Source organism: Juglans microcarpa x Juglans regia, chromosome 5D (assembly GCF_004785595.1).
Source record: "Juglans microcarpa x Juglans regia isolate MS1-56 chromosome 5D, Jm3101_v1.0, whole genome shotgun sequence".
In the NCBI taxonomy this organism is placed as follows: Eukaryota; Viridiplantae; Streptophyta; class Magnoliopsida; order Fagales; family Juglandaceae; genus Juglans; species Juglans microcarpa x Juglans regia.
Window position 1 is genome coordinate 10,880,726 of NC_054602.1, and position 144,179 is coordinate 11,024,904.

Below are 144,179 nucleotides of genomic sequence, written 5' to 3' on the forward strand. Positions count from 1 at the left end.
TTTTTTTTTTTTTTTGAATCAATGCTGCAGTCGTTTGTTTGCAAAATTTCATAAATTTTTAGATTTTTTTAAGGAGATCATTACGTTATCTCAAGAGAAGTAATATTTATATTGATAATATGTATGTACTGTACATTCCTTTTAAAAATATTAGATATATATGAAATTTAATTAAAAAATTAATTTTTTAATAATAGATTTTATTCTATTTTAAAAATAGTATATTTCACTTATATAATTTATGACTGTATTTAATTTTACTCTATTTTTAAATGTTGCATAGATTGTATATAGTTGCAGTGTCAAAGTATCATTTTTTTTGCATAGCGTACTTTTTTTTTGAAAATAAAATAATAAATATGAGATTATATGAAAAAATTATTTTTTTAATAATAAATTCTATTTTTTAAAATGTATGTAAATTTGTATCTAATATTTTTCATAGAAAAAATATTTTTCTTTTTATATTTTGAGCTCACTTTTTTATATAAATTTTATAAAATGCATAAGCGAAGTTTGTATACTTGGGATCTTATATAAATCATTACTCTAAACACATTATATCTTATACAACTATATTTTAAATAAGAATGATCAATTTATAAAATAACTTATAAAAGTAACATCTTTATATAAAAATACCATCATTTTAAAGCATTAAAAAGAATTTCTTTACGTGGAAGGCGCGGCCATGCATTTAGATTTATTCTATTTATAAAATAACGATACACCTATAAATATTTTTAAATTATTTTACAAAAATATCATCTATTTAAAACAGAGTAGTAAGCAAATTACAAAAAGAGTTATATCTCTATCATTACTAATTTTTTAAGATTTTTTTTTCAGACAACTTAGCTCCATCAATTATGAAAAGATTAAAGAACTGTTTTGTTCCTCATGAGTTGTAGCAACGCAAATTGGTAATCAATTCAACATGTCGACAGAGCCCAACAAAAGATTGTTCCAATATCCGTAAGTTTGTAGAAGAAATATGCAGGCTAAGAGTACTGGCATTAGACTAGTCAAATATCAGTGAAGCTCAAAATATAAATAATTTTTGTCAAAAAAATATTATTAAAATATATAATATTATATTATTATCTTGATTTTAAAATGACCAGTTCAATGTAGATTACTTTTTTTCAATAACTTTGACTTTAGCCAAATTCTTAATTTTTAGGCAAATTTTAAATTTCATTTTTGCTGGACGAATGCCAATGTTCTTAACATAGGGCAGTCGAGACATATATCGGCAAACTAGACAAAAAGGCAGGAAGCGCCAGCAGCCTCTGGCATAAAAAGGATGCTTTAATTCGAAGCTTTCTTCACTTTGAAGATAAAATCATTGGCTTTATTTTCTGGGTCAAATCGATATATGTGCAGTTTTTTGTGGCTCAACTATGGGCAATTATCAGAGGCATAATGATGGTTGGGTTGCAATTTTCACGAGGACTTGTTACTTTTACGCTTTCTATTTTTTTTTTTTTTTTTTTTTTAAGCTTTCCCTCTTTGGAGTCCCCATCCGTTTCATGAATCATAATCATGGGAGTTTTTTTTCATGCATTATCATTAGAGCTTTGTCGAGCAAGCGCCTTACGCATAGGACGGGGGGACCTGCAATGTGGGGATCGATATATAACATATTCTAAAGCAACTCAATTGTCATGTTTAAAATACCATCTTTCTTTCTCCAAAAGCAAAATTCCTTCATCCGCTCCATTTTCATGTTCCACTAGAGAAGAGGATGACATCCTCTCCGTTCCATTTCCGGCACCACCTTATTTATAGGATTTTCTCTTCTTTGTTTGTTTGTTTTTTTTTTATTTCTCTCCATTGGTTCGGTTTAGGTCCGATCTACTGCTTTTGGCAATTGATTGTTTACACGAGTCCCACCACATAACTCCTTATGCAGCTGATCTATTGGTACAATGTAGAATAATTTCGGTGCATGACTCTCACGCGCAGTTTGGTCCACACTTTTATGATTGTAAACGAATCATTACATTCAACAGTCCATTTGATACTCATTTGACTAAATTCGAATCAAACTAGACTCGCGAGGAAAAAAAAAATCGCTTTAAAGCCCGTTCATTTATACTCGACTCGACTTGATTAAAACTCATTCATACAACAATAAATATGTATATACGTATAAGCACCACACCTTTTATTATTAAATGTATAGTATGTAACATAATTACTTGTGCCTAGTCACTTATATCTACTTATTGAATTTACTTTATAGTTTTATTTTATAATTTATACAATAGTGAGTCAGTATAATTTAATAATTTCATATATTAGTACATGAGAACCATATATGAAATATTAATGTCTATTATTATATTATGTCTATGGTATTAATAATTTATGTGGACATATAATATATGGTTATTATGGATACATATCAACTAGTTACGTATTAATTATTTATAAATTTTTACAATTTTCAAATTTAATAGAGGATTTACTTGTTAGTTATAAAAATTCCATTAAAATTTTTTTTATTTATAATTTCTCTAATTTTTAATTATTAAATCTTATTTAAAAAAAAAAAACTCAAGTTGACTTGACTCGAGCTCATTTTTAGATCAAGCTTGAATTTTTTTAGTCGAACATAGCTCAGCAATCCAAAGAGACCAGCTCGATTACAACCCTACTTGCGCATGGCCACGACATGTCGTTGTATTGAAACACCTATGACGGCCCGGCTACATGTGCTATACTACTAGTTTTGTAATCCTAAGATCTATTAGATTTGACCTACCCCATCTCACCATCATTGGCGCGTGGACTCCATGCGACATCACAGGTGAGCGTGAATAAATTTGGCCACTGGCAACTCGGGCCAATCATTGTTGTTTATCCCACTATATTTTCACTTTTCATAATCGAAAATTTTGAGGTTACTGACATCGATCTCTAACGTGAACATTTCAAGCCAATAAAATGCAGTGCACCACCAACAACAAATGACTTTAGTGGTGATCCCACAGTTCATACAACAACTATAAAAAAAATCATCATTTGAAATGGCGCTCTCTTTACAGAAAATGGGTGGGGACTAATTTTTTTGTTTCAAAATCCGATCTATTTTTTTATTGTTACATTATATTTATTGTAATAGGATATTTATTGAAGAATCACACCCCTCCTCACGTATTTTGAACTATTTATGTTAATGAAATGGTTGTTTGAAGAGAAGATAAAAACAAAAAAAATCAGTTGCCATGTTGATTTTTAGCAAAAAATTAAATAAATTAGATGAAGGAATAGCTTATGAAGACGCTGATTGGCAATTGATATTGATGTGAGAGATTGATGTAACAGATTCGGAGAATACCCACCACACTATATAGATTTAATTATTTCTTAATTATTGAATGGCTCAAAAATTAAATAGCATTAAAAATATATATTCTAAATTATAAAGGAAATCCATCTAGGGTAGCATTGTCATTGACACTTACTAAATGTGAATTTAATCGAACTCATTATGGTATAATGTTGGTTGCAGGGGCAAAAATGCCTTCCATGCAAAAGAGTAATGATAAAAATACAAAATTTTTGTACAACTCTTTTTAAATAGAGAGTATTTTTATAAAATAGAATTGTAGAAATATTATTATTTTACCAAAAAAACCACTAATTTAAAAAGGAGCTATAAAAAAGTTGTGAAATAGTTATATCTCTGCCACTCATCCACGAAATATCTTTCTATTCAAGGTGGAATTAAAACGACATAGAGACAGTCGTATAGTATAAAGGAAATTGGGAAATGGAAAATGGAATGGAGGGTGGATCATTGGATGGGCTGTTCCCTGCCGTGGGTCTCGAGCTTTCTAATGGGTCGGGCTTGTGTCCACCCTTAGCTGTCCCCACCCAGCGGTCAGGTACACCAAAATTGGGAGGTATTATCAGGATTCTTCGAATAACAGTTTAGGCATGGTTATTCATCCCATATAATTATTATAATTTTTTTAGATTTTAAAATAAAATTATATTAAAAAATATATTTTAATAATATTTTATTTGACTTTCAACTTTTATTTTATTTTATCTTATCTTATCTTTGTAACCAAACGGTTCTAGACTTTAGAGTGGTTTGGATTTTAAAATTATTGAACTATCTTTTTTACGGTCTACTTGTCATTTTAACATCATAATCACTCAATCAGTGTTTTAAATACCATATCATATCATACCGGCCGACCACTGGTTTGATATAGGTATTGCATATATTTTGTACCGGCCTGTATTTTGGTCTCTACCGACCGATTTTTTGGCCTTTAATTTCTTCTTCTTATTTTTTTTCATTTTTTCAAACTACAAGTTTATTTTTTGACTCATAATTTAGATTAGACTATTTATAATTTATATATGTGTATTTATATTTAATTTATTTATATATAAACTATTATTTTAGAATATAATTTATATATATAAGTTATTCATATATCGATTATTCCGAAACGGTACCAGTACCGATATATTTCATTCTAGTGCCTTGAGTAATATAACGTCCAGTACGGTATTCAAAACATTGATCTCAATTTCTTTTCAAAATCTCTCATTCGTTACCTCTCAAGGAAAAAGAAAAAGAACAGAAAAGATAAAATATTATTTTCATTTTGTATTTTCTAATCACAGTTACTAACATGGATACATTTTATGTGATTGTCTATTTAAATAATCAACAAATGAAACCATTATAAATATTAAATATATTTCATTAATATATATTTTTAAGACTGATAAAATTTACGATGAAAAATACATATGCTAATAATATATTTTTGTTAGTGTTGTTTGATATTTGGAACACAATTTGATGTATTCTTCTTGAATTAATTGAGTTTTTCTACTCCTCATCATCTAAACATCACATATTTAGTAAGATAAAATAAATTAAAAACTTATGTATAATGTGAGAATAATAAGTAGAATTTTCCTTTTTATTAATGTTGTCTGACATTTGGAACACAATTTGATGTATTATTGTATAGATAGTCTCTAAAAGCTCAATTGTCCTTGTTTTTTTTTTAAAAAAAAAAATATTTTAATAAGATTTATAAAATATTACTATTCACAAATCAATTCAGATCATCTGAGATTACTTCAGAATCCAAACACAATCTTTAAGGTCTAGATATATTTAATTATCCTTTGATGCCCTAGTCCAACAGCCAATGATGCTGGGTTTAGTAACAACATGACACCTCCACCCTTCATAAGTAATATTGTACATATGTACATATTCTAACTTTGATATGGGCTTTAAATATATTTTTTTAATCCTTTCGGGAAGTATTTGGAGCCCATTTTGCGACACAGTTGTGGGCTTATCTTGATGGACGGAGCAGGTGGTGTCATTGTCTAATTAACAAGCCGGGGCTTTTCCTTCAACTCCTCCTGCTTGTCCAAATTCAAATGAAAGAAAAAAAACGTAATGTCAAGATTTTTTAATATTAGGAGTAATTTTTTTTAATTTTTTAATTTATAAAAGCAATATTGGAGAAATCATTGATGGATTGAATATTTTTAAAGTTTTTATTGGGATTTTAAAGTCGACAAATAAAGATGTTTTGTTAACAAATAAAAATAAAGTCGACAAATTCTTTTTAATTTCAAATTTCTCATTTAATAATTATTTAATTATTATAATTTTTTCAAACTTTCAAACAAAATATAAAAAATAATTAAATTTTTTTAAATTCGAAATAAAAATTTTATTATAATAATATTTTTATTTTTATTTTTCTCTTTCCTTTTATAAAATTCCAAAAAACATAGTAAAATTTAAATAATTTTATTATTATTTACATATCATCTCATATCATCCCTATTATTCGAGTACTCTCAAATCGGTACGTATATTCCGTCCGATGCTTAAACCCAAAATAATAATTCCAACGCCGCGGACAAAATGCATGTACGTCGTGCATGTAAACTTTCATTACGTCCGTAAACAAAATTGTCTTCCATTGCTGACAAAATGCACGCCGTGAAAACGAAAGGAGAGAATTGATAAGTTTGTCCCTTGGAAAGGCGTGAATAACATGGTAACGGACAAGTGGAATCTAGCTTCTAATGAATCAGCTCTAGTAGGAAAATGTTCATCACTCATCAGTAGGATTAAACGACAAAATCATTTTAGAACTTTGAATGTTATATCTACCAATCAAATCCAACATGTAAAGTTTGAAATACTTTAACAATAAAGTGATTATAAAAAAATAAATTTATAAACGTTTAATGTAGTTAAACATAGTATATTAGATTATAAAGTTATATATTTTTATTATAATAAATTATATTTATAATTATAGAGCGTACAAAGTGTTGCACACTCATTTTAAAAAAAATAAATAAATATGAAATTTATATAAAAAAAATTAATTTTTTAATAATAGATCACATTTATTTTCAAAATGAGTGCGTCACTTATACAATTTAAGAATGTATCTAGTATTACTCTTTTAATATAAAGTATATTTAATGTACCATATCAAACCACATGAATTATGAATTTATTTTTATGAAATGACGTATGTTGGTCAGACAATGATCTTTTAGAATTTATCTTGTAAATCGATATTCAGAGATTGTGATAGTGTGGGGTGTGCATAAATTTGATAGTCGGAAAATGATACATTGAACATTTGTAAGATGGGTGATGCTTCTAGCTGATTGGGTGTGTAGCCCTCTTTTACACCTGCAAATGAGAAGCTGCTACATAGGAGGTGCAAAATAAACTTTACATTAGCATTGACGTGATTACATTTTTTTTCCTTTATGCTCTCTCTCCAAGTAAATAATCTCACATTTGAAAGAGAGGAGATGAAAGAAGAAAGAAAAGAAGAGAGTAGAGAGGATCGCGCAAGGAGAGGCGGGGGGAGAGGGGAGAGAAATTAAGTGGGTTGATTCAATACACTGGCACACATCATAAATCTCACATTTGTTGAGATGTTATTGGTTGGTGTTAAAAAGGAGACTGCACCCTACCTGCACTGAGCTTTTCTCTGAAGATAGCAAGAGAGGAAAAGACTGGAAAAAAGAAAAAGAAAAAGGATAAGTAGCCTTCTCCCTTACCCAAAAAAATTGGGTGGTGAAGGGTACAAAAAATGTTTAAGATTATGTTTAGGTAATGAGAATATTTAAGAAGTGTTGAGAATGTTTATGAATAATAGTAAAAAAGTAGTGAAAAAGTAATAATAGAATAATAAATAATAGATAAAAAATAATGAATAATAAAAAAGTAAATAAAAAATAATAATAAAATAAAAAATAATAATAATAATATTTGAGATATTATTGATATCCAAACGTAACTTAAGGGAGAGAGTGTGTGAAATGTCAAGAGCCACACAGATTACAAAGTTTAGAAATTGCATGGATAAAGGGTACAAAAAAAGGAGTGGTAATTGAGAACTGAGAAGTGACAGAAATATGATGGAGAAATATGCAAATCATGGAGTGATATCGAGAAAAAGTGACAGATTACCTTTCACTATTCTGTCTCATCTTTATAAATTTTGTCAAGACAAGTCCTGCGTGTTTGTCTCTCTATTTTTACCTCTCTTCAAATGATGCGGTAATAAAGAGATGAAAGTGACATGTTTTTACTTAGATAAGTGTTATTATTATTTTTTTTTATGAAAATAAATTTCTAAACTAATAAATTTTTGTTATAATAAAAATATTTTTATCATTTAATATAGAAAATGACTAAGTAAACTGGGAGGAGCGATTGACAATTGTTACGATAGGACATTCTTGTGTGTTTTTTTTTTTTAAATATTAAAAAAGAAAAAGGAATGCAATGTTCGATAACAATTGCCGGTCACTCTTCTTTATATCGTCAATTTTTTTTTCCAAACATTTTTTTGAAACTCTTTAAACATTATAAGCTCATTAAAAAACATTTTATTAACCATTAAAAAAAGAAAAAAAAAAGTCAATTGGTGAAGAGTCTCGGTGAGAATATTATTTCCTTTAGGAGAATGGGCAGTGCTAAGCCACCAAGTGGTGTCCCGACACTGCCTATTGATAAGTACATTTTATATTTTTTTTATTTTGTGTATTTTTTTAAGTATTTTTTAATCACTTTAATTATTTTAAAAAAATATTAAACTCATTAAAAAATACTTCTTAAATTATTAAATAAAAAAAATAGAACCCCCTCTCAGTATGAATAACTTTTTTCTTAATATCTTACATTAAATCATGTCACTCTATTAATTTACTTTTGTACAATATATTAGAACATTTTTTCTTAGATTCTCAGAAATCTTATTACGAGGATTCACTCATTATTGTTTCTCGATAATTCGACTTTAATCTTTGCCTATATTAGCATACTGTAAATAAACACTATAATTCTTATGCAACTCATATCATATTTTTGTTCTCAATCTCGTAAAAATCAAATAATTGTACAAATATTTTAGAATTATTTACACTATTATATTTTAAATTGAAAGTATTTATGTAGAATAATATTATTTTTAAAAGTTATTTTAAAATATTCATCATTTAACATAGACTTGTTTAAAAAATTATGTGTAAATCATTTTCAATTTTTTATAAATCTTATAAATCAAAATAACTTAGAGAAATATTGGAAGGGAAAAGCTTCAAACAAGTCAGGTGTCTTTCTCCCTTTTACACTCTCCAGTTCAATTACGACAAGTAATAGCCTTATGGGAGTTACCGTTGCTGCGAGTTCAGCCTCTCATTTCCCTTTCTCTATTCTATCTTCCTCTCTTCCCTCTTCACTCTTCTCCTCCATTTCTCTCTTCGAACCCAATATCTTCTCCATCTCTCATCTCCAGTATCGTCGAAAAGCTTTCTCTCCTCTCCCTTCGACCCGTTGTCTGAAACGTTTCTCCACTCTATCGAACCCATCCCATCTCTGGAACCACTAGAACTCGAACCCACTTGTAGATATGATATTCTGTTTGGGTTTGTATTGTGTTTGTATTATTTATCATATACGTAAAGTTTGATATGTATTGAATAATCTTATGGTATTGATGGGAGAAATTTGCAGATGTGATATTTTTATATGACAATGGAGAGTGAGTTGGTTTTGGTTGTGTTTGATTTTTTTTTTTTTTTTTTTGTTGGTCTATGGTTGTCCATCTTGCACAAATGGATGCAAAATCACAGTTTTACAATGACCTTTGAGATTATTTAGATGCCAAGCTTTATAGATTATTTAGAAAGTGATTAAGGGAGAGCAACTGAGTGGTGAGACGTTTGAAGGGGAGAGAGAGAGAGAGAGAGAGAGAATTTTAGTGAGATCGACAGTGGGAAGGAGGAGAGAGAGGGGAACATATTTGATTTATTTATTTCTTTTTTTGGGGGGGGGGGGGCAGGGGAGGTGACAATAGGTGGAGTTGGGTTGGGGGGATGACGATCAGTGTCACAGTGAATATCGAGGTTCTCAAGGGGGGAGGAGGCCGATGGACACTGCATGCACCTCTATTTTTCATCTTGCTTGAGTTTCTATGTGTCTTAGTATTATTAGTGGGGGTAAAACTTCATTTTACACCGATTCGACTGGTAGCCACACCCATATTTGAAAAGAGTGTTGGACCATAATTATTTTTATAAAGTTTTTATAGTACTGATGAACCCTTTTCCTGTCTTTTAACGAGGCTCTGGCAGTTTCATTTTTTATGCTACTTGTCATCGTGGTTCGGTTGTTGTTATATAAAATATTTATATAAAAATAAAAAATCTTACATTTTTATATTTTATTAATAATAGCACATGTGATGTGATGTATTTGAATTATTCTATTCTCAAATAGCCGCGTAGACTATCCACATTATTTAAATAATAAGATTTAATTTATAAAACTTGAAATTCAATATATATTTTTTAAACCAAATCATGTTATATAAAAATGTAGAGATTTTAAAATCAATGACTTTATTAATGCATGTTGATGATGTGTTTCACACACAACGTACTAGGCTTAATTACCTATAGCACAGAGAAGATGAGAGGCTCAAGGTTGAAGGGTCACCTCTGATGCCTAAGTTAGTTTTGTGTTTTTTGGAGAGAAATCGAGTAACCAAAGAGCATAAGTCTATAATCCTAACATGGCGCATGGATTTTAGACTGCTTCTCGAAATGGTGCTATGTACCCCATGTCAGAGGCCTTTGTCTCCTGTATGGGATACTACGTTGTCATATTTAATGTAGCATGGCCTCCCCGGGCTACGCCTTAGTGGCAGGTGGGTGGGTACAACTACTTTTCATGCTTTTTGTCAGGGACATGAGGTTTTGCCGTGATCTTTGTTTATGTCCCATATCTGATCCTTAAATGAGGCTAGGTTTTGTGCATCTGCAGGGTAGTTTTAGGGTAGGTGGCATCTTATCTTTTCACATCAACCACTTTCATGCGCAAGTATTGGGTCTTTTTCTTCCTTACACAATTCATGGATCGATTGTACTGTTGATCACTGGATCTTTAAGATAAACTCAGCCTGGTCCAGGAGGGATGTAAATATACCTCCTAGTTAGGCCTAGCCCGATAGGGGATGCAAACATTCATTCCAGTTATCCAACCAATTCCTACTGTACGTGTACGATGGAGAGTTTTGTTTTGTTTTCTTACTTCCTCTCCCCCCCCCCCCCCCCTTTTTAATTCTTTTGTGCTTGACAACTTATGACATTTGATGTGTGGGTTGCCTATCATGCACATTTGTCCATTTTGCTACATTGGGGGTTGCGTTCAACGGCTTGATCCCATGCTCACTCGTGTAGTAGAAATCACGAGATCTGTCACTCTATCATTTCGTTCCTAATGACACATGTCACTCTCCTGCATGAGCAGCTCGATTGCCGCAGTTGCCTATTTAAACCCATGCCCCCTGCTGCTTTTACCTCATTTGTTTCCTCTTGTTTAAGTTCTTCTCTATTCACTATCTTCTCATCGCATTCAAATCCTTTCATTTTCCCTCGCATTTCTCTTTTAATGATGCCCTATGATACTTCATATGATAAAAATAAAGATAGATAGTATTTGAAATTTCATATTGTTTGAGAAGGAAATGTTCTTACTCTTTATAATATTCCAATAGGTGTGATACCCCATATGATAAGATGGTGTATGAGATCTCACATTGATTGGGAATGAGAAGTTCTTACTCTTCATAAGGTTCCAATATGGCTCCAATTGTATCACTGACTAGTCTTTTTAGAGTATAGGTCATGTGGTTTGGGCCTTCCATTAGAGCATTACAAATGGTATCAGAGCTACACCATATGATAAGGATAAAGGTAGGTGATGTATAAGATCCAACATTACTTGAGAATGAGAAGTTCTTGTTCTTTATAAGGTTTCAATGAGGGTCTAATTATATCATTGACTAGTCTTTTTAGAGTATAAGTCATGTGGTTTGGGCCTTCTATTGAGACATTACAAATGGTATCGGAGCTTATCTCAACAAAAAATATAGGACTTGAGTCATGCCACCTACAACAGATTGGCTCGATGAGGACGTTAAAAATTTAAGGAGTTAGATTGTGAAACTCCATATGATAAGGATAATGGTAGGTGGTGTATGAAATCTCACATTGCTTGGGAATGAGAAGTTCTTGCTCTTTATAAGGTTCCAATGGGGCTACAATTGTATTTTTGACTAGTCGTTTTAGAGTATAGATCATGTAGTTTGAGCGTTCCATTAAGGCGTTATAAATGGCATAAGAGCTACCCCACATGATAAGGATAAAGGTAGGTGGTGCATAGGATCTCACATTGCTTGGGAAGGATAAGTTATTGCTCTTTATAAGGTTCCAATGAAACTCCAATTGTATGATTGACTAGTCTTTTTGGAGTATAGGCCATGTGATTTGGGCCTTCTATTGAGGCGTTACACGCCTAAGAACACCTTCCGTTTTGCTTCCCGGGGTTCTCATTCAACCCGTTCGGAGCGACCTTCTAGGGTTCATGGGGGTTTGGATCCCCCCAAGGTCTGCGACGAGTCTCAGCTCTTCGAGGGGTATTGCTGGGCCTCGGTTGTCACTTCTGCGGACTTGTGGAGGTCATTCAAATCTTCTTTCGGAACACCTGACTCTACCAACTTTGAGGCTCCGGTGACTCGCTAAGGGGCTTATCAACTTAAAGGGTTTTGCCACAAAGGTGGCATTGTACCCCTCGATGTTTACCAATGTACTACAATTTTCTTTCTATCGCTCAGTTCAATAAATCTTGAACTTTCTCCGCCTGGCTCCATCAAAACTCCACCATAATGCGAAAAGGATTTTGTTATCATGCTGTCTCATTTGGCACATGACCCATCGATGAAGGTTACCCATACTTGACTACCAAATAATTCTTGTTCACGCATAGAGTGCTACGTCTGGGCGGTAATTTGTGAAACTTTTGCTCTCGTCCAAGATACAAGGTCGCCCTCCTAGAGTTCTGCTTTTCCCTTGTCAAAGATTGGTTCAGACGATTTTTCTTCCTTACGCAATTCACAGGACAACTGTATTGCTGATCAATGAACCTTTAACATAAACTCAACCCGGCTTGGGAGGTATGTTACATCCCTTTTAGTTCTCATGAACCCAAATTCGACGTCTACTATTTTTCATACCGCCGAGCCAATCATAGAGACATAAGTACGTGGACAGATTATCTCGAGTGGCCTACCAATATTAATATCAGCAATTATTAATTCTTACTTTTACATGCACTCGAAATATATATATTATCTATTTAATTTAAAATAAGAGATTCTTTAGCATCTCCATGCTTTCTTGTCTATTTAGCACTCTTTATTTATTTATTTATTTTTTGAAGCATATTTAGCACTCTTGATGATATAATAGACACACCCTATGCTCTGGCTTTGGATCCGAAAATAATGGGTTGTAGCTTTATTTTTTATTAATCAATTCAATCATACTACTACATTAAAAATAAATTTTAAAATTTCAAAAATATCTTTTATTTTATGTAAATTTATAAAGTAGTTACAAAATATTTACATTTGAATCAATTTTCTCTGTTTATTATTATTGTTGTCGGTTCATTTTCAGATCAGGAAGTAGACTTTGAAGCACTTATTGAGGCCCGTTGAGGGTGAGTCATCGGCGTCGGGGGACAAAGTCCCTGTTCGAAAGAAACTCTTTCCTAACGGTCATTCCTAACCGTCTAACCAAACCTTCAACTCAGCAGTCAACACTTTTCTTTTACTTGTAATTTTTTATTTTTAATTTATTGCTTTAAATAAATAATTTTCCTGATATTTGGGCACGTGCGAAACGATTACTTGTGCCACAAGACACTCCGATCAAATGGACTCAATTCCAATATTATTGTTTTTTCAGGAAGCTGTTCCCTCACAGTCACTGCGCTCGATTCTTCATTACTGTTTCTACTGCGCCAAATTTCTACTAATAATAGACATTGAATAATGCTCTGAAAATTATATTATAGTGGACCAGTGGTTGTGGGATTCGGCAGCCAATCAAGACTTGGTCAAAAAGCTAAACAATTCTGACTTATCTTTTCTTACCTATCCTTATCCTCGCTTATCTGTAAATAAATTTAAAAAATTATTTATTAATACTAAATTATACTTTTCTTTAAAGGACGGTGTGAAATTTACCTATTTTAAAATTGTCTATTTGGATATAGAAATATCTTTAATTTATTTTATCTTATCATTATAATTTTTTTAAATTTTTATATAAAATATAATAATAATGTAATATTTTTAAATCTTAAAATAATAATAATATTAAAAAATAATATTTTAATAATATTTTATTCAACTCATCTAAAACTATCTCATATTATTTTACTATCTAAATAAGCATATGTATGTATGTATATATGTATGATATTATTTTTAAATAAGTTTTTAAAGCGAACTTCTTTACTATACAAAACAATAAATAAAGAATAACCAAAATAATGTATATACACGAATTGCTACCTTTCTTTTTCGAGTCAGTGTCGAAAATTGAATAAGAAAAAAGAGGTAAAAAAAAGTTGTTCAGAGATACCAAATAGTGGCTAACATCCACATGATTTGAGCAATGATGGCAATTGTATTTTACTTCCTAAGGGCTAGGAGAGTGGAAAGGACATCCCCATGAAAAGCGTGCATTTCCAGATTTGCACGAGGATGGGAGGGACGCTTGTGTGTATATATATATATATATATATATAAAAGTCTACTTTATCTATCTAATTTGATATTTTTATTTGACATTTAGTCAAAATTTATTTTTTTATTTTATTTTTTTACTTAATAATTAAAGAAGTGATTTTAAATATATTAATGTATTTTTTTTATTTTTTAAATATATTTAAATATGTTAAAAAAATATGAAAAAAAAAAAAAAATTTACGCTGTCAAAATGGGGCGACATAGTAGCCGCCCCCTATATATATATGTATGGTTTCTAATCTAGAACACAAAAACATACAGCAACTCAGGGAGTGGTCCATACTCAGGTAGTACTCAGTTAAATGTGCATGGAAGTCTATAGTCTTAAAATTACGTTTGAATGTTAAGATAAGTAATAAATAATAATATTTTATAAATCTTATTGAGATGATTTTAATTTTTTTAAATTGAGATAAATTTTATCTTTTTTATAAAAAATTAAAAAAAATAATAAATTCTATCAATAATTAATTTGAAATAATTTGAGATTGGTTAAAAGATAAGCATATATCCAAATCACTTTAAAAATTAGTACGTGCATAAAGTACAAGTTGCCCAAATGTGTGGGAATCTCGACTGTCCATTTGGACTATTAATGTGATAGACTTTACCAGTCCCTTTATTACTGTAAAAAACAAAAGAAAGAGACATACTATTTATTTAACTTTGATACAAAGTCCTCGTACTCGATTATTCCTAGAAGTCGAAAAACTTTAGAAAGAAGCTTAATCAATGTTCATGAATATTTTCTTGAATCTTTATCATATCCCATAAAGAATTTTATTTAATTATTGGTAAAGTATTTAACATCTAAGCTTTTTGTTTCTATATTTGGATATTTTTAATTGGTTGTAAAATTTTTAAAAAGTATCATCTTTTCATGATATAAAATATTAACATCATCTTTTAATACTTTATCATCTTTCTATTTTAATAATTTCATTCCGCATTTTATTTAATATTTGATGATAAATGAAGTTACTATTTTTTCCCAATAACATAATGTATATAGTCTGAATGAAATGAATTAAAATTTTATTTATCATCTTTAAATATTTATACATAAATATGTATATTTAAATAAAATAATAAAAATAATATTATTGTGCTGAGAATTTGCAACATTTCTAACTACAGGCCATATTATGAAAAGAATGATAAATACATGTTATTTTTTATAATATTTTATAAAATAATATTTAAAAAAAATGTTATTTATAAAAATAAAATTATTTTATCAAAATATTTTTATTTTATAATATTATTACTCTATCATGAATAGAAGCAAATGATTGAACAATATCAGCGGTGAAGATCCATTCCACAGGTTCATTGGAATTCCCGACCTTGTCTGAGCAATCTGAGCAGCCAATGGCATGAGTCCTGATCACTCACGTTTCCCTGCACCAAGAGAAGCCCAGTTTTCACATTATTTACAGCGTGACAAAATCAAAGATCTGAAAATCTCCCAAAATCGCAGGGGCCCATAAATAAATTACTGTTCGGTTGGTTTGTAGAGTTAGTTTGAGATGAAATTTTAAAATTAAATAAAATATTATTTTTATTTTAAATTTAAAAAATTTAAATTATTTATTATATTTTATATAAATATTTAATAATATTATAATAATTAAATAAAATAAGAGAGATGAATCTAATATTAATAAACTCATAAATAAATAAAATAGTCCATTTATTTTATTTTGTTTTTTTATCGTAAGCGGTGACGACGCTGGGCTCCTACAAGCTGTCCGAGTCCACCCACTAGCATTTGGTTGGTTGCGAATCTATTCCGTTCCCAGTCTGTCTGCCTCTCACCCTGTATCACATTCCCTCGGTTCCAGCGCCGACAGGTCCGCCATTCCTTTTCTCAAACCTTTTTCCGGGGATTTTTCTCTGAAAGGAGCTTTTTGTTCATACGCTTCTTATTTTCTTTCTTTTTTTTGATCTGAGAAAATCGTGGACAGCGACGAAGTATAGAGTTCGTTTTTTGTTATTTTTGGGTTCTGGGATTTTGTTTTCTTGTTTGATTTATGCTACAGTTTTAGTGTAAAAGCGAAGCAATGGGTTGAGAGGTACGCCGGGTTTATTTTTGCGTGTTTCTTTTTGTTTGAATTCTGTTCCGTGTTTTATTCACTCGAACATAAATGATATTTTGTTCTGTTTTTTCTTTTTCTTTTCACCCCAAACTGCTGGTTTAATGCTCAATTCGGTCACTGAGAAAATGAGCAAGAATGAAAAGCAATTGTAGCTTTAAATGAGATTAATTACATCTTGGGAACTGGAAGATAATTTTTTGTTGACTTGAGACTTTTATAAACGATTAATACAAGGGAAAAGGTAGTTCTGTTATCTCTATGCAGTTCTCCAGATTATTACGTCAATAGAATTTAGGATAGTTTTATTTTGTTCGAATTGAAATTCTGACGCTCATGAATTAGACTCAGGGTTGTTTAAATTTTACGGAAAGTATAGTTTGCTTCCGCAAGAGTCTTACTCCCTTTTCCTGGACTAGGAATTTTCCAAACCGTCAAAACTCATTGACAGAGCTAAGGAAACGTAGCATGTAAATTATTCCAACTAAACGCAAGTACTAGGCTCAGTTTTGAGTCAAAAGTCTGTTTTTCTCCCGTTTACTTTTTTTCTCTGGGATTGGGAGTGGTCTCGTTGGCTGTCAGTCTCTCCTTTGAGGCTGAACTTGGTTGAATCTTATTGCAGGAATAGCTCAGTATAGAACTTAGAAGCATCGGACTCATATCAGTTGGGAAAGACTATTTCGGCAGGAGAAAAGGATAGTATTTCTGATTATGTACTTCTAACTTCTAAGCGACTACCTTGTTCTCGTGGAGGAGTAATTCAGAAATGGCTTTTGAGCCATTGGTTTGGTATTGTCAGCCGGTGAAAAATGGGAAGTGGGCAAGGGCTGTGGAGAATGCATTTGGGCAATACACACCGTGTGCAGTTGACTCTCTGGTAGTCTGCATTTCTCATTTGGTTGTTCTGGGTCTGTGCTGCTACCGGGTATGGAGGATCAAGAAGGATTTCAAAGTCCAGAGGTTCTGTCTGAGGTCGAAGTTTTATAATTATGTTTTGGGTTTATTGGCTGCTTATGGTACTGCCGAGCCTTTGTTTAGATTAATTATGGGAATTTCAGTCTTAAATTTGGATGGGCAGACTGGCCTTGCGCCATTTGAGGTGAGCTCATTCTTTTGATTGTTTAATGGCTTGTGCTCTTTTTTTTTTTTTTTCGCAAAATTTTTTCCTGGTTTCACCTGGCTCTTCTGTTTGGCGCACACAAAGCATATGGAATTCAAATTTTGGTGCTTGTATGCATAGACCTAACCATATGCATGTGGTGTACAATCTAACTTGTTTTCAAGAGAAGACAAATCAAATTGTTTGTGGGAGTTTTTAAATCATTATATCTGATGTTTTTTGTTGTTTTGAAAATTTCATTATCTCAATTGCTCACCGTATGTTTGAATACATTTGATTTTGGTTACTTTATTAGTTTAATTTGGATGTTTTGTACATTGAAACTTAGATTAGTTCAAGAAACTATGGATCTTTCAAGCACATTTGGCGTTTCTTAACTTCTGCCATTATTTCTTTGGTCTACTTCAAAATCTTTATATTGATCCTTTGTTGGCAGATTGTTTCTCTACTCATTGAGGCTCTTGCGTGGTGCTCTATGCTGGTCTTGATTGGTGTAGAAACTAAAGTCTACATCCGTGAGGTTCGATGGTTTGTCAGATTTGGAGTCATTTATGCTCTAGTTGGGGATGCTGTAATGCTCAATCTTGTTCTTTCAGCACAGAAGTTTTATGATAGGTTTGCGTTTCTCTGGTCACTTGAATTGGATACCTCCTTGGCCAGTGATTATACAACTTCATTTTAATATTCTCTCTCTCTCTCTCTCCCCATTTCTCTTCTCTCTCTTTCTGGCATAAACACACATGAAAATATCCGTATTTATTGAAGTATGGACTTTGAGTTCGTTCTTATGTTTCTACTTATATAAAAAAAAGAGTTCTTACTTATGTTTCTAACTTTCATTCTAGTTAAAAAAATATTCTGTATGAGTATAGTCAAAATTGGCCTGGGATCATATGAATGTGGTAGTGCAATGGTAGTTCGCTCGGATTAAATCATTGGATTGAAGAAGACCAAAGCATTATCTTCTTCAGTATGTTTTGCAAAGGTTGGTGGTGGAAAGACAACTGAAAGTGTTTGTTCTCTGTGCAGGTCCGTTCTGTATTTATATATCAGTGAGGTTGTAGTCCAGGTTGGTTGCTCTTGAGTTCTTACCTACCCTTTACACTATTTTTTTTTTTTAAAAGTTTTCAAACCTTACTTGTGTTTGCATTGCATTAAAGAGGTTGCAAGTATTTGGATTGAGTCTGTAGCCACCCCTAGGGCCTAGGGGTTGGCTCAAGTGGTAAGGGCCTTGGCCTTGGAGGTATGATTTCCCAAGTTCTAAGGTTCAAACTCTTGGGTGCAAAACATTTATAGGGGTCATGCCCCATTGGTGAAAACTCAATGATTTACCTGATCCGTGTGATTTGGGTGCACTACATGGGTCTGGGGCTTAACTGGGTAAACGACATATTGTGTTTGCGTGGTCTCTTGGTTCCTCATCTCCAAAAAAGGTATTTGGACTGAGTCTGGTAATTAGCTCTACCACTCTGTTTGTTTTTGGAATTAAATAATGTCAAGCTAGATTTGTTCAATGAAATATGAAGCATACACACACAGACACACTAGCACGCTTCAAGGCAAATATCACATATATATTCAAGCATGGGTTGGGAAGGGTAGATAAAAGAAAAAATTTGCAGCAACCTCATTTAATCCTGTAGATTTGTACGTGAATCGGTAGAATAGAAGCTTCTTCAAAGTTGTTGATTCACCAAGAATTCTAGGAACTAGAGTATCAAATCTTTGTTGATTCTGAAAAATGCTAAAGAATTGGCAAAGAGAAAAAAATGATCTCAAATTTCTTGTTCAAACTCCAAATCTCCCTGATGGCTACAATATTATGAGTTTATAGAAAATCTGAAGTAAATCTTAATGAATAAAATGACTGAAAGACCCAAGCCTGAAAAGAGAGTATTCAAAACACCCATGACTAGAATAAGAAATGAAATTAAAAAATGAAACAAAATCAGCTCCATTTGGGATTATAGTTATAATAAAAACTGAAAATACAATTAGAAAAATCAGTCCTATGTTATTTTTGACGGTCTAGGATTGTCATGTAATCTTCCATTATATGTTATGCATGACACACTCACATTTAAATGTCTGTGTATCATATATACTCAAAGATGGTGAAAAACGGCCTTAGTACACGGCCTAGGAAAGAATAAGAACAAGTAGTATTCCATGGATTATCTATGCTCAGTTACATTACAAAGCATTCCAAGTCATTTTGATATGTCTATTGTTTCTCTCTACTTTGTGCGTCCTTTGATTCTGGCATTTCCTTTTCTTCGGGATAAAATTCACTTATCAAAGTAAAAATGAGTACCAACCAATATTATTATTTTTAATGCAGATTTTGTTTGGAATACTTTTACTTGGATATGTTCCTCATTTGGATCCCTATCCTGGTTATACACCAATTCGGACTGAATCAGTTGATGATGCTGCATATTCTGAACTACCGGGAGGAGAGTACGAATGTCCTGAGAGGCGTGGCAGTGTATTTTCAAGTATGTATATGTGACATTGTCAATTGATATGACATGAATGACTTTCGTTTAGATAATCTCAAATGTTATGAAGTGTTGAATGGATTCAGAAATCATTATTCTTAGAATTAGAACCCAAATCATGTACGGTGTACCATGGTTGGTCTGCCAATCACAAACCAGCACATTTTGTCTGTTCAAATTGCTTCACCACACTATTCTATTTAACAGTAATCATCATACTGAATGCTTTTTTATTGTTTTAGTTGATGATTACCTAAAAAACCTGTTTTAATTACTTTCATACTTTAATTACCGATCCAAAAAAAAAAAAAAAAAAAAACTTTCATACCTAATTTTCTTAAAAGGTAGATATTGGAGTGTAGTATTTTGATCTTTCCAGCTGTCTTTTCCCTCCCTTGTTTTTTTCCCTTGCATGCTTAGTGTATCATGGTGTGATGACACACAATTTTTCTTGAATTTGGTCGGGGTCTGAATTGATCTTGGTATGGTTGAGCTGCTTTGCAAACTAATTCTGGTTTCTTGTTTTTCTGTCAGCAATGTTTTTTTCATGGATGAATCCTATAATGAAGCTAGGGTATGAAAGACCTATCACAGATAAAGATGTGTGGAAATTAGATACTTGGGATCGGACTGAAACATTGAACAATAAGTATGTGGTTCTTTTCTTTTGAATTTGGCTTTCTTCACGACTTCTTGTCTAGTTTATTATGGTTTTTTATTTAACTTTGTAGGTTCCAGAGATATTGGGCTGAGGAATCTCAAAAGCCTAAGCCATGGCTTTTAAGAGCTTTAAATAGCAGCCTTGGTGGAAGGTAAATACTAAGATATGCAACTGATGATATGGTTATAATGGAGTAAGAGCAGCTTGTACTTGCTGTTGTCTTGGATAACGTTTTACTTATTTCTTTGGCAAGGAATGGTTACTGGCACTTTATTGGAAGATTTGAGAATTGGACCTAATGAGACCCAACTAGATTAGTGCTGATTGGATCTCTTATTACCCAAGTGATTTTTTTCTTCATCGTTGCTAATATAGGTTAATAAATTGAAGCTTGAGTTAATTGAATTACTCAAGTTATTCAAACATGTCATGGATGCAATCAAGCTTCCCAACTCTGAATATCATAAATCATAGCTATAATACCTCGAATTGAGTCTTCAGTGATGAATAGATCTCACATTCGTTGGTAGGGAAAAGTTCTTATCTTTTATAATGATTCTAAGGGACTCCCATTGTAACATCTACTACCTATATAATTGAATCATTTCCTTTACTCTTATCAAGCCACTTCTGCATTTTCCTAATTACCATCATTTACACTTAATTACCTTACCTTTTTGTTATCTTATTGGTTCCTTATGAGGATGCCAGAGATTTTAGGGGAGAGATTGTAATATCTTGGATTGAGTATAGGGATGTGGTGAATGGATTATGGGATACCACATTGTTTAGGAGGGAGAAGTTTTTGTTGTTTATAATGATTCCGAAGGACCCAAATTGTAAGATTGACTAGACTTTTTGGAGTATAAGTCCATAAGTGACTTGGGTTTTCTTGGGTCGTTGCAATAGCTGGTCTTAAATGCTCATGTAAATTTTTTCCTTTCCATGTTCTAATTCTAATGGTGTTAGTCAAATTGAAGAATGGCTGTACAAATAATCTAGAAATTGATATTGTGGGAGTTGGAGCGCTAATATGGAAGAAATCTATACGTATTTTCTTTTTTGAGAAGTAAAGAAATCTGGAAGAAAAATTCTGTGGTCAAAACTGCACTTCTCCCTTTTACTTGTCACATAAAACAGATAGAAACCTTTCATAACTTTACTTTGTGTATGGTGATCTGCTTCCTAAATCATTATTATGTCTTAGCATCTCACGAGTGTCCTCTTTTTGCTTCCTGTAGGTTTTGGTTTGGAGGGTTTTGGAAGGTAACAAGCTTATGCTTTTTGTAAAATTCTATTCTTCAATTTTCTACACACCCCCCAACACGTCTGACATGGACATGCACAACGATCTATCACCGTTTTAAATACATTTCTTTAAACATATTTGTCAATTCTGTAGGTTGGCAATGATGCATCCCAGTTTGTGGGCCTCTCGTCTTAAGTCGTCTCTTACAGGTAATTTTGTTTTGTTCAATTCTATGGATAAATCAATCCTTTTTAGTAAGCTATTGTCTTGGGCATCTGTCACTGATTGTAATGGGTCTAGTTTTCATATTTTACCTATATCTATTTCTAGTTCCTAGTTGTTGTTCATGTATTCTTCATATACTTTCTGTGTACTTGGGGGCCTACGCCTTCTTCTCATTAATAAAATTTTAACTTTACCCATAAAAGAAATCAATCATTTTTAAGTTCTCTATTTGACATCAAGCCCTAGGAAGCACTTAATTGCAATTCTCAACATGATGTGTCCAATAGAGTATATGAATATAGATAGATTTTTATTGAAATTGGTTAAGTACGAAATACTACTCATCATTATCGATGATGCTGATATTATGATTAACTCAAGTTATTTGGAATATGACCCTATTTAGGCCTCTTGAATCGGTTTTCTGAAGCTATTCCTGGAAACATGGTTTCAAAAATCACAGTAGAAATCTGTTTTTTTTTTTTTGGTATAAAAAATGTGTTTGGATGGATATAACTTGAACTTTTATCAGAAAATAAAACAAGGAATATTTCAGAGAGCTCATGTAGGGTGTGAAATCTCTTATCATTATGAAGAGAGTCGGAGAGGGAGAGGAAGATCCTTGGATGGCGAGAGTTGTGGTTTGGGAAATCTTGTGGGCAACATAATCAGATTTAAAGAGATGGTGTTGGGGGTGGAAATTAAGGTGCAATTGGATGATAAGTTTAGGGGGAGTGAGAGATAAAGTGAGGGAGACAGAGTGTAAGAATGGGAGGCAGCTGGTTTGCATCTGCAAACCCACTGCTTGGCCTTTAATCTACTTGACTCAAGCTGGAAGCTGACCTGCTTTGCCTAGGGATCATCGGGCCCTTTCCAACCCTAATTCCATTCTCTTTTTTCACCCAATTATATAGGAGTTAGGAGTTAATGTTTTGGGTTTAAGCGGAGAACTTGGCCATGCATGAAAACTGGTCCTAAACTTTAATGGAAATATTCATATAAAGACATAATCGTTCTTAATATTAAAATAAAGCCTTTTCAATGAAATGAAGGGTGGTTTTGTTGTTTTATATTTTTTTCAAAGTCCATGGTAGTTTAGGGGGTAAGTTACATTGAGGTGGTATCCCATCTTAATTTGATGGTTTTTTTTACTAGTTTGGAAAGTTGCCATGTTGTGTGCTGTTTTTAGCAAGTTGTCTATCTCTTGTCTGGTCTTCCAACTTCTTGTTGGTTTAAAATCATTTCCAGTTAAATAGAATTTTTACTATAGGCACACAGATTTGAGCTTCTGTATACACATAAGTGTGAAGCTTTTAGGACATTGCACATGCTAATCCAAACCAATTCCTGCACTTGCCCCTGTATAAAGAAGCCAAAGGGAATGAAGGATTAAGCGTAGATGGTTGGCTAATAAGTTATAAGGGTGAAAATGTAGGTTTTTTTCTTTCTCATTTTAGAAAACCATTATCTCACTTTGCAATTGAAAATCTAATCTATGGTCATGGTATTCCTAGTTTTTTTTTTTTTTTTTTAAATTTGAAAAAGCTGGAGGATTGTCTTTTTTATAGGTAAAATAAGATTTTGCTTGATCAATTAAATAGGCAAAGCCCAAGTACACAAGAAGTGTATATGGAGAACACCTAGTTACGAGTTAGGATCTAGAAATGGATACAAGAAAATCATTGGGACTTGTCCCATTGAGGACAATGACATAGCTAGAAACATCTAAGATCATCCAACTAGCGCTCTCAATCTTCAAAACTCTGAGACATAAGCAAATCATATTCCACACTGCAGCATTTTGGCGATTACCTGGAAGGCCTCTCCAACTAGCAAGGAGATCCACCACCCTCCTAGGCATTGCCCACTCACTCAAGTCCATGGCAATGTGAATATGAGCATTGCTATTAGGGAAATTAGAGGGCTTTATGCTTAAGGTGTTATTTGATGAAGTTTAGATTTAAAGATGGAACTTGATGGTCAGATCTATGCTTTTTCAGCAGTAATGGCACAATGATAAACAATTTCTGCATAAATTTAAATTAGTAAACAAATGTAGTTATATGCAGCAGCATTGTTGAATGATCTAGGAAAGACTATAACCATTTAAACCTTAGTCTTCCCCCAAGTATGCAACTTAATTTACATGATGAATTTTCTGCAGTCAATGCAACGGGGGGATCCGGCATGGATCGGTTACATCTATGCCTTCTCAATATTTGCTGGAGTGGTATGGCATTAATCTTCCCTATTTTTTTTTTAATTTTAATTTTCTGGATTATCTATGTATGCTCATCAAAGTATTAATGCTTTAATCAATATATGTGGGGTGCAGATCCCATTCATTGTATATTGACATAAGCCATTGTAATGATTTTGTTTCTAGCTTTCCTTTTCTCATTCTTGCAGTGACATGTTAGCATGTGATAACAAACTAAATCAAAAGCTTCCAAGGCAGTTTGATATGGATTAAAACTTGATGGACCAAAATTCAACTTCTTTGTAGTTCACTGCATCCAGTTACCATTGAACTCACTTTAAAGAATTTAAACATGTAGATATTGACGCTTTAGAATTGGTTCTGCTCGTAACTTTGGACTTTGGTAAACTAAAATAGTCGGCTTCGCACTGCCTTTTGAGGTCACTTTTATGTTTTTCAGAGAGCTATTTTGTTGATGTCCTTCATCTATGGAAATATTTGTTTGAACTTTCAATTCTGCTGATAGAAACCGAAGTTGCAAATCAATCTTTAGCCACTCCTTTACCCTCTGGGCCTCTCCATGGGGTCTATCCAACTCCATTTGACTATGCTATCCTTAGCATTATGGAATCTGTATTTTGCGAGTTTGGACTTTCAATTTATTGAGGCTATATGTTATGGGTTTTGGAGATTGTGTAGGCTCTTGTGATACTTTTCATCCCTGTATTTGTTTGGAGAATATTATTGGCATCTCCTACAGTTGTCTTGGAAGAAGCGCCTATAGAGTGCTTGTCTTATGTTCCTTTTTCTCTTATTTTAATGTTACCTTCCTTATGACTAATATGTTGAGTCATTAATTAAATCTTATACTTTCGCCTTATGATTACTAATCATTTATTTTATTTTGAAGGAGATTAATTTACATTTTAATCCTATTGGAATCCTCCTCTTTCTGCCTGCATCTTTGTTATTAAACTGAAATTTGACTCATCAAGAAGCTCATACAATTTCTGAATTATATAATTTGTTTCAGGCTTTTGGTGTCTTATTTGAAGCTCAGTATTTTCAGAATGTGATGCGTGTTGGTTTTCGACTGAAATCAACCTTGGTATTTTTTTAACCTTGTTTTTTTCTTTCCCTGATCCTTATGAAATGTTTTTGGTGCTTATTTAGATATTTCTTATGTTGATTTGCCTGCCTTTTGGAATGCCTTTCAAGATTATTCTATTGCATTAGTCCCATGATGTTAACAACTAGTGGCAAACACTACTTTATGAGGTTGTAGCTTCTTCACCTTTCTTCCAGGTGAGAAAAGCTATATGGGGGAATCATGGGATAGAGTTGGGCGTTGGGAAGAGGGAGTAGTTGATGTAATACCTTGTATAGTAGATTGAGTATAGAAAGGTGGTGAATGAGATACTAAATTGTTGGGATAGAGAAGTTTTTGCCCTTTATAAAGATTTTAAAGAGCTCAAATTATAACTTTGATTAATCCTTTTGGGCTATGGGCCCAGATGTGGCTTGTGCCATCCTTGAGTCGTTACAGTTGATGATGTTGCATAAAACTTGAAATTCTGCTTTTGGATTTGGCTGGCAAATTGGAGATTTATAGCATGGGCTTGGTGGCATAGGCAGCCGTAGAAGTGAAGCCTATCACCATGCCGACCATGAAATACGAGATGGGGCCCCTTCTTTAAGATTTGATGGAATGGCCTAGCCCACCCAAGAGTTCTTATGTCATATGGGAACGATATGGGAATGCATGGCTGGAAAAAATACTTATGGTTTTGATATCCAGTAGGAATAATAAGAATCAAAGTCCAGCTTGGTTGGTGAACCTAGTGATAGGAGACTATCTAGCTTGGTTTGGAGAGCACTTGTTGGGTTAAAGAATTTTTTGTTGCAAAATGTTACAGCCTAAATGCTGTACTATTGACCTACTTGTTCGGATGGATCTTCACCCCAAAGTGTCCCCATATTGCATGCATACATCTGTAAGTAACTTAGTGCAACATGGCAAATTTAATTGAGAGGAATAAGCAAAGAAAAGAAAAACGGGTCAGCATCTTAATGTGTATTTGAGAGAGTTTCCACGGGCTGAGGAGTGTCTACATGAGTTCATTAAGGTGTCTACACGTGAATAAAAACCTCTTTTATATTCTGTTGAGAGTTCCTAAGTAGAAAGAAAAAGGGGAATTGGAAATTCAAAGGAGAAGCCAGTAATCAGACTCAGTGACATTGAGTTAGTTTCTTGAGAGCTTTTCAAATGTTTATCTCACAGTGTCTTCTGATTGCTCTCTTTATTGGGCGCAACAGGTGTTTCCACAGACTGCATATCGAACTATCCAATGATAGATACTGTCGAGTAACTGGATTCTTGTCATACAGTACTTCCCATGTCAATAGATTTAATTAAACCAAAAAAGATGCAAATGAACATTTATAAATACTGAGTGTTGTTCGCTCTTGGAATAAGTAGGTATAAATCAATTTCACTAGCCAATCTGATTATTGGATGATTGCATGCTATCTACGACTTTGCAGTTTGAATCTCTATTGTCTGGATTTGTCAATTTGTGAAATTATTTTCAATTGTTTGAGAAAATACACAGATATTTATTATGTGAGATTTTTTCAAATACGTTTTTCCTGGTACTTCAGCATTTGTGAATATTGGATTTGACATTATTAGAGCCTGCTTTTTTTTTTTTTTTCCATTGATGAAAACATACTCATTCTTTGTCTCAGCATTCCTTTTAACAATCATCTGTTGTCAAATATCATTCCCTTTATAATTTCTTGAGCTGAAACAAAGTGTTTGGGTCAGTTCTTGTGCTTAGCTATGCCTAAATTTAGCAACAGATTTTGTTGGTTTGGGCTGGGTCATGATTGGTAATTGTTTTTGTGAATTTAAAGTATGGTTATGGGGTTTAACTTCTTAAAGACAAGAATTGCGTGTGTGAAGGTCTTGCTGATTTATATTTTAATGCTTGGGTTTGAAGATCGCTTTATTGGATCATATGCTAGGTGTTAGTGGAGTTATATAATGTTATGATCCTCGATTGGGCTACGAAATTTGGGCTCACATACTTGAACATTTTTGTGTCAGCACTGAAGGTGTTGATGGTTCTAATATATATATATATATATATATATATATATATATTTTTGATAAGTAAACAATTATATTGATATAAATAGGCATAGCCCAAGTACACAAGATGGTATAAAAAAGGTCACACCTATTTAGAGAGAAGCAATAGAAGCAAGAAAATCATGAAAATTGAGGCTACGAAAATCTACAGCTGTGGCCCAAAGAAAGAGTGCTAACAAAAAAAATCTAAGTTCTTCTAGTGAGCGCTCATTGTCTTCAAATGTCCTGGTCATTTTATTCCTTCCATAGGCACCGCGTGATACAAGTCGGGACCATTTTCCACACCACTGAGATTTGTGGGAGACCTCGTAGTTTTATCCAGCTGGCCATGAGCTCTGTCACTGTGGTAGGCATAACCCAAGCTAAGTCCATTCTATTAAACACTTCATTCCGTAATGATCCAGCCACCTCACAATGCAACACTAAATGATCCGTAGTTTCACCATTTTTCCTACACGCAATACCAATCTATTATGATCACCTTATGTCTCCATAGATTATCTGTCGTCAAGATCTTACCTAATGCTGCCGTCCATACAAAATGATGAACATTCAATTCCTTAAATCACTTTTCCTACAATCTCTCTAGTCAACTATTGACTTGCCATCTTAGTTCAAATTCAAATTCCCCTATTCCCTCAAAGATTCCCTCCATCTTACAAACTTTCCATATCCATTCTTAAACCAACCAAATCTAGTCAATCTTCCAAAGACCAAGTCAACCCTAATCCGTCCACCTTAGCCAATACCAAATCCAACACTTACCTGAAGAGATTCCTACCATTTAAGAATCTTTCCTTAATTTTATCCTGGCCAATCCCTAAACTCTAGGAGCAACCTTAGACTCCTTCAAACACCATCCATCTTCATCCAGTTACCTTATCCAAATCCTATATTCCTCATCTTATTTTTAATCAATCCCTAAAGTCAAGGAGCAACCCTAGACTCATTCAACCACCAAACCCTAGCCACCAGACCCAAGCCTCACTCTTCCACCTCATTCCCAAACCCTAGCATCATCCTAAACTCCAACCCTAAGCCAACTCTTCCAAATCTCGAAATCCACCCTAGCCACCTCACAAAACCCTAACTACGCTTCACCATACCAACCCTAATCATCATCCAAGAGGCCCCAACATCAAGGGCAACCCTCAAGCCATTCACATTGCATCAAACACCCATAATCCTAAGCCAACTCTTCCCAATCTCGAAATCATCCTTGGCTATCACACAAAACCCTAGCTACGCTTCACCCTACCAACACTAATCATCTTCCAAGTGGCCCCAACATCAAGGACAACCTTCAAACCATTCCACTTAGCATCAAACACCCTTATTCATCCCTTAGAACACCCGAACTAATCATCATCTCCATCATTTCATCACTCAAACACTATCACATTGTTAAAGGCGAAGTAAGTTGGTAAGGTTACTCGGTCATTATCCTCACTAAGGCAAGCTCGTGGTCCTTAGTGTTAGGGACAAGATCAGGGTCCCTAACATAGCAAGCTGAGGCGCTGCGTTTGTTTTCTAGCCATTGCTACTAACTGTCCTACTGCCTGTAGCTCCACCTTTGAACTGTTCCCTAGGTTGTGCCGGCACCTTCAACTGCACTAGTGCCTCCCTATAGCTGCAGTAGACCTCACCTCCGGTAGCCTCTGCAAGCATCCTCCTCCCCTGTAAATCACAGTTTTTTCTTCTAGGGAAATCTCTCCCAGCACAACAGCCATTTTCCTTTGACCCCTCCCCTCAACATCTTCAGGGATGAAGATGAAATTACGTCCTCCACCTCCACATATTCCACTAGTGCCATAAATCTTCCTCGGGCATTTGAGCACCTTTGTGCTATAAAACTTCTGTCACCCTCCCTTTTCGTCGCATACAGCTCCTTCATCCCACTCCTCAGGCATTCCTCCAAGGTTCTGAGGAACCATTGCACCACAGCTTTCCCAAGTCTTATCTCCTTCATTACCCTCCAGCTCCTCTCTGTGATGAGCACCGAGCCTCCCTCCTTCAAGAGAATGAAGGCTTTTGATTCAATGACTAATCTTTCGGACCCCCCATGATCAACAAATAATATCCTACACGTTCTAATCTACCTTAGAACACCCAACAATCCTCATCGATGAATGAATGGAGAGAAAATATTTGAATGTACGGAGAAAAAATATTTGAATAATATTCCCACTTAGAAAACGTTTGAGAAATTTTTCTTCTCATTCTCAAGATTCTATATATATATTTATGTTTATTACTTTTTGTAGATTGCCGCTGTATTTCGTAAATCTTTAAGGCTAACTCATGAAGCTCGCAAGAAATTTGCCTCTGGGAAAATAACCAACTTGATGACAACTGATGCTGAGGCGCTTCAGGTTTGCTTTCTATTTCTCAATTTGTATATATAGTTTACTTCATAGCTGATGCTTTAGAAAATCCAGGTTATTTATATTTGTGAAATCACTCTATTTCTGTAGCGATTTTGGATGTCCAAGTAATGTTTTTTATTAGTGGATATACACATAAATAATTCTTTAAAAATACTTAGATACAGAAAAACTGTTAGTGTACATAAATCTACATGTAATGTAAATATAGTTGTGCATGTTAACAATCTACTTCAAGTAGATTCAATCCAGTTACAACAAAGTAGAAAACGCCATATTACAGATCACTTGGGAGTACTATTAAAAATATTCTATTGTTTCTTCTGTTTGTAAAAACTCACTTGTTTGATTGTGTGACTAATTTGTTGTTTTCCTTGTACAGCAAATATGCCAATCACTTCATACCTTATGGTCAGCTCCATTTCGCATCATCATTTCTATGGTTCTTCTTTACCAGCAATTGGGTGTTGCTTCACTTCTTGGTGCATTACTGCTTGTTCTTTTGTTCCCCATACAGGTTCAAGTGTTACCTCACTTCACTTTGCATTATTTTTTGAAGTAAAGTATCAGTACTATATTGACTGGGATTTAGCAAATGAGTTTTAGCTAAAATGACACTTCCTCTCCTTGTGAGAATAAAATGGAGGGTGAGTTGTGGGTTTCAAACTTGCTGGATGTGTGTATTACTTACAAGTGAGAATTGAATCATATTCTATGTGGTTTGTTTTCATGTGTACCGTGGCTTTGTGTTTGTTTAACTTGGCTTACTCTTGTGGTAGGGAAAATTGAAATGCTGTATGAAGTGGAGTAATTTCCGATTTTGGTACATAGCACTACCACTGTGATATAATAGGAACAAAGATTTCCAGGAAATGAGGACATTTTTCATGATTTGCACTTTGTAGGTCACATTCAAGCTATATGTTATCAAGCTTGACTTGAACTTTATCAATATGTTGTCAAAGATATCTGAAAAAGATGTGAAAATTTGAAGTAAATGCCTGCGTGTGAGTTTGACATGGCCTTTATGGGAACAAGATGAAAAACAATGCAGTGTCTCACATATTTCTGCATTTTACAACTTCTATGATATCTAATCATGGTATTCGTGAAACTTTAACTTTAGGATTCAATTATGTTAATTGTTACTACCAAACAATTTGAGGTTAATTATGTTGCTTTCTGGATCTATGAATTTTGTTCATAGGTAACCTGAAGTCTATCAATCTGACCATGTACTCAGAGAATCAAATTTGTTTTTGTTTTTTTTGCAAGTTGGTTAGATGTTATTATGGCTTTATTTTGTCTTTCATCTGTGCATATTACCTTAATTATTTGTTGAAATAGATTGTTTCTAATCTTTGTAAAATATTGTGGGTGCAGACGTTTATGATAAGCAAAATGCAGAAATTGTCTAAGGAGGGTTACAATCTACAGACAAGAGAATCAGTCTCATGAATGAAATTTTGGCGGCCATGGACACTGTGAAGTATGGTTTATTTTGCATACAGTTATATTTTTGGTTTTTTTGTGAGATATGTGTGCAAAATGGTGAGTTGGCTGTATATGCTTAATATGATTCACAGATGTTATGCATGGGAGAGTAGTTTCCAATCTAAAGTAGAAAGTGTACGGACGGAAGAACTGTCTTGGTTCCGTAAAGCATCACTAATAGCAGCGGTATGTCATGTCACATTCAAAAATTACTTTTTGTTTCTTAATATTAGAAGAATTTGAAAATTACTATTATGTTCTGCTCCAGTGTTATTTCAATACATGTTATGTAGTTGTATTACTTAAGTCATATTTTTTGTTGGATATAAAGTTATGTGCATGCTAACCAGCCCAAAAAAGAGAGAAAAAAAACACATTCATGATTTCATGGTCCCCTGGATTTGTTCTCCAGCAATTTTAGTTCAGGACAAGTTTTGAAAAAAGAAAAACAGTACTCGTCATAGGCATTATGTAATGCCCCAGTAAGTTCCACATTGGGTGGGAGTAGTGTGATAGACATGAATGAGTATGATAAAAGGTGCATTGGTTCTAAGGAGCTTTAATTATAACACTAATTTGTTATTTTGGAGAACTTATAAAAAAAAAAAATAGTTATTTTGGAGAACAAATCCAGATGTGGCTTTAGCTTTCTCTGGGTCGTTACATGTTAGCATTAGTGTAGGAGTGGCAATGTTCACAGTATTAATGATGATATGAATAGTATCAGTCAGAGTTGAAGTCCATCATATTGATATCAAACACTGACATCTTGTGTATCTCCATCCACGTTATAGCTTGATTCAGAACAGGGTGTGGAAAATAGTCAAAATAATACTATTTTTTCCCAATAAAAATAGTATTATTTTTATTATTTTCTAAATCCTGTCCTGCATCAAACTATAACGTGGATGGAGATGCACAGAGGTCAGCATTTGACATCAATATGATGGGCTTCAAATATAAGCTTGAATCAGACTAATAAGTTGGCATGTATTGGCGATAAAAATGGAGTCTTATCATGCATTTGTGACTGTTTGTATGGCTGGAAAAGAAAACGAAAATTAATCTACTGGGTCGTCCTTATTTCTAGCCATAGTTGATAATATTGTGTAGTGCTTACATTTCTAAGAATATCTAGTTACTAGATGTAGCCTTTTTTTTGGATTTGCCATGTCTTTCCAGATATATAAATATTTAGTTATGTTCAACGAGGATGGTCCATGTACCATATACCCATGTATAACACCCCCTTCCCATAGGTTAGCAGTGTTACGTACTTTCTTAATTGTTCCTGGTAACAGCATGATAAAAATACCTAATTTATTGAAAAGAAATTCCCAAAAAATAACAAAAATATGGTCTCATAGCAAGAAAATTTAAAACTGATCTTTTAATGAAAAGAAAAGACACTTATTAACTAGTCTGAAAATCCCAAGACACATGATCTATGCCTGGCCGTCAGCTCATCAACACTATCTTCTTTACTTGGACATTTAAAAAAAAAAAAAAAAGAAAATAACTAAAATGAGTCGAATACTCAATACCTAGTACATCATACAGTAAACATAATAAACATAGGGTTTTCTTGAAAGCGTGCATATTTAATACTTATACTAACATAAACATGTAACGTGTACTATGCATAACTCATTAAACTTGTCTTTCGCTTTCTTTAATGGGCAGCACACCTTAACCCCTGTGTGCAGGGTTGTGCACCGGTTCCACTACTTATGCCCACAAGGGGAACCCTTTAACTTATCATAACATACTATGTTGGGCCAAGCTTAAGTCCGTGGCTTGCACATCCACTAATAATTGCATTGGTACCATGCATCTCTTATGGCCATTCTTAAAGCTTCTTTCATAACTTTCTTTTATCTTCTTACCATGATGCATGCAGAACACATAATGACATAGCTGATCGTAATCATAAATGAAAACAAATCATGATGCATGTAAAACATTTAATAACATGACATTGAGACTCATATAATAAATTTTTATGTAAAAATCAAATTTCAATAAAGGGCCACACACACATAATACTTTAAAAACATTGTTTACCATACATAGGGGTGTAAGGAGTTCGGTTTGGACTGGAAAAACCGATCGGACCCAATCTCGGTCGCACAAATTGTGGACTGAAGAAATTCGGCTGGTCCCAGGGTCTATAAATTTTGGACCGGACTGAACCCCTATATATATATTTTAAAAATATTTTTAATAATTTAATATATTATTTTTATATAGTAATTATATAAGTTAATGATGTAATTTTCATCTAATTTATTATTATTGACCATATAAAATATAAAATAATATATGCTATCAATTAATAATAAATTACAAATCATGTGATAATTTATGTCATTATATGTAAATAGTTAATACATCATACATTCATACATACTCTACTATTTACACTTAATTAAAGTAATTAGGTAATTGTTTTTTAAATACCTAAGTTGCAAGCTAGCATGAATAATTTATGTGTAATGAAATTATTTGATATTCATTAACCATATATAAAATGTATGAAATTATTAATAATTATGCATACTAAGGAGTAAAGTCTAAGTTAGTAAGTAATAACTATCAACATCATAAATATAAGGAAAATTCGATACACCACACTACCACCATCCCGCTTTCATCCCACTAAGGAAGATGTGACATATTTATTACTATTGAATGATCATTTATTGAATGCTTATTTATCATCTAATGGTGACGAATGTGCCACATCTTACTAAGTAAGATGAAAGTAGAACGAGAGTGTGATGTATAACATTACTCTAAATATAATTATAGTTAAATATTTTTTTAATGAGTTAGTTACATAATCCACATTAATAATTCACTTAATTTTAATTTTAGTAATTTAAATAATTTTTTTATTAATTTATTTTAAAAAAAAAAGATGAAACAAAAATAACAAAATAATTGGGCCCGACCGAGAAAATGATGGACTGAAAATTTCGAGTTTGATTTACACCCCTAACCGTACATGGAAGGGTATGATCATGCTGCTTACTTTTTTGCTACTATCGATAGCAAATGCGTCAATAATCACCTACTTGAAGTTGCTGTAAAAGGGTTGGACTTGTTAGGGTGAGGCTGGTTCTTTTTTCAATCTCCTAAAGTTGCAACTGTTATGTAGGGTTAGAGATTGGTTTTCTTGAAGAACAACACGTGGATTGCTATAAAAACTTTCAAGACTCACAACAGCCTCTGCTTTTTCTAGTTTTCAGGCCATACAATCCTTTTAATGAGACCTGAAAAACCTAATAATGGGGCTGTACGATTTTTTCTCAGTTTGTTTTTGTAGATAAATATGGGAAAGATCTTATACATTTCATATTGATGTACAAACATATATATACACTACATACAGTTGACACTTATACCCTCACACACTTATACTAATTACAAACATGTCCTCTAACACTCCCCCTCAAGCTGGGGCATATATATCATATAAACCTAGCTTGAAACAAATAAGTTTTAACCGACTCCAACACAAAGACTTAGTAAACACATCTGCGAGTTGATCGCCAGACTTCACAAAAGGTGTAGCAATGTCACCACTTAGTATCTTATCTCAAATGAAGTGACAATCAATCTCTATATGTTTAGTCCTCTCATGGAACACATGGTTGCAACACATGAAGGAAGTGTTGCAACCATGTCAGCTCACTAGTAGTGTGAGCCATTGCCCTATATTAAGCTTTTGCATTAGATCGGGCTACTACTGCTTGTTTCTTACTCTTCCATGTAACCAAGTTAACTCCTACAAAGGTATAATATCCAGTAGTAGATCTTCTATCTGAAGGGGATCCTGCCCAATCAGCATCTGAAAATGCTTCAACCCTAAGATGTCCATTTGGTCGATACAGTAATCCAAGGCCAGGTGCTCGCTTAAGATAACGAAGAATATGAATTACTGCATCCCAATGTGAGACCCTAGGCGTTTGTAAAAATTGACTCAGTACACTCACTGCATAAGAGATGTCTGGTCCAGTGATAGTGAGATAATTCAATTTCCCAACAAGTATTTGATACCTACCTGGATCTCCAAATAACTCTCATTCCTCTTTCAAGAATTTACGATTTGGGTCCATAGAGGTGTCAATAGGTCATGGACCCAGCATGCCAGTTTCTTCCAGAAGATCAAGTACATATTTCCTCTGGGATAGGTTGATACCCTCTTCAAATCTACTGACTTCAATTCCAAGGAAATATTTAAGCTTGCCCAAGTCTTTTGTCTGAAACTGATCATGTAAACACTATTTCAGCCTAGCAATTCCAGCAGAGTCACTCCCAAGTAATTACAATGTCGTCCACATATACAACCAACAAAATGTGACCTGCATCACTATGTAGGTGAAATACCGAATGATCTGTTTGGTATCTATGGAGACCAAATGCCAATACAACATTAGAAAACTTCCTAAACCATGCTCGAGGAGATTGTTTCAAACCATATAATGCCTTTTTTAACTTGCATACAATACCTTGATACTCCCTCTGAGCAACAAACCCAGGTGGTTGCTCCATATAAACTTCTTCATGCAAGTCGCCATGCAGAAATGCGTTCTTAACATCCAGCTGAAATAAGGGCCAGTCTAAATTAGCAGCAAGAGAGATCAACACTCGAACAGAGGAGATTTGGCAACCGGGGAGAAAGTCTCCTCGTAATCAATGCCATATGTTTGAGTGTAACCCTTAGCAACCAAGCGGGCTTTCAGCATCAGGATGAAATTTGATTGTATATACTCATTTACAGCCAATAGGTTGCTTACCAGGTGGTAGTGGAACAAGATCCCATGTCTCATTATGGTGAAGGGCATCCATTTCATTTTTCATAGCTGTTCTCCATCCCAGATCAGATAAAGCATCCTGAATTGTTTTAGGAACAGAAAGTTTTGAAAGTTGGGAGCTAAAACATGAAAATGAAGGAGATAAGGCATGATATGAGACAATTGATTAATTGGATGTTGAGTAATACAAGATCGAGTACCTTTGTGGAGAGCAATAGGTGGAGAGTCTGAAGTACTAGGTAACTCAGGATCCGAAGATGACACGGTTGGTGAAGGCATGGAAGCCGGTAGCCACGAGCAACGTGAGTAAACCTGTAAAGGAACTGGGGGAGGGGGTGGAGGACTGACAGGAGGGGAAAGTGTAAGATTAGGTAATGGTAGAGGATCACACTCAACACTCGAAGCTATGTCAGAGAAATAGGGTATGGACTCAAAAAAGGTAACATCAGCACTCGTGAAGTAGCTTCTAAGAATAGGACTATAACAACGATGTCCTTTTCGAGTCTGAGAATAACCAACAAAAAAACACTTTGTAGAACGTGGATCAAGCTTATCAAAACTTGGGCCAAGGTTATGAACATAGCAAACACACCCAAAAATTTTTAGAGGAAGGGTAAATGGTGGAGATGAAAGAAACAAGATGGAGAAAGGAGAGGAACCATCGAGAACTAATGAAGGCATACGGTTAATAAGGTGACAAGCAGTAAGAACATCATCACTCCAAAATCGTTTAGGAACATGCGTGTGCAGTAAAAGTGCTCGGGTTACATCTAACAAATGAAGATTTTTGCGTTCAACCACCCCATTCTGTTGGGGTGTATAAGAACATGAAGTTTGATGAACAATTCCTTTACTACTTACTTAAGTAGCAAAGGCACCAGATAAATATTCTCTAGCATTATCACAATGCAAAATCTGAACCCTTTTGTTAAATTGAGTTTTAATTTCTTTCCAAAACACTTTGAATATGGAAAGAAGTTCAGATTTTGCCTTCATCAGAAACACCCATGTCACACGAGAGTAGTCATCAATAAATGTGACAAAATACTGAAATGTGTTTGATTCAATGTTGATTGGTCCCCATATATCAGAGTGAACCAATTCAAAAGGACTCGAGGCTCGTTTATCAACTCGAGGTATAAACGACACACGATGATGTTTACTAATTTGACATGCTTCACAAGGAAATGGAGACACATTTCCTAGATTCCTAACCTGACGCTTTAAAAGGGAAAGAGAGGGATGACCAAGACTACAATGCCATTCATAAGCAGATGATGTGGATGTAAGGGCTCGAGTGGGTGATTGTTTAACATCAAGATAATACAAGCCATCAGCTTCATGCCCCGTACCAATCTTGTTTCCCGTCTTGAGATCCTGAAAGACACATGAAGATGGATAAAATGTTATTGAACATTGAAGACTTTGAGTAATTTTACTGATGGACAGCAAACTAAAGAGACAACTAGGAGCATATAGAACATATGACAATGATATAGAGTCAGTGAGCTTAGTGGATCCAATGCTTGTAACTTTAGCAAGAGAACCATTAGCAAGGGTAACACTTTTTGGAGATGTTACAGTATCTAACTTAGATAAGACAGAGGACAGACCAGTTAGATGTTCATTAGCTCCTGAATCAATGATCCACAGATCTTGAGTGGACGAGGCAAGACATGTGGATGCTATACCTGAGTGGGTAAGAGTAGCTGTGGGGGATGAAGCCCGTGTGTTACTCAAAAGCCACTCATACTCATCCTTTGATATACTAATCATACCTGAGTTAGAGCCAGTTGACTGTGATGTAGCATCTTGGCAAATGGCCTGATTAGCAGACCCAGATGATCTACCATGTAGATCCCAACAATAGTCCACCGAATGGTTAGTGCGACCACAATGGGTGCACTTATGAGGTTCTCGACCTTGAGTGCGATTACCTTTGGCATCATGTCCCCTACGTGCACCTCTACCACCTCGACTTCCATACCCACCAGGAGCAACATAAGAGGTACACTCAAATTTAGTTGTCATATATGAGAAACTCCAACACAATACCTAAGAAAAAACACAATTCAACTTGAAAAATTCGAGAAACACAATCTGAAAGTGTAGATACTTAGCCCAAGTACCCGAAAAACAACTCGAATACCACAATTTCGGTCTTGTATTGGCCTGAATCAGTCTGTTTCAGATCTGAATCAGGATGTTTCGGGTCTGTATCGGGCTGAAACGGTATGAACCGGCTGTTTCGGATCTGAACCGGGTTGTTTCGGGTTTGTATCGGCTGTGTTTCGGGTCTGGACCGGTACCAGTTTAAAACTAAGCTGAAACAGGAATAAGCTATCCTAAACGAGGATAAGAATACCGTATGTGTTGCCAGACAGGTGTTATTCCGGATAGGAATACACTCTTACTCCAGGTTTGGGCTATTCAAACTCAAGAATTGGATAGGCTATTCCTGTAACCAAACACTCTAGGCTTCAACCTTTTGTCGGCGTCGGAGGCCCTTCCCGGCGGCGACGACGATGCCAGTAACCGTAGACATTACCGGCGAGTCCACCCTGGGTGCCCAGTACCGGAGAAGATGCCAGAGAGTGGCTGGAAACCACTTCAAACACTTTCGAGCACCGACGACAAAGGGAACCACCGTATCGATTTGGGCGTGAACCACTGTACACTACTGAGATCTATCCAACGGACACTACTCTCTGATACCTTGTAGATACATATGGGAAAGATCTTATACATTTCATATTGATGTACAAACATATATATACACTACATACAGTTGACACTTATACCCTTACACACTTGTACTAATTACAAACATGTCCTCTAATAGTTTTGAAAAGGGGCTCCAGGAATCCTAATGGCTAGTAGTTCTAGGGAAAATAAGTTGCTATTCTTTGGATCCATTTAGGAGTCATAAATGGGACTGGTTTCCAATTATCATGAATTTAACAGCCAAAAATCAAATGAGCTTTAGCTAGAAAATATTTGGGCTTATCCATTTATATATGGGCCTAATGGGCCGAACGTACTCCATTTTGAATCTAGGTCTATAATTTCATATCCAATCCTATCTCCTCAATACTAGATCCTCAAATAATAAAGCCGAAAAAAATTTGGGTCGGGATGTTACACCATGATATTTGGGCATGTGATTTGCAGGTTATATTTTGACATGAGTTATTAATTATAGGGTTCTACATGAGAATAGATGTTAACTGTTAAGCATGGGGACCATGCAAATGCCATCTTCTCCTTCCTGATTCTCCACCTTGTTTTGCAGTGCAATGGGTTTATACTAAATAGCATTCCGGTTGTGGTGACTGTGATTTCATTTGGGATGTTCACTTTGCTCGGTGGGGATCTGACACCTGCAAGAGCATTTACTTCCCTTTCTCTGTTTGCTGTGCTTCGCTTTCCCCTGTTCATGCTTCCCAACATAATAACTCAGGTTCTTTCTTCTTTACCTTCATAAAAAATCTCATTTACTGCTGGATTAATCTGTGCAATGCTTTTGCATGTAGACAGGATAGATAATTATGTAGTGGTTTGACTGCTTGCTTATTCTGCTCTATGTTACTTAATCTGAGTAGTAGTGTATCGCTCAGGGACATTGAAATTGCTGATCCTTAGGAAATTATTAAATGTAACTGTATAAGACTGTTCTTATATTGTGTTTCTTAATCGTGCTTATAGTATAAATCTAAAGAAATGCTTATACTTATTGTCTATTGGAATATGAACTAATAAAAAAAACTTAATTGTCTATTGGATTATGAAATTTCTCTGCATATTTTGACTTTGAGTATCTTCTTTGGATAATATAAATGCCATCTTGAATTAGTGGCTTGGTTTTGCGGGAGTGGTTAGTTCAAATGGGTCCGTTTCTTTTCTAAGAGAATTAGAAGGTAACAGTATACCGATTAAAATGATCACCATTGTTTTAAGCGGTTGCGTATTTTCAGAAAATTCGCTCTATTGTGTTATGTAATCAGGTGTACACAAATGTCATACCATCTTCCCTTATAGCATTTCTCATGCTTTTGAAAATCTAATTCATTGTCCCCTCTCTCTCTCTCTCGTAGGTCCTTGGCCTTCCTCATATAAGGTTTCTGTGTATGCTATCTAGTTTAATGACCTAAAATCTTTTGAATCTCTGTTGTTAGGCTGCTCGCTTTTTGTACATAGGGTTTTAACTCCTTTTTGCTTGTTTGTCTTTTCTGCCAAAATGTGATTTTATTTACGAAAAGAGAGATAATGTCACTAAAACTACTGTGATTACTCAGAGATAAAGAAAGGAAAAGAAAAGAGATGCTGCATAAAATTAAAATTTTCAATATCATGAAATGTCTGACAAACCCAGCGACATTCTTCTAGAGAAACTCCATCCAACTTATGTTGATGTTAATTTGCAAGTGAAAAATCTTGGGAAAAGTGGGTCCAGCTCAAATGGCACCTCTTCTCCCTCTTAGAAATGTGGAAAGCATGGTTGCTGGTGAAAGACTCATTGGGTGCTTGTAAAACTTTGGATCAAAAACTTGCTTTTTAAATAGAAAATCTATTGGCGAGCCTCCTTATTGACACACCCAAAATACTGTTGATTGGAAGTCTTCCACATTAGCTACCAAAATTATTGGTTTTTCGACGTTTTTAAAACAGTAATGGGTCCCTTAGTAAGTTGTGTTTTTACATGCAGGTTTGTATGTAACAGAACATTTTTTTTAATAGTGATAATGTGAATTACTTCTTTCGACTTAAACTAGTTGTCTGTTTCTTGGCCTTTGATGCTTCCTTGTTTTGTGAAAAACTGTTGTTTCTTTCCTTCTAATGCTGCCTTAATTTGGCAGGTGGTTAATGCAAATGTATCCTTAAAACGCCTGGAGGAACTACTCTTAGCTGAAGAGAGAATTCTTCTACCAAACCCACCCCTTGATCCACGACAGCCAGCTATCTCAGTCAAGAATGGATGCTTTTCTTGGGACTCTAAGGTCTATTTTTAAAGTAGATTCTTTTGTGTTACATGTGTACATACATTATCACACACATTTTTGTATTATCATGACATATTACTATTTTAGGCTTGATTCCTGTTTCTTGCTTACAGTTATTAATTGTTCATTTTAAATAGCTTTTGAAATAATTCACTCTACATGCATGTAATAATCTTGATATTGTTGTCATTATTATATTTAGTTATTTTATGTTGTTACAATATATATTCCCAAGTAGAGTACATAATGACGTAAATTTATTTGGGTAAAACTCATGTTTTCTGATAGCACTATGGTACCGAGGCGAATCCTGAGTAATGCCATTATTCTCTAATATCATCTGTTCTCATGGTAGTTTCTTGTATTACAGCTCCATGGCTGAAAAGCCTTATCTTACCGGCTCTCCATTTTAAAGAAATTTCTTGAGCATTGTCTTGTACTTGGTGACATTATGAATACTGTAAACTTTCTAGGTTTTGCTTCTCCTTTGTCGGAAAACTAGCAGTTCCTGAATTTAATTTTTGTTTCCAGGCAGAGAGGCCCACACTGTCAAATATCAATTTGGATATATCTGTTGGTAGCTTAGTTGCAATCGTTGGCAGTACTGGAGAAGGGAAGACATCACTTATTTCTGCAATGCTAGGGGAACTTCCTTCAATCTCAGATGCCAGTGTTGTTATGAGAGGAACAGTTGCCTATGTTCCACAAGTTTCATGGATCTTCAATGCTACTGTAAGAAAGCTTATATTTTGTACTTATGTATATTGTCTAAAACAAAAATGTATCATTTAAAAAAATTAATTTGTTTTGCAACAATCTTACAAACTTTGCTATTGTACACATGCAGATTAAGTGACAATTCTGCTTGTTACTTAACAAACAAATGGTTAGGGTAGCTTCAATAAATCAATCTAGCTCTAGCGGTCATTTTTTGTTAATTATGTGAATTTAGTGACCTTTGGTTTTTATTTACATATTTTCTTTTTACTTTGCAGGTGCGTGATAACATTTTATTTGGATCTGCTTTTCAATCAGCAAGATACGAGATGGCAATTGATGTAACTGCATTGCGGCATGACCTTGATGTACTACCTGTAAGTATTTCACAATGTCTTGTACTGAAGTTAAGGATGTTTTCGTGAAGTAACATATTATTCAACTATTGTAGGCCTCAATTTAACATGTCTTTGCATGCTTAATAATTAGGGAGGTGATCTTACTGAGATTGGTGAGAGAGGAGTCAATATTAGCGGCGGGCAAAAGCAAAGAGTTTCCATGGCCAGAGCCGTATACTCTAATTCTGATGTGTACATTTTTGATGACCCCTTAAGCGCTTTGGATGCCCATGTGGCTCGACAGGTAACTGTTTCATGTTAGACAATACTCAATTCACTTTTTATTTTGCCTTCGTTGCTTCTACATTCTATTTCAAACTGTATATAGACTATATAATCTTGGTTGTGTTACAAAGGTGTGGCTCCAGTAATCTCCTCTCTCAAGGTTTAGGCCAGTTTCGTCTCAATCTATCGTTATACATTGGTTAGTAAAAAAAAGTCTGCTGGGTTATATTTTAAAATGAACTGGACTATTTCAACATGCCATGCAATATAAGAGTGAATAAGCGCGCTCAAATGCAATCAGTTATTTAATTTATGTGCATATTTTTCAATTATTTTAAAGTCTTGAGAAGCCTGTAAAAATTATCAGCAGTCCATTTTACTTGTAAGGTTATATTTCTTCTCCAGTCATGCAGACTTGAGCAGTATTAACCAAGCACTATTGTGTGAATGGGGTTATTTTTGGAGATCTGTTATTGGAGTTAAATATTGGGAAGTCTAGTTAGTGGACTTCTGAGTTGTTGAGGACTTGGGGATCTAGTCTTCAGAGAAGTGTTGGAATAGGTCAGGTAAGGATTCTCAGCTTTATAAACTTAATGCTAAGAGGTAGTATAGTCCATTTTGTTTTTGGCTGATGCATTTTGGGGGTACATTCCGATTAATGACATGTTGCCAGATTTATTCAGGTTAGTAGAAGATAAACATGCGTCTTGTATTGGGAGGATGGCTTCTAGAGACTTTGGCTCTTAGACAGTGGGCCTCATCCATGACTAGAGACTCACGGTCAAGTCGTGGTCTCTGTGATTGTGTGGCCACTTGTAACGTCCCCAGGGAGGCCCAAGCCACATCTGGGCCTATACTCTAAAAGGACTTCTCTTTCTCAAGCAATGTGGGATCCTATATACCACCTATCCTTTTTAGTGAGTATGGGGTATTGCACTACCACTTTGACCCTAGAGGCCTCGGTCACAAGTCTGATCAATCTCCGAGGTTTCTTGCCATAAAAAAGAAATTAGAATTTGTCGATTTGCTTGGCTCTTTTATTCTAAGATGCCAATAGAGCTCACCCTAAGGATTGAGGTGGAAGTTGAACTACAGGCATAACCATAATATTTCTTCTTATTATGAGGCTTTAAAGAGGATTTAGGTGACTTCCAATTCCTTTAGAGGGGTATTTGGCTTACCCAAGCCCCTAGAAAAGCTTTTCTCTTGCCATTTCAACTGCCGATATTTCCTTCGAAAGAAATTCTCTTTACAACCGATGTAAGCAAGTATAAAGGTGATATGATATTTCATTAGATGATTGCACAAAGGGGGCATAGGTTGTAGAAAAGAAAGAATGATAAAGAAAGTAGATAAATTATTGATCGGATCTGAAATTTAAGTTTGAATTCAGTTTGATAAAAGATCTTCCTGTGTTATACAATTTAATTCTCATTGAATCAATTTTAGAGTTCAAGTATTGTTATTCATTACATTGTTCTGATTTGAGATGATCTTGTCAAAAGAAATACTCTTCCTAGACTAGTGCTATGGGAAAATTCAGCATTGTGTGTTGATCATTTGTTGGTTCATGTTTTGCGGTAAAATGATGTTTAGGACTTCTATTTTTATGTGTTTGGGGTTGAATGGATCATACCTCAAAAGGTGATTAATGTGCACTTGATTTGGAAAAGATTGTTTGGACGACATTGGATCAATCTCATTTAGGATGCAGCCCGTTTGTGGCTTATGTGAATGATTTGGAATGAGAATGAGCTGTCTATTTTTGAGCTTAAATTTTGTTCTTATGATTTTTTATGTGAGTGATTTAGTGCTTATGGCACTATTTTTTGAGCAATCCAAAAAAAGGTCAAGTCACATATATGGACTTGTACTTCGAAAAGACTAGTCAATGTCACAACTATAGTCTTTTGAAATCATTATAAAGGGCAATAACTTCACCCTCCCATGAAATTTTGCATTCCATTTACCACTTCCTATACCTTTTTTTTAATAATTAATAAGAGATTTTATTACCAAGAATAGTCATAGCCCAAGTACACAGGAAGTATACAAGAGGAAATACCTACATACACTCTGAAAACTGAAAAAGACTAAAGAAAGTCAAGAAAATCATCTCCATTCAATACAAAAGTCTTAGCCCACACACTCCATTATTAAAGAAAAACCCCCTAAGTTCTCCCATCGAGCATTCTCTGTCTTCAAAACACCTCCCATTCCTTTCCAACCATAAACACCACATCAAGCACAAAGGAATCATCTTCCATATGGCAGCAATGCATTGTCTTTCTTCAAAACCTTTCCAACAAGCAAGAAGATCCACCACTTGTTTAGGCATCACCCAAGCGATACCCGTCCTACCAAAAATCTCAGTCCACAAAATCTTTGCCACCTCACAATGAAGAAAAAGATGGTTACCAGATTCACCATCCTTTTTACACATAAACCACCAATCTACTACACGAAGTCCACGCTTTATTAAGTTATCCATGGTCAGAATTTTTCCAAGAGATACCAACCAACAGAAAAATGCCACCTTAACTTTCCAAATGCATTTCCAGGGGTAATCATAGACACAATGTCAGGTTAGTGTCTTATAAAAGGAACTAACTGAAAATCTGGAATTTCCTGCATGAACCCACAGCAAGCCATCCTCCCTTCCCTGCACAATCTTCAAATCATGTAATCTTCCACAAAAATCTGAGACTACATTCACTTCCCAATCATGCACATCTCTCACAAATTCAACATTCCATTGAAGATTATTCTTCAAAATAGAAAAGGAATCAGCCACTGCAGCATCTTGGTCCCTAACAATTCTAAAAAGGGGAGGGAAAACATTCTTGAGGGCTGAATCCCCACACCAAATATCATGAAAAAAAATGTATCCTAGTCCCATCTCCCACCTTAAATTTAAAACGATTAGCAAACTCCCCCAGCCCATCCAATTGGACTTCCACAAACCCACCCCATATGATCCTCTTACTTCATTAGAACACCAACTCCCCCACATTCTCCCATATTTAACATCAACAACATTTTTCCATAATGCATCCCCCTCAATATATCTCCATAGCTATTTCCCACGAAGAGCTTTGTTAAAGAGCCTCAAATTTCGTACCCCCAAACCTCCACACGAAATCGGTTGACACACCTTATTCCAACTTACCAAGTAAAACTTTCTTTCCTCCCCTTTACCTCCCCACAAGAAATTCTGAAAAATCCTCTCAATTCTATTTGCCACCCCTGCTAGCATAGGGAAAACAAAAAGGAAATAAGTAGGAAGATTAGACAAGGTACTCTTAATCAAAGTAGTTCTCCCCCTTTAGGCAAATATAACTTTTTTCAACCAGCTAACCTCCTCTCAATCTTCTTGATCTTAGGTATTATAATCTTCTCCCTTGAATTCTTGTCATTTTCGTCAGGTCATTTTGTTGTAGGTGACACGGTTCAAGTTTCACATTTCTAACTGGGATTGACTTTGATACCTTTTGTAATGACCTAAGGAAAGCTCAACCCATAATTAGACTTATACTTGTATAAAAAAAATGGACTTATACTACAATTAGAGTATCCAGAAAAGTGTTAAGAATCATGGCGTGTGACCAAGCTCCTATACTCAATTTAGGGTATTATGGTTCTTTCTATTGTAGATTTGTTAGATTATTCAAATCTTGGTTTCTAGTTTTTTTGGGGGAACTTTGTGTTTGCTTCCTTTTTTTTGAATGGCACCGGGTATCCGGAAACAAAGTTGTTTCTTGTGTACTTCCTTTATACATGGATGTTATCCTTTTTTGTTAATAAAATTCTTGACTCCATGTGTCCCAATTTGAGTGCCTTGGTTTGAACAAAAAATGTCCAAAGGTGGCATGACTTTTAGTGAGTGTCCTACTTGGTTTTTTGAATCAGGATGGAGAGTGGAAGATGCATTAATAAATCCTTTGACCTTTTGGAAGTAGATATTAGTTTTAGGACATTCATAAAGGTAGCAAGACCCAATATAGGGGGGATGGGGGTAGCACATATAAAAAATATCTCCTCCTTGGAGTAATCAGACGGGCTGTTGTGACACTCTATTTTGGGAATGGTGGGAGGAGGGATGAAGCCAATGATCGACCCGCATTGCTGACTTTTGTTGGGTCTCGATTATCCTTTTTACATAATTCTAGCAGGTCAGCATAAAGGAAAAGTTCAAAATGAAGAAATGTATACTTTGACCTGTATGTAATATAAAGTTTTTCATGTATACATTGAATTTTCTTCACCCAACCAGCAACATACAGGTCTCAGAATGGGCCTAAGACAAAGCTAGGGAGATTCAACATTGTGTGGGGATATTGTGCGATGGTTTCAAGGACCAATTCATAGCTTTCCTTGCAACTATAGAGGCTGGACAGATTCATTCTTCACCAAGTGAGATCAACTTAGCAAAGAGGAGAGCTACAGAATTAAAAAGGCTCAAATGGACAGTCAACGATGGAGTAGGAGAGATGAGTTCTAACCGTGGAAGATCAAAGGGAAGGGCAATGGATGTTGTTTTATGAAGCCGAGAATCGTATCTTAGAATGTGAGGGGGCTGAATGAGAAGGCAAAGTGCCTCAAAATTAGAAATCAATTACGTAGCTGGAGAGTAGACATTGTTTGCTTACAAGAAACGAAATTGGAATCGATCCCCCTAAGCACTAGTAGGCGTTTGTGTTGTTGTAATCAAGTAGGGTGGTATTATTTACCATCCAATGGAGCATCGAGTGGCATCTTAGTGATGTGGAATAAAAGAGTGGTGGAAAAGTTAGAAGATTGTATGGAAGCTTATAGGTTGGCTTGCTCATTCAAGAACGTTGTGGATGGAATCAGTGGCCTTTTGCAGGTGTTTATGGTCCTAACTTAGATTGTGCAAGAAGTGTACTATGGGATGCATTGGCTGCCCTATGCAATATATGGGATTTACCTTGGTTTATTGGTGGCGACTTTAATGTTACCCGATTTTCGAGTGAATGATCGGGTGTTTCTAGCTTTAATTCACCAATGGTAGATTTCTCTAACTTTATCTATGAACAAGATTTACTAGATCTTCCTCTTGCAAGTGGCACCTACACTTGGTCAAGCAATTGAGAACACCCCTCTTGGTCAATGATCGATAGATTCCTAGTATCACCTGAATGAGAAGCACATTACCCAGATCTCATCCAAAAAAGACTCCCGAGATTGTGCTTAGGTCACTTCCTTGTCCTTCTTGATTGTGGGGGTATTCACGGAGGCCCAAGGCCCTTCAAATTTGAAAGCATGTGGTTGAAATCATATGGGTTCCTAGATCAAGCTGGATATGGTGGTCTTCTCATCAATTTCATGGCACACCAAGTTATATCATGTCATGTAAATTGAAGTCTCTGAAAAAAGATTTGAAGGTATGGAATGAGCAAGCGTTTGGCAATGTGGAAGCTAAAAAAACTACTCTTTTTTAGGAACTCAAAAGGATTGGAGGAGAAGAGGAGGAGGGTATTATTTGAGACGTAGAGGGCTTGTAAAATTCAGGTGTCTGCGGACCTTGAAAGGGTTTCTCTATTGGAAGAAATATTTTGGAGACAAAAGTCGAGAGCACTTTGGTTGAAGGGGATAAATGCAACAAGTTTTTCCGTCGGGTGGCTAACTTGGATAGGTGAAACAATGCCATAGAGACGTTGATGGTCCATGGAGTGGCTTCTTCCAACCAAATCGAGATCGCAGATCACATTGTCAACTACTATAAGTGTTTGCTTTCAAAACAACTCTCTTGGAGACCGAGAATAGATGGGCTCCATTGTGACGCTCTTGACTTGCGACAGCTTGAGAGGCCTTTTGAAGAAACAAAAATCAGAAAAGTGTTAAGAATCATGGCGGGTGACAAAGCTCCAGATTCGGATGGATTTTCTATGGTTTTTTTCAAACTTGTTGGGAAGTGATCAAAGAAGATATAATGGGGGTCTTTAATGAATTCCATGAAAATGGTATGATTGAAAAGAGTCTCAATGCAACATTTATTGCTCTCATTCCAAAAAAACCTGGCGCTGTATAGGTAAAAGATTATCGCCCTATTAGCTTGGTGAGTGGAATTTACAAGATCCTTTCAAGAGTTTTGGCGAATAGATTGAGCAGGGTAGTTGAGAAGTTAATCTCAAAGCCTCAAAACGCCTTTGCCTGAGGTAGACAAATTCTTGATTTGGTGCTTATTGCCAATAAGTGCTTGGATAGTAGACTCAAGTCGGGAGTGCAGGGGCTCTTGTGTAAGCTTAATATGGAGAAGCCCTATTATAGAGTCAATTGGAGATTTTTGCTCTATATGCTCGAGAGATGTGGCTTTGGCTCGAAATGGTGTTCTTGGATCAACCAGTGTATCTACTGTTTGTTTTTCTATCTTGGTGAATGGCACACCAAAGGGCTTTTTTAAAAGAGCACAAGGCTTGAGACAAGGTGACCCTCTATCTCCGCTACTTTTTGTTTTTTGTAATGAAAGTTTTTAGCAAGATGGTTTCAGAGGTTGTGAAGGGCGGGTCCTTATCCGGATTCATAGTGGGGGAGGCAAATACTAGCCAGGGGTGAAAACTGACCCATCGGAGCTGTTTTTGGGCAAAACCGATGCCAACCGATGAGAGAAAAAGGGGTGGAGCAACCAACCGTAACCGATTGATGGAGAGTGGTAAAACCGGCCGGCGTAGTTTCGACCTGTTGCCGTCGGTTCATCGGCGTGAACATCGGTTCCAACACTCAACAAATTTCTCAACACTCAACAATACAGATTCAAGTATTCAACAATAAACATCAACTATACACTATACAGATCGAAACAATAAACATCAAGTTGATGTCATCAACTATCCGGTGAGAGAGAGAGAGAGAGAGAGAGGGAGAGAGAGACGAAAGGGAGATGAGAGACCTGAGAGGCTGAGACAGAGGCTCTGAGAGCCCGAGAGGGAGATGAGAGGGAGAGGGAAATGGGATCACCGCATCGGATAGGAGATGGCATCGCTACATCGGAGAAGGAGATGGCACCGCTGCAACGGAGAGGGAGAGGGAAGCTGAGGGGGGTGGCTGCCGCTGGGGAGAATCTGAGAGGGGGAAAAAAAATTTCAAAAGGATGAATGAGGAAGAAGGGCTTGTAGGGGTCTTTTACCCTAATTCAAAACGGCGCCGTTTCGCTTGCATTTATATATTTTTGCAACCTGCGTCCCTAGAAACGATGCCGTTTCACTCATTTAAGTGAAACGACATTGTTTCATGTACATATATTTGAAAAAAAAAAAATATAGCTGACATCGGCCGGTTCAACGGTTTTTCCCTGGGTCGAACCAGGACTGAACCGGCCGACGTCGGTTTTGCTTAATTCCTACCGCCGTCCGACCGGTTCTCTGCCGGTTTCGACCGGTTCCGTGCTCCGACAACCGGTCTAAGTCGGTGCCGGCCGGTTTTCACGGTTCCTGGACAACCCTAATACTAGCTCACTTCACATATCGCACCTATTATTTTTTTATGATACCCTAGTCTTTTGTGGCGCTAATCGTGATCAAATTCGAGCTCTAAGGGCACTCCTTTTATGCTTTAAAGCTATTTTGGGGTTGAAGGTGAACTTGGCTAAATTAGTAGTCTCAGTGGGGAATGTTCCGAATGTGGAGAGCATGGCCCACATCTTGTTTAGCAAGATATCCCAACTGCCGATGAAATATTTGGGTCTTCCTTTGGGTGACTCGTTCAAATTGAAATCTATTTGGGATGTAATAGAAACAATGGAGCGGAAACTAGCTAGTTGGAAGAAGATATACCCATCTAGAGGTGGTAGGGTCACTTTAATCAAAAGTACCCTATCCAACTTGCCAACCTACTTTCTATCACTATTTCCGCTTCCCACCAAGGTGGCTCATCACATGGACAAAACTTCAAGGGGATTTCTTTTTTTTTTTGGGGGAGGGGGGGGGGACGATGAGTTTAAATTCCATATGATAAAATGGGATACGGTGTGTTCCCCTATCTCGGAAGGAGGATTGGGTATTCGGAACTTGCAATCTTTTAACAAAGTTTTGCTTGGCAAATGGCTATGGATTTTGGTGAACCACGGGAAGGATGGTGTTCAAATGAGGTGAGTGGGTCATATGGGATGAGACTATGGAAACACATAAGAAGAGGATGGGACGCATATTCAAGAAATATCCGTTATGAGGTGGGTGATGGATCCAAAATCAAATTTTTGCATGATGTATGGTGTGGCGAAAGGATATTCAAGGAAGCTTATCTCGAATTCTATGGCATAGAAAGAAGGAAAGAAGCCTCAATTGTGGACCTCTTAATCCTATCTAATGGTACTGCCCAATGGAACGTTACATTCTTCAGAGATGCACAAGATTGGAAAGTTGACTCTTTCTTGAGTTCTATGATCTAGTGTACTCCACCCGTATAATGAGGTGAGCTGAAGACAAGATCTTTTGGTGCCCTTCTAAGAAAGGGAAGTTCACAGTCCGCTCCTACTATCATGCCATGACCACGCATAATATTAATCCATTTCCATGGAAGAGTATTTGGAAGAAGAAAGCACCCTTGAAGGCAATTTTTTTTGTATGGATGGCCTCATTAGGGAACATACTCAAGGTAGACAACCTATGCAAATGCCACATCAAAGTCATGGATTGGTGTTGTATGTGCAAAAAGAGTGGAGAATCCGTAAATCATCTGTTACTACATTGTGAGATTGCTACGACCATGTGGAATGACTTATTCGCTCGGATAGGATTAGCTTGGGTGATGCCGAAAAGGGTAATTGACCTCCTAGCTTCTTGGTGAAAGATCCAGGGCAACCCTCAGATTGCAAAAGTGTGGAAGATGGTCCCAATTTGCCTATGGTGGCGTATTTGGAGGGAGAGAAATGCAAGAAGCTTTGAAGATCGAGAGCGGTCGACGGATGAGCTTAGAAGTTTATTTTTCAATACTTTACTCCATTGGTCGATTGTAATTGATTTTAATGGCATGTATTTTCATGACTTCCTTGTATTGCTAAACTAGCATGCATAGGTGACGCTCTTGTATATGTTCCGTATACTTGGGCCTTTGTCTATTTTATGCTCAATAAAATTTTGTTTATCAATAAAAAAAATAATATAAAGTTTGAATCGAGTGGATGAATTAAGTATTTGTATCTTTTAAAATTTTACCCCTAGAGGTTGGCTCAAGTGGTACGGGCCTTGGTCTTGATGGTGTGTCCCTCTAGGTCTAAGGTTCGGATCTTCTTGGGGGCAAACAATTTCTAGGGCCATCAGACTGGTGGAATTTCCAGAGGTTCACTTGTGGGGAACTCTTTATTGAGGGGCCTATGCACCCCCAGGATTGTTTGGGACTTTGTTCTCGAACACCCAATGCCAATAAAAAAAATTGTTTTGTGTATACATATCTTTGCACATTTCTGACTATGCTGTGTGTTCTTAAATGTATTTTTTCCATTTATTTTTTTTTTTTGCAAAATCAATAATACAACCATATTAGAATTCTGAAAGTTTTAATAGAACTGTTGTTTAAGATTATCTTCTAGTGTTCTAACTTGTGTTGCTAATGATCTTCAGGTTTTTGATAAATGCATTAAGGGAGAACTAAGAGGAAAGACCAGAGTCCTTGTCACAAATCAGCTACATTTTCTCTCACAGGTCGATAGAATCATTCTGGTCCATGAAGGTGTGGTGAAAGAGGAGGGAACATTTGAGGAGCTTTCTAATACAGGCATACTATTCCAAAAGCTAATGGAAAATGCAGGAAAGGTGGAAGAATATGAGGAAGAAAAGGAAGAGGTTGATACCATTGACCCTAAGACCTCTTTGACACCTGTTGCAAATGGATCGGTGAATGATTTTTCAAAGAATGCAAACCCTACAAATAAAGCGAAGGAAGGCAAGTCTGTTCTTATCAAGAAGGAAGAGCGGGAAACGGGTGTTGTCAGTTTGAATGTCTTGAGAAGGTAATAAAATGGCACCTTACTTTATGTGGCAATTCTGCAAGTAGAAATTGTATTTTTTAGTTTATTGAAAATGAGAATTCAAATTAGTACTGATGATTGATTTAAAAACTAAGTGGTCAAATTTTTTGAATTTTGAATAGGATATGCAGTTCTTCTAGACCCCAAGCATTGCTATAGAAAATTATTTAATTTTATTCTGCATCACCCTTAAAACCTTGAAAAACTGTGGCAAATCAAATTTTATTATTTCTTAATGGTTATAGAGTGGGATTCTTATTCAAACAGGGGCCTTGATGCTTGTCTCAGGCTAAAAACTGGTTGCATTGTGTTTCTTTATTCCTTAACCTTCTAAATATGAACAACATGCATATTTCCTTTTCCAATATGGATATTCCTTCCATCATCCACATTGAATCAAACTCCGAATCCTAAAATGAAACCATTCAACAACTACTATTCTAAAGTATCCAATAGATTATGAAGCAGTGTTTCAAGAACCATAAATTCAAAATGCAATCCTCAAGAAGAGCTCATAATTTTTAAGGGATTGTAGATTCATGTGTGAGGTAAATTGCACATGGATTAGAAGCCATAGATGATCAAGATAGAGACAGAGAAGATTTTGGAACAATAAAGAGTGAGAGTATAAAGATATGCAAAATGTAGGAGAGAGAGAAATTAAAACAGAAGAAGAATGATAGAAGAAAAAATAGGGGTGATGGGAGAATGGAAAGATACGATATCTCCATGGAATGCTTGATATGGGATCGTATACCATAAAGTCTGTGCTTAATGATTTGCTGTTCAGACATTAGCAGTTTATTCAATCCCAAGTTAAAATATGATGACCTATCAGTTAACCTGTTTGTAATGGCTTCTTTTTCCTTATTTTGAAAGAGTTGATCCAATTTTTGGGTACAGGTATAAGGACGCATTAGGGGGCCTATGGGTGGTTATGATACTATTTGCATGCTATGTCCTTACTGAAGTTCTTCGAGTTTCAAGTAGCACATGGTTAAGCCATTGGACTGATCAAGGCACTTCGGCGGGATACAATCCTGGTTTCTACAATCTGATATATGCATCTTTATCATTTGGCCAGGTATGAGTACCGTTAAATGATAATTGGCTTAAATTTTTATAGTAAACTCCTTGGAACACATGCTGCCCCCCTTCTTTTGTATGGCTTAAGTTCAGTATTTGCTGCTATTTTGAGAAGTTTGGTGTTTATGTCTGCTTACATTTAGTTATGTCTGGTTTCAGCTGGAAATATCTGGGCTTTTAAATGTATTTGTATCCCATACATTTTCTGGTTTCAGGTTTTGGTGACATTGGTGAACTCTTATTGGTTGATCATATCAAGTCTCTATGCTGCCAGACGGTTGCATGAAGCCATGCTTGGATCCATACTAAGAGCTCCGATGGTCTTTTTTCAAACCAATCCACTTGGACGGATCATCAATAGATTTGCAAAGGATTTAGGGGACATAGATCGAAGTGTTGCTACATTTGTGAACATGTTTCTTGGCCAAGTGTCGCAGCTCCTTTCTACTTTCGTCTTGATAGGAATTGTGAGCACGATGTCTTTATGGGCCATAATGCCACTTTTGGTTTTGTTTTATGCGGCCTACCTATATTATCAGGTATGGAAAATCTTATATTTCAGTTCTTCATGCTTTTTGCATTTATGGGATTCATAAGTTATATTCTATCAAATATATTGAGTGAAATCAGATTCATGTTGCGTATAAGTAAATGTTGCACAAGTCCAAAAGAAGTTCAAGTTCATTGGCAGCAGATATAATGGTAAAACAGATGCTTCCTTGATGTTATCTAAACAGAAAGCAAACATTCAGATGAAGTCAACCATCTTATTGCTCAAATTTGTTTGGCTTTAGTTTATCCTTTTCTCACGTGCTGCCCAGTATATCTCCAAATCAATATTTATTTTCTTCTACCCTCCTGTAACTTTTTCAAAGCTTCCTCGTGTCTTTGAAGTTTTCCAACATATAGACTTTGTTTTGGTGGTGCCAGCTAATGACACTCTGTAGCGGATGACTGACCCATCTCATCTGGTGTTCATGTTGTCTTCGTAATTTCTATGGACGGTTGGTACGGGCGGTTATTTTTGTGATTTTGTAACTTTCCAAAGGTTATATTAAGTTAAAGTCTCTCTCTCTCTTCTCTCCCTGATGAAACTGTGAGAGTGGGCTGCAGAATATGGGGCAGCAATCCCGCTGTCCATATCCCCATCCTTCCTTTTTAAAGTGCATAATTCTTCCTTTTCCCTGCTTCTCTTCCCCTCATATTGGGGCAGAGGTACCACTTGACTAGAAAGGCTAGTGGTAACTTGGAGTCCCTCGCAGATCAAAATAAACTGGATTAAAGTTTTTAGTCCTTCACTTACTTGTCAAAAAATAAATAAATTTTTTTAGTCCTTTACCGTTCATACACTTCAAGAAGTGTAATTGATATTTAATGTGATCATCATTTTATTTCTTTAGAGCACAGCACGAGAAGTAAAGCGCTTGGACTCCATCAGCAGATCTCCTGTTTATGCACAATTTGGAGAAGCACTGAATGGTCTATCAACTATTCGTGCATACAAAGCTTATGATCGGATGGCGGACATCAATGGCAAGTCTGTAGACAACAATATTAGATTTACCCTTGTGAACATGAGTGGAAACCGCTGGCTAGCAATTCGTTTGGAAACATTGGGAGGCCTCATGATTTGGTTTACAGCTACTTTTGCTGTCATGCAGAATGGGAGAGCAGAAAACCAGCAGGCATTTGCATCCACCATGGGCCTTCTTCTTAGCTATGCTTTAAACATTACGGGTTTGCTGACTGGTGTACTCAGACTTGCAAGTTTGGCTGAGAATAGTCTAAATGCAGTTGAGCGGGTTGGCACATATATAGATTTGCCTCCAGAGGCTCCTCTTATTATTGAGAGCAACCGTCCCCCTCCTGGATGGCCTTCTTCAGGATCCATTAAGTTTGAGGATGTTGTCCTACGTTATAGGCCTGAACTTCCTCCTGTCCTGCATGGATTGTCTTTCACAATTTCTCCAACTGACAAGGTGGGAATTGTTGGAAGGACCGGGGCTGGGAAATCTAGCATGCTCAATGCTTTATTTCGTATCGTAGAACTGGAAAGGGGAAGAATATTAATTGATGATTATGATGTTGCTAAGTTTGGACTGGAAGATCTACGTAAAGTTCTTGGAATCATACCACAGTCCCCAGTTCTCTTTTCAGGTACACTGACCACAATCTCTCTTTAAATTGGTATGACAGCTGAGTGCGCTTGGCTCCTTCTTGTTTATTTGACTTCAACCTGATTTTTTCTTTTCCTTAATGGAAATGTTTCATTGGATTCAAGAGATTTACTCCACTTTCTTAAACTGCAGTTCTATGACTACTCCTCATAAAGTGACCTTATTTTTTTTTTTATTTCTTTTCAATTCTGAACCATTTTATCCAGATTAACAGTGAGAATGGTTGCACTTGAGGCCCAGTTTTTAAAGAATGTCCTAGTGTCCGGGTCCATGACCTAATAATGGTCAAATGTGCGCTGTCATGACTTTTAATGTCCAAAAAACGTGTCTGGTTGCTTGTTTCTATTATTATTTATGTAATTACAGAAGGCATATATTCGCTAAAACTGAAGGGAAGGGGTAAATGCAACTTTGAATTGCAAATCAGGGTGAATATTCCATGTTCTACTAACGGATTTTCTCTAAATAAAACTCAGCTATTGGTAAAATTAACCCATAAAATGGCCCTTAACCAGCAATTGAGGAATTACAAAAACACTCATAATTCTTGGCAAACCAAAAAAAGAAAAATTATTACTGACAATCGCTTATTCATGGACTGAAAAGACTTCTTTCTTGGTTTTTTTTGGGCTTAGACTTCGAAAAAGGAAGCTTCACATAATACCAGTCTAATTCTATAGATGTGGCATTAATGGGTTCATGTCCAACTTATCTATCGGTATACTTATTGGGTTATTCAGTGTACAGTACAACTATGTTTCACTTGTGTTAATGAATGTTTGCTCATTGTTTCATGGATTCATCCAACTTTCAGCTATGTCATGTTTAGGACATATATGACACGGCAGTAGTATTATGGGAGGCTATATTTTTATTTTTCTGATGAGAGCCTTTGCTTTTCAAGTTGACTATTTTAATTAATTAAAAGACATGAATGAAGTAGCCTTTTTTATTCTAATATTGACCTCATAACTTTCCAGGATCTGTGAGATTTAATCTTGATCCTTTCAATGAGCACAATGATGCTGACCTTTGGGAGGCATTAGAGAGGGCACATTTGAAGGACGTAATCAGGAGGAATTCTTTTGGTCTGGATGCTGAGGTAAATGCTTATTCTTTTTAACTAGATGATTTGGGTTGTGGATGTAAAACGCTAACTCATAAGTCACCCATTCTGGAGGATTTTGTTGTTTGATGAATAGACCTTCTCCTCACCCATTCTGGATGACTTTGTTGTTCGATTAATTTACCTTCGTCCTTACTCTTTAACTATAGATTGTCTTTAGGGTTTCATTTTATTTTTAGCCTCAAATCTGTCAAGAGGCATTTCTATAATTTTCACCAGAAGTAGCTTATATCCTTGTGATTTTTAAAATTTAAAAGAAAAATGTAACTGTTAACTGAGAGTGACCTTGTATATCCTGTGAAGGTTTCAGAAGCAGGGGAAAATTTCAGTGTTGGACAGAGGCAACTATTAAGTCTTGCTCGGGCATTGTTGCGGAGATCAAAAATACTGGTTCTTGATGAGGCTACTGCAGCGGTTGATGTTAGAACTGATGCCCTTATTCAGAAAACTATTCGAGAGGAATTCAAATCATGTACAATGCTTATTATTGCTCATCGACTGAATACCATCATCGACTGTGACCGGATCCTTCTGCTTGATGCTGGTCAGGTATGTGTTGTGTGCTTTTCCAGCTTTCTTCTTGTTATTGTTGTTTTTTTGCTGCTGTAATAACTGTGTTTGATGATGAGAAATGCTGAAAGTTTGAATGAGTCGAACTTGAGAATCCATGACATTTTTTAAGTTGATTTTGTTTGACCTTCAGTCTTTAGCTTCATCTAGTTTCTTTGTTGATATAAAATTCATGCGTTTTTCAGGTTTTAGAATATGATACCCCAGAGAAACTGCTGTCAAATGAAGAAAGTGCTTTCTCTAATATGGTTCAAAGTACAGGGGCAGCAAATGCTCAATACTTACGTGGCTTGGTACTTAGGGTAGAAGAAGAAAACAAGTTGGCAAGAGAGAACAACCGGGTTGATAGACAGAGGAGATGGCTTGCCTCTTCCCGATGGGCTGCTGCTACCAAGTTTGCCGTTGGTGTTAGCCTTACCTCATCACATAATGATCTTCAACGTCTGGAAATAGAAGATGAAAACAGTATCCTCAAGAAAACAAAGGATGCAGTGATAACTCTACAGAGGGTTTTGGAAGGAAATCATGACAAAGTAATTGAAGAGTCACTTGATCAATACCAGATCTCAAGAGATGGATGGTGGTCAGCTCTTTACAGGATGGTTGAAGGTACAATTGAAAGTCCCTGGTTGTATTATCAATTTACACGAGCCACACACATCTAACTTGGTGGATGGATTCATGCATGAATTTTGAATAACTGTGAATTTTGTACAGTTGGATATTAATTATTATCCTTATCTTTTTCACCTTTTGTTTCTAGGCGTTTTTTTTATTTGTCGGAGGGCGAGAGTCCTGCACGATTGGCATATTAACTGGGTTTTTTTTTTTTTTTTTTAATCTAAAACTTCTAGGCAAAATCTGTTGGTTACATAACTGGGGTGCCAATAATACCTGAAATTATAATTTCTCAAGTCTCATCCAAAAGGGAAAAAAATCAGAATTTCTTAGAAACCCCCTATACCAACAATACAATCATTACAGCCCTTGGACTTGAGGTTCTCCTTAGTAGTATGCATTCTTATTTGTGTCGCATTTTAATTGTCATTTTTTCGTTTTCATTTTTTTTTTTTTTAATCTTGGCCACTAATGCTACATGTTACTTATAATAGATAGATAAATAAATGCTACAAGTCACATGATCCCTTGCAAACTGTTTGATGGTTGTACTGGGAAGGATTTGTGCTTTAATCAAGAATATGATTTGTTTTAAAAACAAATTATCCGGGCACTCCCAAAGAAATCCATACTGTTTAACATGTTTTATTTTTGTTTCAACACCATCTAATATATCTCTATTTTCCAGGACTTGCTGTGATGAGTAGGTTAGCTCGGAACAGACTTCAACATTCAGAGTATGATTTTGATGACAGATCTATTGACTGGGACCGTATTCAAATGTAGGCGCTACGGATGTTTTAGTTAACCAGTTTCGTAGCCATACCTAAACCGACGCATTTGCACACGCACGAACTGAGTGTATTTACTATTTTTGTGATTATCTCGTGTCTTTATAAATGTTCAAGCAAACAAGGGAGAGAGATTGCAAGGCATTATTAGACACATTGCACTTTGTAAACTTCGTTTTGAATCCTGGGTTGACTTTGAGGAATTTGCATTAGCTTGTTTGATCAGTAATTTTGGGCTATGAATGTAACTATTGAACTGAATTGTTCAATAGGAGCCAATAATGAGCCTTGAATAGTTATGCTGTTAACTTGAAAGTTCCCAACATAACGAGTGTTTGAATGCAAGAGTTTAGTTACTCTTCTGCTGTTGGTGTTTGAATGCAAGAGTTTAGTTGTTCTTCTGCTATTGTCATGTAATCGTGCATCAGGTTATGGCATTGAGGAAAGTCCATTTCCATCTTGAATTCCAATTCCTTGGCTATAAGGATTACCACCAGCCGATAGTTAATTTTTTCAAATTTCAAAACTAAAATAATATTAAAAAAAATATATTCTAATAATATTTGATCTCAATTTTCAACTTTTATCACCTGCCAAAACAAATGAAGCCGAAATCTCAGCAACGAGAAGGACAATCCTGATGGAAAGAAAGCATCGACTGAGAGGTTCAAAATTCAATACTCAAATAGCAATTTCTCTGTTACGTTGTAAATTCAAAAGAATATCGAGCGAGGACCACATGCATGCCTTTGCAATAGCAATTTGCTAATTCCGGAATCTTTATCACGCGACAAAACAATTCGTGGCCCAGATTCATAGTTGCCATAATTTGAAGATTGCATTATTCTCAAAACATTTTAATCATTGTTTAGTTTCATATTCTTTCGAAACACCCAACATTTCTATGGGGCTAGCACTCGGTCATATATAGCTGAGACAACTTTACTCTGTTCAGAATTAAATAAGGTGCTGCTAGTCGGCTAGTACTCACAGCTCGGCGTATCGTTAGTGTATTTAATTATTAAAAAATATATATAATTTTATTAAAAATGACTTTCTTAATGATTAAAAATAAATAAATAAAATATTTGAATAGTAACTTTGAGCGATAAATTTGAAAAAAAGTTTTATTTTCCATTAAATAAAGTTAGATACTTTAAAAAGTCTTGAACCTCGTGACTCTTATCAGGCGGTGAAAGTTTCAGTATTGTCACGAATTGTATGGCCGACCATGTTGTGAAGACAAACGGGGCCTTAAGGTGCACTATTATAGCTGGGGAAGTAGACAAAATCAGTGGGGAGAGAGCAATTTTCCTAATCATTTTGTGATTATTTTCTCTGTCCTTTTCCTATTGTGTAGGATGATTTCGTAAGCCATGACGCTGGGCATCGCTACTTATGTTTCATTGCCCCCTTTTCGGCCTCTATTGTATCACTCTCCTCTCTCTTATTTGAAACTATATATAACCGAACATGCACGCCACGGTCTGCTAACAGAATCTCTACTTTGTGTTTCGTTCTTTCTTGTGCTGAACCTGCTTAACGTGACAAAACTCTCTTGGAGGTAAGTCTCTAATTGTTGTGGATGTTCTTCAGTTCTTGTTGTAATCGTTGTTGGTGCGCTTACTGAACTGCTGTTCTTGTTCTTAACACCCGTTATCTTTTCTCTTTCTTTACTAAATATTGAAAAATGTGAGGATTTGTAGCAATGGGTTCTGCATGTTTTACTTGGTAGTTGAGGAAACTATAGTTTCTAGTTAACTGAAGTATGTGCTACGTTTTTTGTGTACTTTTCCTGTGTCTTCTTTCAGCAACCAAATCGAGAATGAAGATTTTCTTTCACTTTTTCTTTTTTCTATGGTCCATTATATTGCTTGAGAATGTTTTATTAGTACTTGTAGAATAGAGATGGGTTTGTGTCCCTTCATGTATAGTAGAGTTATTTGATAAAGATTTACTTAAAACTTAGCTCAGTTTTCCTGTTTTAATTAGTATGATTTAATCTTGTTGCAGGAGGCGCTGAATATTTGTGAAATAGGGACCAGATCATGGCTTTTGAGCCATTACTTTGGTACTGTCGGCCGGTGGCAAATGGGGTATGGACCAAAGCAGTAGATAGTGCTTTTAGCTCATACACACCTTGTGCCATTGATACTCTAGTGATCTCCATTTCTCATTTGGTTCTCTTTGGCCTTTGCTCTTACCGAGTATGCCTGATAAAGAATAACTCCAAAGCTAAAAGGTTTCAGTTGAGGTCGAATTACTATAATTATATGTTGGGGTTGTTGGCTGGTTATTGCACTGCTGGGCCTTTATTAAGGTTGGTGATGGGCTTTTCAATCTTTAATCTGGATGGACAGACAGGATTTGCTCCTTTTGAGGTGAATTTTCATATTTTCTTGGTTTATGCTTCTTTCAATCTCGTCAGATATGGCACTTTCAAATCCTAAACGCAAAATGAAATGGGATTCAAATTTGATAGCTGTTAACTTGAATTTGTTGTAAAATGTTTGACGTTTAAATGTCAGTATGATAATTGTTATCTCCAATTCCTGCTGGAGTTAATTGCAATATTACATTACCAAATAACATTTAAGTTGATTCGACTGGAATGTGTGATGTGAATTATTTTGTTCTCTTGCAGGTAATTTCTTTGATCATCGAGGCTGTTGGTTGGTTCTCCATGCTGATAATGATTGGCTTAGAAACTAAAACATACATTCGACAATTTCGGTGGTATGTGCGGTTTGGAGTCATTTATGTTTTGGTAGGCGATGCCGTGCTGCTCAATCTTATTCTTTCTGTGAGCAGTTACTACAATAGGTTAGCTTTTCTCCCATTTATCAAGTGCAATACTTAAGAGAAAATCACTCATACACACACACACACACACAAAATACATAAATCGAAAGCATTTTAATTTTTTTGTAGTATATTGTCGGTACGAAGATGATAATTATAGATTTAAAGCCTCTCCAAGCACATCAGTGGTGTACAGATGGTTTGCAGTGAGCCATGATCAATTAACATGGCAACTGCAGATAGGATACACGTTAGTGGCACTGCTTTCTGGAGTGGAAAACCATTCATTCTTGCGGTACGTCTGTCATACTAATCATTTTATTCTACTCATGCAGATCTGCTTTGTATTTGTACATCAGTACAGTTTGCTGCCAGGTTTGTTCCCTTTTTTTACTTCGTCCCTCCTCTGTAACAGTTATGTGGTCCATCTCCCCTTCTTATATTAGTTTTAATCTGTGCTGTTTTACCCTGTCATAAATGTTGGATGTATAAGCTTTGTATATACATAGGCTCTCTATAAAGCAGTTAACAGTCACTTGCCAAAAGCCTTGGAAGGCTTCAGGGACTTCTGCCTTGGTCTAAAGAAATATGCAGTGAGCAGTTATATATCTTAATTGAAATAATTTTGAAATGGATAATATGATAATAAATTAAAATGGGAAACTGTAAAAATATGAACTCTGTAGTAAGGACATCAATTTTGAAGCACTCCTTGTATGCTTGACTTTTGGAAGTGAATTTGTAAATCTGATAGACCACTTACATGGTCTTTCTGGTTTCTGAAGGGAGGCATTGGACACGTGGTTGTGAGCATCTTTGTTACCATCTATAGCATGGGGCTTGGCGTTCTAGTTTAAGTCTGAAGTCAAGTTGGCTGCATATCTCAACCTTCTTTGAAATTCTTATAAAAGACCACACACCCCAAAAGCTTAAGGTACTAGAAAATTGGCCATGGCATCTCCCAATCCAGTCTAAAAGTCTAGTTTAAAACCATTTTCTCTTAAAAAGCTTAAGCTATTATAAAATTGGTCAATAATGTATATCAAGGATTCAAGCTCATACAGACACTGTCCCCCCTCACATGTAGGTTCACCAAATAGCAAAACAAACCTTGAGCCTTGCATTTGGAAAACAGAACAGAAGAATCTAATAGAATGGAGGTTGGAGTTACAAAACGTGAGTGACGGACCTCAAAGAAAAGAAAACATAGTTTTGATACCATTCTCGAAACCATCTATCTCAAAAATTTAAGCCATTAGAAAGTGAACTTACATACACACTAATCCTGACAGCATTCTGGACCCTGGACTAACCCCAATATTATACTCGGTAGGCAATTGCAACTCCTTGTCATGAGCTCAAATAACAATGGCCAAGGTTGGGATTAAGATATGTGGTATCTTTGTGAGTGACAGAGTCAGTTTACATTTACACCTACCCTTCTTAGATATTAGAAATCTTGTTTTTTATTTAACTTGTGTTAGAGCATGTTGATACGTCTGAGATTTATTTCTACTATTCTGATTTAGGTTCTATTTGGAATTCTTCTTGTTGTTTATGTCCCAAATCTGGATCCTTATCCGGGTTACGTTCTGATGCAAGCTGAGTCTCTTCATGATGTCGAATACGAAGCACTTCCTGGAGAAGAGAAAATTTGTCCTGAGAGGCATGTCAATATATTGTCAAGTGAGTACTTCCTAAAGTGACTGGTCTTTAATGCCATAAGTTCTCTGATTTTGTAGCATTTCGTCACTTCATGAATCATTGGCTTATTACTGAATAGGTAGATAAGAATGGTATACACTTTGAAAACAGCACTGTAAGTTTTTGTGAAGGATTTTAGTCTCCAGATTTTCTATATTTTATGAACCCAAAAAGATTCAAGAAGCCCACACCCATTTATAAACCTAGTTGTTGGGTCTTTATAGCTATTCTGGGTACCCCTAGAGATGTCTTGGGATGGAAGCTAGGATTTCCTCTAAACTTTCATTGCGTGTACCCTGATTGGAGATCAAACCTACAATATTTTTTATGATTAAGTGCATAATTGTTGTAGGCTTTACCTCCTTACCCTTTAGTTTAATTTCTGTAGGAATATATTTTGGATGGATGACTCCACTCATGCAGCAAGGTTACAGAAAACCCATCGTAGAAAGGGATGTTTGGAAGCTAGACACATGGGATCGTACTGAAACACTGATTGAAAAGTTAGCATCATGCTGCCACCTTTTCACATGCATCATCATGAGTTCATCACAAATTGTGAAATATGTATAGTACTGGTGATTTTGCAGGTTCCAGAGGTGTTGGATTGAAGAATCCCAAAAGCCCAAGCCACGGCTTTTAAGAGCCTTGAACAATAGCCTCGGTGGAAGGCATGACCTACACTTTTTATGATTTTAATTTTCCTACCCTAAATGGTCATTAGACTTAACCTTTCCAACCTATAATTGTATCATAAATGTTTTGTGTAGGTTTTGGCGGGGAGGTTTTTTCAAGGTAGCATGCTCATTCCCCGTTTTTGCCCTCATATGTGTCCTGGATAATTTATGATGGCATTGTTGCCCACGACTCGTCATCTGCCTTACTATATATGTTTCAAGTGTATGTCTGTGATCTACTGTGTTTTTGGAAAAAAAAAGTGAAGATAATCTTATTTTCAGCATTCAGAGGACTAACTTGTCTGACTTAATCATCTTACTGGTTATATTCATTATGTACCATATGTGATCTCATAAAGTGAAATGAAACGATCTTGGCGTGCCATCAATGGGCGCCAATTAGATGTTACCGAATAGGCACTTTTCTGTGCATGCTTTTGCAATGATATACTTCTAAAGTTTTCTTATGAGCAGGTATCTGGCCCTTATATTTTGTATATGAAAATTAGAAATTTACTAAATGAGGACTTTTAAAAAGATGCTTTCGCCTGGATCTTGATGCATGGATATCTGGCTCTTATACTTTTTGCGGGATACGTAAAACTGGAAGTTTACTTTGGAAATTCAGAATATAACTATAAAGTTATAGTGGGGCCAGAGTTTTGAAATGCTACATGTGAAAAATAATTTTCACTTCTCTATTTGACTACTCTTTGGGAGCTTATTATTTGTTGATCATTTGGTAGATTGGCAATGATCTTTCACAATTCGTGGGGCCAATTCTATTGAATCGTCTTTTAGAGGTCAGTTACTTTCTTTCCATGGTTTTATTGATAAGTGATGCAATCTATTTCATTTATTTGCTACCTAAAGGAGTTTCTTTTGTATTAATTTCATTAATTTTTATATAAAAAAGCTGTGTTTTTCAATGCTTAAAATAAAGAATAATGTTCCGTGTTTATTTGATCTAATCGAAGACCTCATAAATCTAATAATTTGACAAGATTAAGGCATCAATTTGTGATCCATTAGTTTCATAATGAGGATAGAAATCTTCCTGATGTCATTAAAAATACGGAAGCTGGAAGTAGAATGGAAATTACTTTTATCCCAAGAAAATTAAGTCAAGATTTTAGTATTTAATGGACCGGTTTGTGGTTTTAAATGGTTGTTAGAAAGGTGGTCTACAACAAGTGCGGGCCACACAATGGAAGAAAATGATAAATTACGGTCTTACAAGTGTGGAAGAAGTAGTCTATAATATTCTAGCCTGACTAGAGCCATATATCTGGAGAATATTAAGTTATTGTGTAAGCATATAGTCTATTTTCCGGAGATTAGTTGGTAATTAAATAAGAATCTATCAGATAACTAGTAGCTAAAGAAAATGGAAGAAAGAACACAAAATAGAGGAACCATGGAGATGAAAATCATCTCTTTGTTCAAAGATGTAAAGGTTTCAGTAGTGGCTGTTGAGGGAGTTGAATCATATCATTATAAGAAGCTAAAGGAGATTGGACAGTATCTATTGTAATCACAAGAACTGCCAAGTGTTATAACTTGTATACATCGCTATGTTATTTTATATTACATGTATGTACAAATGTGTGCGTGAGTGCACATTTTCCCTCTGGGGTGCATCTTTGTCACCCTAATGCTTATATTGTCTCTCTTTACCCTTTGAGTTTGTTTCCCTTTATGTTATACTATTGAAAGAAATGGATATTCACGTTTACCATAATGGTGATTGAGTAAACAGAGGGGGCAAAGTGATGCTTAGCATACCACATGGTGGTAAAATGAAAGCGGGCTTCGTATGCCGCGAAAAAGTACAAAAGACTGAGTATAATTGTTTTATGATGCTGATATAATTACAGTCATTACATCTTCTAGGTCACCTAACTGGGTGACTTATGCTACCAATTGCCAAATCATTTTCTCATTCGCTGACCATTCTAAGACTTCAGATAGGTACTTCTGTTTTCACTCCAATTAACTGTTTGAATTAGCGACTTCAAAATATACTAAAAGTTGTCAGACGTGTAAAGAACAGTAGGAATTGAAAAATCATGAGGTTTCCATCTCTACACATGTTGGAAATTAGTTTGTGATCTGAGAATGTAGATTCTAGTTAGGAGAACCCCATCATGAGGCATATTCAGAGAGTGTACCTCTGATATAAAGAACTTATTTACACAGCTCAATCCCTAGCATAAAGGACTTTTTTCATGATTTTTCGGTTTCTATATTGTAATCATGAAGAGAAATAAGTAATTAAAAGTGGTGTATGATTATTAAAATTGGACTAAAGTTAGGGATTTCGAATGTTTCCAATGAAATATATCCAACATGTTTTTTCTTTATCCAAATAAGAGCCTGGACTCGTTGTTTGAACAGATACGTCTATTCATAAACTGTAGCATATGCTGGGCAGAATTTTGTTAAATTCCAACAAGAGAAAGTAGAAAAATAAAAATTTTGAAGCTTCTTGGATATTTTCGTAGTTGATAATCACATCAAATTGTAAGGGGGATCATAGCTTTACTTTCAGCCTTTAACAATATCTGTTTGGCTGGATCTTATATTCGATTGTGACCAGGCAAATTTTGTGGACTACATCAGTTTATGGTTTTATGATGCCAATGAGGTGAACAATGACAAACTACCACATAGTTTAAGTAAAACTAAAAAATTGTAATAGTCCTGGAACTCTGTTGATATTTTGGGTTAATAAATTTTGATTCTCTAATTAACCCTTTGGACACTGAGTCCATTGATTCCTGACATTTACATGCTGTGATGATGAGAGATTTTTGGGTGCTGAGTCTAATTCATATCCATGCATAAAATTTAATCAGTTAACTTGGTTTGAAACGATTTTACAATGTTTAATTCTGTTACATTTTAAGTCACAAAATGAACCTACTTTATGAGGTTCCTGTGGCTTGCCTTTGGACCATCAAACTTGATAACTGTCTTGTTACTGCCTGCAGTCAATGCAACGAGGCGATCCAGCTTGGATTGGTTACATATATGCCTTCTCAATTTTCATCGGGGTGGTACGAATTCTACCTCATATTATCTTACATATCATGTTTCTTGACGCAAATACTTTAAATTTTGCTCTTCTAACACTAGATTTTTGGTAGACAGTTGTGGCTGATCATCCTTGTCATCAAAAGGGGCAATATATGTTTAAGTGAAAGGCATCATGAATGATAATTTATTATGTAAAGGATATTTTCAACACATCAAGAATGTTATTGGATTTACATTTTAAGATAGTTTCTTTTAAGTTGAGTTTATGATTTTTCTAAAATTCATTGGGTCATTACAAATGGTGTCAAAGTCTATCTTAGCTAGAAGTGTGAGACTTGAGCCATGCTAAGTCTTGAACCTTACCACAGTAAAATGGTCTGACAAGGAAGTCAAGCATATGAGTGTGGACGATTGTAAACCCACTTCTCTGAAAGGGTGGTGAATGTGATCCCACATTACCTGAGAGGGAGAAGTTTTTGGCATTAAAAATAGATCCAAGGAAGTTCTAATTGTAACCTTGATTAGGTCTTCTGGAGTATATAAGCCTAGATGTATTGTGAACTTTCCTTAGGTCATTACAAGAAGATAGTTGCGAAGGTATAGGAATCACAGGGGTTTAACGACATCTTTCATTGGAGACTTCTCTAGTAAATCAATAGCATGGATGTACTCCATTCATGTTATGGTGATCAAGTAAACTACTTTCCTTGATATGGTAGATATCGTTTAATAATTTTAGCGAAGCTTGCTTCTTAATGGTTTGTTAAAGTCTTTGTTACCCATTGAATTAAGTATTTATTATACATTGACTTTTGTCCTTGCATTCATTATGTTATTGGCTGGTGAGAAGAGACCACATTTTAAAATATTTACCGTCAAATAGCAATGAATAGCTCTTCTTGTTTCTTTCTGAGAAAAGATAGGAGTTGATGACTTAGTGAGCATTTTTTTAATTCATTACATCTATATTGAAGAAGATTGACTGGTTGATTCATTTTATTTCAGTCACTTGGTGTGCTATGCGAATCTCAGTATTTTCAGAATGTTATGCGTGTTGGTTTTCGGCTGAGGTCAACTTTGGTAAATCCTTTATATCCTAACAATTTTTAGATATATATTAGTGCATGACTTTTAGCTACAACTTCCTCTTTGACAGAATGAATAGGAAACTTTTAGGGTAAATTACATTTCACATGGTCAGTTGCAATGTTTCTCCTAAACTTTAAATTTGAGCAAATGATATGAACAACATGGGATAGCGAAAATCAACTGAAATTTGTAAGTGTGACTGTTCCTGATTATAGGTGGCTGCTGTATTCCGCAAATCTTTAAGAGTAACCCATGAGAGTCGCAAGAAGTTCTCATCTGGAAAGATAACCAATATGATGACAACTGATGCCAATGCACTTCAGGTATTCTCTAAATTAAGTGAATATGATTATATGAAGGCTGAATAAATTTCCCATTAATTTGATAACCTTTAAATATCCTGCATTTTGATATTACTTGATGCCTTCGACTTCTGTTCGAAAACTAATGACGTATTTTGCCATAACGTGAATATTGAAAATTTAGTAAATAAAAAAATAATTGAAAATACCTAGTTAAGCTATAGATTTTGTAGAATACAATATCTGTTATACTTGGCAAAGTGCCTTCAAAGAGCTTACCCAAAAAAATGCGCCTTGAAAGAAAAATTCTTGCAAATAAAATTTTTGGAGCAAAGGAAATATTTTATTGTGCGCACTTCAAAATTTTTGCTCACAATGCTTCAAACTCAAACATATTAGGTCGGTGCTCCTCAACTTTTAATATAGTAGCGTGCACAAGTTCTTGAAATTATCAATTAAGAATGCAATCAATGTTGATGAAGAGCTCAAATAACATCATCAAGTATGCTGGTTTTCCGTTCATTGGCTCCATTTTTGTTGAATTGTGATACAGGTCACCATCATCTTGATGCCACTTTTCCCCCATGTTTGTCTGTAATCATTTTATAGGATATGTATTGTAATGCAGTGAAGCAAGTACATGATATAAGAACATAATGTAAATGAGATATAATAGACCTTAGAGACATCATTAACCGAAAATCTTATCGGTATGCTGCTTGTGATCAGTCATGTATCAGGTATGATATCAAATGAGGAAAAGAGACAAGTAGCCTAGAAATCTTAAAGTCATATTTGTAAAAGAAGATTGTAATAATGAAATTCTTTTGGCTTCTTGGAGCAATGGGAACTGAATCCAAGAGTTTTAATTACGTTCTTATAAGGATAAATGATCTAAAGTGGCAGCTAATGATAAGATTCTATCCGGCAAAGAATTTTTTAAGCCTGTAATCATTGATAGTGCATATCAGTGCAGAAACATACAAGAAAAAGTAATGAGTTGTGAAAATCAAAAATAAAAAAATTATGGCTGTTATGTTGGATTTGATCTACTAAAGTATATGGATCTCAGCAATTTAGTGAAGTATACTGCAATATCGAATCAAGACATCATCGCATAATTTTGTTTTGGGGAATGTGAGCATGACTCAATCACCATTAATATACTCTTTACATTGTTCAGCAAATATGTCAACAACTCCATGGATTGTGGTCAGCTCCATTTCGAATCATCATAGCTATGGTCCTTCTTTATCAGCAACTAGGTGTTGCTTCACTTCTTGGATCACTAATGCTAGTTTTCATGGTCCCAATACAGGTAAGAGATTTTTTTCCTATCCTCCTTTGAAAAATGGTTGATTACTTGGATCTTTACCAGTTTGCTATATCCTGTTGATATTTTTTTCCTTGAGTGTTCTTTATAGCAGTTATTGTGTAAATATGTTTTAGTTTTAATTGCACATTCCATATTCTGACGGACTCTACACCTACCAAGGGCTGGTTTCTTAGTTCATACAACAACTGTTGTGCTTTCTGCATCAGTTGACCACTGCACTACATCTTACCACATCAGAGGTCTTATCTAGTCACGTGCAGTTCTGTCACAAAGTTTGGGTTTCATATTGACAACTAGTTGTAGACTTATGCGATGTGAAGTGATAAATAAATTTACTAAAATGAAAAATAATATATGTAAATAAGTTAGCATACCTTGAACTATGTCAGTGATAGTACCTTCATATGTAAAATCTTAAGAAGATTGTCAATGATAGCACCTTAATCTCTAAAATTTGGATGAGCACTTAATCTCTAAAATTTGGTTGAGCACCTTCATCTCCTCTCCCCTACTTCTCTTTGTTTCTATGTCAGTGATGAGAAACCTCACAAACTTTGCTTGAGTGGAGAGAATGACCAAGATTTTTTATGTGCCAAAGTACCTTGATCATCAACAGTACTAACTTATAGGCTTTTTGACTCCATTTTATATTCAATACCCTTTACTGAATCCTTAAATTACAAAACCAAAAGGCATAGATTGAGGAAAAAAAAAAAGACGTGTTGGGAAAACTAGAAGACTCTACTAACTTTAAATGAAAATTACTAACTTAAGCAGATATATTATTTTCATTTAATAATTTAAATTTTAGTTATGTATAATATATAATTTTTTTAATGACATATATAATGGGTGAGTGGATGATGCAGTTAAACCGGAACAAAGTTCATCACTTCAAAAATTATGTATTATAGTACATGATATGATTAATGAGTTATACTTTTAAACGTAGTATGACACCTGGATTTATCGTATTCATTTTCTCTTACTCAGATTTGGGACACTATTTTCTTAACTTTGACAAGGAGAGAGTGTCCCAAATCTAAAGTCATATTTTGGCGGCTTTGAGATGGATTATTGTTATGGTCATATCTCCTTTATACACTGTAGATAATGCTGCTAGATTGTGATGGCTTATTCCTAGTTTGTCCTAAGCTAGTTACATCAATGGCTCTCTTCCTAACATTGTAATTTCTTCTGCATGCAATGTGTGGGGCCTGTATTTGGTTCATTGCTATTAGGGGGCTGGCTTTGAGAGGGGTTTTAGTTAATATTAATGAGCTTGGTTTGTACAAAAAGTAATCATAATGGTCACATCAAGTTGTTTCATATTTTTATCAATTTCAGTTTGTTGTTGCTCTTTCATGTTTCTAACATTATTATGGATTATATAATATAACAATGGAACTTCAGTCTGTTTGCTTTTCATACTCAAACTTTAATGAGTATCTGTTATCAGATATTTCAATACTATTTTTCCTTATTGAGTATTCTGTCAGCGGTGGAACTAATTAGCCCATGTTTCATGAATGACCTTGTGAGAACAGACCTGTGTGCTTAGCAAAATGCGGAAACTAACCAAGGAAGGACTACAGTGGACTGACAAGAGAGTGGGCCTCATGAATGAGATTTTGGCAGCTATGGACACTGTGAAGTATGGTTAACTCCAAGAACATTTGCAATTAACTTTTTTTTAGTTTTGCATGCTTGACAGTGCGTGTTTTATTACTATGCTCTTTCAGATGTTATGCATGGGAGACAAGCTTCCAATCTAGAGTTCAAAGAATTAGGGATGATGAGCTGTCATGGTTCGGCAAAGCCCAATTACTATCTGCTGTATAGCTCAAAAACATAATCTTGGAAGTTTACATTTTAGTGCATATCTATCTCAAGAATTTCAAAATCATGACGATGCTACTAGCTGCTATTTGAAGTTCCAGTCACCTTTTATGTTGTATTTAAATCAAAATTTGAAGTTCTTTTGTGGTCAAATTTGAGTGACTGCATACTCCAATATGAGTGAGTAAGGATAGGTATGAGTGCTGGAGGGGACCTTGCTTATTTATCCGGCTACTATATATACTTTAACAGCTTGTGGTAGCACAGTGGCCAGCAATAAATGGCAGCTCTGAGCCCATACTAGATTGAGATTAGAACATACTGAAATTGGTTGTTATGATTTCAATGTCATTTTTTTTCTAGACCTTCGCGCTTAGTGCCACTTGATAGATTGTGTATGCAAAAACAAAAATAAGGTACTTGGAAGATATATCTTGTTTTTGAGCACTGCATTATTATTATTATTATTATTATTATTATTATAGAAAATGGAACGATCTCTATGTTATCACGATCTGATTCTCCCTGATGCTTCATATACATGCTGATCTAGATTTTTAGCATCAATTTTATTCATAATAGACTTATCATGACTAAATTCATGACCCACAATATATATAGAACCAGATATATCGGGATTTGAGACCAGCAAAGACATATGCATCACCATAAGAATATCTCATTCTTAGCTTGTTATTTCTGACTTGCTAATGGTTTCTTTGCAGTTCAACAGTTTTATACTGAACAGCATCCCAGTTGTTGTAACAGTGACCTCTTTTGGGTTGTTCACTTTGCTTGGTGGGCATTTGACCCCAGCACGGGCATTTACCTCCCTTTCTCTGTTTTCAGTATTGCGGTTTCCTTTGAACATGCTTCCTAACTTATTAAGTCAGGTCTGTATGTTGCACTTTTAAGTTTGTGTATATTTCCTGTATTTTGTTTAAACCATCGTCTAGAATGGGTATATTACCTAGTTATTATTTTTTTCAGTGAGTATTATACTACCCTTGCATCCTGTTCCAAGGTTAGTGTCTATACTCGGTGGCCCAAATATGGATATGTGTTGAAAGAATGGAATTCGATCAGTCTTTTACAAGATCTAAGGAATGTTTGTAAAAATTGTCCAATTTGGGGACAATGTCCTAAGAAAGTAGTCTAGATGAATGAAGTTGAGAAGTCTATCTGATGTTTGTTCCTATAATACCTTAAAAGGAATGTAACTAATAGTAATTTATTAGAAATACTGGATTCATGCAATCCCACCCCAAAGAGTTGGGAAGCCTTTGTGGAACTGGAGAAACATCATACAAATTTAGTGGCTTTAGTTCTTAAATATGTTAATATGCACTTGTGAAAAAGAAATGAGTTATATATTTTGTGTCTTAGATTAATCATGGGATTAAGGGGGATATTTTGTGAAAGTGTCTGCTTCTATTATATGAATGGTTCACCCAGGGAATTCAACCATTGAAATGTATGCGTCAAATTTATCGGTCATGTTAACCTTCCCTGTTTTGATGCGAGTTTTAACTTGTTTCTTTAAATTATTTGCCTTGATACAGAGTGCGGTCAAAAGTGGCATTTTTTAGGTGGCCGACATATCAGCAGTAATTCTTTTGATAATTAATTCACAGAATGATATAGTTATTTTGGGTTTGGTTTACAGGTTGTAAATGCTAACGTATCATTGCAACGCTTGGAGGAATTGTTTTTAGCTGAGGAGCGAGTTCTACTACCAAATCCACCTCTTGAACCAGTTCTTCCTGCTATCTCTATCAAGGATGGCTACTTTTCGTGGGATTCAAAGGTAAAACTTTTATTAGATGATTTTAATGAAATATATCATACGTCTAGTAATGTGGACACTTTCTTGGGTTAATTAGATGAAAACTTTGAAGGGTTAATTTATTTGGGCCAAGTCTAAATCAACTTTTAGAGATGGAAAAGGCATGATGTGGGTGGTAGACACTTTCGTTTTAGGAGACTTCAGCCTTAAGGTGCTTGGTGAGAATATTATGCTCCTTCAGTTATGGGCCATATTTAGAATCTAAGGTTACAAAAAAAAAATTAAAACTATTGAAGTTGTTTGATATAATGTAGACAATTATATATTATTCCATCTTTTGTACCCTTAATGCTGGTGTCAAGAACTCATCTCCCCCAACAGTGGGTTGTTCCTCACTTTAGATGACTACGAGGTAAGCCAAGGATTTCATCACAAATAAAGACACAAGAAGAGACATGAATGTCTCTTTTTTGGAGGTCAAGAAATGTTTTACCATGACTGAAAACACAGAAGGTCACTTGATGATGAGCAGCACTGATTGATTTGATCGTTGGGCAAGTGCATGTGGAATATTAGACATTCTAAACAGGGTGGAAGTGTTTGTGAGGCCTCAACCCTTCCCCAGAAGGATAGGACATCCTTTCCTGAGCAACTTTACTGCTTGTAGGACCTAGGTACTTTCATATACATTAACCAAATTTTTTCTCCCAAGCAAAATATGACACTTTCTAGATAAATTCTAGGCCAAAATGAAAAATTACTTGAATCTATAAGTCTTTACCTTAGTCACTGGGCTTGACCCACATATGAACTTGAAATCCAAGACAGAAACCAAAGATGGAGGCATAAAAACTAGCCAAAATACATGAGTTAAGACCCTGCACTTGATAGGCGCTCTGGACGAAGAATATACACGATACTGAGCAACATTTTGACCCTGAAGGTGAAGTTTTCACCCCTATCCATTAGATCTTTTTTTTAAGATGATGTTATAGACTCTGTTGATTCTCATATGCTCTTGTTTCCCGTTTGAATTAGCATTAACATTCCAGTTCTATCCAGGCAGATAAGCCCACATTATCAAATATCAATTTGGACATAGCAGTTGGCAGCTTAGTTGCAGTTGTTGGTGGTACCGGAGAAGGCAAGACATCAATAATATCGGCAATGCTTGGGGAGCTACCTTCTGTGGGAGATTCAAGCATAGTAATCAGAGGAACTGTTGCCTATGTACCTCAAGTTTCATGGATTTTCAATGCAACTGTGAGTGCAGCTTGCTTGTATTCTCATTGACACTACATCACCTATTTCTGTACTACTCTTAAACTTCTGTTTTATTCTCTGGATTAATATCTCATGACCATGCATCTCCTGACTTAAATGCATTTTTAACAGCTACGTGAGAATATATTATTTGGCTCAGAATTTGAATTCGCACGGTACTGGAAATCTATTGACGTGACGGCATTACCGCATGATCTCAACTTACTTCCTGTTAAGTAAATTTTCCAATTTATGAAATGAAATATTTGTACAAAATTTATCATTCTAACATATTTTAACATATTTTTCTCAGGGCTATGATTACACAGAAATTGGCGAAAGAGGGGTGAACCTTAGTGGTGGGCAAAAGCAGAGAGTTTCCATGGCTAGGGCTGTATATTCTAATTCAGATGTATACATATTCGATGATCCATTAAGTGCTCTTGATGCACATGTTGCTCGACAGGTATTATATAATGTCGAGTGGTATGAGATCGCTTCTTTTTTAAGGGATGGCTTGAGATCACTTATTATCACACTTAGTGGTATGAGATCACTTAATATTTTGCTTAGTAGTATGATATTAGGTTTAATTACATTCTATCACTAGAATAGGAAATGGCTTTTTAGTATAATTCTGTTCAGGTAAACCATTAATCTGAAAGGTATATGAAGTTCTGCAATTCCAGGAGGAAATCCAATTTTTTATGTTTCTTGCACCTGTGAAAAAAAAAATATATCGTTTTGCAGTTAAAAGACTAAACAGACAATAGTAGGACTTTTTGTAGTGAATCAATATTTAAAAACTAGTTGTTGAGATCATTTTGAATTAATTTAATCTGTAGTCATCTCCAGGTTTTTAATAGCTGTGTAAAGGAAGAGCTGCGAGGGAAAACCCGGGTTCTTGTCACCAACCAGCTACATTTTCTCCCCCAGGTGGATAGGATTATTTTGGTGTCTGAAGGCATGGTCAAAGAGGATGGAACCTTTGAGGAGTTATCGAAAAATGGAGTTCTATTCCAGAAACTAATGGAGAATGCTGGAGAAATGGAAGAACAAGAGGCGGAAAAGGAAGATGGAATAAAATACGATCAGAAAAGCTCTAAACCAGCTTCCGGTGGACTAGAGAATGATCTTAAAAAAGATACAAGCTATAATAAGAAAGGTAAAGGACAGAAATCTGTGCTTATCAAACAAGAAGAAAGAGAAACGGGTGTTGTCAGCTGGGGCATTTTGATGAGGTAAAATACATACTTTAACACCTTCAAAATAATCTTTGATCAGCTATTCTGATGGATATTTCTGATACAGACAAAACTCAGTACAAAACTAGTGTTAAATCCCTTTTTCTACACCTTTCTGAATATAACCTCTACAGTCAATCAAAATAATGTTCCAATATGTCTCTGAAGCCTTTATAGTCTACTCTGGAACCTTGGATGCAGCTGAATAATGAAAATGCGACATTTCATCCTAGGTAGAACATGCTCTTCTTGAAAGGAGCTGTATCAGTATTGAACACATGCAGAGCCCAGCATGAGTGTCAAACCAAAAGACATAATGTTTCATATATTACCCACAAATCTATATGCTGATTCCGAAGTTTCCCTGAATTAGTGGACCAGAAATGGACAAAATCAAAGATATGCTATGCTCCTGAATTAATGAACCTATCCACCTGTATTTACCAGCCCAAGAACAACAATTAAAACTCCTCTTTAATCTAATTGAAATAATTTACAGAAGAGTTGTGGGAGTGTGAACATAAACACGCTCTAGCATGTGGAAACACGTACCAGACCAACTCAAGAAAATGTTAAAACTTAAAATTATAAAGTACTTATGTTAGCTCCACAGATACATGGCTTACAAGTGGAGTGTATGGGTCAAATAAGCAAGGGGGCAATGGGTTTTAAAAGAATTAAGGAGACGAGAAATAGAAAGAATATCTGGATCATTGTATGCAACTTAGTAGCAAGCGTCTGCTGATTCTTGGATTTTAATTCTCTTTAATCGTTCCAAACTCAATTCCAATAATCTTGTATGCCCCCTTTTTGTTATCAAAGCAAAACAAGGTATCCTGCACAAGTCATTTCTTATGATTTAGGTCAATTATTATCAGAAAACATATATCTAAACAAATTGAAGTAGAAAATTTTTAAAGAAAAATTAAAGATTTAAAATTCCTTCATCAGCAGTAGCTATGCTGGAAAAGCATGACCCCTAATTTTTCACTGATTCCTCTTAGTGAGAACAATGGTAGAAAATAGAAAAGAATTCGTGTGGTCAACCCCAAAGAAGTTGGAGTATGGGTCTGTTCAGTTGCTATGGGGTTGGACGTCCATTTCATTTAATGAATTATTTTTTGGATGACCAATAACTAGAAAATTGTGAACAAGAGCCTTTCTGCTGTGCCTCATAATAGAGAAGAATGTGAAAATTTATTTGTTTGGCCAATCCCATGTAGTCGTGTTATGGGTTTCTAGGTGTAAAAGGGCCATGGGAGTACTTTTCCTTGATATGGTCACTCCAATGAGCCTCTTTCCCCAAGTCGACTATTTTATGTAAAGTAATCTATCATCTAATGTTTTTTGTTTTTTTGTCAATCGGCTTATTGTAACTTGATAGGTTTACATTGCTCCAATCTGCAGGTACAAAAATGCACTAGGAGGCCTATGGGTAGTTATGATTCTCTTCATCTGCTATATATTAACAGAAGTTCTTCGTGTTTTAAGTAGCACATGGTTAAGTGTTTGGACCAATCAAAGCACTTCCGAGAGTTACAAACCTGGCTATTACATTCTTATTTATGCCCTTCTTTCATTTGGCCAGGTGCGTCTTAAATAAGTAAATGGAAAATGTTTATCTTCTCCCTTTCCATCTGTTTTAGAATTTAGAGTGACATAAATTCTAAAACAGATGAAGAAGATTAATCTGTAATTGTAATAAAGTTTAAAGGCTTGCTCACCCGTTGATGGATTCAGGTAGCCGTGACACTTGGAAACTCTTTTTGGCTGATCATTTCGAGTCTTCGTGCTGCCAAAAGATTGCACGATTCTATGCTACATTCTGTTCTTAGAGCTCCAATGATATTTTTCCACACTAATCCTACTGGACGGATAATCAATAGGTTTGCAAAGGATCTGGGTGATATAGATCGCAATGTCGCCAATTTTGTGAATATGTTTCTGGGCCAAGTATGGCAGCTTCTTTCAACTTTTGTTCTGATTGGCACCGTAAGCACAATATCCCTGTGGTCCATAATGCCGCTTCTGATCTTGTTTTATGCAGCATATCTGTACTATCAGGTAGGCTCAACATTTTACTATTTTGATTGTTTTCTGCTGTTTTGCCTGTCTGACATAGTCTCGCTTTTTATAATGAGTTTCTATTCCACACATGTTTTGTGAACGTATATGTGTTGTTACAGAGCACATCCCGTGAAGTGAAACGCTTGGATTCCATTACCAGATCCCCTGTTTATGCACAATTTGGAGAAGCATTAAATGGTTTGTCAACCATTCGTGCATATAAAGCATATGACAGGATGGCCAACATTAATGGGAAGTCAATGGATAATAATATCAGATTCACTCTTGCAAATATTAGTTCAAATCGTTGGCTCACTATAAGATTGGAAACATTAGGAGGCATCATGATTTGGTTGATAGCAACCTTTGCTGTCTTGCAGAATGCAAGAGAGGAAAACCAGGTGGCTTTTGCATCTGTGATGGGTCTACTTCTCAGTTATACATTAAATATAACAAATCTATTGAGTGGTGTTCTGAGACAAGCAAGTAGAGCTGAAAATAGCTTAAATTCTGTTGAGCGCGTTGGCACATATATAGATTTGCCTTCTGAAGCCCCAACTATCATTGAGAGCAACCGTCCCCCACCTGGTTGGCCTTCATCAGGATTGATTAAATTTGAGGATGTTTTCATGCGCTACAGGCCTGAACTTCCTCCAGTCTTACATGGATTGTCCTTTACAGTTCCTCCAAGCGAAAAGCTAGGGATAGTTGGAAGAACAGGTGCAGGGAAATCTAGCATGATTAATGCACTATTTCGGATTGTGGAAATGGAAAGAGGGAGAATCTTGATTGATGGCTGTGACATTGCTAAGTTTGGACTAACAGATTTGCGGAAAGTTCTTGGAATCATTCCACAATCACCGGTTCTATTCTCAGGTATGCATAATTAGATAGCCCTATGTTGCTTTTTTGACAATGACATGATTTTATTTCCTCTTCTTGTGGTTATTTTTTTTCCAACATGGGAAATGCTTAGTATTTCTCAATCTTTGACTTTGTAATTGTGGTAAGTTGATGCCTCTTTGGTCTTCAATTACAAGATGGCTTTTCTTCTGGTTTTTCCTTATTATAATGTGCATTTCAGAAACTTTTTTTGCACCAATTGAATGCTTGTTTGTATGGTGCAATACGTTATTGCACTCCTAACCACTCCCGAAGAGAGGCAGCTTGTCCTTGTGTGCGTTGGTCAATGTGTCTCTAGGATTGCTTGTTCTCCTTCTTATTGTTATGAGTATCACTCTTTAAACTTGTATCATTATGTTTGTGTGTGTGTGCTGATTTGTATCCTTAATGGATTATTAAAAAAACCAATCATGTTTTTATCATTCTGTCTGCCCCATTTTGGAAGCAGCCAAACCATATAACACTAGTTAACCTGAACTAGGCAGCAAATGTTGTTAGATGACATTGTATGCCTTATTTTAGTTTGAATATGTTATTTCAAAATTTGGAAAATTGAAATGCATCATTAATGGCCATTGTATTTTTTTTTTTTCAAGGAACCGTGCGATTAAATCTTGATCCTTTCAGTGAGCACAGTGATGCTGACCTTTGGGAGGCTTTAGAAAGGGCACATCTAAAGGATGTTATCAGGAGGAATTCTTTCGGTCTTGATGCTGAGGTATAAGACTGATCATCCCTAGTTAATTAGGATGCAGGTCATAGATTGTTCTCCATGTTAATATATTCTTATTCACTTTCAACGGTAGGATATTATGATTATCCGACGGTGATTGCCAATTCATGTTCATACGGGTTAGGTCATTTTAATAAAGATTTCAATATGGTAAGGGTACATCTAAAGGATGTTATCAGGAGGAATTCTTTCAGTCTTGATGCTGAGGTATAAGACTGATCATCCATAGTTAATTAGGATGCAGGTGATAGGTTGTTCTCCATGTTAATATATTCTTACACACTTTCGACGGTAGGATATTATGATTATCCAGTGGTGATTGCCAATCCATGTTCAAATGGGTTAGGTCATTTTAATAAAGATTTCAATATGGTTCAAAAACATGTATTTTTCTTCTTTCCATGCGCTGAGAAAAAGAAAATTCGGGCCCTTAACACTAACTTCATTTTGCAAAAGATAAAAAATAAATGTCCAGAGAATATATGACAAATGCTAACAGAAAGCACTCTTGAGTTGTGTCAAGGTCTCAGAGGGTGGAGAAAACTTCAGCGTTGGACAAAGGCAGCTGCTAAGTCTTGCTAGAGCATTGTTGCGAAGATCAAGAATTCTAGTTCTTGATGAAGCAACTGCAGCTGTTGATGTTAGAACTGATGCACTTATCCAGAAAACCATTCGTGAAGAATTCAAATCCTGCACAATGCTCATTATTGCTCACAGGCTAAATACTATCATTGACTCCGACCGAATTCTTCTTCTTGATGCTGGTCAGGTATCATGCAATTCCTACAGAAATTCTCTTTCCTACTTGATGGAAATATTTGGGTTTGTAGAAGAATGCTAACCCTGCAACTTAATAGGATCCATTAAACGACATTGAGCAGCCAAACCCAAGGATCATCCAAAAAAAATTGCAAGCTGACAAGAATTTTGATCTTTGAATTATTTCCAATCAGTTAAGACCCTGAAACATTTATTTCAGGTTTTAGAATATGATACACCGGAGGACCTTCTATTGAATGATGGAAGCGCATTCTCCAGGATGGTCCAAAGTACAGGCCCTGCAAATGCTCAGTATTTACGTAGCTTAGTACTGGGAACTGGTAAAGAAGACAAGTCCAGCAGTGAAGAAAGCAAGCAGCTAGATGGCCAGAGGAGACGGCTGGCCTCTTCCCGCTGGGCTGCTGCTGCTCAGTTTGCCTTAGCTGCCAGCTTCACTTCTGCATGGGACGATCTTCAGAGGTCAAACTTTGAAGACATGAACAACATACTCATGCAAACAAAGGATGCAGTTATAACACTGGAGGGAGTTTTGGCGGGGAGGCATGACAGTAACATAGATGAGACGTTAGATATGTACCATGTTTCCGCAGATAGATGGTGGTCTTCTCTCTACAAAGTTATCGAAGGTACAGCTATCATACTTCCTCAGCATGCACATATTCCCTGGCGATTTTATGTAAATATTAGAAGTAATAATTCATTCATCCACATACTCTTCAGACTTTCAAATTGTTTGTTTTAATCTTTAGCTTCTATTTTCAATGATAAGGAAGATCAACTTCTTTCTAATCATCTTAAAGAATAGAATTTTCCTATTTATGAAGAATATACTATCAAATTCAACAAGCCATATGCGTGTCGTTCTCTGTCTATAGGAACTATGAAGAGGTTGCAGTTGAAGAATAAAAATGTTTGCATCAGCTTTTCATCATCTGATGCTAGTAGCCTTTTGTGGCAGGTCTCGCTGTGATGAGCAGGTTAGCCAACAACAGGCATCAACAATTAGGATGTGATTTTGGAGACAGACCTGCTTCAGATTGGGACCATGTTGAAGTGTAGGAAGTAGGAACAATGTCAATTACGTACGTACAATGTCTTGTTGCTTGAAAAAACAGGAATCAGTAACGTAAAACTCCAACTTATAATCATTTATGTAGAATAAAACAGCTGGTTCTGCTTTTCGTTATGCAAAATGATGGGATGCTCCCTCATTCTGTCCGTTCGTGTATTTATTTATTTATTTTTATTTAATAATTAAAAAAATAACTATTAATATATTTATATTTTTAAAAAAATATTTAAATATGTTTAAAAAGTATGAAAAATAAAAAATAAAAAAGTGGAATTTAGTCTAGGGTCACGCCCAGCAATGATTGTTGGGTGGCACCCTAGCCCTTTTGTTATTAGGCAGTGCCTTTTGGCATCAAACGCATATAATTTCTCTGCCGCCTGCAGGCTGCAGGTGGCGGCTCATTGTGCCGACCAGTACAAATTGCACTTCTCTCTCTTTTTTTTTTTTTTTTTCTTTTTATTTCAAATATTTTTTAAACATGTTTAAATATTTTTAAAAAATAAAAATATACTAATAGTCACTTTTTTAATTATTAAGAAATAAAAATTAAAAATTAAATGCATGAGTGATTAAAAAGAGTGGCAAATTGAGGTGGTATAGTAGTATTATTCTATAATTTAATGTTTTTTAAAAGAAAAATTCTACTCATCAGATCTACATCACACATGATTTTTTATTTTTTATTTTTATTTTTTTCTTTTGCAAATATGTGATATAATGATGATGAGTAGAAGAACTCGACTAGTTTAGTATGAATAAAACCAAAAATAAAATAAAAACAAGTGTAGTGTTTGGGAGGACGAGTAACATAGCTCCAAGTTTTTCATACCGAGGCAGGGTGGTGAATGATTGTTTGAAAATTACAACGGGCCATCTCATTTCTGTGATCAGAAACAACTATAACAAGGAGCCTTTTATTAAAGAAAAAAAAAAAACAAAAGACTCTAAATTACTTCTGCAGTTGAAAACCAAGAAGGGAATGACGTCCGATGCAATTGAAAACCAACATGGCAACATGGCATGAACGTTCGTTTTGAATGTAAATTGAGCTTGGATTATCTCTTACCTAGATTATTCAGTTTTGAGTTCAAGATGGAACTCAATTTTTCGGACCATATTTCCAAAATTATTCAGAAAAGCTTTCAATTTCAATTAAAGCATCTTTTCAATATAAAAAAAAAAAAATGTTTCAAGCTATGTTTCAGACTATTCAAACTATCTTGAGACGTCTGTGCATCCCTTGCGTTTGATCCCACGTCCTCCTAACAAGAACTAGAAAATCACACTACACTCAGGTAGAGAGTTCCAAAAACTGTCTTTTCTCTTGTCCTTACTCCAACAAAAATGGAGAATAAGATGACGCGTTTTCAAATGCACAGAAGCTGAAAGCAATGAATAGAGGTATTTCATCTCCACGTAAATGCAAACACCCACTTACATGGCGCAATTACATCAGAATCCTCGTGCAGAAAAACCAATATCTCATTATAAGGCAGGCAGTATCCCAGTATTCTTCCTGTGTTGTGAAGACAGCAATCATGTCTGCTACTATAAACGGAATTTTGCTGTGATTTGACTGAATAGTCCCGGAACAAGGTCTTTTCACTTCATCTTATAATCTGAAAAGTATTCAGTTTGTTGAGTTTTGTGATGCACCATCACAGCTAACTCCCAGTTTCACGTGGTTGTGAACAGCCTTCCATAGCCTGAACAGAATCACGTGAGAATGCCATCAATGCCTGGAATACTATAGGAAGGCTTGTTTTCAAGTTCTTTAAAGTCATGGCCCTTGTAACATGAACTGCGTTAAGATATTTGGCCTCCTCAATGTTTTTTTGCTTCTTTAACGCTTCGGTTTTGGCACGCTTCAGGGATAGAGGATGCTTAGGGCTCAAATTGGAGACTGTATTTTCATCAGCAAAACTTCCCTCAAGTTTTTTCTCCAATTCGACTAGCAAATGCGACTCCTTTTGCACTCTTCTTTCAAGCTTTTCATATTTCTTCTGCAGGTTGTACTCCTCCACCTGTTGCAGGAGTACAGAGTGGATGGCAGACAAGAAGCTTTTAATGGCCTCTGAGGCTACCTACAATGGAACATCAAATAGAGTAACTTCCCCATGTGAAAAATCGGAGTAGATATTCTCTACATTACAAGGTTTTCTTTTTGCAAGTAAAATGAGAATAATTGCAGAAATTTATTAAAGGTGATATTTTCTAGCATCCCCACCAGATCATTTCAATAAAAGGGAATTGCAGCATCCAAGAATTCTTTCATGAGAATAATATAATCATTTATATTTTATATTTTTTGTGACAACCTCGCCAAGGTTCCACGGGGGTTGTCATTTACTTATCATCAAGGTAGGGCCCTTCAGACCCACCCTGGGGAATAAATCCCGGAAACACCACCCCACCCACCTGAACTGTCTATCGGGTAATCCACAAGAATTCTATTGAACCCAAGATCTCTGGTTACATCTCTTCCCAAGAAAACCCTTTGACCCTTAGATTGCACCCTCAAGAGTATTCATTTACATTATTTTTAAAAATAATGATATATTCTGATTTTAAAGCTAGGAGATTACTTGAATGACCTCATCTATCAAGACTGTGAGCTGTTTCTGGAACGCCTGGCATGGATCTCTTAGCCTCAATAGCTGAAGATTAGGCAATTATATTATCTATAAACTTACAAGACTGAAAGAAAGCAACTGTATACAATCACGAAATAGAACTAACCGCTCAAAATTCACTCCGATGTTAATGTGATTTTTCTGTAATATTTTCCCCAACCAAAAAAGAGATGACATTCTATCAGAATTAGACAAATGTCAAGATGCGACCCCCACACAGATATCCAGGCAAAGACTGATAGGTCCAATAAGGCGATAATGGGCTTCGCATTCACCTAACTAAGATTTTCAAATTAATCTCGATAGTTAAAACAAAAGGATGTCATCTTTGTTTTGAGCCATATAAATGTCTAGGTTTGACATTTTCATTTGATGTCAAGTTCATCAGTTAAATCACCCAGTGCAATTTAGGAGAGGTTTGTATTCGCAACCCATCTCAATTCATCTCACTACTATTCATTACTATTCATCAACTTTAACTCACAAATCTCACTACTATTCACAACTCATCTCAACTCATCTTCAAATCCTAACGACACCTTAATTTGCTAGATGGTTGACTCCAATAACTCTGACCAAACAGGCGAAAGACATAACTGTGTGTAGGTTTGCCATGTATTGAGAATATTTATATTAAGCACCCAGATCAAAGATCATCAGTAAACTTAGTAATATCCAAGGTAAGATCAGCAAAAGAACCTTATCAGGTAACTTGTCAAGGGCAACCTGCCAAACTTCGCAGAGGCTGTGGACTACAGATGAGTAACTACTGTGCTGATGGCCATCTGTGACGTGTTCAGTGAGTTGAATCCACCTGCAGAGGGTTCTTACATACTCTCTTTGAGACTTTATGAGTTTGCAGAAGCTGTTAAACCAGTAAGAGATTTCAGTTTCAAGCTGAGCAGTTGCCTGGCGATGGTAATCTGTATTGAAGTCTGTGATTGCGTTATCATGCAGATAATTCAACTGCTTGGAGATATCTATCTGAACCTGATGACATTCATACATTGTTTTCCACATTTGCATCAACCTACATAAGGATTCGAGCATCAGTGATAATATTGGGGGCAAAATCATGATCGCAATATGATTCTCTGGCCAGACGTAGAGGATACAATATATATATATATATATTCCAAAATCCCACCTACCCGTATTTAAGGCCTGTTGAATATCCCGTTACAAGGCAGGGGAATGTACAATAGCTAACATATTCTTGATCAATTCCAGTAGTTTTGGGTCGAAGGGTGCCATTATTCAAATTTTTAAAAGCTGGAGAGCATTCTTTCGCAAGTAATACAATTTTTTTTTTTTTTTTTTATAATTGCAAGTAATACAATTTCTTGTGTCCAATGGAAAGAAAGTTCTAAAACCGATACAGAACCATGTATGGTAATCAAAAGAGTGCTAATATTAGATATTGATGATGTCTACAACACTTACCCAGAAGTCAATGCTACCAGCTGAGGGTACAGCTCCTCATCTATAAGCTCCAATATAGATGAACAGATCCTACTAATTGATTGTTGCAGACGTACCATGTCAGCCTCCAAACTCTCAACACTCAATCGAGTTTTCTCAGTCTTGGTCCAGTCATGATTCTCATCCTCTTGTTTCTGTAGCATGAAGGACTTCCTTTGATGTTCCAATTTGGTAATTTCTTCCTCCTACACAATGCGATGATCAAATATTCATTAGCAACTACAAAGTAAGGAGAAGAAACAAAAAAAAAAACAAACAAACAAACAAAGAAAAGTATAAGGTTATAGCAATTCTTTATGCAAGACATATAACCAATCCTGGAATAAGTGCCGACTATTGGCTCAATAACTTTCCCAGAAGTGTATATATATATATATATAAAGAGTAAATCGAGGTCATCGATTGTCAATATCATCCCAGAGACACACCTACCAAGTAACTTATACCATGTGATATACATGAATGAGTGTGTGAACTACAATAATTTTCCAATATCCCAAGCATGCATTAGAACAGAAAGATGCAGCTGTAAGAAAAAACCCTGACAGTGTGACTGTGAACATAGGCCATATATCCTAATTTCTATAGATATAGCTTCTGTATGTTTCATGAGATTCAAATTACCTTCCAAAGAAAGGAGAGAATATTCGAAACAGGGATCATTTTCAAGGTGTTTCATGCCACAATGCCATAGAGAACTCTTAACTTTCACGGGAAGTTCATTGTACTTATCAAAAATAAAACATTCACAAGAAAAGGCACACCTAAAATCCTCATAGCACAATGTTTCCAGAAATTAGCAACATGGGGCTATGCCAATTAAAGTTATGAACTATTTAGGTATATGCACCAGATGCTGACAAAGAACACACATGCTTACTAGTTGAACTTAGTTGTCCAATGAGGATCTTACCTTCATTTCCTTGTAAAGTCTCTGTTCTGCAGCATGAAGTTTCTTAAGTGTGATGCAATGAGCTCCAGGCCTGCATGGTTCACTAGAGCCACAAAGCTCAACCGCCTCTTTGGTTACCTGAAGAGACTTGGAAGACCAACTCCAAGACAATGCACTAAAGACCTTCGCAGAGTTCTTCCCTGTAAATGATAGAACAACAATAAATTCCAACGTGAACGTGATAGCTAAAATAACCAGCGGGCAGATCACAAGCACAAGAATAAAGCCATACTTTGAGTAGAAATTAATTAAATCAAAATGGGATTTCCCTGAACAAACTATTCACAAATGATCATATTAGGCGCCAAGTGAATAGAGGGGAAATGAAGCTTAGATCTCAGAAACAAAAGAAATACAAACAATGGTCATGATCATCTGATTGATTTAGCATTACATAAAGAATAATGAAGAATCAATCCATGGTCCAGTTCTTCTATGTAATGATGGAGTAACAATAAATTCCAACAGAACTTGATAGCTAAAATCATCCGCGTGGAAAGGATCACAAGAATAAAGCCATACTTTGAGCAGAAGTCAATTAAACCAAAACAAGATTTCTCTGAACAAACTATTCATAAATGATCATATTAGGCGCCAAGTGAAGAGATGGGAGTTGAAGCTAAGATCTCAGAAACAAAAGAAATAGAAACAGCAGTCACAATCAAATAATTGATAAAGTATTGCGTAGAAAATAACAAGAAATCAATCCATGCTCCAGTGTTATACTTCTGAATACAAGAAAACAAGGATGAAAGAAAGACTAGGCAGACAATTTCAGAAACGAACTGTCACTCCAGTTGCTCAATAATGGGTTAGACATGAGATTCCACATGTTGAGTCAAAATATGGGAATTCACTTTTGAATCCATTATGTTTGAATCTCCACATTCACACTCTTGGGGCCATCGGACTAGGGGAATTTTCCTTGAATTACCCAAAGTGCACTTGCTGGAAACTTCTTACCGAGGGCCCATGCACCACCCCGGGATTAGTTGCGGATGCCCGGTTCCAATAAAAAAATATTTTTTAGTGAGTTTGACTTGTAACTGGTTTATTTCCCCATAAAAAATAGTTAGATTCGCAAATTTGTTTTTAGTTGGCATGAGATAAGTTTCACATATCGATAGCCTATAATGATGCTTGTTTGCCTGAATCATTTAGGCCTCGTTTGTTTCCACAGTTCATCTCAACGCATCTCATCTAATCATTACAACTTTTCCAAATTTCAACACAAAATATAATAAACAATTCAACTTTTTTAAATCCCAAAACAAAAATAATATTAAAAATATATATTCTAACAATACTTTATTCAACTTTCATCTCATCTCATCACAAAAAACAAACAAGGCTTTAAACTCAGAATAAGCTATAGTCCAATCACTGATATGGAATGAAAAATGCCTCCACAATGGTTGGAAGCTTGAACTGTTGCACAAATAGTAACAGAAGGCACAGAATCCTTAACAGAGATATCAATATGAGGAGGTTTCCATACAATCAGAATAATAATATTGGTGGTGATTGTACACAAAGATCATGACAAAATCATGAAAAAAGACAATGTTATCAAGTGAAACTTCCTCTTCAGAAGTATGTACCAAGTATGAAGGGAAAACATATAAAGAAGAAACCAGAAAACATCAGAAAAATGCTAGATTGTTGAAAGAAGATAGAATTTACTATCATTTTCTTTGAAGCCCTGCGACAGGAAGTTGTCTGTTCCATTAATGTCTACAACAACAGCTATTTCCTTTCCGGCAGCTGAAGCTTTAAGAAAATAATCGTCTAACTCCCCCACAATAGCCTCCAAGGTCTTCTTGCTCCTCCTTACCACCATGGCGATATCTGCAGTGTCCTTAGTGCAGCAGCTCATTGTTGATGAATTATCATCAACCAGTTCTACAGGCTGTGGCTTATCAAGAAGTGGATTCATAATAATCTTCAAATCAGCTTCCTCTTTCTGATCTTCTTCGTCAAATTCTGTCTTAGTCTCAGCCCACTTTTCATCCCCAACTAGTTTCACCACTTCACTCTTCTTGAGATGATGCTGTTGTGAAGAAGACCCAAAAGGGTCCCAATAGGAACATGAGCCCTGGGTTGTAAGAGGTGGTGGACTGGATGGAGTAGAACTATCATCCTCTTCAATCTCTATGCTTTCTTTTTGGAGAAATTTTCCCTTCAAATTATTTTCTTCATTCTTTCTTAAATAAGGAGGCGGAGGAGGGGAAGGAGGCAATGGCGGAGGTGGTGAGGGAGGCAATGTCAGGCCGTAGGAGGTATTTTCGAGCTCCAGTGACTCTGACTCTGTGAATTGCCGAAGGGTCACTCCAGTATTCTTCAATGCTCTCAAGTAAGCCACTAGGGCATCCGCAAATTCTCCCCTATACCTAACCAACTGTTTCATTAGCTTCTTCCTCTCCTTGCAAATCTGCACCCTCTCATCCGTATCAATCCTTGACGCAACACAGCCCATTTTGCTCGATGTGTGCGACAGCAAAGTAGAGTTTATGCTATCTAGTTCAACTGAAAATATAACACAAAGAATAAAGACAAATGCAGGTTAATTTTCTCTGCTTCTATACACACAAATGATACTGACTATGAAAGGGTACACAAAATAAAAATTCTCAGCGCCCCTAAACTTTTCAAGCTGTTTCCGGCTCAAATGACCATCACATTGTACAAAGACAATCTAAAACCCTCCACGTCTAAACTCTGGAGTTCTAGCCATGCATGCACTTAATCTTTTCACCGTTTCAGAAAAAAAAAAAAAAATTACCCAAACAAGATAGGTAAATAAATTATCTAGTTCCAAGATTTTCATAATCCAGTGGATCTCGAGTTTTATAAGTTGAATTGGTCTTCAAAATCCTACAGTCTCTGTTCTCACAATATATGCCTAGCAAATTCTGGTAATTCAGCGAACTCGAATAAGGCAAAAAGGTAAGCAAAAAAGAATAGCCATTTTCAAATATTCAAAGTCGAAAATGCCACATACCCACAAAGCTGCCAGAAAATAATCACCAAAATGGGTGGCGCTAGCGTCGCTGATTTCCCAAGTATACTCGGCCAAAACTGATCCTCGCCCCGAAGTATGAAAACCCCACCACACCAAATCCCGAATTAGCAACTCTTACTACTGGCCCATCAAAGGCTCAAAAGAACAGGACATAAGGAACTGTAAACAAAATCTCGCAGTTCCAAAATCTCCAAGGCTCATAAGGCAACAAAATCAGCAATTAAAAATGGCAATTTTAGAAGAAGAGAAATTATTTCTTCTTCTAAAATTCAACAATTTTCTTTCTTTCTTCTTCTGATACCTTTACTTGTCGTGAAAAAATACAAAATGACAGGAAAACAATGGTTCTGACATGGAAACTGTGAGAAACAGAGACCAATATTTATCTCAGCAAAGCACAGAAAACAGACTACTACCGGTAGTACTAATATCGTTGGGTTGCGTTTGAAAACGACGACCCGAAAAGGAGGAATCCTCTCCACGTAGAAAAGCCTTCCAAAGAAGCCCCCACCCTCTTCATGCTTTTAGAAAACATCAAGGAGAGAGAGAGAGAGCTCGAGACCCGATGAGAGCAGAGAAGCATCCAAAGCAGAGAAGGTGCATTTAGCACCGAAGTTATTACTCTACTTTCCAGCCAGTTGAAGCTTTTGGACAAAAGACCGGACCGGAGACGAGAAGACTTGGGTACTTCGGACTTCTTACCGTTTTTTTTTTTTTACTCGGAAAAAGCTTTTTTGCCGCTATATTTGACCGCTCTAGTGGTCAAATTTTTATTTATTTAATAATTAAGAAAATAATTTTAAATATATTAATATTTTTTTTATTTTTTAAATATATTTAAATATATTAAAAAATATGAATAGAAAAAAAAATTATAAAAATAATTAGCAATAATAACGAGCAGTGTTACTCAAGCAATAGACTAGCACTACTCTTTTTTCTTTAAGTAATGATAACTATGTTTAAAAAAATTATTTATAAAAAATTAATTATTTAATATGCTAAAAATTTAAATTTTAAAAAATAATAATAAAATAAATTTTATAAATAAAAGTATAAATAACACGTAGCATTATTCAATAATATTTCGCTTTTTTATAATAAATAAATTAAATAAGATAGTTTTTCAAAACTTAAAAAATCAAATTATTAAGTTGATTAAAAAAAATATTGTGCAGATGGATCCCAACAAATCTGTGGACCGCCGCCTCGCGCCTGGCAGGCTGGCAAGTGGCAACAGGTGATGCGCCTAGGTATTTTTTTTTTTTATAATTTAATAAATTGTTTTTTTAACTTTGAAAAACTAATTTATATTTTAAAATATTTTATTATTTTTAGCCACATGGCTACATCAGATTTTCATTAGAAAACCTAAAAAGACATTTGACAGAGATTTTAAATTCAATAAAAATTTAAAATTCAAAATGATATAATTGAAAACATAATTATTAAAAATATATTCAACAGTCTAATAATTTTTCAATATTATCTTGCAAATATAATATATATATATATATTATGCCCTGATTTTATTTTGCAAATTTTCTAATAACAACTTTGAAAAGGATTTTCTTCACGGCTAAGGTAAAACTATCTTCTAGAAAAAAAAAAAAAAAAAAAACAAAAGTAGATCTAGGCTATAGCAGTCTTATTCCTCACGTTATTAAAATTTGAAATGATGTATCTCTAAACACATTTGATAGCTTTTTCTCTTTTGGTTTGGTATGGCTACTTCCTAAAAGCTTTAAAAGAAAAAAAGAAAATAATAATATTATCTTCCAAAAGTAACTTTAACCAACTTCTGATAGTGTCCCAAAGGAAGATATTGATCTTGAGAACTATTCATTTTCTTTTTTTTTTTCTTTTTTTTTTCTACAAAATAAAAATATTACAGTTATTTTTTAATATGATATGCGTGTAACTTTTTTTAAAAAAAAAATTACGTTATATTTTAAATACGAGGTATTTTATAAAAAGAAATATATATATTTTCATCAATTATTATTTACTATTTTATACTCCACACCTTATGAAAATATATATATATATAGGTGTAAGATGGGAAAGTGAATAGTAATTCATGCATAGAATTTCTTTCTATAAAATAACTTATAAAAATAACATAGTTGTACATAAATATTCTTGATTTAAAACTTGATTATTTAAAAAATTATAAAAATAATTTTAAATGTATCATTATTCTAAAATATATATATATAAGCAATATTATCTTTCTGTTATTTAATGTGAATGTTATATATAAAGCAAACTTTCACGAAAACAATTACTTAAAAGAAATGTCTCTTATCATATTTTATAGGCTTTATTTTTGTTTATTTTAATAAACTCTGGCTGCTTTCTAAAAGCAAAAAAAATAAAGAGCACTTTTCTGACTAATAATCTGCTTTCGACTGTTGGCTATTATCCTCGTTGCTTCTGTCCCCTTTTTTTTTTTTTTTTTTTTTATTATTATAGAAAAAATGATACTCTTTCCGCTAGTAAAGTATCACTAACTGGGAGCTATCGCTAGTTTTTTTTTAATGATTAAATAAATATTTTTTAATAATATTATAAATTTTTTTAAATAAAAAATTTAAAATATTAAAAAATATATAAAAAAAAAAAAAAAAAAAGTAAAAAATGAACACACAAAATGAACTAGCGGGCCCGCTCCCAACTGTGGCCGTAGAACCACCCTTTTTTCAATCACAATCATTCTACAATTACAGTTCATTTTGTATTTTTTTTAAATAACTCTTCCCTATTTATTTATTATCTCTATATATATCAATTAATGTATTATAATTTCAGATAATTTGGTATATCAATTATTTAAATAAGAGATTATTTAAGGTACAACATATTATTAACAAATATGAATGAAATAAGGAAGTCCTAGATGAAGATATATATATATATATATATATTCTTATTTTTAAATGAAAAACAACTGAATTAAAGAGATTTAAATATCATTTCCCACGTCTTTTTAAACATGTCCAGAGACAGAGAAAAGAAAGACAACATTATGATATTATCAAAGGATTCGTAAGAAATCATAATTTTGTTTTATCGACAATCTCATTATATTATGCTGGCGTTGAACATGAAAAAGAGTAAAAAATAAATGAAAATTGTTTAAGTTGTGCAGTAAGAAATGAAGACAATTGGTATACTATATTTTTATATTGCACGGTTGGCATTCATCTCAACTTATTTTATCTTATTATTACAATTTTATCAAATTCTCATATAAATATAATAAATAATTTAACTTTTTTAAATCCCAAAACAACTTTCTCAAATTCCTACACAAAATAAAATACATAATTCAACTTTTATTCTATTATTCATAAATCATCTCAACTCATCTATGAATCCAAACCACTCTTGTCTTGCTACTCACCTATACCACACCTACCACATGCATTATTAATAAGATTATCTTACATATATTTATTTTTATGTACTCTTTATATATTCTATTAATGTGATTAGTCAAAACAGTTATTTTATATTAAAAAAAAGTGATGTAACCAATCACATTAATAGAGTGGACAAAGAGTATAAAAAAGTTACTGCATATAAAATTTTTATATTAATAATCCTAGCATTGTTTTTTTTTTTTAATAATAATACTATTCTTTGATTTAAAATATATATATTTAATTTACTTGATGGCTTTGAAATTAAAAATAATAATATTTTATTAAAATATTGTGTAAAAACTATGAAATAATTGTATCGTATGTTTGTATCATTTCCCTTATAAAATGAGGCTTTCTAAAATTAAAAGAAGCAAATTGAGAAGTGAATTTCACAGTTAGCTAACACCTTAGCTTTATTATTTTAATATATATTTAAATTCGCTCTCTCTCTCTCTCTCTCTCTCCATATATATATTATGGGAAATTGACTTCCTTTATTCATCATAAAAAAGTTATATTCATAATTGGGTATAGAAAAGTTTTCAGATCCCAAACCAATTATTACATTTAGAGTTTCACCAGTACATGATATAGTCTTAACTATTGTTGTATATATTTACAGACAAACTGTATTTGAAATAACACTGCCTAAAACAGAAACTCATACCTCACCCTTCATAAGAGGAGAGGAAATCTCTACAGACAAAATCGTCCAAAAGATGATCTTTTTTTTTTTTAACTAAACATAAGGAAACAACAATGAAAGTAGAAATATGACGTGAAAATGAAAAATTACAGTTTATATCTACTTCAGTAGACTTTGAAATTAGCCATAAAAGTTAGATCTGAACGATCTGATTCGATGATCCGCCACTATCTTCCCAACGATCGGCTTAGGAAGTATCTTGTACTGCTTGTATCTCACAAGAAGTGTCGAGAAATTATAAATTTATCTTTTTAACCTTAAAAGAAACAAAATAAATTAAGAAAATAAGATAAATAAGAGAAAGGAAGAGAGTAAGAGAGGAGATGGGAGGGAAGGAGAAAGGAGCCCCCTCCTCCTCCACGATTTGGAGGATTTATTAGAGAGAATTTGAGAGAGAGTGTCGGCATTAGTGTTTCTGAACCCAATTAACCAATATATATATATATATATATATATATATATATATATATATAAACATATATTTTGGAAGGTAAAAAGTAAATAAATGATCATAATCTCCAAAACTAGTGCATAAAAAAAGTATTTTATGTTACGTTTGGATGTTGAAGTGAGTTGAGTTGAGATGATAAAATATTGTTAAAATATTATTTTTTAATATTATTATTATTTTAAAATTTGAAAAAGTTAAATTATTTATTATATTTTGTGTTAAAATTTGAAAAAGTTGTAATGATTAATTAAAATGAGTTGAGAGTAGTTATGGATCCAAACGAATGCATGGTGGCTTAAGCACTTATTATCTCACATCCTCATCCTCATGACTCTTTAGCAACGTGAAACTACCTAATGCGACCTACCTAAAATTTGCTGCTTTTAAGTGTTGAAGTGAGTTGAATTGAGTTGAATTAAAATAATAAAATATTATTTTTTAATATTATTATTATTTTAAAATTGAAAAAAGTTAAATTATTTATTTTATTTTATATTAAAATTTAAAAAATTATAATGATAAATTAAAATAAATTAAAATAGATTGACGAACCAACGAAACCTAATGTTCATTTCACCAACTCAAAACAAGGATATAAATCTTCTAAGTTTATGTTCCAACTTCACCCAAAAAAGAAGAAAAAAAAAAAAAAGTAGTTTCATCTCTGAGACAGCTTACCTCACATCCTTTTTTTCCTCTGTCATATCCTAAAATCATGATGTGACAACTGGTACCAAAATCAAGAACCTTGGATTGATTCCTTGACGCGGTTTAATAGTGGGTAAGTACTATTGAAAGACAAGTCATGAGCATATACATTATAGTGGTTACGTAGATAGATACTTGTGCCCAACAGTGAAGTTCAGCTCCGAAACCATTGCTTGTGCCTAAATATCATTCTTTTTGTAGACACGGTTTGTGATAATTCGATCTGGATGGCGAGAACAAAACCATCCATGTGCATAATCATGTTAAATGTTACTAAATGCTAAGATAAATATAAAAGAATGAGACGTTATTTAAATAATAAGATGAGATAAGATAAAATAATTTTAGATGAGTTGAATAAAATATTAATAAAATATTATTTTTTAATATTATTATTATTTTGAGATTCAAAAAAATTAAATTATTTATTATATTTTACATGAAGATTTAAAAAAATTATAATGATGAAATGAGTTGAGATTACTTATCAATCCAAACGAGGCCTAAGTCTACTTCTGCTTATTAGTTAAATTTTTTGAACAAGTGATAATTTTATATAATATCGTAGCAGAGATCTTAAATTTGAATTATTACATTTTATTGAATAATTACAATTAGCGATTCAACACTACCAACACACACGTTGAAGAAGTTATTGTCAAACCAAATACACACGTTATAAATCAACAACAACAACGCAACACAAATTAGCTAGAGAGTCAAATCAAAATTAAGAAGATGGATTAAGATAATTTTTATTTTTACAGGGCACCCATGTTCTTAAGGCCAAGAACGACCCCAACCCCAATAACATGACCAACAGTTCCACATGCAAGGGTGAAACCAGCTGGGTCACCCGTCTGCAGCCCCGAGTCCCTTACTTCAAGCTTTAGTCCTGCCGTGGCCTTCCTGTTTGCCGATGGTGCCAACCCAAACCTTCCTGCAAATAGCATCAGGCTTGTTGATGCCACAATTATCTGCCCCACAAATTAATACACATTTTCAGTCATCTCCTCTCCTAAACATAAAAAATTTAAAAAATTTTAAAAAAAAAATTATTAAGGAAAATGATAGGGATCCCGGAGCTCCTGCTCCAATTTTTTTTAATAGTTTTTTTTTTTAATTAGTGATAAAGAAAGTATTGTTTAATAATATTGTAAATTTTTTCTTTTTTTAAAAATATTTAAAAGTGTTAAAAATTATGTAAAAAAAAAAAAGAAAAAAAAAACCTAAATTTTTTTCACATCATTTTTTTAACACTTTTATATATTTTAAAAAAATATAATATTATTAAATAATACTTTCTTAATCACTAAATAAAAATAAAAAAAAATGGAGCGGGAGCTCTCCCTAGCATCGCCCAAATATTAAAGTTATCTTAGAGCAAATTACAATACTTCCCACACCCTCACCAAATTAGTGGGTGAGCCAATGAAATCACATCGAGCACCCAAAGCTCCCTTTCCCTTACGTCTCATTGGTTGAATTGCTACCTGAAAACATTAGCTTTTGTGTGTTGGAGAGAGAATAGCTGTACTCCATTTCTCTACATTTACACGTAGAAATGCATGGGCAAAGGGGACACTGAGCAGGCTTCGGACATGAGGAGATACTGGAATTTTGGGTCTTAGCCCACTGTACTGTGGGAGAATGACGGTCGTTACCATTTTCCGATCCGAGCTAATTAAATTGATCTAACAATGTGCAATACGTAGCTTTCTCTCCACTTTGATAGTTATTTTATTATATTTCCTTTGTTCGAAAGTATTATTATAAACTGATCTATCGAATAATGTTGGGGGACAACCACATGTGCAATTTGTGGCTTCAGAATGCGAGGCTTGGATACTCTTTACATACTTGTTGCTTATGTGGCATCATGCCATTGGGTTTATCCAAGTTGGATAAGGTTTTTGAGTGACTTGGAAGACATAAAAAAAGGTTGATAGAAATGGTTTTGTTTTGATCTGGAAATCATGTTCTATACGTGAAATTCCACTTTGCTTTGTATATAAAAAGTATTAGGTCTAAAAATATATATTTTTTTAAAACAGGGTATAAATTTATATCTCTAGAAGTGTTCAAGTTTTTAAATATAATTAATTAATGTTAATTTATAAATACGTATATATTAATGATTAATCAGAATCTCAGATCATGTTAAGTATGCGCTACTCAATAACACGGAAGTTAAAGATTTATGTGTGAAACTGAAACTTTAAACACGATTTAAGTCATGTTTCTAAGCAATACTATACAACCTCCTAACCTCTACGCATCACATTTTTTTAAGTTTTTAAGTTTTTATTTTTTTTTAAGTTTATTCTTTTTAAACTAATTCAATTCTCATATTCATTATTCATATATTAAATCTTTGATAAAAGAAAAAAAAATAAAAATTAAAAAAAGTATAGTGTGTGGAAATTATGTGAATAGTAAGAGATTGTGTATATTTTTTCATAAGAAAAAGCCTTTTTTTATTGTGTGTGGGAGAGAGAGAATTGACCAAAATCTTGAATTCTGTTTTAGATACTGGTGAGGTTTATGCCCCATTTGGATATAGAAACAATTTATCTCATCTCATCATTACAATTTTTTTAAATTTCTATACAAAATATAATAAACAATTCAATTTTTTCAAATCCTGAAAAAATAATAATATTAAAAAAATAATATTCTAATAATATTTTATTCAACTTTTATCTAAAACTATCTCATTTCATTATCTAAACGGAGCCTTAGTTATTGGATCATATCATTTCAGATAGTTGATAAATAATTATATATATACGCACAGAAACAATAGATTACCGCTTATTTAACTTCGAAACAGAAAATAAAAACCATCACATAGATCTAATAATAATAAGAAGAGGAATTCATAAATCATACAATCTCATATGCTAATATACTTAATTCTCAATCCGAATTTTATTAACAAAAACTCATCACAACAGAAAAAATTCAACGATTGCTGGGTTGTAAGCTTAAACTGGACTTAGAGATTGGGTCACTGGAGCTAAAAGTTAGTACTCGGTAGTGATAGGATGTAAGTTTTAAGATTTTGTTTGAGCTGAAAAAGAAAAATCAAGAGCCCAAGAGGAGATACCGGGCTTAAGCAGAGGATATCGTTGAAAATACCAAATAATCTAAATCATTACAAAAATTTCAAAAATGATATCATATTATTTCGGACTCAAATCAGTATTTCGGCCAGAATACCAGAATCCAATCGAAAAATGCTTTGAAATGGCCGAAATCTTGCTTGAAATGGAATACACCCTCAATCCGTGCCAATTACTGTTCTAAAATAGAAAACTTCGGACGGAATGAAACAAAATTAAAAGAAATTCTACTCATCATCTTCGCACTATATACCACATATAATTTTTTTAATAAATATGTAGTATATAAATGATGAGTAGAATAATTTAATTAATTTAATAATAAAAAAAAATCAGACTGTTTTAATCAGTTCTGAAAATTTGAGCCCAGCCCTCAATAACGGGCTTTTTAACCATTTATGGGCTGTGGCGCCGCCACCACATACCAAACAAATTCCCACTCAACGAAGGAAATCAGACTTCCACTCTGATTGGGATTTCAACCAGACACCGGCGGGCTCTCTATATATACAGCGAAGATCAACTCAAAGTTCATGTAATCTATTGTAGAGTATTTTCCAAATTTCTGTTTTAATCCTTTTTATACCCAAGTAGATCTCTCTTTCTTGATCGTCACGATGTCTGCAGTCTCTGGAGTTAAGAGGCCATTCGTGGAGGAACTTCCTCCATCGCCTGTTGTTTCCAAGAGGCTCCGTTGTTCTCCTCCAGCCTTGCGGTCTCATGAGTTTCACCCTCCCATGACCGCCCTCGTTGATCTGCTCCAGGGCCTGCTTTCTGACAAAGACGCCCAGCTTCACGAGATATCACTGCAAGAGCGTAAAGGTGATTTAGACGCTGCCATCAAGATTCTGCATGATATTCTGTTAGGGTCATCTGCATTAGCCACTGTTGATGAATCAAATCCGAGTCACCAGAAGAAAGTTGCTTCTCCGGGAAACCCATTGGCCCTCATGAAGAACCGTCCCAATGAGGGAGCCGAATTCATCGAGTTGCTTATCAAGGAACTGACGAATGCTAGAAGTGTGGAAGACGTCAAAGATCGCGCCGCGAAATTGCTTGGGAGTTCAGAGAAGACCGTCGTGAGTTCACAATGTTATGCCATGGTAGAAAGTCTTGGAAAAGAGAAGTCGATGTTGAAGGAGCAAGTTGAAAAGCTGAGGCAGGAGAATACCGTTCTCAGACGCACAGTGGTTATCCAGCACGAATGGCGCCAGGAAGAAAACGGGGATAAGGACATGGAGTTGCAATTTCTGAAGGAGTCGGTTCCTCAGTATAGGGAGCAACTGAGAAAACTTGAGGTGAAGAACCATGCATTGACGATGCATTTGAAGGCGGCTCAGAGAAAAGACTGATCAGTTCACGGAATCTTCACTCCCGATGTATTCTGAGATGATGAACATGAGTAATTCTATATGTAATTATGAAGTATATAAATATTGCATAATCATTTTAAAAAAGAATGAGATTAATTATTAAAAAATTAATTTTTTTATATCAATATTATATTTTATTCATTTTTTTTAAAATGATTATATATTGCATAATTCATAAATGTATATATCGTTTCACTTATAATTATAGAATACAAATCATGCAGTTTGTTTTAAAAAGTGAATAAATACTACATGAAAATTTTAATTTTTATACGACTTTTAAAGAAAGAACCCATAGCTATATGTCATATTACTCCACTGCACTACATGTTTAATTTGATGCTTAAACCCACAACCAGGTGACTCGGTTCGCGGGTCGCGGGTCGCAAAGAACTTCGATGGTGGCCGTATTCAATGGCGGTCTTTGGTTGTTGTATTCCATGTTTGACGCTTTGATGATGTTATGAAATGTTTTGTTCGTTTGATGAGGCTAGGAGCCTAGGTGGACGGTGGTCTGGACAATCCACTTGCCTATACGAACGGGTACAATCGTACAAGTGAGGAGGTGGGGGCAGTGAGTGAGGTCGCCACCTCTCACCTAAGTGGGGATGGGGATTGAGGAAGCGAGCTACATGCCCGTTCGGGGGCAGGTAACTACTAACAACCCTAATATATGGGATTTGTCTGTCATCATTAAGGTAGCTAGGAATTTGGGAAGAGTGGATTGTATAATAAGAAGATCTAGTTATTAGTAGTTTTCTATGATGTGAATAAATTCCGTAAACAACCGCTTCTCCTAATTTTTCTATCATGTATAGTTTTAGAATATTTCATAGAGATAGGCTCGTGCTAGCTTCCACTTTGTCCAGGCGTATCCACAATATCACTCTCTATAATCGTTCTAATAATAGGCGTACAAGATACAACGTTGAATATCATAAAAGATCTGGGTGTGTCTTTTCTAACACCAATTAATTTTAGGTGGATTGACAGTTCAATAGTTCGACAATCCTATTTAACTTTATATTTTTTTTCTCATTGACATTGTATTAATAAAACTTACCTTTTTTTCTGATATTTATTTATTTATTTATTTAAGTCAGTCATGGGTGTATATTGCACCACTAACACCACCATGTATAGGTCCAATTATGCCAACAGTCAATGTTTATAATGGACTGTTCCAAAACACCTTGACAAATAGACTAAATGAGGGAGAATTTACGTTAGAAACTATCAACTGCTAATATTAGAGTGTAAAGCAGAGAGACATTTCATGGTCTCCTCGTCCTTTTATTCATTCAAACTATCAACTTCGATTGTGTCATGGTCTCTTTCTACCGTAAATTCTCCCTCATTGCTATCCCAAAACTAGTTCCTCAAGAGCAACGGCTACCACGATCAACTAAAATATTCATACCTTTCTCTCAGCTTCAGCAGCGAAAACTTCTAGAGGTGCGGCTCGTCTCTGTTCTCCATGGCTGCACCAACCTCACCGAAATCAAACAAGTCCACGCCCACATCCTCCGCATGGGCCTTGAACAATGTTGCTACGTTCTCACCAAGCTTATACGTATACTCACTAGACTCCACGTTCCGGTTCACCCCTACCCTTACCTTGTCTTCCAACAGGTCAAGTCCCCAAACCCATTCCTCTGGACTGCTCTCATCCGCGGGTATGCCATCCAAGGTCCTTTTTCCGAATCGGTTGTTTTGTATAATCGCATGAGAAGGGAAGGTACCGGGCCAGTCTCGTTTACGTTCTCTGCACTTTTTAAGGCTTGCGGTGCAGTTCTTGACGTAAATTTAGGGAGACAAATCCATGCGCAAACAATTGTGATTGGTGGGTTTCATTCTGATTTGTATGTTGGCAATACTATGATAGATATGTATGTTAAATGCGGGTTTTTAAATTGTGGGCGCAAAGTGTTTGACGAAATGGGTGAAAGGGATGTGATTTCTTGGACCGAGTTGATTGTTGCTTATGCAAAGCATGGGGATATGGATTCGGCAGGGGAATTGTTTCAAGGGTTGCCTGTGAAGGATATGGTGGTGTGGACTGCAATGGTCACAGGCTATGCTCAAAATGCTAGGCCGAGGGAGGCGTTGCAGTGTTTCGAGAAAATGCAGGAGGTGGGTGTGGAGACCGATGATGTTACATTGGTTGGTGTCATTTCGGCTTGTGCACAATTGGGTGCGGCTAAGTATGCTAATTGGGTGCGGGACGTTGCTGAGAAATCGGGATTTGGGCCCACTGAGAATGTTGTTGTGGGATCTGCATTGATAGATATGTACTCAAAGTGTGGAAGTGTTGAGGAAGCATATAAGATTTTTGAAGGAATGAAGGAAAGGAATGTGTTTTCTTATAGTTCAATGATTGTGGGATTTGCGATGCATGGTTGTGCTCATGCAGCAATGCAGTTGTTTCATGAGATGTTGAAGACCGAGACAAGACCCAACAAAGTCACTTTTATTGGGGTGCTTACAGCGTGCAGCCATGCAGGCTTGGTTGAACAAGGTCAGCAATTATTTCTGACCATGGACAAATGTTTTGGTGTTTCTCCTTTGGCAGATCACTATGCTTGCATGGTAGATCTGCTTGGTCGGGCTGGACGGCTGGAAGAAGCACTTGAGCTTGTTGAAACAATGCCCATGGAACCCCACGGAGGTGTGTGGGGAGCACTGCTTGGAGCATGTCGCATCCATGGAAATCCTGACATTGCTCAGATTGCTGCTAACCATCTCTTTGAGCTTGAACCTAATGGTATTGGAAACTACATCTTGCTCTCTAACATATATGCATCGGCAGGTAGGTGGGATGATGTTTCTAGTTTGAGGAAGTTGATGAGAAAGAAGGGCTTGAAAAAGAATCCTGGGTGTAGCTGGGTTGAAGGAAAAAAGGGGGTAATTCACGAGTTCTATGCAGGTGATACGAGCCATCCAAAATCTATTGAGATTAAGCAGGCATTGGATGATCTTCTGGACATATTAAAGGCTCATGGGTACCAGCCAATACTAAGTTCTGTCACTTATGATGTTAGTAATGAAGAGAAGCAGCGTATACTGATGAGTCATAGTGAGAAGCTAGCCTTGGCATATGGGCTGCTCAGTACAGATGCCGGTTGCTCGATTAAGATCATGAAGAATGTCAGAATATGCGATGATTGCCATGCGTTCATGTGTAGTGCATCTCAAGCTACTGGGCGGGAGATTGTTATAAGGGATAACATGAGATTTCATCACTTTCATGATGGGGCATGCTCTTGCGGTAATTTTTGGTGATTGATGATGAAGGTCCAACACCAACCCCTTACAGTCCTTTATATGGGTGGATGTTGGTAATGTAATTGTTTTGCCCGTTGATACTCAAATATCCATGCTCCTCAATTGGTATGATGTATGTGAGCAGCCGCCTAGAAAACCTCTTCTGGAACAGTTATTTCTGAATTTGCATTAGCCGGCTTCTTTTGTGGCTAATGCAACCTTCGAGATTTTTGGTCTATGAAAAAGCAAATTACGATGACGAAACAGTTCTGATTGTTCACACAGCTTTCTTTACTGGACATCTTTCTCTTTTCACTAGTGAACTAGGACATCGACAAAATTCGTTATGTCAAAGGTTACTATTTGGTACTACAAGAGGACAAACTTATGGACCAGTATGCCGATTTTCATCAATGTGGGAACGTCAAATAGAACACTTGAATTGCGACTCTCCTTTGAATCAATAAGTTTGCGCTTTGGAGGAGGTAATTCCTGTAATGGTAGTGAATTGTTTTTCGTTTTTGGCGGTGAATTGTTTTTCTCTACGCTTTAATCACTGTTAGCCAAGCCTTATTTGAATTCAAGCTCAAAGATTTCATTTGTTTGCATAACCGTTCTATGATCAGATATCTTAAATTTCAACTTCAATCTTTTTTTTTTTATTATTATTGAAAGTACAATTAATTATTTATTCGTTGTAGAAGTAAACGAATAAGAAGAACGAACAGTGATGACAAATATTTTGTGCAAATCAAGCAGATTGAGTTTATTTAGTCCAATGCCCAAGGTAGAAACAGATTGAATTTATTTAGTCAATAACTAATGTGGAGAATTTGCAAAATCTTGGCGTTTTATATTTGCAAAATTCTTTGGCTGTTTGCCAACAAATATGCATAATTTAGATGTACCTTTAGGCGTGATGAATAGCAGGCTTAGGAACTGCCATACTTGCAAAAAAAAAAAAATTATATTTTTCATACTTTGGGGTTCTTAAAAGTGTTTTATTGAGAAAAAAAGCAATTGATATTTCTCAAATGAATATGAGCACATAATTGAAAATGAGCTTACAAAGGCAGATGCTTTTACTCATTGAGCTTTATGATGACTAGTGTTCACTACTCAACCATTTTTACAACTTCGAAATATGTATATGTAAAGAAATGTCACCAGATTCTAGAGCCGAAGATTGAATTTAATGATGTTTCTGTCCTGGTAAAATTATTGGCTTTGTATGCTTATGAGGCTCTTGGGTTATGCAGTGGAGATAGTGGCAGTGAGTAAGATGTTCAAATTACTTAAGCTAATCAGGCTCATGAAGCTGCCCCTTGTGACAAAATCAATGGATTGAGGAAGCTTGGTATGGAATATTTTGATGAAGAGGATGATGGTATATCATCTGCATAAGGATGATGCATCTTTCTTTTTGCCTTTTCAGGGGCTATTTTTGGGGTGGGAGGAGGGGGGGGTATGCTGTTATACCCTGTTTTATGTTGCAGGTGTCAAACTAGACTATCAAAATGTTAGTCAGTGTTAACCTTAAACGTTGTTAAATTAATGAAATTGAGTTATTTGCATAAATTCCTTGGTAAGTGATTTTTATTTTGGATATGATTAGTCGAAAATCTGTACGGCCTTGTTGTGCACATATTAACAAGACCCTGCTGGGTTGTATAATGTCTGAGATAAGTTTTACAAACTTCCAATAAATTTCTTCTGGTCTCACTTTCCTTTAGCTATCATTAGAAATCCAAAATATCGATGTTTTGTTTCTGTTCTTGGAAAAAGAAAATATGACCCTTTTTTCATCGATCATCAGAGGAAAAAGTAAAAACACAAACAGTGACAAATGCAAGTAAAATCATCTGAAGAAAATGAGTTCTTGAGAAAATGATTTCTGTAAATTACAAGATGGTATGGATTACGGTGAATATACCTATCAGAAAGTGCCATCTCACACTTGTTGACTTATATATTGACTTTACATGGGACATGCGTATTAGTTTCATCAAAGGCAATCTCCAAAATTTTGCTAAAAGTATGTATTTTGCATAAAACCAAAACCATTTATTAGTTCATATTGGATTAGTTAAAATAATAATATAATAATATTTTTTAATGATAATATTTTTAATTTATTTTTTCATATTTTGTAACTATACTAATCATATATTAATTAATAATTTAATAACTCAATATTTTATCCAGCATCCCAATGTGAAAGGCCAAACCGAGTAGGAAGAAAATAAGCAATATCTCAATGTGCAGTTGGTATATATTTTTAGAAGGAAAACTCTATTTCCACAGAAGATATCTATCGAAATTCTTTATCGAATTTATTTTAATTTATTATTTAATGATTAAGTAAGTATTTTTAAATGAATATGTGATTTTTTTTATTTTTAAAAAATATTTAAATAGTTTAAAAAATAGTGAAAGAAAAGATAAAAAATATTAAAAAAAATTGTAGTGTTCAGTAGAAGATTTCTACCGAAATCTTCTGTGGACGTAGCAACGTTCTTTTTACAATAAAAAATTCTTTTAAAGATGAATATTTCCAAATTTAAAAGAAATTTTGGTGGTATTCAAGCCCATATGTAGAGCTTTTTTATTTTAACTACTCTAATATAAACTATGTTATTAATATTTAGCTAAATTTTAGATATACATTGATATTTGGCTAAATCAATACCAATGCTTAAAAAGAAACAAGATTCATTTTTAGACTTATCTCTTCCCCTTCCGGGGCCCGAATCTGTGTTTTGCCGAGACAAACAAATAATAATGGTATGTTTGCAAACTTAGGGATCTGTGTAATTTAGAACTATGGGGTTTGGAGATGGATTGAAGTTATTTGGGTCATGGCCAAGTGGTTTGTCTATCTCTGATAAAACATTATTTTTTTAATATTATTTTTATATTAAAATTTAAAAAAATTAAATTATTTTTATGTACAAATTTAAAAAAATTATAATAATTAGATAAAATTAACATTTAAAATGATTTGTATAACAAGAAGCCCCAAAACCAAACACTTGGCGTCCCCAACAGGGAAAAAGAGCTGTCACTTGGAGCGGCCCCTCTTCTCTCATGTCAGAAACAAGAATAATAATAGATTTACTATCCTTTTATCACTATTTTATTATTAGACATTATATTTGAAATTTTTATTTTTTTCTTTTAAACATTTTTTTAACATATTTAATTATTAAAAAAAATTAAAAAATATATTTTATTAATAATCACTTTCTTAACTATTAAGTAAAAATAAAATAAAAAATAAATAAAAAGAATAGTAAATAAGTGATATAAAATATTAAGCCTATCTTTATCTCAAAAACAATAATTTACAGATACGGACAAGCAGGTAGTACGAAACATATATAAAATAAATAATAAATCTATATCTTCTTATAAGCTAACAAGTGGTGATTTACATGATATAAAAAAAAAGTTTTGAATTCTAATTCTAACTTTACATTATATCTCATTTAATTAAATATTCTACTTATTAAATCATCTATTAAGAAAGAGTTTGATATATATAAAGGAAAATGTTAAAATATAAAATTAATATTTTTTTATCGGTTTAAATTTTTGGTACACATGTAGTTTTCTTTGTTTCTTTATTTTATATATAGTACAAGGAGGTTGTTTTCCTTTGTTTCTTTACGCAGAACTTACGTTGGATTTGATTTTACTTTTACACACAAAAAGTAAAGGACAGAACAAACGATATCTACCACTCGCAAAACAAAAGTACTGTAGTAGGGCCCCAAATTTAATCCTGTTTCAGACTTTCAAGATTCTGCATTAACTCTATGTACTTCCAGCAAGGACGACATGTCTATGAACACTTTTTTTGATGACGTGTCTATAAACACTACACAAATCATCACTCTACTTGAATGAAATTAACAAGTAGGGCTAAAAAAACCTCTCAGAGCATCTATTGCATAAAATGTAATCATAATAGATGAATCAAATTCTAAATAATTAAAATTTAATTACAATTTCAAAAAAATTTTTAAATTTAAAAGTAACTATATATACATTAAATATATATTTTATCAATTATTTCTCTTTCTTTTTATCATATATTTTATCACAATGGCTGGGTTTATATACACGGATTTATGTGTTGGGGTTGAATTTATCCATTGATATATTAATTTGATTTAGTGACATATTAATTTAATTAGAATATGATTACTAATTAATATATAATAGGTAGAATAGAAAAATATGATAAAATAAAATAAATTATTAATTAAAAAAATTAAATATGTTTGAAATTATTAATTACTCATTACTATATAATGAATAAATAGATAATCTAATGTAGAGATTTGATGTGAATAGTCAAAACTAAATTCATCTTATATTATTTTATTGTTATATAATGAAAAAATAGTTATTCTAATGTGGAGATTTATATGAATAAAATAGTCAAAAGTCAAATTTTTCTTACATTCATAAAAAATGTCCTTTACCTTTAGCTAATCCATTGAGGATGCTCTCATGCATGTTGGCCATGAACGCGCGTAAAACCATCCTCATAAGTAGGAGTGTACAGGAACCGTCAGAACCGGCCGTGAACCGATCGCCGGAGCATGGAACCATCCGGAACAAGCAAAGAAATGATCGACAGTTGAGATAAAACCAATATCGGCGGTTCGGCGCCGGTTTGAACTCCTGAGAAACTGCTGAACCAGTCGATCCAATCTATTTATATATTTCTTTTGAATATATGTATATAAAACGACGTCATTTCACTTAAATGAGTGAAACGACAACGTTTTAGAGGCTGAAAGTGAAAAAAATATATATAATAAAACGGTGCCATTTCAAAATGACTTAATAACCCCCCCCCCCCCCTCCCCCCCTCCCACCCACTTCTTCTTCCCCACGTCGTCTTCTTCCATGACAGCAATAGCGTGAGGCTTTTTTCTCGTAACCTCAGTTACTCCCCTCCTTCACATAAGAAGCCGACGGTAGAACGAAGACCGCACAGACGCACGTTGAGACCGATATGATTGATTTTCTCTCCCCAAACCCACGGTTTCGGCCGGTTCTATAGACCCATGGCAGACGTCGGTGGTGTATCGGTTTCGCGCCGAAACCGACACCGAACCTATCGGTGTAAAGCCCTACTCATAAGTGGGATAAACATGTACCCTTTCAATCATTTTGGATTAGTAGATCCCGCTTTAAACACTCTCTTACTCAAATGGGATGAATAAATATCTACAAAGTGAAAATAGCTGAAACTAAATAGAAAGTAAAAAGACATTTTTGAGTGGAGTTAAATATGAGAAAGAAAAACAATTGTTATTATTTTATTAGTGTCTGAGAACAAAATCTTGACTAATATCGATAGTGCACAAGCTCTCGACAAAGAGTTTTCCACAAATGAACCCAAAGAAAGAAAAATAATATAAACTCCACAAAAAATCTGCTCAATGTTGTGAGAGTTAGATCTGTCTCCCAGATTTTGAATATTCAGAATCTTAGAACTTCCATCTATTGAAATTAGAAAAATTACAGCTATTTGCAACTATATATGGGACTTGGGAGTGCAAATGACTTGGCATCATGTGCTGCTATAGCTACAACTGAAACAAAGAAGGCTAGCTAATTACAGGGTGGAGATACTAAACTATTGGAAAAAACTCAACAAAAGCATAATGGAACAAACTTTTTTGTTCTTAATTATGTGAACAACTTTGAGAAGGAAAAAAGAGAGAGAATTGCTTAGCTATAGATTCCTAACCCGACATCAAAGACAGGAATGCTAGCTTTAGCAAAACAACAGTTACAAGATGCTTCTCTTTCCACTGCATAAATAACATTTAGGAACAATTGGTTGAGAGACCAATTCTACGTTTGTTTGAGTACTGAGGTTTACAACTTTACCTAAACAAACTGGATCAGTCTCCCAAGTACAACAGCAGCCGCTATAAGTTTCCACCACATGATGGAGATCGGATTGTGCTTGGACAGCATAGGTGCTGAAGAGACCAAGGACCTGAAATACCAAATGACATATTAGTTTATTCTTGATAACGTACGTAAAAATGCATATACACCAACATTTTGAGATGTAGCATCTCAAACTCTTAAGGCCACCAAATACATACCCATATGCGTAGACGCATTTTCCATAACCTGTAACAGAAAGACATTGTGTGTAAATATAACCATCTTTCTTAAAGACATCAGTCATGTCAGCTGATCACAATGATTGGATGAATTAGCTCTTGCATGCCAGAAAAATAGACGATAAGGAATAATTCATGATAGACACTAAAATTATTGCAATCTAAAATGTCAACTATATAGTACTACTGCTCTTCCAATCTTCAAATGAACCTGTTGTACTCTTGTAAACCAAGTGCGTGCATGCCCAACCCAAGTACTTAGAGAACTAACAGTATAGCTACCGTACCAAAAGAATAAAAATCTCAAACGGAGTTCTGTTTCTTTTTTTTAAGAGTTGAATTTGATAGGCCTTATTGAGACAGCTGTAAAATCTTCCAAGACTAAGGCCAAACTCAACAGATGAAGATCCAGGAATTTTCAACAGGCTTGAACCTCCAAGGCAAGGAACTTGATACCAAATTTAACCAAACTAAGAAGAAAATTACTTTTTAAGTGTAAAACCTCTGCATACATACTTTTCTATGGCTATTTTTGAACTTATTACTCCCAAACCCTTTCCATTATTATAGTTGTATGTGTGTGTGTGCGCGCGCGTGTGTTTGTATTTTAACGATTAGCTGGAGGAAAGAAGATAGAGTCAAAACGTACTTGGGTTGGTTTTAGTTACAGTGGCAGTTCCTCCAAAATTGCAAGCAATATCAGAATTCCCGTTCTGTTGGTAATAGTTGTTAAAAGCATAGGATGCACGAGATAAGAGAGTGTCCGGCTCAGAACATGCTCCACCCTCTTGAATTTCTCTGCAGTCTGCCATCCCCAGTCCACAGGCCCAGTCTAATGCATTCTTCAAATCAACTTGGGAAGCCCCGGCAAGGGCCACGCACCATGTCGTGCCATCAAGGAAAGTTGTGTTGCCTTCAGGAGGTGACAATGTTGTCACTGGAATTGCTGTATCTGCCTTCTCTTGCACTACTGAGTCCGCTGTCAAAACTATATATTTTGTGAAGGGAAAAACATTAGAGATGATATATGGTAATTCATAACTCAAAAGTAATTTAAAACCTTGATAGTTTGCAGAAGGATTAAAATAGGAGCCCGGATAATTGCATGCAACAATTAAATACTATTAGTTTTCACAAACACAGAGTATCTGTACCCCAAAAAAGGGCCAACTCAGGATTTTATTCATTTAAGGGGTCAACCTAATGAGTTCATGACAATTTAAATAATATTGAAACATTATACCGATCAAAAAGTTATAAACAACATTTTTTCATATAGTACTTATATTGTCTTACACTCTTATATCTGAAAAGGACACACATGAATATTTTGTGAATCTGAACATAGCCATTTACAAAAAAGAAGGCAAAAATATAAACTTCCCATCACAGTAGGGCCACAATGCTTTTTTTTTTTTTTTTTTTTTTTTTTTTTTTTTTTTTTTATAATTAATAAGAGATTTATTACCATAAATAGGAATAGCCCAAGTACAAAAGAGAGAAAATACCTACATACAACGACTAAAAGGGAAGCAATTCATAACAGTTCATTACAATGGCCTTAACCCATAGACGTAGAGTTTTAAAGAAAAATTCCCTAAGTTCTTCCATCGATCGTTCTTTGTCTTCAAAACATCTCTCGTTCCTTTCTAGCCAAAGACACCATATCAAACACGAAGGGAGTAGGGCCACAATGTTCTAGACGATCAACTTTGTGCTTGATGTTAAAACTTTGAACTATTTCTTTTCAAATACATACAACTTAATAGTTTGTAAGAAGATATCATCGTTTTGCTATATTTTTTGGGGAAAAAACTTCAGAATAAAGTTTTTTCTAATCTTTTCAATAAACTTCAGAATAAAGTTAGATATAAGATTTTCAATTTTCTTTTCATTATTCTAGAATAAAGCTATGAATTGTTAATACCTACTTTTTGGGAATTTTCAAGTACATCAATCTTTCACAGTGAAAGGAAGCACGTACAATGAATTGTCAAGACGTTCACCATAAATTGCCAGAAAATTCAATTGAACCCCGGACTTAACAGTGGGGCTGTGGGTGGTATGGTCGATCGAGGATTGTAAACAATGATTGTATAATACAGCAACATCATGATCAAGTACGCAGGTTTGGGGGCAAAGACAAGATGAGATTTCTCATCCCATCTCATCATTACAACTTTTTTAAGTTTCTACATAAAATATAATAAACAATTCAACTTTTTCAAATCTCAATTAAATTTTTTCAAATCTCAAAATAATAATAATATTTTAAATTAATATTTTAAACTTTCATCTAAAATAAAAAATTCTTATCTCACTCTCCAAACCTACCAGTATCTGCATGGGGTCCATTACTTTTAATCTTGCCGCAACAAGCTTTTTAACTGCTATTAACTGTCCTTAGGAACATCTTTAGTGATGCTTAATAATAAAAAAATTTCGTTCCAGCAGCAGATAGATTTGGGGTTCGTGTAGATAGCATCCACTAAGGTGCACTCGGGAAGCAAAGTGTAGGATCCCCACAACCTTTTTTCCTTTCATATATATCTTAAGCCTAAGGCATCGTCAATCTATTTCACACCGAACAATTAAAAATTAGATTGATGTCTTCCACTTGGTTGGCAAGTAATAAGAGTGTTTTCTGGACAGCATTGTAGTTTCTTATAATAATAAGAATTTTTCATAAATGAAAAATAGAGCTAAAAAAGTGTGCAAAATAAACCGAAAATCTTTTCTATATTCCCGGAAGAGAGTATATTTTATATACATATATTGATAAGTAAAAAGACAAAATATATATATATATATAATTCCACAGATAAATCCTCACATTGGCAACCAAATGTGATTACAAACAAATAAGTGCTACATCCGTAAAAAGATTCAAGTAAATCTAAAAATTGACATAATTTCATATGATACGTTAAATTTACTTTATAAAAAGAGCGTAGCTTGTGAATTTATTTTGTGAGATCTGTCTGTGACTAAAACAATATTTGAAAATGCGGAATACTAGAAAATTTTTAATTGGTACATAAATCCTAACAGATGGGGAAACCATATGGTTATATATTAAACTTAGAACTCTAACTCAGCTAGCTAGAGATAAAGTTGTAATATTTGAGTATATCGCGTGTGTGAGGAGTTGTCTCCTCCGATGTAAAGATCGAAAAGGAAATAGTCTTATATCCACTAACTAGTGTAAGAAAATCTAGGTGTTGCAGAGTTACAAACAAACAGTGTCTTGATTGATGAACTTCAAGTGCTAAGTTTTTGAAAAGAAGACGAGGATAATGAAATGAATAACGCAACTGTAAAGAAAAATAATACAGAAAACGTATAACTGCAACACACATTACGTACCCAAGAAAAAAAAAGTGACAACCAAACCAAGCCCGTGAAAAAGAATCGACGAAGTAACAGGAAAGAGTAAGTTTATGACAAGAAATGTATGTAGAAGATACCCAGATAGCATTCCAACAACAAAAGGCACTGCAAAGCCCATCCTTTCATCGACATGTTAGGTTGGTTCGTCTCACCCCTTCTGCCAAGAAAATGCCTTCCAAACCACCCACGTTTGCTCAAAGCTTGAAAACAAGATGTTCCAAGCACTCTTGCTAGATCTCAATGTTAATCTCGGTGAAGAATGAAGATGGAGCTAGCGAGAAGGGTGGAATATATGGCAAGACTTGTGTCGAGGAATCGGTAGTTTCTTGAAGGGAAAACCTATTCCCTTTTTTTTTCGCTTTTTTGAAAGTTCATCAAGAGGTATGATGAATGCTTCAGAAGCTAGGTACTACTTTTGACAGGACAGAGTAGAGCGGTGGATTCAGTTTTTAGGCTTATGCACAGTTTACACACTGACTTCAAATGCTTTGCTTTAACAAGGTGCATGGCAGAGACAACACAGTCCTGCAGCAATTCAGTTTCTCGCGATATTTTGACCTCCCCTGAAATTCCCCCAAGAAATATTTGGTTCAAAGACGACAACGCCGCGTTTGGAAAAGCACTATTCAGACACTATTTATCTCAACGTTTAAATACTATTTAAATATAAAAAAAATTTTTCTTATCAACTACTATTCATTATCCACGTACCTTACTAAAAACACTCTCAAACCCTATGAAAAAAAAACTATAGATGCAAGGTATGTGAATAAATATCTAAATATAAATATTTTTCGATTTCTCTTTCATTTTTTTTTATTTAATCGTTACTAATTATTATAAATTTTTTAAACTTTTATATAAAATAAAAAAATAATTCAATTTTTTTTAAATTTTAAAATAAAAATTATATTACATATTATATTATAATAATATTTTAACTTTATAATATCTTTATTCAATTTTTTCTATCTTTTTTTTGGAAACTCAACAAAAATCTAAGCTTAAACTATCTCACTACTATTTACAAACTATCTTATAACTATTTATAGATTTTTCATCTCATCTCATTTCATTTTACTATTCAAATGAGGCCTTATCTTTTATAAATTTTCAAAAATATTTTTATAAATCTCACCAATTTATAAATCTTTTTAGCTTAACACTTCTTTTTTTTAAAAAAAAAAAAAATAACCAAGATCTATTATGGAGAGATTGAACATAAATAAAATGATCATTTTTTTTTTTTAAGTATATATAGAAACAATAAATCATGGATTGGCCTTTTGGGCCTACCAAACTTAGCCACAACCCACCGGCCTAAAAGTTTATCGGACTGGTTTGGGCTTTTTCCATAGTTAAAGGCTTGAAGTTCAATTTGGATCCGACTTAAAATAACTATTAACAAAAAACAATAAAAAAAAATGGAGTCCGAAGTCCGAAACATAAGTAGAGACTACTTTAGAATTTATTTATTTATCCATTTTTCTGAGAATGAGACTTTAAAATTCAAGTAGTGATACTCAGACAGGAGGAAAAACGGGGTTTGCACGGAATGTGTCAATTTTTAGTTAGAATTTAATAGATATGATGATGCCGGCCATATATGACTTCCTCATTCGAGAATATAGTAGTTTATTGCATGGAATTAACCAAAGATTCAGGCTTTATTTGGAAATACAACGTCTATCAACAAAATTTTTTATTGGTTGGACTACAAATTTCAAGAAATGACCATAGACCCCATCGAGTTTTTTTCTTCTTCTAACATTAAGATTATAAATTAGAAGTTAAATATGAGATATCCATCATACTTTTCATCGAATTATTGATGAAACTCACTTGAGTTGATATATCTTTACACAAAAAAATAAAAATAGTAATGTGAGATACAGTCATGAGATGATGTACTGTAAGTCTCTTCGCGTATAATTTTTGGAAAAAAGAAGAGCTCAGAATATAAATAAATAAATTTTTTTATTTGTGTCTTAATTTATTCATTTTTTCCAAAAAGAGAACGTGAAATCTGTATATTTTAAGACTGTATAAATAGTTTTTTCAAAAAAAAAAAAAAAAAAAGGACCAAAAATCTCAAATTTCCAATTCCTTTTGGGAAGGAGGGGAGGCGTGGGAGACGGGGAAAATGAGGTCCTTAGAAATCTGTCCTTAGCGTGTCTCATGCAGGATGGGGATGTGGTTTTTGTTTTCTCATATATAGTAATATTGCTACTTATTTTAACTATCATGATCATTTTGTTATTTTTTGGAGTGGTATTAATTATTAAATTATTTAAGTTGTAGCCACGTTTACTTAATGTTTTATAAAATTTAATTACTAACTTATATATTGAAACCAAGATAATAAATATTATTTGTTTCGCTTATAATTTTGATCATAAAATACAGTAGTACGTATACAGTTGATGGTGCCATGGGAACTACTATATATGCTGAATTGTTGACAGAAAACACATCAGAGATCACACCATATGCAGATCATTTAAAAACAGCATCGGAGCATAGGGTCAACGATTCAAATAAAATACAAAAAGCGTGGGGTCAGTACTATTTATATTTTTCTTTCTTTTTCCTTTCAAATCCTAAACAAGAAAAGACATCTTCATGTGCATCAAGCTGCTGGGTCAGTCCCAATAACTTAAATATACAGAGAAATTAAAGAGAGAGTAATGACTGGGGTTGACGGATTGATCATGTACTGGTGTCTGTGTTTTACAGCAATGCAAAATGCAGATCATGATGATCAATATATAACACAAATCGCCTAGCTAGCTAGATATGCAAAATCAGATGCTTAGTTTCCATGACCCAGAACAATAATTTTATATAGAGTACTTATAAGCTTGTGGGGACAGAATCTAGTAGTTAGATGAGGAACCACTGAATTATGTATACAAAATCCGGCACACCTAGAAGCAATGTGAAACAGCTTCGGGAACATCAGGCGTGAATGCATATTTTTTTTTTTTATCTTTTAAAAAATGGTGATAAGAAAGAGGATCGGAACTCGTATTCCACAAACCAAAATTTTTCTATTTTTGGGTTGTTCTTGATACAGTCATTATGTATGATATTTTAAGTAGTTCCAAGGTTGAGAATTATTCTATGATCTAAGTACGTACTGTATTTTAATACTCATGATGAGGTCGTATAATATTGACATGCGAAGTTGGTTCTTATATATATATATATATATATATTATGTTAACGTTGCCGTTTTCAAGTACTACTAGTATTTATAATGTGTTTGTTTATATCATGTTGTTGTTGAGGATGAAGCTGTCCACTTGACATATTTTGTCCGTTTGTCGGCCTATCAAAACAGCGGGAATATTGGCTCTGTGTTTTGGCCTCTTATTTATTTTCTTTGACATATCCCATTTTTAGTGTTAATCTTTCATGCATCCTTCCCCTACTACTTATTGCAGTACTCTACTCATCATCATCATCATCGATCCATCTTCGATCTCTTTCTGTGGCGCGCAGTTCCTTATAAATTTCTTGCATGTATTTAGAGAACAGTCTTCTAAAATAAAAGGCACAATCTTGCTGCGCTAATCTCTATATTTGCTCCATCTTTATGTCAAAGACTAATGCAATCCACGTTAATTCTACTGCCAATCGACGTACGTAACTCTAAAACGAAGAGCTTAATGTTATTTGAAAGCCCTGCCAAGTCAAGATTCAGGAAATGTTATATTCTTGTGAAGTCAATCTGTTTGGTATTGCCCTTTTTCCAATGATCTGCGATCTGCATAATTCAAATAATATATTTGTTAATTCTGATAGTTTATTTGTTTATGAACTCGAAACAGCAACTATATATGTGGTCTGAAAACAAAAAAACCTAGGCTGCTAGCTATTAAGATCATTTTAGCAATATTTAGGTCCCGTTTGTTTGTTGGATTCTACTGAGATCAATTTAATTCAATCTAATTTTAAACTAAATTTAACATCCAAATACACAACTCTCAAATCACTAAATTCATCTCAACTCAAAATCTCTTTACACGTGGGACCCACAAATTTTTTCAATTCAACACCTATTTACATGCGGGACTTATGCATAACCTTTTTCAAATTCTCATAAATGTATCTAAATTCATTTTAACATCCAAATACATCTAAACTCATCTTAAGTCATGAGCCCCACAAAACTTACTCCACAATCTCAACTTACTACTATTAATAAAGAACTTAACTCAACTCAATTCAACATCCAGACGCAACCTTAAGATTTCGTGACTATTTAAGCTGAAAGCATTTGGTATTGTTCTAAGTTCTAACGTCGTATGAAAGTACTGTGTTATCTATCGACGCAAGAAATTGTACGTTCAAGATTAGAACAAGTTTAGGGTGACAGAAATTATTGCCAGAATCAAATCCCACCAAATTAGCAATCTCTTGATTTTAATAAATTTGTCTTTTAATTGTAATTATTTAGGAAATTTGTCATTAAATTATAATTATTTCATTTTTAATAGTTACCATAGAAAGACTAGGTCTATATCTATATATTTTAGACGTCCTTACACTGTAATTCAGACTTTTGAGAAATAAAGTGTTCAATTCGTAACATAGTATCAGCCAAATAACGTTCCTAATCCTCCAACCTCAACACCTTCCATGGCCACTCCCTCCAACCCCCCTCATTCTCCTTACCTCTTTCACCCATCTGATTCCCCTAGCCTCATTCTAGTCTCTAGAGTACTCACTGGAGATAACTATCCCAAATGGCAAAAAGCCATGACCCGTGCACTAAATGCCAAAAACAAACTCAGTTTTGTTGATGGTACTCTTTCCCCACTCGCCACAGATTCACCAAATTATACTCAATGGAATCAAACCAAAGACATGGTCCTTACCTGGCTTCTTAACTCCATCAGTCCCTCCATCGCAAACTCTCTCGAATTCTATACTGACCCTCGTGAGGTGTGGCTCGACCTTCAATCCCGTTTCTGTCATGGGAACAACGCCCGAGTCTATCACCTTAAACGAGAGTTATCCTCTCTACACCAAAATACCACTTCCATCCATGAATACTACAACCAGATTAAACAACTCTAGGATGAACTTAGTCATCTCCAACAATGCAGTAATCTTAAAGAATTTCAACAACAAGTGGAGGAAGAACGAGTTTACCAGTTTTTACTCTGCCTTAATGATTCATTTTCTCAACTGAGGACCCAGATTTTGGCACTGGAACCCCATCCCCCAATCACCAAAAGTTTTTCTATTTTGTTTTAGGAGGAACAACAACGGCTTCTTCAAATTCGAAATACCCCATCAGAGCTTCAAAGCTTCGCCGCCCACTCCAGTGGCTCCCAAAGACCACCGTTCAAATGCTCGAAATACGCGTGACAGGTGCTGGCACCGCATCGGGTACCCTCCAGGCCGTGAACCTCGCACAAAGTCTCCTCCCTCTCTTCTCGGCAAACCACCTTCGAGCTGCTACCGATGGCTCACCAGGCCTCTTCCTCCACCGCGAGCTCGTCGGTACCTGGTCTTAGTCCCGATCTCTCCCAAAAACTCTTGGATTTGCTCAGCCCATCAAACCCTTCCGCAAATTTCGTTGGTAATGTTTCTTACAATCTCTCTTCTCCTCAAGGCCAAACATGGATCATCGATAGTGGAGCTAGCCACCACATGTGCCATGATCGAACCCTTTTCTTCGCACTTTCATCTCCTTCCCATGCGTCGAAGGTCTGCTTACCCACGGGTGTTTTACGTCCCATTGAAGGGATTGGCACAATTCATTTGGCCGAATCCCTTACTTTATCTAATATCTATTTTGTCCCTTCATTCTATTTTAATTTACTTTTTATACCCCAATTCACCTCTAATAATGCTTGCCTTGTCCTTTTTTCCTCTACTCATTGTTTTTTTCAGGACCCTCAGTCAACGATGCTGATTGGAGCAGCAGAGCTTTGCAATGGACTTTACATGTATCGGCCTCAACCCATCACAGCTCTTTCTACTCAGACTCTTGCTAATAAGATCCTATGGCACCAACGCCTAGGTCATCATTCTCGTTTAAATATTTCCAATTTTTTCAATAATAATCCTTGTATTATTTCTGATTGTGATATTTGTGCTCGTTCAAAGCATACTCGGCTTCCTCTTCCTACAAATGCTAATAAAAGTACTTTTGCTTTCAATCATATTTTTTGTAATATATGGGGTGGTTACTATACTTCTTCAATTTGCGGTGCTCATTATTTTCTTACCATTGTTGATGATTTTTCTTGCTCCACTTTGATTTATCTCATGTGACATAAATTTGAAGCATATACTCATCTCATACATTTTTTTGCACTTATCCAAAATTAGTTCAACATCATTATTAAAATTATAAGAACTGATAATGGACAAGAATTTCTTTCCCACAAATTTCAAAATTATCTTCATGACCACGGGATCATTCAGAAACGTACCTGCGTTGAGACTCTGCAACAAAATGGTGTTGTGGAACGCAAACATCGGGACCTTCTGAATGTTGCTCGTAGTCTTCGATTTCAAGCATATTTACCCTTAAAATTTTGGGGTGAATGTGTTCTCACCACCGCTTATCTTATTAATCGCACCCCGAGTTGTATTCTTCAAAATAAATTTCCTTTTGAACTTCTCTTCAATATCCCACCAAATTACGCTTACTTACATGTATTTGGATGTCTTTATTACGCTCAAACTGTCCATGCTTCTTGCGAAAAATTCTCACCTCGTGCCTTAAAATGTGTCTTTCTTGGGTATCCCGATCAACATAAAGCTTACAAGCTTTACAACTTAGAAACCCAAGCTATTTTTTATTTTCGTGATCTTACTTTTCATGAACAAATCTTCCCATTCCAAACTGCTTATTCTTCTCCAGATCCATCACTACCCATTATTCCTCTCCCCGTTCCCAAACCCATAACTTCTCATCCCCCCTCCACTCCTATTCCCGACCCACCACCACCTCCATCTACTCTCTCCATTTGTCCTAAACCCACCACCACTCGACCCGTATATCTTCAAGATTACGTCTGTCCGACCATACATACGGAGTCCACTGCATCCTCATCAGCTGCATCAGCTTCAGGTACTGCTCATCCTTTATCTGTTTTTCTTTCCTATTCTAGTTTTTCTCCTTCTCATCTTACTTTTTTAACTACTCTCACCACATCTGTTGATCATTCCTGTTATTCCACTACCATTCGCCATCCTCATTGGCGTAAGGCCATGACTGCTGAGATCCGAGCCTTAGCGGATAATGCCACTTGGACTCTTGAATCCCTTCCCTCTGGTAAGAAACCCCATTGGATGTAAATGAGTTTTCAAAACTAAACTCAAACTGATGGCTCTGTTGAGAGGTACAAATCTCGATTAGTTGCTAAAGGCTACACTCAGGTTGAAGGTCTTGACTACTTTGAAACATTTGCTCTAGTTGCCAAAATGATCACTGTCCGCTGCTTACTGGCAGTCGCTGCCACAAAAAATTGGGTCATTCAACAACTTGATGTCAACAATGCATTTCTACATGTGATCTTGATGAAGAGGTCTATATGATTCCACCAACTGGATATTGCCCTAAAGGGAGACTCGTGTGTGTTGGCTCCGGAAATCTTTATACAGCCTTAAACAAGTCTCCCACAACTAGTTTTTTAAACTAGCCACTGTGCTTCTTGATGCAGATTTTCATCAGTCTCAGGCAGATCACTCTCTATTCACTATTATCACTCACACTAGCATCACAATTGTCCTTGTTTATGTAGACGACATTCTAGTTGCTGGCAATGATATTTCCCAGATCGATGTTTTCAAGAGCATTCTCTCTACACACTTCAAAACAAAGGATCTCAACTCCCTCAAATATTTCCTTAGTCTCGAAGTTGCTCGCTATCAGAAAGGCATCTTCCTCAACCAACGCAAGTACACACTTGATATCCTGACTAATAGTGGTCAACTTGGTGCTCGGACTGCTCACTTTCCCATTGAACAAAATTTGAAGCTCACAAACCGTGATGGCTCTCTCCTCGCCGACCTTGGTGCCTATCGACGACTGGTTGGAAGTCTTATCTACCTGAATATAACACGTCCTGATATTATTTTTGCAGTGAATATTCTCAGCCAGTTCATGCATGCTCCTCGAGATCCACACATGCAAGCTGCCATCCACGTTCTTCGCTATCTCAAAGGCAGTCCAGGTCAAGGCATTTTTTTCTCATTATCTAGCACTTTGCACGTTACCACTTACACAGACTCCGATTGGGTTAGTTGTCCCACTACTCGAAGATCCACCACAGGGTTCTTCATTCAGCTCGGCATGAGCCCCATTTCTTGGTGCACAAAAAATAGACGACAGCAGTGTTCCTCCGCTAAAGCTGAATATCGCGTCATGGAAGTTACCACTTGCGAACTCACCTAGCTGAAACAGCTCCTCACAGATCTTGGTGTCTCTCATTCTAAGCCTATCAGTCTTTATTGTGATAATCAATCCGCTCTACATATCGCTCACAACCCTGTCTTTCACGAGCGCACCAAACACATTGAAATTGATTGTCACCTTGTTCGTGATAAAATTTGGGCAAGCCTCCTTACAACTGTTCACACCTCTTCTCATGAGCAAGTCACCGACATCTTCACCAAAACTTTGGGATAGAAACTTTTCCACCACTGTCTATGCAAATTGGACATTACAGATCTCCATGTACCAGCTTGAGGGAGAATATTGACAGAATCAAATCCCACCAAATTAACAATCTCTTGATCTTAGGAAATTTGTCTTTTAATTGTAAATATTTAGAAAATTTGTCATTTAATTGTAATTGTTTCCTTTTTAATAGTTATCATAGAAAGACTAGGTCTGTATCTATATATTTTAGACGTTCTTATACTGTAATTCAGACTTTTGAGAAATAAAGTGTTTAATTCTTAACAGAAATTAAGCAAATATTTATACATAATCAAGTACGTGAAATTGTGTAAACGTTGCTGTCCGTCCGTGTTTTCAGTCACAAAGGTCGATCTGTTCCCAAGGAAACAGGTTAAAAGACAGAGCATCTTTAACGTGTGGACGAGAATATTGAAGTTAACTGAGGTTACGTAGTACAAACAGGATCATGACTCATGAGTTGGAGATCATAACCTTTGGAAATCTCTGTGGAATAATGGGGAAAAAAAAAAGAGTGGCCTACACATTTACACGTTGTATGATATATCCAATATCTTCCCATAATCTCAGTGGACTTTTAAAGTAATTAAAGGTTGCTTTTTCTTTTGATAATTAGTAGGGTTTAGCTAGGGTTAATGATTCATGTTTTGTATTATTATTATAGATTGACAACTTTCCTGATCTCTCACCTCCTGATGGAACAGAAGTGGAACAGATCAAAGGTTGGCACATGATCAGAACATGCCAAACGTTGAAACTAAATGACAAGGTGAGTTAAAACTTCTGGCCCTACAAGAGATGATGTCTCTTAATTGGAATTAGAGCAGTTTGGAGCTACTGATTTTCCTGTCTGATTACTTCTTGATCAGGAAAACCCATGGTTGTTAAATTTGGGACCTACCTTTTAGGTTTTCAAACACTAAAAACCACAGATGGATCATCTTGTCTAGTACCCCACAATCTGATACAATTTTTGGTTACTGATCTCCCCCATTAATACCTGCAGCATATTCATGACCTAGTTTGCCCTAATATTATCATTCATGGCGGATCATTCTTTTTTGCTATGCAACATGCATCCATACGTACTGTTCACGAATAAATTCCAAAAGAATGCAGCAAATCCAGCATTTAGATGCAATGACAGCTTCTCTCTGCATGCATGCGTGCATGCATTCCTCAGATCCTGGTTTGGGGTTAATCATGTGGAAGAACAGTATTATCTATATAGTTTGATTGTTTGGTGGCTCAAGTACTTTGTCATGGAGCACACTAACGAGCAAGGGTCTTAAATATGGGGGTTTGGCTTCCCCTTTCGAAGAACAGTAACTGCAGCAATGCACAGACAATTCCACTTGATGCACTTTTTGCTGGCCTTTCCCACAACAAACATTTACATCTAAACTATCATGGGGCCCTTTGCATCAATTTCCTCCCCATATTCTTCCCCATAAACATGAAAATGAGAGAGGAATAATCCAAAAAATCATCTATGCTTTTAGAGAATTAATTGTTCTTTTCAAATGGGGCCTGGTTTCTCATCACAGGGGGGGTCGAGACTCTCTCAACGCCAACTGTTGCTCCCCCCCCTCACTCCATTGCTCCCAATCTTGCTGACATGTCATGCATGAACTGTTTTTTTTTTATATTTTTGTAGGCCATGTGGAAATTTAGTATAAGTCTAATCTGTCTACTTCTTGTTGGCCTGATTGCTTTCCGAATTAAGTTAATTAAAACCATATTTAAATGGCCGGGCATTTGAAAGCTTGAGTTAACTTGCATCAATTTGCTTCTGCATCACTATATAATATATAATTGTATGCAATCGTGTCTCTCTCTCTCTCTCTCTCTCTCTCTCCTCCTTTTTATTATTTAATTTTCTGTTTTATAGGGAATGTTAAGTACCAATGCATGACCTATTACTCTAATTTCAAACCATTAATCTTGAACATGACCAGATCATAAACATAAGGGACAAAATAAGTATATCATTAAATTAAGAAAGAAAATTCTGTTCGGGTATGCATGTGTATAGGATTCCGAGCTAGGGCAACTTGAGTTGATATATTTGACAATGTTTGGTGCACAATCCCAATCCGAGTGTTCTAATTTCTTTTGATCTCTTGCTCAGGAAGGCAAAGGTACAGAATGGACTTTGCCTATCAAAATTGTTCATTTTTCCTTCGTACTTTACCTCAGAACAGACCAGAAATGAAACAACTCTATCTAATAGAATATGCTCTACTTTGTGAATTCCTCCGCCCACCATCCTAATTATACAGCATCGCACAAGTTATTTGTAAAAAAATAAACTTCACTATAAAAGAGATTTTTTTTTCTTTTTTATAAGATCCACTTTTTTATAAAGAGTCTACATATGTGAGATTTACACACTTAAAATTTATACCCATCATTCTTCTGTAGCTTGAAATAAAAGATGAAAGCAGATATGATTTGCAATCCATATCGTGTTATTTCAACATACTTTTTATATATTACTAATTTTTTCCTATTTAGGCATCGTTTGGATATAGAAACAGTTTCATTTTATCTCATCTCATTATTATAAGTTTCTCAAATTCTCATATAAAATATAATAAATAATTCAAATTTTTTAAATTTTAAAATAATAATAATAAATAATAAATAATATTTTATTCAACTTTTAATTTTTATTTAAAATTATCTCACCTCTCCTAATCATTTAAACGGAAACTTAACATAAAACTATTAAATTATACTGAAAAAATTATATTATTAGTAGAAAAGTCTCTTTAGGGTAAAAAAAGTGAAACTCGTGAATTTTTGTTTTTTATACAATAATCACATGCATGGCAGCAAAAAGGCCATGTTTAAAAAAGGTGAAAAGTCAATTCACGTGGGGCCTAATATTCCGTACCACAAATGGCCCTACTTCTCGGTAGATTGTTTTTGGTTAGGTTTGCGTTTAACACCTCGTCCAAACGCCTCCGATACACGTGATGATATGGTAGAAAACCAAAGGTAGTAGGCGATTCGACGTCGGCCACTTGGCTAAAACATAAAATTACTGCCATGTCCCTGCGTTCACAGACAATTATACATGGTGTGTCCTCCTTATATAATTTACTTGTTACTTAGCTTAAACAAGACGCCCTTCGTATCATTAATATATATCATAACTTTATTTTTTTAAAAAAATTAAAATTAAAATTAAAATTTTTATAAATCATAATTTTTCACGCAACATTAACCAGCCGTGTGAAAAATATATATTCTACATCAACTTATAAATATAAATGTATAGGGAAAGCCTGGAGACCAGTCAGCCTGGAGACAAGCCATAACCAGCCCTCCAATCTCATTTTGCCATGTCAGCATGTTATGTGATTAACTATGTTCTTGCCTACACCAGATCTCATCCCTTACCCAAACTTCCCCCCTCATCTCGTGCATCAGGTTTCGGTGCATCAGGTTTTTGTGAATGAAGAAGCATGAGATTGGAATCAGTTGGGGTTGAATTCTTTGAATTGGAAGAGTTGGTCCGATCAGTGATCGGTTAATTGATTTTTATTTTTTGGGTTCTCTTTATTTTGTTACCTTTAAAGAAGTGTATGGTGGAATCGATGTTGGAGGCATTGAGCGAGGTCAATTTTCGGGTCGGTGCTTGATTTTGAGACTTTTGGGTCTGGGTCTACGTCATGGACTTCATTAAGCGTTGTTGTGTGGAAACTGATTAGTTTTCAGTTGGCATTTGAAAATACGAGTTTTGGGTATTGGGTTTGATGGTACTTAAAAAGAGAAAAACTTTTATGTGCTTATGAGTTGAAAACTCCATTGACATGATTAAGAAAGGGCTAGCTGCCTTGACAATGGAGTTGCCTTTATAAATTAACGGTGGGCTAGTTTTAGAGGAAAGATCTCAGAGGAAAAATCAGATTCTTTAGGAAGGGAAACGTATTCAGTGCAGTGTGTCTCCCAGCAGTGAATTATGCTATTACATGTAGTAATAGGACATGATCAACTGATTTCTCTTCTATTGTGCTAGAAACCCTTCTTGTTAAGTAGTCGACTTGTTGGTGGACTGTTTTTCGTCCAACAACAACAGGATTGTTGCATAACATTTCTCAAATGTATATTATAAAAAATTTTAAAATAGACGATATTAAGCAGTAGTGTTGACCACTGACAAGAGACTGAAAAAAGCTCTTATAGGTATTTATGGCATTTTGTTTCCCAACCGTAGAAAGTTTTACCGTTTACTACAACCTACAGGGTACCGAACCCAGACGAGGAAATTCAGCAGGAGAAGATCAAAGCCTAGCATCCCTACTCCACCTGAAAGACAACAAGACGACCTTCGACCCACGTGCCGTAAGTTATCACGCGTCATCCGGCAATATAATATTATTTAGAAATGATTTGTACAGTAAAAAATTTTATTCATTATCTTTACACATATTTTTTTTCTCTTACTAAATATATAATATATGAATGATGAATAATAGATTTTAATTAGTCTAAGAAGAATAAAATCAAAATTTTAAAAAAAATAATATAAATAAATGTGTTGTGTGGTTTGTAAGGATAATGAGTAGTAAATTTTAATTTTAAATAGATAAATTCCGTATTAATTATGGTAAAAAAATTCATTTTATTTTAAAAAAGTTTAAAAAAATTATTTTTTATTAGTGAGATTTACTTTTTTACAATAAATTTACATAAAACTTATCTATTTAAAACTTACATCTAATATTACTCATATAATATATATATATATATGTATATATATGCTTGATAGGGTGTATCCCTCAATTTAAAGTTATCATTACATTTATATTCCAATAATTCTATCAAAATATGGATAACATATTTTCATTTCCATTTTTTTTAATTAAGTAAATCTATTAATACGATAATTCTTAATTGATTTTATTTAATGTTATGTACATAAGAATATTCAAAATGTATCACGTATATGTGATTAGAAACGATATTAGAGTATTTATCAGTAATGAGATTATTTATATTGTCATAAAGTGTATAAGTTCTGCATATTTTTTTTGAAAAATAATAAAATTCTAAAATTCACTTGAAAAAACTAACTTGTTGTGATAGACCTTCATTTTTATAACGGTAGTGCACACAACTTATAACCTTAAAACTGTATGGAGCATTATTCTTATTAGTAATTTAATGCAACTACACTAATATTTTCAATAAAACAATTTTATTTTAAGGTCTTTAAATCACACACATTTTATGTAATATAATTTTATTTGAAAGATGTATTTTAAATTTTAAGGTCTTGTTTGGATTCAGAAATGGTTTCATCTCATCTCATCTCATCATTACGATTTTTTAAAATTCTCACATAAAATATAATAAACAATTCAACTTTTTCAAATCTCAAAATAATAATAATATTAAAAAATAATATTCTAATAATATTATATTCATCTCATATAAAATTATCTCATTTCATCTCACTATTTAAACCAATCTCAAATCTTACAAATAATATTATTCCACGTGAATAATATTTAATACAAATGTCTTTAAATAACACTACTATTCCGAATATGCATGATCGTTCGACTAAAATTTATTATTTATATGAATAATTTTAATGTGATGAAAATTTAACCTCTCCATTACATCCCTAAAGGGCTAAGGCTACACCCTCAGCATAAATAGCCCCAACCACCTCTCTCTTATTATACAGCCTCTTGACCCAAGACAAAAACCATCACCCCCTTTCCTCCTCACTTATTTGCTTCCAGTACGGACTGGTTCTTGTTTTTAGGTTCCCAAATAAACAGTCTCCCTTTCCTTCCTCTTCAAAAGGCTGCTACGTTTCAAAAAATGCGCATTCAAAGCATAGCTCTGGCCACTTCCTTCCCCACCTCTGTTTAATGCTGCTCCTGCCATCCTCTTAATTTCTCTCTTCTTAAAATCCCCACATGATCAGTCTTGACTTACCCTAGAGTTCATCGTTTTCTTCCGTACGTAAGCCACACCTCACCTTAGCTTCCTCCAAAGTATCTCCGATTCCAAAACGCACTTCGAATTCATTTTTCTGTCCGACTCAAAGTTGGTTAATTTGGTTCGGGAACTAACGTTCTCCATCGGCTCAACAACACCGCGGGTTTCCTAGCTATTCATTCCTTTTTCCAGTCTTTTTGACCGGTTGTTGTTGTGATTGTACTGGTTTATCTCTCTCTTGTGAGCAGAGAAGGAGTGACCGTGGCTGGGCAGTTTTGGGTGGTCTTAAGATGTTAGAGCGTGGACGGGAATCTGACAGCGAGCTGAGTTCGGAGGCTTTGAATTCTGGGTATAGTTCGATGAGCAGCGATAGTTGCAGCAGCTTCAGCCGCCTCTCCTTCGAGCTGATCGTCCCGACTTCGCATTCCTCCCCTGATAACCTCTCCGTGAAGCCTCACCGTTCCTCCGACTTCGCCTACTCAGCCATCCGCTCTGCCACAGGTCGCCGCAGGAATGGCTGCCTCACGTTCCGCGATTTCCGTCTCATCCGTCGCATCGGTGCCGGAGACATCGGTACCGTCTACCTTTGCGCCCTCCGCGATTGTGACTATTCCGGCGACGAGGAGCCGTGCTTCTACGCGATGAAGGTGGTTGACAAGGAGGCGTTGGCGAAGAAGAAGAAAGTGCAGAGGGCGGAGATGGAGAGGAAGATTCTTAAGATGCTAGACCATCCGTTCTTACCGACGCTTTACGCGGAGTTTGAGGCCTCGCATTTCTCTTGCATTGTGATGGAGTTCTGCTCCGGCGGTGACTTGCACTCATTAAGGCACAAGCAGCCATATAAGTGTTTCTCTCTCACCTCCGCGAGGTACTTTAATGGCGGATATATATCGGCATTATTTCTGCAAGTCTAATAAAAAAAGTTTCCACAGAGATACTATTGATAATTTTAAAAAGCTGCAACTTTTTTACGAAATTTAAAAGAAAATTCTGGATTTTTCTCAATTTTCCTGCTTTTATATAGTTTTGCATGTTTGATTCTTTATGTTTTGTTTTCTTCCGCTGCGAGCACTGAGTGGCTCCTATCCTGTCTGCTTTCCCAGCACTGCCAAGTCTCGTTCGCATGAAGATTTTCTTTTAACCTTTTCTAATTTTCTCGGTTTTTGTATTTTTTCCAGTTAAGTTAAAAATCGCTTTCGATTTAACCTTTCAACGCTTTGGCCGAGATTTTTCTCGGATTATCTCTCTGACTTAGCCGCAAATTTCCATTTTATTTTAAGTTTCCTTTAATGGAAATAATATAAGCACCTCCCTTTGGTTATCTTCTTGATCGAATTTACTAGATCAGGCATTCTCGTTATCTTCTCGGACACGAAATCATAACGATATTAATTTTCTCGGATAAGAACGTCGTTTGGTTCCAGAGAAATTCCTTGGTGTAAAAATTCCTGCAAATGTGAAATTGTGGTCAACTCGACCGATTCAACTCTGTCTAACTCGTTAAATTACACTTGCTATTTTTCAGGTTTTATGCAGCCGAGGTTCTTGTGGCATTGGAATACCTCCACATGCTCGGAATAGTCTACCGGGACCTAAAGCCCGAGAACGTTTTAGTCAGATCCGACGGTCACATCATGCTCTCCGACTTTGACCTCTCTCTCTGCTCCGATGCGATCGCAGCCGTCGAATCCCCATCGTCCTCCCCGGGTCCATCGACCCCACGGACACCGTCATACAACCGCGCCGTGCACACGACCTTCTCCTGCTTCTCCAACAGGCTGTTTCGGTCACGCAAGGTGCAAACCCTAACCTCCAACCGGCTTTTCGTGGCTGAGCCAGTAGACGCCCGGTCGTGCTCCTTCGTCGGCACCCACGAATACGTGGCGCCGGAGGTCGCGTCCGGTGGATCGCACGGGAACGCGGTTGATTGGTGGGCATTCGGGATCTTCATCTACGAGATGATCTACGGCCGCACGCCCTTCGCGGCTCCATCGAACGAGGCCACCCTGCGCAGCATCATAAAAGAGCCCCTCAGCTTTCCGACCTCCACGCCCTCCGGCGCGCTCGAGCTCCACGCGCGGGACCTCATATCCGGGTTGCTGAACAAAGACCCGGTTCAACGCCTCGGATCGAAGCGCGGAGCCGCCGACGTGAAAAAACACCCTTTCTTCAAGAATCTGAACTTCGCTCTCATACGGTCTCTCCCACCGCCAGAGATCCCGCACCTGAGAAGGATGAAAACGACGCCGTTGTGTCGCGCGAGGAGCGATGCAACACAATCCACGGCGTTCGAGTATTTCTGAACCAACGGACGGGAATGACGCCACGTGTTGAGTAGGTGCTGCCAGATTTTGTTACTGGCAGGTGACAGCGACATGTATATTCGAGCTGTCTTTTTTTTATTTTCGTATGCCTTTCTCTCTCTTGACGTATGGATACCGGGCTTTTGATATAGTGTCTGAAGACTGAAGGATATATTAATATAAATACATAATATTTTCCACGTAAAATACGTGGGAATGTGTGTCAGAGAGGGTGAAAAGAAGAGGAAGTATGTGCATGTTAATTGTGATGGAAAATATAATTTATGATTTTAAGATTTATAGTTTATAATTTAAATAATAAGTTTTATATTTTAAAAATTGTTTACTGTTTGATTAATATGTATTTAAAATATTTTTAAAATTAGTAACATTAATTTTTTAAAAATATACAGTTATGTACGGAAAGTTTTCGATAAAAGTTTCTATTTGGTATTTTTTTAAAAAAAGTAGACTTTCAGTGTAAAACATTTTTAATAAATTTATTAAACATATTATTTTTTTAAAAATAATTTTTAAACAGTTAAAAGTATTTTTTAAATTTTAAGGTTTCGTTTGGAAATTATAAGTCATCTCAACTCATCTCAATTTATTATTATAATTTTTTCAAATCTCAATACAAAATATAATAAACAATTCAACTTTCTTAAATTTTAAAATAATAATAATATTAAAAAATAATATTCTAATAATATTTTATCATTTCAACTCAACTCATTCAAACACACAATCTAAAACTCAATTCCAGAGAGGCGCTCTACATATAACGAAAGCGTAGGCGATGATGTTAAGGAAGTCTCAGCTCGGCAAAATTAAAAAATAAAAGTGTCGGGACTCGGACAGGATTGAAGCTTTAGGAAATAACGGGGAAGGATAATTTGTGCGTTCAACGTTGCCAAATCACGGCATTGATTATGTCATGTATATCTAAGCTGCTGTTTAAAGAGCCAGTGATGTTTTACTTTATGTGGAAAGGGGCTTGGGAATGTAGTAGTGAAAAAGGCTCCTGATCCATCATCTTATAATAATGCTTACTTTTTTGTTATTTCCGTTAATGATATACTCACAATATTTTATATAATATATTATATAATAATATATTAAATGAAAGATAATTTTATAAAATATTTTATAAAAAAAACATAATTTTATAAAAATACTTCTCATTTAATATATTATTATACAATATATTGTATAAAGTGTTACGGATAAATCATTTTTCTACTACAATATATGAGAATACGTACGTAAAATCCAAATCTAAAGAATATTATAAATACACGTACGGTAGAAATTAAGGCTATTTGCATGCACATTAAAAAAAAAAAAACAAAATAAAACGAAAGCATATTCATGAATATATATATATAAAGAAATGTATGCATGCATGCCTGCCTGCCACAGACCATACAAAGTCGACAATATTAATAACAATATTACAGTACAAACGACAACCTTTTACAACTCTTACGCTACTACTAACCTCGCTGGTAATATACCCTTACCCTTTTTTTTGGTAATGCTCTACTGTCCAACTATTTTTTTCTTTTTACTCTTTGAAGAATTGAGAACATAACCTTCTTATATAATTTAAAGAAAATAAATTTAATCAATCAACATAATCATATAATTTAATTAAAAATAAATTCAATTTTATAAAAATATCTTTCATTTTAATATAAAATTTTTAAAAAATTATAAGTTTGATATTCACGTTATAATTTACAATATGTATATTACATTAAGTGTTACGAAAAAGGGCCTCCGATACCAAGTTAAGCTTTAGTCATTATCCGCCCACCGGGGGTGGTGTTTATTTTTTATAGTACTGTTTTTGAAACTCATTAGTAAAAGGAGAAAAAAAAAAAAAAAAAAAAAAAACCACGTATTAGAGCAGTAGTAAATGAAGTGTAAATGTACCATTACCCAATCTCCCAATTCACACCAACTTCACTAGTTAATGGCAAAACCCAACACTCTTCACAAATTATATATAAACATTACACCGTGTGGGGGGTGGGTGGAAAGCACTGGCTAGCTTTTCAACCTTTCAACTTTGTTCTAATTAAAAAATATTTGAGAATCACTTTCGTCTTGCGCAAGACTTTTATAATAATAATTTTATACGCTAATGCACCAATTGATTTTCATAATTGAAACTTCTCAAGTGAGCGTGTAACTTATTTAAAAAAAAAAAGAATTATGAAAAACCCACAAATTGCTTAGCATTTTATACTCATAGTTTGATTATTTTATAAGAGATAAATAATAGTTACAGTCGTAAGTATGCAAGAGTTATATAATCACTTTAGAAAAAAAATATAAATACATAATTTATATGAAAAAAATAATAATCTTTTAATAATAAATTTTTTTTTAAATAATTATATAATACTTATATATTTTACGACTATATATAACGTTATTTTTTATAAGAACATTTCTAGCTTTGAACTCAAGAGGGACCCAATGATATTCGCCGGCCGGAAAACTGTTGGGAATATATAAAAGGAAATCATGCAACACAAAGTGGGGGGCAAGAGCCATAAAGCATCATCAATTACTCACATTTGACCCTTTTTTTTATCACTTTTTAGTTTTTTCTAGTCAATAATTAATTATAGGTTTTAAATCATTGGATAATAATAATTTTTCTTAAAAATCAAAGTCCCCAAAAGCGTGAAGGGAGGAGAAGCTGCTGTTTTGCAGAGGCCGAGGTTGGAAGATGACTTATCTTTGCACCACAGGTAGCATATATAGGCTGTGACAACCACGAACCAATCATAGGCCGCGTGTAACACACAACAAAACGGGACGAAATCTTAGATGGATCATAACCTTTTAGAGAGATAAGTATAATATAATAAAAAAAACTAAAAAAAAAAAAAAAAAGAGTGGCCAAGGGACAACACATGGAGATGACCATGTGAACACCTGCCAACCAGGCAGCCATACCAGCAATCTTTAAAGCTCTGTCTCCCTTCTTGTCCCCACTCAACCTCCTTCCCCAAAAGCCAAAAAAGGGCTGACCCACCGACACCAATCGCATTCATCCACGTTGCTGAATATTCTTCATCTGGTTGAACCCACACATTAGTGCATGTCCGTAATTCGTGTACCACCAGGCAGTTTGGCTGTAAGGTATAGGGAGGGTTTATTGAAGAGCCAAAGAGAGTTCACTGTTCAGTGATACTGCGAATTGGATGTCTGTCGATGTTATGAAAGGTAAGAGTATCGCTGCATGTATAAAAATAAATTTATAAATTAACAATACTTTTATTAGATGAATTTTATAATAAAAATAATTTTATAATTTAACATATTATATTGAATGATTTATTTTAATCTAAGTCAAATATTTTCAAAAAAATAATAAGAAAAAAAAAGAAAGATAGAGAGCTCAGAAACCACACAGTCAATGAAGAGAGAGACTATTTGATCAATTATAATTTATGGATATAAAATGGCAAAATAGATTTCTTTATTTATGGGTCAATATGTGTTTGTGTACGTGGAGAAGGAAATAACCATAGCAAGTTTAGGGTGAGATGGTAATTTTATGTTTTATTTGAGAGTTTAAAATATTATATTTTAATATTATTATTATTTTAAAATTTAAAAAATGTGAATTGAGATTTAAAAAATTTGAATTGTTTATTATATTTTGTATGAGAATTTGAAAATAATGTAATGATAAAATGAGAATTTTGTGTCTCATCCTACCTCCAAACCTGCCGGTCAAATTAATCATAATACCGGAGTCCCAATTTTGAGACTCGGAAATTCTATTCCATAACTTTTGAAAGCCACCCTCTATAAGATTTTAGAAACATCTTCATTTCACTCATTTTTCCAAAATTCTAAACCCCCTGCCTTATAATTAGATGATTTTAAAAAATAGTAATGGACGATACAGTTATATGATGTACACGCCCGCATGCTTAATTTGAAAAAAAAAATGGAGTTTACTATTAAAAAAAATAAATTCTTTGTGTAGGTTTCAAATTTATTATTTTTTTAAAAAAATGTACGTGAGATTTGCATACTTTAAGAATATAAATATCATTTATTTTTTTAAAGAAATAAATAATGCTCTCCTTGCCATCCCACTAATTAAAAACTGATCAAAATACTCGCATCTTCCTCTAAAAAATATTAATAAAACTAAAATAACAGGTTAAGGATTTTGATTTTAATGTATAGGATCAATTAAGATAATGGACGTTTATGATTCTTTTTGAGTGAAAAATAGAAGGTCCGCATATATAGGAGATTATTTCTTTTATGGAAGAGAGATCGATGAAGAAAAATAAAACCAGGTAGAGAAAAGTGTATGACATTGAGGAATGGCACGTGGCTTGCAAATATATTAATAAATAAATAAAGTTGGTGTATAGTATAAGATTTACCGGAGAAGGGGTTGCTAGTTGTCTTTCCATAAGAGTACTATCAATTGATGCTCTATAATTTATTTTTCTTTAAAATATAAAGAAACTTTCTTAAAAATGGCCTCTGATAGATATTGTATTCCATCATTTATTTTACATTCTTCTACAGTAAGATGCTAGATGTGGAGGGAACTATTCATCATTGTAAATGTTTTAAGAACAATTCTACGCATTAGCCTGTAGCTGCAGCACACCACACAATTTTTTTTTTTTACCGCAGCACCTGAGGTGTGCTGCGGTTATGGGCTGATACGAATAATTTTCCATGTTTTAAATTAGTTTCTCTCTCTTGCTATTTGATTTTTTTCCAATTCTACAAAAGTCATTTATTTTCATTTCAGATTTTCTCTCTCATTCTCACACTTTCTTCTTTGCTAGGCACCAAAGACAAAATCAGAAGTTGAATTAATCTCTTATTTTTATTATATAGTCTTCTCTTTTGATTTATTGAATTAATTTATATTTTGATTTAGTTTATAAATTTGAATTAATTTAAAATAGAACATAATTTTATGAAATTGCATATAAAGAGATATTACAAATATTAAAAGATTTGAGGATATCATTGATAATTGGAAAAAATATTTGAAATGAAGGAAAAAATGTTAAAAAGTATAATATTTAAATAATATGAAGAAAAAATAGATAAGCTGATGTATGGTATATTGTAAAAATCAATATGTAAAATAGAAAAAATATATTTTAAAGGATAAGATAAAGAATCTATTGAAAATGCTCTAATTGGTAAATGAATGAATAAGGATGCGTTTGGATGTTGAAATGAGTTGAGTTGAGTTGAGTTCAAATGATAAAATATTGTTAGAATATTATTTTTTAATATTATTAATATTTTGAAAGTTGAAAAAGTTAAATTGTTTATTATATTTTGTGTTATAATTTAAAAAAATTATAATAATAAATTAAGATAAATTAAGTTGTATTTAAGTTTCAAACGTATCGTAAGTCAAATAATTCATGGGTGAGAGATATTTTTGGATTATTTTCTTCGGTTTTTCAACGGGGGCCGACTTCGATATATGATCCTCGATGATCTTTGTGGAATAGTTTGACTTTTGATTTTGGCACACGTAATCAAAGTTCTTTGGGGTGAAAAGGTATTCAAAATCTTGTAAGAACAAAATTGATCATTTTTCGAATACCGTAGAAGTTCATGGGGTTAAGAGCAAAAACTATGTCGTCTTTGTCAATAGAAAAATTATATTCATAAGCCTTAGACACTATACACACAATTTTTTTTTTTGTTATTTTTTTTAATTTTTTTCTCTTACCAAATGTGTGGTATATGGATAATAAGTAGAAAAATTCAATTATTTTAAGAAGAATAAAATTAAAAATAAAAAAATAAAAAAAGTATGGTGTGTAGTGTGTGAGGCTTATGAATAACAAAGCTCTTGTCAACAACTTATATAGCACTGTGCCTGAAAAGAATGACAGCTAAGACGTGATCGAGCAAAGAAAAATGCATGTCATTGCCATCTCACTCTCTCTCTCTCTCTCTCTCTCTATATATATATATATATATTAGGTATTTTACATGTTTCAGCTTTTGCAAAACATGTAAAGCTATTTGAAACTGTAAACTATTATCAATTCCATCCATATGTCTATTCAATAATATTGAGATAAATCGGTTATCAAATGTTAATTTGAAGTATAACAGCAGAAATAAAAACAAAAGAAAATATGACAATCACACACAGAATACCAAGATATAAGTGATTCGGCTCAATGTGAGCCCATGTCCACTATAGGGGTCGGTCTAATGAATTCACTATCAACAAAGGTGGAGTACAAAAGATCAATCACAAAATCCTTAATCCCAAAGTCCCAATACACCCAAGGAAACTCGAGAATTCTTCACAAAATGATTCTTTCTCTCTCTCTCTCTCTAGTATACGATTGCCAAATACATGAAGAAAAGCATGTATAGTCCATGGTGCGAGAAGCCCTAAAATTGAACATTCGCTCAAGCGACGTGTCGAGCGGACGTTTAAGGCAAACACTTACTTGAGTTGACTGTCGAGCGAACTCGCAAGTTAGCCTCCTGCTCGAGCTGACTTTCGTGCATGTAAAGCGAACTGACGGGTTGGCTTCTTACTCTAGCCAAGGTTGAGCCACAGTCAAGCAGGTTCGAGCAACAGTCATGCCAAGCCTCTGAAATAACATTTTCAGTAAGAAATCAAGCCAAACTCAACAAATCTCCACATTGGCTTAAATTCTGTCAAATCTAAACAAAAAATCATTAACCAAAGAACCACAATCTCCAAACACAACGTCTATCCTTAAAGAACTCAGTTTCCACCCAAAAGTTTTCAATTTCATAGACCACTTGACCAAATCACAAGTTTGGTTCTAATGAAAAGATTCAACCTCTTCACATAAAAGGTAGTGCACCACTATATAGACTGCTTACTAGAACAACGACTTCTGAATACACACAAAGACTAACAACAAATATTATTTACCAAAATAAGAACACTACAAGGTCTCCATGAACATATTCCGAAGGTGGCTAAACTACGTCCTCTATCTACCAAACGAAACTATAGACTTGCTCTCATTGTGCGCCAATGCAAAATAAAAATCATGCTTCTTTCTAATAGCATGATCTAGAGTACTACCTGCACTCTATTGTGAAACTCTCACAGCAATTTCACCTACTTGCTATAACCTCGTTCTCCTTTCCTGTGGAAACAACTGCAAAGCTGTAGAAGGAAAAAGATTTACCCAATAGTAAGTTGTGTTGACCGCTTACCCAAATCCATAGACAAGCCTGACAAACCCAAAAGCGTACTACGTGCTCTTCTCGAGAGTCTGATTCATCCATTCAATTACACCATTTATGTAGAGTGGACCCAACTATACGATCTAGAAAAAAAAAAAAAAAACACTTTGCCTTCTTGTCTATAGATCACTAGCATTCTCAAGTGCTTAAACACATCAAACACCACAAAACAAAGAGTTTAAAAATAAATAAATCCAAACTTTTTCTCAAACAATCATAAACAAATATAAGTATAAACAGAGCACCACATCACACAAGATGTACCCCAAAGATCATAAAGAAATAAATTTCAGTAAACCTGATTCTACACTGCTTTACAAGAATGAAATGCAAATAAAAAATTAAGCTTTTCTATCTTCTGATCACACAAAGCAAAAAATTGCCTACTCACAAATGACCACACTCATTCACCCATATGGCCCAATCACATGTGCCATAAATGAGTAATACCTGAATCTAGAACGTCTGAAGATATAGCTCTGCTAATCACTGTACTGCCCTGAGGAAAATAAAGACCTTATGTCTTCTTTCCTGTCATTACCACCGAAGAGCCATTGTAGACTCGAATGAGTCCACCTACAACTGAATACTGATAACCAAAGAAATCAAGAATACCCAAAGATATAAGATTTTTCTTCAAAGACGGAATGTGCCGAAAGTTAGAAAATGTTTGAATGGTTCAATCATACATCTTAATATCAACTGAATCGATCCCAACAATATCACAAGCCGTATCATTCCCAACCAAAACAGAATCTCCATTTATTGATTCATAGGTATTGAACCAATCTCTCTTGGGACACATAAGAAACGTATAAGCTGAATCTATGACCCACTTGTCACCAAAATGGTCGCTAGGGCCACTGACTATTAGGACAATATCAGCGTTGTTAGATTATTCTTCAACGCTAACATCATTGGAGGAACTTTTATCTTCCTCCTTGTTTTTCAATTTGGGACACTCATTTTTATCATGACCAAACATAATACAGTAGTGACATTTAACATATTTTTAGTTAAATTTAGAGCTACCACTGGAATTACCTATACTCTTTTCCGAACTTCTTTCCCTAGATCTATCACCAGAAGAACATTTCACAAACAAGCCATCAACTTGATTATCCGTGCCTTTTAATTTTGTTCTCAACTTAGAATTCAAAACAGATTTTACATCTACCAAGGTGATAGTATCTTTACCATATAACATCGAGTTACAAAATTATCAAATGAAACCGACAACAAACACAACACAATTAAGGCTTGATCCTCATCATCTTACTTAATATCAATATTCCTCAGATCTATAATAATTTTATTAAATTCATTTAGATGATCGGAAATAAGAGTACATTCCCTTATCTTGAGAGTGTATAATCGTTGCTTCAAATACAAACGGTTGGTAAGTGAATTCTTCATATACAAGCTCTCAAGTTTCTTCCTAAGACCAGCAACGGCCTCCTCATCAGCAATCTCTCATAAAACTCATTAGAATAGTGTTGTGTGCCTTCTCTTCCTCTTCTCTTGAAGATGCAGGAGAATCATCAAACACCTTCCCATCCAATACCTTTGACAAACCTTGTTGTCGCAGCAAAGCTTTCATCTTAATGGGCCATAAACTGAAATCGTTCTGATCGTTGAATTTCTCCACTTTAAACTTTGTCATAGCCATCCCTCAAGATCTCGCATAGAGCTTAGCGCTCTAATACCAGTTTGTGGGATAAATCGGTCATCAAAAGCTAATTTGAAGTACAATAGCGGAAGCAAAAATAAAAGAAAATATGACAATCAAACACAGAATATCAAGATATAAGTGGTTTGGCTCAATGTGAGCCTACGTCCACTATCGGGGTCGGTCTCAACGAATTCACTATCAACAGAAGTGGAGGGCAAGAGATTAATCACAAAATCCTCAATCCCAAAGTCTCAATACACCCAATGAACTGTCATGATTCTTCACAAAAAGATTCTCTCTCTCTCTCTCTCTCTCTCTCTCTAGTATACGACTGCTGATAAGTTCCAAATACATGAAGAAAGGCATGTATATATAGTCCACAAAACGATAAGCTCTAAAATTGAACATTCGCTCGAGCGACGTGTCGAGCGGACATTTAGAGCAAACTCACGGTTTGGCTTCTTGCTCGAGCTAAGGTTGAGCCACAGTCGAGTAAGGATTGAGCAACAATCAAGCCAACCCTTTGAAATGACATTTTCAGTAGAAAATCAAGCCAAACTCAACAAATAACTTGGCATCTCTATTGCATGTCTTCTATTTCTTTTCAAAGAGCTTAACAAATATGTATTTTCTTCTCACTTCTTTATCAAAAGATCATGTAAGCCTGAAGTTGGGCAACAAAACGATTGGGGAAGAGCTTTGATCATAAAGATCTAGTACTAGTTATGTCAGTCCAACAATTAGTTTGGGACCGAGCAAGAGCACAAATTGATAGGATTAATGTGCATGTTTCAACTTTCAACATAGTATTCACAACATTAATTGGAAATCTTGTTGGAACCCTTACATAGTTCCAAATATTGATAGCATAGTCGTGCAATACCTCTTTTCATCTTTAAGGTTACTTTTCAAGCATTCGGAGGCTGGTTATGCGAATAAACACTATGAAGGCCCTGTTTAGATATAGAAACGATTTCATTTCATCTCATCATTATAATTTTTTCAAATTCTCACACAAAATATAATAAAGAATTCAAAATTTTCAAATCTCAAAACAATAATTATATTAAAAAATAATATTTTAACAATATTTTATTCAATTTTTAACTTTCATAGAAAATTATTTTATCTCATCTCACTATCCAAACTACTATAAACGAAGAGTATCAATTGGTTCGGGTTAGATTTGACCAAAAGAGATGTTGAATAACACCTGATCATGTAGCTCCCTTGCATTTGTACTCTGTCAATAGAGAAATGATAGTTGCAGTCGTGAGTGGACAAGCGCCGTGTAATCATTTTGAAAAAAATAAATAAATACAGAACTTATATAAAAAAAAAATTAATTTTTTAATAGTTAGTCTCACTCTTTTTCAAAATAAGTGTATGATACTTATATAGTCCCAATTATATAAAACATTACTATGCAAAGATAATGCTCGCTCTTCCATCATCGTAGGAGTTGGTGTATATATTGCCGCACACTTGTTAGAATGCATGCTAGTTGTGGATCGTTTCTACTTTCCTCTCTGTTTCATTTATCACGTGGGAAATAGGCATCTTTATTTAGTCCTACTTAACGGATTGGATTGTGAGCTACCTAGCTAGGCTAAATTAATTAATAGTCTTATCCACTTTGTTCTTATTTCAACTAGGGCCAGAACATGGGCCATGATCCAACAACAACACATTGGATATTTTGCCTCTACACTAATCTATCATTTTGAGATTTTGGTGGAGATGTCTCAATTCCTTGTCTATACTGTATTCTTAATTTTAATTTCTTTAGATTAAATACATAGATATTAGATAGACTCAACACAGAAGATCAATGCACGATTAGCTAGGCTGTGAAAATAGCACATGAACAAGAGAGGGACGTGGTAATCAGATAGGTGTCAGATGATTTCGTACCCTGCACATTCATCATGAGTCAAGTCAAATGCCATTGGGAGGGGAGGACTGAGAAGAGCAGAGCCCTTAGGGGCTGGTTTGACGATGATGCTGATGCTGCTGTGCGTCAATTTAGCGTCAGATCACAGCTTTCCCTTCCCTTGAGGGTTTTACTTACGAACTAGGTGGTGCCTGGTGTCAGTTAAAACCGAGAGTCGCAACGCCATTGGTGGGTCAGGGGCTCAGCTAAAGACGGCGTCGCACGCGCTGCTGTCTGTTCGATAGGCAATTTGGGAAGATGGGTCACGTGAGCAGTGCATGAACCAGAACCTTTTGCGTGCGTAGCCAGAGAAAAAACTCAGACCTATACTGTTAGTCTCACGTTGCCTACCTGCCTGCCTGTTCGCTCAGGGCTTTTGCATTCTTAAGAACAAAAGTAGTGTGTGTAGGCTATTGCGTTGACATATAGTCCTTACGGTCCTTTTTCTTTTCTTTATTTTGTTTTTCGTACACTCCCTACATATTTTTCCATGTCAGAGGTTATGTTTGATGAAGAAGTACTTTCTTCGTTTCTAGGTCCCGTTTGTTTTCTGTTGATAATGAAAAAAAATCATGTTCCTAATCTTGTTTTCTTTTCTCTCTCTCTTTTTTTTCTTTTTTTTTTTTTTTTGAGATTTGCTGGATAGGTTCAAATGAGAACATAGTGTTTTTTATTCCTTTTATTATTTAGCTGATAATATAACTAAAAATGACAATCTGTGTTAAATAAAACATTATATATATATAATAAAATCTTCCTTTTCACCTTCCAAATATTCCAGCCATTAAGCAGAATTATATTATCGGGGGGGGGGGGGGGGGGGGGGGGGGGGGGGGGGGGGGTGGGGGAACTGCCTGGAAGATAAGGCTATCTAGTCAATTTTTTTCTACAGAAAGGAGCATAAAATTAGATTGCAAGCAAAAAATTCCACGAGTACAATAATATAACGCTGAAACGAAATATTTCAAAAGATGGGTAGCAGATAAGAATGGCACAGAAGTCCTTTTACTTGATGCATTTATAAAAAGGTTAGTCAAAGTAGAAATCTCCATAGTCAATAATATCTCCGTAGTAGGAGTAATCGCTATCCCCTGAGAATTCATAATACCCATAATCATCAGAGAAGTTATCAATGTCCGAGAATCCAGAGGGGTAGTCTTCATCAGAAGATCCATTGTCATGGATTTCAGCATCATCGGTAGGATCGGTGGGAAACCGCAAGTGTTTAATCTGTTCAGCGCATCTTCTTCCCAAATTCTCTGTAAGATTGACATTGAAACATTGCCGCAGGTCAAGTGATTCAAGGTGAGGACAACCATCAAGAATGGCCAGCAAGCCATCATTAGTCAGCTTGTTTCCAAAAAGCTGGAGTTGGCGTAATTCGGGCATGTTCTCTGCAATAGCAAGTGCCTCCTCATCACACTCAATGTAAGGTCGCCTGTGGCCCTTGCTGTTCAATTTGAGTGACTTCAAAAGAGGACAACAACGGCCCACAACTTCCAGAGGTTCTTTTGTCAATGACCAATATGAACAATATGAAATATTAAGCTCCTCCAGCAATGGAAGTTTTGCAGCCACTTCGCTCAGTCCCTCTTCTGAAATGCTGTGACAACTTACAAGTTGAAGCCGTCTGAGCCGACTTGAACTGTTGAAATGCCATGGAGATGACAAGAATGGACCGGCAGTTATCATAAACAGGTAAGCAAACAGAAATGTGGAACAACTACAAATCTACAAATTCATTGTTGGCATAAAGAGATCAAATCCACCAAATAGATTTTGAACTCTATCAGAGCACAGGTACTCAAAGAAATATTTTTGTAGGATATGCAAGGCATTGGGCCATAGAATCTAGAGGGCTGCAATGTGGTTCTGTACTGTCTATTTTATACTCTGCATAAAAGTTGTTCAAAGAAAAGGAAATCCAATGTGTAGTTTCGAAAACTTCGTGCATACTTTTGAAGCCATGGATCAAAGCACTAGTTGATTTTGAATTATTGGACAAGCAAATAAAGATGGAGAAAGGCAGAAAAGGAAGGGGACTGGGCGGGGTATATAAGCTAACTTGCCCATTAAATGCTAATCAAACTCACGCAGACTACTACAAACTCTTTCACTCATCTGTGGAAAACAAAGGATATAACTACAAATGACATTATCGACATACATTCATGTACCGATAAATGACCAGTAACTTACATATTTGGTAAGACTTTAGAGAAGATATGGTTTCTTAGGCATAGGCTAAGTCTATAATAACAATTGCAGTCCTGGAACAATCTTAGAAAAATCACCCGTGCACCAATTACATTGAATTAAAATAGATCAAGGTGTCAAAGGCATGTGGTTTGATTGGCATAACCCCCAACCTCCAAAGTGGAGGTTTGGAGTTCGAAACCCCCCTCCCCCAAATGCAAAAAAATAAAAATAAAAATCGATCAAGGTGGTAACGAACACCATAACCATCGTGGATGAGTGATGGGAATTTATTATGAAGAGGTAGGTGGATGAACAGTCAGTTGGAACATAGCAGGCAAGTTGTTGGAAACCCAAATTTTGCATCCATGGTCCATCAATAATTGGATCCAGGTGTTTGCAACAAACCACTCATTGTGTGCTTGATGAAACTGATCATTCCATTGCAAACAACAATGGAATTTAACCTGTTGCAAACATTTTTCTAAAGAATTTAACTTCACGTTGCAATATATTTGTTAAAAGATGGCACATTTGAAGTGAAATTTGGGTCATTTAAAGTCATCAGCGACTAGAACTAATTTAGGCCTTGTTTGTCTTTGCAGATGATATGAGATGAGTTGAGATAAAAGTTAAAAATTGAATAAAATATTGTTAGAATAACTTTTTTTAATATTATTATTGTTTTGGGATTTAAAAAAATTGAATTGTTTATTTTATTTTGTGAGAATTTGGAAAAGTTGTAATGATTAGATGAGATGAGATGGAATGTGTTGTGAAAACAAACAAGGCCTAGACTCTTGATTGGAGACATACCACTATGCACATATATCCACATGGCGCGACAGCATAATTTGCTGGGAATTGGATCATCTGCCAGAACATGCACACATACAATGTGCATCTCTGGGATTAGTCGGGACGCTGTTCCTAGACACCCAGTGCCAATCAAAAAAAAAATCTGTGTATACTTTTGTGTATTTGGGTTATACCTCTTTTCAATCAATATAACTTTATTCTTACTTATAAAATATATATATATAGATTTCAGCCTGTTTTATTCTTCCTTACAGTAGAGAGGAGGAGAGATTGACGGCACTCAAGGGAGGATGGGGGAGAGCCACACGCCTGTAGTCTTAACAAATAAATTATTATTTTTTGATAAGTAATCAAAATATATTAATAAAGATAGGCAAAACACAAGTACACAAGATGGTATACAAGAGATAATATATTAATTATTTTGCTTGTATTTTTTTAGCTTTTATAATCTCAATGTCATATGCCAAATCCTAATCCTAAGGACCCAATGATCTATTCTCATCTTGATCCCAATGACCTAATCTCATCTTGGTTAGTACTTTTAATGTTTGTAATTTTTAAATTTCTAATATATGTTTTTATTTTTAATTTTTGTTTCATGTTTATAATTCTAATTTGTTTTCCTTTTTAATTATTAATGTTTCAGGTTTTATGATCTCGATTTTCACAATCTCATAGCAGTCGGCACAACTCACTGACTTTTCTACCACCATGGCCACCACAAATTCCATTGAAATGTTATTCTTTTGTTAATTTACTTAATTAGTTAATTGTAATGTTGCTACAATAGTACAATTTGTAATATTTTTAGATAAATTTGTAATAATTTTCTCTTATTTGTATCATTGTAATAGCTTAGTTATGATTATTAGTTAATAGTTGCAACTTAGTAGTATATAATTTCTATTATTGTGAATTATTTTTTGTTATTTGTTATTTATTTTTAGTTAAATTCAAGGCCCAAAATGGCCTAGAAATAGGTTCTAGACCAGTTTTGGCCCATTGCATGTGTTTTTGGGCCATTTTGAGCCCAAAAACGTGCTTTGGGCCAATGGCCCATTTATGCAAGGGGACGGATGGGTGTCCACCCCCGCACCTTGGTACCCAAACGAGGTACCCCGCCCCCCTTTTGCGGGGGTGGGTTACTGGGGCAAACCACCAATCCCTGCCCATGAAGGGGCGAGGGCCGGGGAAGGGGCTACCCCGCCCCGTAGGGGGCAGGT

The 144,179-nt window shown here is 35.0% G+C and overlaps 10 protein-coding genes across 15 annotated transcripts in view; 6 read left to right on the forward strand and 4 right to left on the reverse strand.

Annotated features, from left to right (window-relative positions):
- The first annotated feature begins 16,060 nt into the window (after window positions 1-16,060).
- Window positions 16,061-59,160, forward strand: LOC121265351 (ABC transporter C family member 2). Its single transcript, XM_041168942.1, is given in 30 exon segments — window positions 16,061-16,276; window positions 16,920-17,396; window positions 17,854-18,032; window positions 18,447-18,486; window positions 19,759-19,915; window positions 20,453-20,567; window positions 20,650-20,730; window positions 21,821-21,845; window positions 21,982-22,003; window positions 22,006-22,037; window positions 24,218-24,283; window positions 25,287-25,361; window positions 29,672-29,779; window positions 30,174-30,308; window positions 31,175-31,214; window positions 31,217-31,280; window positions 31,378-31,471; window positions 39,398-39,565; window positions 40,962-41,102; window positions 41,637-41,837; window positions 42,101-42,199; window positions 42,312-42,464; window positions 52,024-52,412; window positions 53,334-53,514; window positions 53,732-54,055; window positions 54,917-55,673; window positions 56,674-56,795; window positions 57,123-57,368; window positions 57,575-57,998; window positions 58,696-59,160. Coding segments are annotated over 29 exon segments (4,869 nt in total). The 5' UTR covers window positions 16,061-16,276; window positions 16,920-17,063; the 3' UTR covers window positions 58,794-59,160.
- Window positions 59,161-60,106: 946 nt separating this feature from the next.
- Window positions 60,107-81,573, forward strand: LOC121265221 (ABC transporter C family member 12-like). 5 transcript variants are annotated; one of them, XM_041168763.1, is made up of 28 exons: window positions 60,107-60,227; window positions 60,812-61,179; window positions 61,443-61,621; window positions 61,936-61,975; window positions 63,130-63,286; window positions 63,693-63,807; window positions 63,895-63,975; window positions 64,075-64,099; window positions 64,728-64,784; window positions 66,975-67,040; window positions 68,026-68,100; window positions 68,325-68,432; window positions 69,595-69,729; window positions 71,295-71,401; window positions 71,490-71,583; window positions 72,312-72,479; window positions 73,253-73,393; window positions 74,435-74,635; window positions 74,768-74,866; window positions 74,949-75,101; window positions 75,491-75,876; window positions 77,287-77,467; window positions 77,620-77,943; window positions 78,066-78,822; window positions 79,446-79,567; window positions 80,106-80,351; window positions 80,562-80,988; window positions 81,321-81,573. In XM_041168763.1, the coding sequence occupies exons 2-28, from the start codon at window positions 60,847-60,849 to the stop codon at window positions 81,419-81,421; spliced, it is 4,878 nt and encodes a 1,625-aa protein (XP_041024697.1). In that variant the 5' UTR covers window positions 60,107-60,227; window positions 60,812-60,846; the 3' UTR covers window positions 81,422-81,573. The 5 variants fall into 5 exon arrangements, with proteins under 5 accessions (XP_041024697.1, XP_041024696.1, XP_041024695.1 ...); XM_041168762.1 differs by lacking the exon at window positions 60,107-60,227 and adding an exon at window positions 60,239-60,362; XM_041168761.1 differs by lacking the exon at window positions 60,107-60,227 and adding an exon at window positions 60,262-60,415.
- A 1,007-nt stretch (window positions 81,574-82,580) lies between these two features.
- On the reverse strand, window positions 82,581-90,205 carry LOC121264682 (protein ALTERED PHOSPHATE STARVATION RESPONSE 1). The gene is made up of 6 exons (XM_041167972.1): window positions 89,503-90,205; window positions 88,185-89,027; window positions 86,463-86,641; window positions 85,511-85,734; window positions 84,767-85,097; window positions 82,581-83,518 (listed from the first exon to the last, which is right to left on the reverse strand). The coding sequence occupies exons 2-6, from the start codon at window positions 88,975-88,977 to the stop codon at window positions 83,099-83,101; spliced, it is 1,947 nt and encodes a 648-aa protein (XP_041023906.1). The 5' UTR covers window positions 88,978-89,027; window positions 89,503-90,205; the 3' UTR covers window positions 82,581-83,098.
- A 5,251-nt stretch (window positions 90,206-95,456) lies between these two features.
- LOC121266222 (photosystem I reaction center subunit psaK, chloroplastic-like) lies at window positions 95,457-96,575 on the reverse strand. The gene is made up of 3 exons (XM_041169992.1): window positions 96,407-96,575; window positions 96,229-96,310; window positions 95,457-95,793 (listed from the first exon to the last, which is right to left on the reverse strand). Exons 1-3 carry the CDS (start codon window positions 96,481-96,483, stop codon window positions 95,578-95,580), a joined length of 375 nt encoding a protein of 124 aa, XP_041025926.1. The 5' UTR covers window positions 96,484-96,575; the 3' UTR covers window positions 95,457-95,577.
- Window positions 96,576-98,558: 1,983 nt separating this feature from the next.
- On the forward strand, window positions 98,559-99,293 carry LOC121265668. Its single transcript, XM_041169356.1, has one exon. It carries the CDS (start codon window positions 98,559-98,561, stop codon window positions 99,291-99,293), a length of 735 nt encoding a protein of 244 aa, XP_041025290.1.
- Window positions 99,294-100,501: 1,208 nt separating this feature from the next.
- LOC121266219 (pentatricopeptide repeat-containing protein At5g44230) lies at window positions 100,502-104,252 on the forward strand. 2 transcript variants are annotated; one of them, XM_041169990.1, is made up of 2 exons: window positions 100,502-103,365; window positions 103,838-104,252. In XM_041169990.1, exon 1 carries the CDS (start codon window positions 100,641-100,643, stop codon window positions 102,594-102,596), a length of 1,956 nt encoding a protein of 651 aa, XP_041025924.1. In that variant the 5' UTR covers window positions 100,502-100,640; the 3' UTR covers window positions 102,597-103,365; window positions 103,838-104,252. The 2 variants fall into 2 exon arrangements, with proteins under 2 accessions (XP_041025924.1, XP_041025923.1); XM_041169989.1 differs by having other exon boundaries at window positions 100,502-103,063.
- A 4,013-nt stretch (window positions 104,253-108,265) lies between these two features.
- On the reverse strand, window positions 108,266-112,548 carry LOC121266221 (glucan endo-1,3-beta-glucosidase 13-like). The gene is made up of 4 exons (XM_041169991.1): window positions 112,204-112,548; window positions 109,386-109,724; window positions 108,716-108,743; window positions 108,266-108,603 (listed from the first exon to the last, which is right to left on the reverse strand). The coding sequence occupies exons 1-4, from the start codon at window positions 112,256-112,258 to the stop codon at window positions 108,492-108,494; spliced, it is 534 nt and encodes a 177-aa protein (XP_041025925.1). The 5' UTR covers window positions 112,259-112,548; the 3' UTR covers window positions 108,266-108,491.
- A 5,053-nt stretch (window positions 112,549-117,601) lies between these two features.
- Window positions 117,602-120,548, forward strand: LOC121265669 (uncharacterized mitochondrial protein AtMg00810-like). The gene is made up of 3 exons (XM_041169357.1): window positions 117,602-117,847; window positions 118,034-118,163; window positions 119,815-120,548. The coding sequence occupies exons 1-3, from the start codon at window positions 117,602-117,604 to the stop codon at window positions 120,546-120,548; spliced, it is 1,110 nt and encodes a 369-aa protein (XP_041025291.1).
- Window positions 120,549-126,824: 6,276 nt separating this feature from the next.
- Window positions 126,825-129,268, forward strand: LOC121266042 (protein kinase PINOID). The gene is made up of 2 exons (XM_041169738.1): window positions 126,825-127,626; window positions 128,284-129,268. Exons 1-2 carry the CDS (start codon window positions 127,049-127,051, stop codon window positions 129,059-129,061), a joined length of 1,356 nt encoding a protein of 451 aa, XP_041025672.1. The 5' UTR covers window positions 126,825-127,048; the 3' UTR covers window positions 129,062-129,268.
- Window positions 129,269-140,836: 11,568 nt separating this feature from the next.
- The window catches only part of LOC121264658 (F-box protein SKIP19-like), a 4,888-nt gene continuing 1,545 nt past the window's right edge, over window positions 140,837-144,179 (reverse strand). The window contains exon 2 of the mRNA XM_041167934.1: window positions 140,837-141,583. Coding sequence (XP_041023868.1) covers window positions 140,968-141,583 — 616 coding nt within the window. The 3' untranslated portion in view covers window positions 140,837-140,967. The remainder of the gene's footprint in view (window positions 141,584-144,179) is intronic.

Coding starts and splice junctions, on each gene's coding strand:
- LOC121266219 (XM_041169990.1), top strand. CDS start 100,641: ATGGTCTCTTTCTACCGTAAATTCTCCCTCATTGCTATCCCAAAACTA.
- LOC121265669 (XM_041169357.1), top strand. CDS start 117,602: ATGGCTCACCAGGCCTCTTCCTCCACCGCGAGCTCGTCGGTACCTGGT. Junction 117,848..118,033: donor CTCCTTCCCATGCGTCGAAG/GTCTGCTTACCC, acceptor TGTTTTTTTCAG/GACCCTCAGTCAACGATGCT. Junction 118,164..119,814: donor CCTATGGCACCAACGCCTAG/GTCATCATTCTC, acceptor TTCTTGATGCAG/ATTTTCATCAGTCTCAGGCA.
- LOC121265221 (XM_041168763.1), top strand. CDS start 60,847: ATGGCTTTTGAGCCATTACTTTGGTACTGTCGGCCGGTGGCAAATGGG. Junction 67,041..68,025: donor TCTCAATTTTCATCGGGGTG/GTACGAATTCTA, acceptor ATTTTATTTCAG/TCACTTGGTGTGCTATGCGA. Junction 77,944..78,065: donor CAGCATATCTGTACTATCAG/GTAGGCTCAACA, acceptor GTGTTGTTACAG/AGCACATCCCGTGAAGTGAA.
- LOC121264682 (XM_041167972.1), bottom strand. CDS start 88,977: ATGGGCTGTGTTGCGTCAAGGATTGATACGGATGAGAGGGTGCAGATT. Junction 86,642..88,184: donor GGGCTTCAAAGAAAATGATA/GTAAATTCTATC, acceptor TATCATTTACAG/GGAAGAACTCTGCGAAGGTC. Junction 85,735..86,462: donor GACTTTACAAGGAAATGAAG/GTAAGATCCTCA, acceptor CGCATTGTGTAG/GAGGAAGAAATTACCAAATT.
- LOC121265668 (XM_041169356.1), top strand. CDS start 98,559: ATGTCTGCAGTCTCTGGAGTTAAGAGGCCATTCGTGGAGGAACTTCCT.
- LOC121266222 (XM_041169992.1), bottom strand. CDS start 96,483: ATGGTAACGACCGTCATTCTCCCACAGTACAGTGGGCTAAGACCCAAA. Junction 96,311..96,406: donor TCTCCTCATGTCCGAAGCCT/GCTCAGTGTCCC, acceptor CTAATGTTTTCA/GGTAGCAATTCAACCAATGA. Junction 95,794..96,228: donor TTGGCTCACCCACTAATTTG/GTGAGGGTGTGG, acceptor TTTGTGGGGCAG/ATAATTGTGGCATCAACAAG.
- LOC121266042 (XM_041169738.1), top strand. CDS start 127,049: ATGTTAGAGCGTGGACGGGAATCTGACAGCGAGCTGAGTTCGGAGGCT. Junction 127,627..128,283: donor TTCTCTCTCACCTCCGCGAG/GTACTTTAATGG, acceptor GCTATTTTTCAG/GTTTTATGCAGCCGAGGTTC.
- LOC121266221 (XM_041169991.1), bottom strand. CDS start 112,258: ATGTCGATGAAAGGATGGGCTTTGCAGTGCCTTTTGTTGTTGGAATGC. Junction 109,725..112,203: donor GTTGTTGGAATGCTATCTGG/GTATCTTCTACA, acceptor CAAAATATATAG/TTTTGACAGCGGACTCAGTA. Junction 108,744..109,385: donor TGTAACTAAAACCAACCCAA/GTACGTTTTGAC, acceptor TTTCTGTTACAG/GTTATGGAAAATGCGTCTAC.